General features: G+C 38.9%; 1 protein-coding gene and 1 pseudogene across 1 annotated transcript; both read right to left on the bottom strand.

The window, feature by feature from the left end:
* Window positions 1-41,371: 41,371 nt before the first annotated feature.
* Window positions 41,372-125,115, bottom strand: LOC122031387 (NAC domain-containing protein 37-like). Its single transcript, XM_042590503.1, has 4 exons — window positions 124,953-125,115; window positions 124,582-124,853; window positions 124,373-124,464; window positions 41,372-41,690 (listed from the first exon to the last, which is right to left on the bottom strand). The coding sequence occupies exons 1-4, from the start codon at window positions 125,113-125,115 to the stop codon at window positions 41,372-41,374; spliced, it is 846 nt and encodes a 281-aa protein (XP_042446437.1).
* Window positions 125,116-128,226: 3,111 nt separating this feature from the next.
* Window positions 128,227-130,187, bottom strand: LOC122031386 (annotated as a pseudogene).
* Between the last annotated feature and the right edge of the window lie 13,992 nt (window positions 130,188-144,179).

Genomic DNA, 144,179 nt, shown 5'->3' with positions numbered 1-144,179 from the left:
CATTTGAATCATAGTTAAATATATAAGCATGTGAACACAAACAACATGTTATCTCAATTTCTTAAGAAGCATCTTTAACACATGAGGTCTAGATTTTTAGGGTTTCTAGGTCTTTAAACCCTACATGGCCGAACCTCATCAAGCATAGAATTTGTTCTAATGGCATAAAAGCATAGAAAGTCATAACACATTTCATAACATATATAAAAGTCAAGCACTATAAGCATACATTTAAATTGTGTCTTAGGTTTCCTAGGTTTTTCCTTTCTTTATCTCATAGCATATGTTTGGCCGAAACCTTCCAAGTCTTTAAACTAGGTTTTAGGTGGCCTAAAGTATGGAAAACCTAAACAAGTTTTATGGCAAAAATATCAAAGAACTATACATATAAATTTGGTTCACAACAAGCTAGGACCCTTGTGGTCATAATTATCATATATCATGCAACCAATTTTCCTATACTCTAATTAAGCATGGGAGCATTAAACAACTTTCATATCTTATTGTCATGGAGGTTTTGAGCATGTTAAAAATCTGTTTAAGATATTCTAAGCCATCCACCTTACCATGGCCGAAATATTAAGAGTGGTGTTCATGAGTTTCTATCAACATACAAGCATGCAACTTCTTTAAGAAACTCTATATTCTATCATATAAACATGGTGAGTTTAAATTCAAAGTATTCCTAACCCTAAACCCTTCCTTGGCCGAAACTTGTGAGTGGGATACTTTTGGTTCCAAGTAACCTTCAAGTATGAAAACAATAATGGATCCTTAACCATTTATTTAGAGGGTTTTGTGCAAGTTAGGTAAACAAATAAATTCCCTAGCCCTTATAAAACCTTTTTGGCCGAAACTCTAGGGTTAGATACATCTCTAATCCAACATCACATATATATAAAAATATGAGAGAAAACCTTCTTACAAAGCATAGAAAAATTATCATGAATCAAGGCTTATTTTAAACATTCCTAGGATCACAAGTCCTTCCTTTGGCCGAATTTTTCACAACTTTGTTCTAGGTTTTAAAATCCTCATAAAATCCAAAAACACATCAAAACTACTTGTACCACAGGTGAGGGGATACTTACATCCTTTTCGCTTGTGGTTCTAAAGTGTGGTGATGGAAGAAAGGGTCTCTTCTTCTTGTTCTCCTCCTTTGATTTCCTTTGGTAGCCCTTCTTTGTATCCTAGGAGGAACTTTGTTTTGGGGGCCGAAAATGGAGGAGAGGGGGCTGAGGTTCTCGGTGATGGAGAGGGGAGAATGAGAGAAATGAGAGAAAAATCAAATCTTCTCTTCACATGCTCCCTTTTATGTTAAGGAGGAAGAGGTAGCAAAATTGATTTTTGCTTTCCTTCTCCCTTAGCCCTTTTTTTTCATTTTCTTTTTATTTTATTTATTTATTTGTTCTCATCATTCATGATGAAACAAGGGGGAATGAATCCCCTTAATGGTCCTCTTTAAGTCAAGGCAAAAAGAGAGAGGAAGAGGGAGAGAAAAGAAGGAAGGCAAGTTGTCTTTCTCTTGTTCTTTTCTTGTTTTCTTTTGGCTAGCTTTTACTCTCATCCTTATCATGAGTTTCCCTCCTTTGCTATAAATATATTATTCCTATCCCAACTGGTTATTACCCATTAATCCTATCATTTACATCATGAGAGGTTCAAGGTTCAATCCTTGACAACTCCCTATTTTTATTTCTTTTTATTTCTTTTTGGTTCAACATTCTACTAATATTTTTCTAAGGCAAATTCATCATTCTCTTATTTTATCTTAAAAGCTTAGTGGGTGTTACAAGCAAGGGGTCGACCAAGCCCATCTTGGTGTCCAAGATGTGGTCGGCCATGTAATGCCCGCCCTTCCTGCTAGTAGGGCGGGGTTACTTACATCCTTTTATTACTATTTGCGGAAACATACATGCATATTAAAATTTCTTTCGAAGTAAAATAGTAGAAATATCATGAAGTCATGCGGGACAATAACATAATAAACTTAGTTCATGTCAAGATAACAAAATACGTAAGCAGGTCTGTTATTTGTCTTAGCCGATCTACCACCACACACATCTCCTTTCCTCTTCTGCAGCTCCCCTAGTTCATCTATTCTTTGTCTTTATCTGCGGTACAAGGAAAGTAAGCTATAAGCACAAAGGCTTAGTAAGATCCTTTCCTACTCACAAAAACCATATATCAAAGCATAAACACATAAGCATATAACCATGGAAATATGATCATCTAACATCATATTGTGAAAACATAGCATCATAACATATCATCTCATAAACAAAATCATGCTATATCATATCATAAATCATCATGTCATATAAATCATAAGGGCATAGCATGTCATATCATAAATCATATCATGCAAGATGTCTTTTAAAACATGTATCATGTTATATGCAAGATGTCTTAAAACATATCATATAGTACTTGAACATAATATCATCATGAGGGTCCAGCTTGTACCACATACATACATAAATATGCGCAAACCCTAGGACAGGGTAGCAATCCCCGAACCTACTAGGGATCTAGGTCCGTACTACGACCGTCGACCTAGGGGTGTACCAAGGAGCTCATCCATTTACTAGACCCGTTCATAATCCATCAGCCTAGGGGCGCTTATGGAGCCCACCCTTGGTACAAGCCATACAAAGTAAAATAGCATATCATGGTTCATGTCATAACATAGCATATCATATCATATCATATCATGAAGAGTACTCTTAGTCCCCAAGGGGAAGCAACTCTTAGGCCTTCACTTATCATATCATAAAGAGTGCTCTTAATCCCAACAAAAAAAGGGAAGCAACTCTTAGGCCTTTGCTTATCATATCATAAAGCATGCATACTTGGGCACATAGCACATCATAAGAGACATTATCATGCATGGTTCATAGGTATACATAAATGAACACATCACCTATCATAGAAAAGACATAATCATGCATGAAATCATTAAATAACATCTCTTAATTCATAACGTTGCATGTGAGGCACATCTAGGCTCCTAAACCCATTATGGCCGAAAGTTCAAGAGTATGAACTTAAACTCTAAACAACATACAAGCATAAGAATCTCATGTTAACTTCATATAATATCATAAGGAAAGTCATAAGCATGTTAATCCAATTTTTAAGCTTTCCTAGGTCTTGATCCTTTTCATGGCCAAAAGTTCATGAAGAAGGAAAATAAGCTCTAAACAACATACAAGCATAAATATCAAGCTAATTTCATGTCATATCATAAGGGGATCCATGAGCATGCTAGATTAAATTTTAAGCTTCTTTGAACCCTAGAAATGTTCATGGCCGAAACTTCATAGAGAAGAAAATCAAGCTCTAAACAACATGCAAGCTTAAATATCTAGATAAATTCATATCATATCATAAGGGGATTCATGAGCATGCTAGGTTAAATTTTTAGCTTCCTTGAACCCTAAAATGGATCATGTCCGAAAGTCTCATGAAGAGGGAAATCAAGCTTTAAACATCATACAAGCATGAATATCAAGCTAACTTCATATCATATCATAAGGGGATTCATGAGCATGCTAGGTTAAATTTTAAACTTCCTTGAACCCTAAAATTGATCATGGCCGAAAGTTTCATGAAGAGGAAACCAAGCTCTAAGAAACATGCAAGCATAAATATCTAGCTAAATTCATATCATATCATATGGAGATTCATGAGCATGCTAGATTTAATTTTAAGCTCCCTTGAACCCTAGAAATGATCATGGCCGAAAGTTTCATGAAGAGGAAAATCAAGCCCTAACAACATACAAGCATAAATATCTAGCAAAATTCATATCATATCATAAGGAGATTCATGAGCATGCTAGATTAAATTTTAAGCTTCCTTTAACCCTATATTTGTTCATGGCCGAAAGTTTCATGAAAAGGAAAATAACTCTAAACAACATACAAGCATGAATATCAAGCTAACTTCATGTCATATCATAAGGGAATCAATGAGCATGCTAGATTAAATTTTAATCTTCCTTGAACCCTATATTTGTTCACGGCCGAAAGTTTCATGAAGAGGAAAATAACTCTAAACAACATACAAGCATGAATATCAAGCTAAATTCATATCATATCATAAGGGAATCCATCAGCATGCTAGATTTAATTTTAAGCTTCTTTGAACCCTATGTTTGTTCAAGGCCGAAAGATTCATGAAGAGAAAAATAAAGCTCTGACAACATACAAATATAAATATCTAGCTAAATTCATATCATATCATAAGGAGATTCATGAGTATGCTAGATTAAATTTTAAGTTTCCTTGAACCCTAAATTTGTTCATGGCTGAAAGTTTCATGAAGAGGAAAATAACTCTAAACAACATACAAGCATGAATATCAAGCTAATTCATGTCATATCATAAGGGAATCCATGAGCATGCTAGATTTAATTTTAAGCTTCTTTGAACCCTTTGTTTGTTCATTGCCGAAAGTTTCATGAAGAGGAAAATAAAGCTCTAACAACATACAAGCATAAATATCTAGTTAAATTCATATCATATCATAAGGAGATTCATGAGTATGCTAGATTAAATTTTAAGCTTCCTTGAACCCTAAATTTGTTCATGGCCGAAAGTTCAAAGAAGTGATCCTAGGTTTTTAAGCATTCTAACCTTATGGAAAAATCCGTAAAGAACTTGTACCACAGGTGAGGGGATACTTACATCCTTTCGCTTGTTGTTCCTAAAGAAAGTGGTACCCTTGTGAGGAGGAAGAAGGAGCTTCTCTTCCTAGTTCTCCCTTTTGTTTTCTCTTTTTTGTGAGGAGTAAACCTTGAGACTCCTTCTTAGGATTTGGTTTTCTTAGAAAGAAAACCTTAGCTTGGATTTTAGAAATGAGGGAGAGAGAGCTCTATGTCTCGGTGGAGAAGGAAGAAGGAGAAAGAAGGAGGAGGAAGAAGGAGGAAGAATTAACAAATTTTCTTTCCCTTTTCTTCTCTCATTCCTATTTATTCCTCATGTAAATGAAACATGTCCTCATTCATCCCCTTAACCCCTCTATCTCTTCACTCTCTTAATTCCCATGAAATTAGAGGAAAAAGAAGGAAGGAAGGCAACTTGGCTTTTGCTTGCTTCTTTCCTTAACCAAGAGGAAGAGGAGGTAAGCTTCTTGGTTTTCTCTTGTTCCTTTACTTAACTATCTTCTTACTTTTAACTACAATTTCCATTCTTTTCTATTCATCTATTATTCATTACTCTAGTGGTTACCACATACCAATTTAACTCTATCATTTGTGGGAGGTTCAAAGCTCAAACCTTAACCTCACTTTCTTTTTATTTCATTTTCATTTCTATTTCCATTTCTCTTTTTTTTTTTCTTTTATTCTAAAAGAAAAAATACTCATAGGTATAGCTTATCATTTCGTGGGTGTTACAGTACCCCATACCTCATAGAAAGTTTGTCCTCGAACTTAAAATAGCTCCGGATACTTCCGTTTCATATCATCTTCTCGTTCCCAAGTGGCTTCTTCGAACCGTTGATTTTGCCACAGAACCTTTACTAAGGGTACTTCTTTGTTCCTTAGTCTTTTGACATCTCGATCCAATATCTGAACCGGTCGACTATCATAGGTTAGGTCCTCTTGCACTTGTACTGTCCGTGGTTCGATCACTTGGTCCGTGCTCGGAATACATTTCTTTAGCATCGAAACGTGGAACACGTTGTGGATGGCTGACATCCCTTGAGGCAGCTCTATTTCATAAGCTACCTTGCCAATTCTTTTTAGAACTTGATATGGCCCCACGCTTAGCTTTCCCTTCTTACCAAACCTCATTACTCCTTTCATAGGAGCTACCTTGAGGAATACTGAGTCTCCGACACTGAATTCCAATGGCCTTCGTTGCTTATCCGCGTAATTCTTCTGTCGACTCTGAGCAGTTTCTATTCTCTGACGGATGTTCTATATAGCACGTGTGGTGTTATCGATGAACTCTGTTTGGAATCCCATCTCTTTCTTTTCGCCACCTTCGTACCAACATATAGGGGATCTACATTTCCTCCCATACAGAGCCTCGTAGGGCGCCATTTCAATAGTAGCCTGGTAACTATTGTTGTAGGCGAATTCCGCTAAGCATAAATATCGGCACCAGCTTCCTTTGAAGTCTAAGGTGCAAGCCCGTAACATGTCTTCTAGTACTTGGTTCACCCTTTCTGTTTGTCCATCGGATTGAGGGTGGAAGGTAGTACTGAATAATAGCTTTGTACCAAGAGCCTTTTGAACACATTCCCAAAAATGTGAAACAAAGTGACCATCTCTGTCAGAAATGATGGTCTTAGGAATCCCATGTAATCTAATAATTTCCTTGACATATAATTGAGCCAGTTGCTCAATTGAATAAGTCATCTTGATTGCTAGATAATGGGCGGATTTGGTTAATCTATCCACGATTACCCATATAGCATCATAGTCGTTCGTTGTCTTAGGTAATCCTGAAATAAAGTCCATAGAGATATCTTCCCATTTCCATTCTGGAATTTGGACAGGCTGCAGTAATCCTCCAGGCCTTTGGTGTTCCGCTTTAACCTTTTGACAGGTCAGGCAGATACTGACGTACTGAGCCACATCTCTTTTCATGCCAGACCCACCAGAACTTCTTTTTCAAATCTTGGTACATTTTGGTGGATCTCGGATGCATTGCATATGGCGTTGAGTGGGCTTCTTCTAGTATCTACTTTCGCAACTCCGGGTCATCAGGAACACATAAACGATCCTTGAGGTATAATATTCCACTGTCAGCGATACGGAATCCGTCATTCTTTCCCTCTAATACTTCTTGCTTTATCCGCTGGATGTTTAGGTCACGAATTTGCTTCTCCAATACATCATCGAATAGCGTCGGTGCTATAGTCAGGGTAGAGAGTTGTCCGGTCCTCAACATGACTTGTATCAATCACTTGTGCTAGAAACCCAGTACATCCCTTATTTAACATCTTTTGTGCTTTTATGGATGATAAGAATCTCCCAGTTTCTTTCCTTGGTTCTCCAACAAATTCGAACATCGGCTCATCTTCTGGTCGGGAAATCACTTTTCTTTGACGGCACTCGATTGAAGCGTCGTACTTGCTTAAGAAATCCATGCCCAATATACTGTCATAATCTTGCATGTCAAGCACTATCAGATCACAGTAGAGTTCTCTGTCTGCGATTCTGATGGGTGTGGCTCGCAGCATATGAGTAGATGACATTACTTATCCCGAAGGCAGGGTTGTTAAGAATTTGCCATTTAAGGCTTGTGGTGGTATCTCTAACTTCTCCATGAAGGGTGTAGAGATGAACGAGTGCATCGCCCCAGTATCAAATAACACATTAGCATATTGACTGAAAATAGGCAGCTGACCTATGACAACTGTAGAGGCACTCGCCACATCATCTTTGGTAAGAGAGAAAACCCTGGCGTTCGTCGTAGCTGGCGGGGCTTCCAATCTCCCTTGGTAATCGGAGTTGCGCACTCCTGTTCTGGTTATACTGTTGGGATGGTGTTTGGAACTGGGTAGGGCAGTCTCTGGCCATATGTCCTTCTTGTCCGCAGCTGTAACACTTCCTCGTACCCTTGTGGCATACTCCGGAATGCTGCTTCCCACAAATGGTACACTGAGGGTACTTAGGTTGCTTATTTGCTAGTCTCCCTTTAGTGTTGTTCCATTGCTTCCTTTTTCCATTAGAGGTTCCTTTCCAGCTCGTTTTGGTACCCTGAGGTTTCTGTCCTTCTGTTTGTGCCTGATTCTTATTCTCGTTCATCGCCTTCTGATAATGTTCGGTGATCAGGGCACTGCTGACCAGTTCTTCTGTAGTCTGCGGTCTATTAATTCCACCGGCCACATTCAATGCTATCTCGGGTCGGAGCATCTTCAGCATCAGTCTAACCCTTTCTCTTTCCGTGCTGACTAACTCTGGACTGAGGCGTGCAAGACGGTTGAAGCGCTTCACTGCTTCGTTCACTGATAAGTCACCATGCCGGAACTCGGTGAACTCGTCGTAATGTCGATTCGTTACTTGCATATGGAAATATTCCTCGAAGAACTCTGTCTCGAAGTCCGTCCAGTTCATCAGATTAATTTGTCTCTTAGCCTTAATTCTTTCCCACCACATTCTTGCGTCTCCGGAAAAATGGAATGACACGCATTTGATCTTTTCCGATACAGGCCAGTCCAGCAATTCCACAATACTTTCTACTGTCTTGAACCAGGCTTGGGTGTCCCATGGCTCAAATTTGTCTCTTAGCCTTAACTCTTTCCCACCACATTCTTGCGTCTCTGGAAAAACAGAATGACACGCATTTGATCTTTTCCGATACAGGCCAGTCCAGCAATTCCACAATACTTTCTACTGTCTTGAACCAGGCTTGGGCGTCCCATGGCTCACAAGTACCTGAGAAGTTTTCCTGTCGGACCACTGGGGCAGGGGCTACCGGTGGTACTGGTGCAGCTATTTGTATGACGGGCACTGCATTCTGATTTGCTGGTGGGGTGGTAGGGTTTCCTTGCTGATTCATCAGAGCAGTGATTACTTGTTGTTGTTCCGTGAACTGACGTTGGAGATCTGTGACTACTTGGGTCAGATCTGGTGGGGTCACTGTCTCATCGGCCCTGTTACCGCGTCTTCTAGCCATATCTATTTTCATAATTAACAATAAGGCTAGCATAAGTCTAGGGTCGTCCCTACTTATATTCGTGCACATTAAATATCGCTTATCATACATAAAGGAAATCCATATCAGTCATACTTAGGTTCATGGATACTAAAACATTTCCTATTATGCATAAATAAAATAGAGTAAGTACAGAGAGTCTTACTTGGAGCAGCAAGATGGAGGCTTGATGTGTGTGTAGCGGGAAGGCTAACCTGGCTCTGATACCAACCAGTAACGCCCGCCCTTCCTGCTAGTAGGGCGGGGTTACTTACATCCTTTTATTACTATTTACGGAAACATACGTGCATATTAAAATTTCTTTCGAAGTAAAACAGTAGAAATATCATGAAGTCATGCGGGACAATAACATAATAAACTTAGTTCATGTTAACATAACAAAATACGTAAGCAGGTCTTTTATTTGTCTTAGCCGAGCCACCACCACACACATCTCCTTGCCTCTCCTGCAGCTCCCCTAGCTCATCCATTCTTTGCCTTTATCTGCGGTACAAGGAAAGTAAGCTATAAGCACACAGGCTTAGTAAGATCCTATCCTACTCACAAAAACCATATATCAAAGCATAAACACATAAGCATATAACCATGGAAATATGATCATCTAACATCATATTGTGAAAACATAGCATCATAACATATCATCTCATAAAGAACATCATGCTATATTATATCATAAATCATCATGTCATATAAATCATAAGGGCATAGCATGTTATATCATAAATCATATCATGCAAGATGTCTTTTAAAACATGTATCATGTCATATGCAAGATGTCTTAAAACATATCATATAGTACTTGAACACAATATCATCATGAGGGCCCGGCTTGTACCACATACATACATAAATGCGCGCAATCCCTAGGACAAGGTAGCTAGCCCCGAACCTACTAGGGATCTAGCTCCGTACTACGACCGTCGACCTAGGGGCGTACTAAGGAGCTCATCCCTTTACTAGACCCGTTCATAGTCCGTCGGCCTAGGAGCGCTTATGGAGCCCACCCTTGGTACAAGACACACAAAGTAAAATAGCATATCATGGTTTATGTCATAACATATCATATCATATCATGAAGAGTGCTCTTAGTCCCCAAGGGGAAGCAACTCTTAGGCCTTCACTTATCATATCATAAAGAGTGCTCTTAATCCCAACAAAACAAGGGAAGTAACTCTTAGGCCTTTGCTTATCATATCATAAAGCATGCATACTTGGGCACATAGCACATCATAAGAGACATTATCATGCATGGTTCATAGGTATACATAAATGATCACATCACCTATCATAGAAAAGACATAATCATGCATGGAATCATTAAATAACATCTCTTAATTCATAACGTAGTATGTGAGGCACATCTAGGCACCTAAACCCATTATGGCCGAAAGTTCAAGAGTATGAACTTAAACTCTAAACAACATACAAGCATAAGAATTTCATGTTAACTTCATATCATATCATAAGGAAAGTCATAAGCATGTTAATCCAATTTTTAAGCTTTCCTAGGTCTTGATCCTTATCATGGCCGAAAGTTCATGAAGAAGGAAAATAAGCTCTAAACAACATACAAGCATAATATCAAGCTAATTTCATGTCATATCATAAGGGGAGCCATGAGCATGCTAGATTAAATTTTAAGCTTCTTTGAACCCTAGAAATGTTCATGGCCGAAACTTCATAGAGAAGAAAATCAAGCTCTAAACAATATGCAAGCATAAATATCTAGCTAAATTAATATCATATCATAAGGGGATTCATGAGCATGCTAGGTTAAATTTTTAGCTTCCTTGAACCCTAAAATAAATCATGGCCGAAAGTCTCATGAGGAGGGAAATCAAGCTTTAAACATCATACAAGCATGAATATCAAGCTAACTTCATATCATATCATAAGGGGATTCATGAGCATGCTAGGTTAAATTTTAAACTTCCTTGAACCCTAAAATTGATCATGGACGAAAGTTTCATGAAGAGGAAACCAAGCTCTAATCAACATGCAAGCATAAATATCTAGCTAAATTCATATCATATCATAAGGAGATTCATGAGCATGCTATATTTAATTTTAAGCTCCCTTGAACCCTAGAAATGATCATGGCCGAAAGTTTCATGAAGAGGAAAATCAAGCCCTAATAACATACAAGCATAAATATCTAGCTAAATTCATATCATATCATAAGGAGATTCATGAGCATGCTAGATTAAGTTTTAAGCTTCCTTGAACCCTATATTTGTTCATGGCCGAAAGTTTCATGAAGAGGAAAATAACTCTAAACAACATACAAGCATGAATATCAAGCTAACTTCATATCATATCATAAGGGAATCCATGAGCATGCTAGATTAAATTTTAAGCTTCCTTGAACCGTATATTTGTTCAAGGACGAAAGTTTCATGAAGAGGAAAATAACTCTAAACAACATACAAGCATGAATATCAAGCTAACTTCATGTTATATCATATGGGAATCCATGAGCATGCTAGATTAAATTTTATGCTTCCTTGAACCCTATATTTGTTCATGGCCGAAAGTTTCATGAAGAGGAAAATAACTCTAAACAACATACAAGCATGAATATCAAGCTAACTTCATATCATATCATAAGGGAATCCATGAGCATGCTAGATTTAATTTTAAGCTTCTTTGAACCCTATGTTTGTTCATGGCCGAAAGTTTCATGAAGAGGAAAATAAAGCTCTAACAACATACAAACATAAATATCTAGCTAAATTCATATCATATCATAAGGAGATTCATGAGTATGCTAGATTAAATTTTAAGCTTCCTTGAACCCTAAATTTGTTAATGGCCGAAAGTTTCATGAAGAGGAAAATAAATCTAAACAACATACAAGCATGAATATCAAGCTAATTCATGTCATATCATAAGGGAATCCATGAGCATGCTAGATTTAATTTTAAGCTTTTTTGAACCCTATGTTTGTTCATGGCCGAAAGTTTCATGAAGATGAAAATAAAGCTCTAACAACATACAAGCATAAATATCTAGCTAAATTCATATCATATCATAAGGAGATTCATGAATATGCTAGATTAAATTTTAAGCTTCCTTGAACCCTAAATTTGTTCATGGCCGAAACTTCAAAGAAGTGATCCTAGGTTTTTAAGCATTCTAACCTTATGGAAAAATCCGTAAACAACTTGTGCCATAGGTGAGGGGATACTTACATCCTTTCGCTTGTTGTTCCTAAAGAAAGTGGTACCCTTGTGAGGAGGAAGAAGGAGCTTCTCTTCCTAGTTCTCCCTTTTGTTTTCTCTTTCTTGTGAGGAGTAAACCTTGAGACTCCTTCTTAGGATTTGGTTTTCTTAGAGAGAAAACCTTAGCTTGGATTTTAGAAATGAGGGAGAGAGAGCTCTATGTCTCGGTGGAGAAGGAAGAAGGAGAAAGAAGAAGGAGGAAGAATTAACAAATTTTCTTTCCCTTTTCTTCTCTCATTCCTATTTATTCCTCATGTAAATGAAACATGTCCTCATTCATCCCCTTAACCCCTCTATCTCTTCACTCTCTTAATTCCCACGAAATTAAAGGAAAAAGAAGGAAGGAAGGCAACTTGGCTTTTGCTTGCTTCTTTCCTTAACCAAGAGGAAGAGGAGGTAAGCTACTTGGTTTTCTCTTGTCCCTTTACTTAACTATCTTCTTACTTTTAACTACAATTTCCATTCTTTTCTATTCATCTATTATTCATTACTCTAGTGGTTACCACACACTAATTTAACTCTATCATTTGTGGGAGGTTCAAGGTTCAAACCTTAACCTCACTTTCTTTTTATTTCATTTTGGTTTCTATTTCCATTTCTCTTTTTTTTTTCTTTTACTCTAAAAGAAAAAATACTCATAGGAATATCTTATCATTTCGTGGGTGTTACAGGCCATGCCTTGCTTGGTGACCAATCAAGGAGCCGGCCACTAAAGAAATAAAAGAGAGATTTTAATTTTTGTTAAAATCTTTCCTTTTATAGCAATCTACAAAGGATTAAAAGAGAGATTTTAATTTTAAAATCTTTCCTTTTTGAAAGCCATCCACATGATTTTAAAAGAGATTTTAAAATTTTAAAATCTTTCCTTTTTTGTTGCCATCTATATTAGTTTAAAAAGAGAAATTTTAATTTTGATAAAATTTTCTTTTTTTATAAACATGATTTAAAAGAGAAGTTTAATTTTAAACTTTCCTTTTGTAACCATCACAATAGGAAATTTAAAAGAGAGATTTTAATTATTATTAAAATTTCCTTTTTTACCATGATTGGAATTAAAAGGAAGTTTAAATTATGTTTAAAACTTTCCTTTTTAGCATTCACCAAGGATTATAAAAGAGAGATAGATGGTGCCTTATGGTACAACACAACCTAAAGTTCCCTCTTCTATTTTCCTTGGTGGTCGGCCCTTCTCTCTTTCCCTTCTCCCTTTGTTTTCTTCTCTTAAGGTCGGCGGCAAATCAAGCTCCTTCTTCTTGTGGTCGGTTTGCTTGGAGGGGAAGAAGAAGAGAAGGAAGTTTCCTATTTTGGCATTTCTTGGGTGGCCGAAACTTATAGGCAAAAAAGAAGGTTCGGGTGGATTTCATCTTGGTAGATCGTCGCCTACACGACGCCCAAGAGGAGGAGAGGAATATAACAGAAGATCAAGAGGTCTTTAAGATACAAAGAAAGGTATAACTAGTTAATTGTTTCTGCGGTGAACTAGTTTAGTTTTTTTGTATGGATCTTGAAATACCAACACAAGAGGGTATCGATTTTGTGTTTAGATTTTGTGTTTCTATTGTGGTCTCTATAGTTAAACCTAAGGTTACTGTAAGAAGTTTAAATATTCAATTTCTTTGAAAATCTTTGTCTAGGAAGTGGTGGATGATCCAATGCCCAAGAAGGTCGAGTGCCTCGCCATGTTTAACCTAGAAGCCAATCTTTGGAATAGATATTTAATCAATTTCTGTAATATGGTTTAACTTCTGAAGAACACATAGGTTGAACTTGGAGTCAAAATGTTAAGTTTCGTTTCCAATCCAAGTTTAACTTCTAAAGAACAACTTGGATTAATAATGTTAAGTTTCATTTGTAATCCAAGTTTAACTTCTGTAGAGCACATGGGCTGCTAGGAAAAGTTTTGTTCTTGTAAAAATTTTTGAACAATGGAAACAGAACGGAATTCCAAGTAGCACCCAATAGAATTCAACCTTCAATTTATCAAAGGCCTCTGCATATAGCTTGAGTCTTTCATTACAAATCCCAAAGTTACCCATCAATTGTTGTGCTGCCAATTGAGAATCAGAATGAATTATCATACTAGCAGCTCCTACATGCTTAGCATCGTGTAAGCTAACTATCAATGCTTCATACTCAGCCTCATTATTGGTGGCTCTATAATTCAATCTAACAGATAACTGTATTCGATCTTCTCTGGGAGATATAAGAAGAACCCTAATTCCACTACCTTGTCGAGCAGAAGATCCATCCACATAGATAATCCAGGTTTCCTCTATTTCGGGACTTGGTATTTCTGTTATGAAATCTGCCTTGATGGTCGCCTGAGGCTGATACTGTATATCATATTCACTGAGCTCGGTCATCCACTTAATCAATCTTTCGGATGCCTCTGGGTTAACAAGCACCCGATCGAGAGTGCTATTAGTTAATACTATAATTGGATGTGACAGAAAATAAGGGTGTAATCTCCGAGTTACTAGAACTAATCCATAAGCTAACTTTTCTAGTGTCGTATATCGACACTCTGCTCTCTTTAATAAATGACTCAAAAAATATATAGGTAATTATTTATTTTTCTTCCTGCCTCACTAATATACAACCAATAGCATGATCCTTAGCAGATAAGTACACCCACAAAGTTTCTCCTACTATTGGCTTAGCTAATACAGGAAGAGTAGACAAGTATTCTTTCAACTCTTCGAACGCCTTGCTGCAATCCTCATCCCATTGGAAATTAGTGTTGGTGCAATATCCTTTAGGTCAAGGTTGACTGAGTTGACCAAGCTTGGGTCTTGGTCATAGTTTCGATGTTTGACAATACATGTAGACACATGGACAATGCAGGTGCAGTTGTTCATGTGGGGAGATTCTGATCAGGGATTGATCGGTGTGATTGAAGGAGAGTCAAGTAGGTCAAGAGTGACCGGATACCTGACTAGGAAGTCCTAACTGGTATGTTAGGCAGCAGAAGTGAAAGTCCTGGTGAGTGAAGCCAGGCAGAAGGAAAGCCCTAGTGAGTGAAGCTAGGCAGGTGAAAGTCCTGGTGAGTGAAGCCAGGTGAAAGTCCTAGTGAGTGAAGCTAGGCAGATTGGAAATCCTGGTGAGTGAAGCCAGGTGAAAGTCCTAGTGAGTGAAGCTAGGCAGATTGGAAATCCTGGTGAGTGAAGCCAGGTGAAAGTCCTAGTGAGTGAAGCTAGGCAGGTGAAAGTCCTGGTGAGTGAAGCCAGGCAAGGGAAAATCCAGATGGATCAAGGATGATCAGACATCTGGTGGAAGTCCAGGTAGGAAAAGAGAGTGACCGGATACTTGGCACGACGAGTAAAGTCCAAGTGGGTCAAAGGGATTGACCAGACACTTGGTGGGAAGTCCTAGCAGGTCAAAGGAGTGACCAGATGCTAGGCATGATGTATCAACAGGTCAAGGTTGACCAGATGTTGGTTTGAGAGGCTTGGGACTTGGTTTTGGGCAAAAACCAAGTGCTGGATCGATCAGTGGATCGATCCAGGCCTTTCCTAGCGAACAGAGAGCCTCTGGATCGATTCGTGGATCGATCCAGATGTCCAAATCGATCAGTGGATCGATTGGGACGCGGCTGCTTTGCGCGATAAGCGCTGGATCGATCCAGGCGTTTTTCCAGAGCACAGAGGCGCTCTGGATCGATCCGTGGATCGATCCAAAGCCTCACCGATCGATTGGGAATATTCGAATCGATCGGGATCCGACCGTTGCGTCGTATTTGAGCTGCAGGCGTGCGTTGGCTGCAGCATCTCTTCACCGATTCACTCCAGATCTCTCGCCAGCTTCTCCACAGCACTTGCAAAGCTCAGATCGCCAGTTCTTGAAGGATCTTGGAAGGTTTCCAAGTCAAGAGGCGGATCAAAGTAAAGAAGAGAAGCTAGGGTTAGGGTTTGTACTCATTGTAAGCTTGTAAGCTTGTATTTCTTGTATCCTTTCCCTCTCTTCGTGTATTGAGTCTTGTAGGGCTTCTCCGCCCTTGGTAGTTACCATAAAGGAGAGTTTTATTAGTGGAGGGTGCGTGCGTAGGTGTGGATCCTTGGACTAGTCACCTCTTGTGAGGTGGATACCAAGTAAACCAACCTTGTTAGCGTTGTGTGATTTGTTTCTTTGTATTTCCGCTGCACATCTTTGAAGGAACAAGCACCGCCGAGCACCGAGCGAACGCGAGGAGCTATTCACCCCCCTCTAGCTACTTTTGGTCCTAACAAGTGGTATCAGAGCAAGGTTGCTCTTCACTGGAATCACCGCCGGAAGGGGCAAACATATCAAGAAAAGCTAGAGGGTGAAGAAGTTGGAGCAAATTCTTCAAGTTCAAGACTTTATCAAGCTCAACTTCAAGATGCAATTCCAAGATGGGCTTGGATTTGACACAAGGGTGGCTCCACCATACACTTCTACGAGCTTCGATTCTTGGAAATCAAGAATCGAAAATTTTCTTATGATGGAGATAGAGCAATGGTTTGCTCTAATGGAAGGCTTCAAGGCTCCAAGAAATTCAAAGGGCAAAGTTCTAAAGAAAAGCAAATGGAGCCCGGAGCAAGTCCAAAGGTGCGAGGCAAATGACAAAGTGACCAAGCTTTTGGTCAATTTATTGCCAAGCATCATTCTTTGCAAAATTGGAGAATTTGAAGATGCAAAGGAACTTTGGAGCAAATTGGCTAAGCTTCATGAAGAAATCCTCTCCACTGTACAAGATCATGAAGAATCCAGAGAGGGTGACTCTTTGGAGCAAGACCAAGAGGAGGACTCCGAGGTTGAGAGATGCTCAACCTCCGAAGAAGAGGAAATACAAGAAGCTTCATCCTCAAGGGAATGTACCGAAGGGAACAAGGAGGGAGCATACTCCTTGTTTCATATTCAAGATGATGAAGCCTCCACCTCTAGGATTGAGGGGGAGCAATCCTTGGTGACACCGGATCAAGAAGAAGGAGAAGCTTCTACATCCGGGTCAAGAGATGAAGAGATTGAAGAAGCTTCTACCTCCACGAGTCAAGAAAAATCAAATGGAGGAGAATCAAGATCGGATCAAGAGGAAGCTTCTACCTCCGGATCCAAAGGAAAAGATGCCACCCCTACAAGCAAAGGTATAAATATTTCAATTAAAAATAAAAATCATATTATATGCTTTGAGTGTAGGGAACATGGGCACTACAAGAGCAAGTGCCCTAAATTGGCCAAGAAGAAGGGCCAAGTGGCACAAAAGGGCAAGGCGAAGCCCAAGGAGGTCATCCCCAACACAAAGAAGAGCAAGGAGCATATTATATGCTTCTCTTGCAATCAAAACGGGCATTACAGTCAATGCCCCAAGGGAAGAAGGTGGTCAAGGCTCAAGGAGGCACTAGTCAAGGGGGAGCCTCCAAGGTAAAGAAGAAGGTATCTTTTATTGAGCCTACCCCCTTACATTATGGTGAAAAGCATGATAGTTCTAACTTTTATCATTTTAATGCAATTTATCATAAGAATAGAAAGCATGAGGGCTTTAAGGAAAAACATGTGGCCCTACATGCCAAAACTACCCAACCTAAGGTTAGGAAGGTAGATAGACACTTGGGCGGGAACACTAAGGAAAATAGACACATGCCCAAGATCAAAAATGCTCATGGACCAAAACCTAAGGATTTAATGATAGAAAATCAAGTCTTGAGGTAAAAACTTGACAAACTAGAAAAGACCCTAAAAAGGATGGAGAATATCCTTAAAGGGCAAAATGAGCAATACCTAGGGCTAGGAGCACAAAGGTCATCCAATGGCTATAGAGGTTTGGGATACAAACCCAAAGCTAAAAAGGATGTGCCTAGTTATCATAGGGTTCCATATAGCTATGGAACAAACCCTAAGTCTAGAGGTCAAGTCAAAGATACAAGGGAAGATATCCCTAGAAGTATCTTTGCAACCAAAGTGACTAAGACTTCTAAGAAGTCTAAGAAAGTCACTAACAAGGTCACAAGGGAGGCTATCCCTAGAGTTGACCTAGAAAATGTGACCAAGGCTTCTAAGAAGCCCAACAAGGTCACTAGGAAGGTATCTAGGAAGTTATCCTAGTGAGTACCTAGAGCATCCAAGGAGCACCAATAGGTGTTGGGTTCCTAGGAGCATCTTCTCTACCCCATAGATGGGTTAGAGAGTGTCAACTCCGATTAGAAGGGTAGTTAACCCAACTTTGAGGAAATTGACACTCAAGGAGCATTTTCAAGGTTTTAGTTAACCTTTGAAAATGAAATGGACCTATTGATTACTTCTTGAAAGAGTAACATGTGTCTATTGGTGGAAAAATTGATTTTATCTTAAAAAGGCACAAATTAGAAAAATATAAGAAATACCAAGTTGGGACTTTGGTATTTTCTTAGTGCTACTCTTGTGGAAAAATGAAATATGCCAACATTTGAGGATATGTTTAATTATTAAGTGGCATAAACAAATCAAGAGAAATAAGAAATGTCAATTTAGGTTTTGGCATTTCTTTGAAGCAGTTAGGGCAATCTAGGTTTAATGTTTTAAATTAAAACAAGTGGTATCGTTTTAAGTTAAAACAAGTGGTATATTTTGAGTTTAGCTAAGTGATTAAGGATATTTAGATAGGTAATCTAGGTATATTTTATTTATGCTAAACATTGCCATGATTGTTTGCCCATCATATGCCATGACATCATGTCTATTTTTGAATTCATTGTTTTATTATGAAAACTCCAAAAATACCATGTCATGACATTCATACATCATGTAGTAATAGGATATTTTCTTTTGAAAATTATTTTCTTTTGATGTATGCCATAACATAATCATGCATTAAGTTTAATTCCTTGTAATTAAGGATGAATGGCATTTAACAACAATTATTGACAAGTGACATCCTAGGTGGATGTCTAATATCTCTAGAATGCCTAGATAGATATGCATGATCCCTAGATTAGGGAAAAATCAAAATCCCACATCTCACAAGGACTATAAGGTGACTTGTCCGTGTTTTAGTGTACATTAGATACAAGTGAGATGTTAGGAAGATGAACAAAACTCAAGATGTTGATTTAGTGCATTCTTTTGAGTTTTAGGTTCATCAAAACACATAGTTATGTGTTTTCCCATCATTGGGAAAGCTAATGTACAAGTCATGTGCATTATGCCCAAGGAACATGATGGGATATTGGTTTTGAAAATGTTTTAAAATGTTTTTGGAAAACCTTGGTGAAGGCTATCTTTTGATAGTAATCACCATTGAATAGTTAGACACAAACTTGAAGAAAACACTAAAGTTTTGCAAGTTTTCAAGTTTGTGTCAATCTTTGAAAATATGATGTATTTTCATAGAAAGCTATTTTTCCATGATTAAGTATGCCCTAAATAATGTCTACACGAAATTTCATGATTTTTGGATTTTTGTAGAATTTTCTAGGGGTTTCTGAAGTTGACTGAAATGGAATTTCAGCAACTATCAGAGCTCCGATCGATCCATGGATCGATTGGAGTGCCTGAATCGATCCGTGGATCGATTCAGAAGGCAAGTCTCCCGCGAGCAGAAGCTCGCTGGATCGATCAGCCGATCGATCCAGGTAGTCTGAATCGATCAGTGGATCGATTCAGAAAGGTTCAATCGATTGGAACCCAACTCCAATCGATCCAAGTTGCTGATTTTGGCTGGGAAGGCTTGATTTCAGCATCTTTGAACCTCTTTGAGTCTAGGTAACCATTCCAAACCCCTAAAATACATTTGTATACATACAAAGGGTGTTTTCATGTGAAAACAAGGATGGATTGGTTAAGGAAGGCTTCATTGAAGTTTAGGTTGAGGTTTGTTTCAAATTTTGAGTATTTGAACCTCAAAACTTCTAAATTTGGGTTTCCTAAAGGTTTAGGGATTCCAAGTCATTGTTGGTGTAATGACAGAAGTCACCACCATGTCTTTAGGGGGAGGGACTCTTTAAAGACATGAAAAATTACTTTTCATGAACCTTGGAAGGTGGTTAACCTTCTTTAAAGAAAATGCTCATGTATGAGCTTTTGAACTTTAATGGGGATTGGATATCCTCATTGTTCAAATGGGTTCTAAGTGGATAATGCTCAAGGATGGGCATTTGCCTACATTGGGGAGAATGTAAGGTTAAGGATACTGAAGGGTATGGGACCTTCATTATCGTGTTGACCACAACGAGTGAAGTTGTGAACAACGATGAACAACTCTTCAGGGGGAGTTTTCAACAATGGGGCATTCGTTGAAGTGTGCTTAAAATTGAGGCATGGGTTGATGTGTGTTCAAAGATGGATTGATGTGTGCCAATAGGGGGAGAAAGTGTGGTTTAAGCTAGGCTTTCATTACCTATGGGGGAGCTCATAGGGGGAGAATGAAGGGAACCAACATTCATACTTTTGGCATGAATGGAGTTAAGGCTATGGGACTAGCTTAACTCAGAATGGTCCTAACTTAAAGGTATTGCAAACATCAAAAAGGGGGAGATTGTTGGTGCAATATCCTTTAGGTCAAGGTTGACTGAGTTGACCAAGCTTGGGTCTTGGTCATAGTTTCGATGTTTGACAATACATGTAGACACATGGACAATGCAGGTGCAGTTGCTCATGTGGGGAGATTCTGATCAGGGATTGATCGGTGTGATTGAAGGAGAGTCAAGTAGGTCAAGAGTGACCGGATACCTGACTAGGAAGTCCTAACTGGTATGTTAGGCAGCAGAAGTGAAAGTCCTGGTGAGTGAAGCCAGGCAGAAGGAAAGCCCTAGTGAGTGAAGCTAGACAGGTGAAAGTCCTGGTGAGTGAAGCCAGGTGAAAGTCCTAGTGAGTGAAGCTAGGCAGATTGGAAATCCTGGTGAGTGAAGCCAGGTGAAAGTCCTAGTGAGTGAAGCTAGGCAGATTGGAAATCCTAGTGAGTGAAGCCAGGTGAAAGTCCTAGTGAGTGAAGCTAGGCAGGTGAAAGTCCTGGTGAGTGAAGCCAGGCAAGGGAAAATCCAGATGGATCAAGGATGATCAGACATCTGGTGGAAGTCCAGGTAGGAAAAGAGAGTGACCGGATACTTGGCACGACGAGTAAAGTCCAAGTGGGTCAAAGGGATTGACCAGACACTTGGTGGGAAGTCCTAGCAGGTCAAAGGAGTGACCAGATGCTAGGCATGATGTATCAATAGGTCAAGGTTGACCGGATGTTGGTTTGAGAGGCTTGGGACTTGGTTTTGGGCAAAAACCAAGTGCTGGATCGATCAGTGGATCGATCCAGGAGCTGGATCGATCAGTGGATGGATCCAGGAGCTGGATCGATCAGTGGATCGATCCAGGCCTTTCCTAGCGAATAGAGAGCCTCTGGATCGATTCGTGGATCGATCCAGATGTCCAAATCGATTAGTGGATCGATTGGGACGCGGCTGCTTTGCGCGATCGATCCAGGCGTTTTTCCAGAGCACAGAGGCGCTCTGGATCGATCCGTGGATCGATCCAAAGCCTCCCCGATCGATTGGGAATATTCGAATCGATCGGGATCCGACCGTTGCGTCGTATTTGAGCTGCAGGCGTGCGTTGGCTGCAGCATCTCTTCACCGATTCACTCCAGATCTCTCGCCAGCTTCTCCACAGCACTTGCAAAGCTCAGATCGCCAGTTCTTGAAGGATCTTGGAAGGTTTCCAAGTCAAGAGGCGGATCAAAGTAAAGAAGAGAAGCTAGGGTTAGGGTTTGTACTCATTGTAAGCTTGTAAGCTTGTATTTCTTGTATCCTTTCCCTCTCTTCGTGTACTGAGTCTTGTAGGGCTTCTCCGCCCTTGGTAGTTACCATAAAGGAGAGTTTTATTAGTGGAGGGTGCGTGCGTAGGTGTGGATCCTTGGACTAGTCACCTCTTGTGAGGTGGATACCAAGTAAACCAACCTTGTTAGCGTTGTGTGATTTGTTTCTTTGTATTTCCGTTGCACATCTTTGAAGGAACAAGCACCGCCGAGCACCGAGCGAACGCGAGGAGCTATTCACCCCCCCTCTAGCTACTTTTGGTCCTAACAATTAGTTGCTCATCGGAGTACCTTGATGAAAGGGGGACTTTGATCGGCCCACTGAGAGATGAAGCGAGATAGGGTCGTAATCCTCTCTGTCAATCTCTGAGCCTCCTTCAGGTTCTTTGGGGGAGCCATGTCATGTATGCTTTCACCTTGCTGGGATTGGCTTCTATTCCTTATTCGGTCACCATGTATCCCAGGAACTTCCCACTCTTGGGCCCAAATAAACACTTGTTGGGATTGAGCTTGAGCTCATACCTCCTCAAAGTCCTACAAGTTTCTTTAATATCAACACAAAAACTAGAAGCCCCTATAGTTTTAATAAGAATGTCATTCACATAAACTTCCATATTTCTTCCAATCTACTTTTGGAAGACTTTATTCATAAGCCGTTGATAAGTAGCTCCTGCATTCTTTAGACCAAAGGGCATAACATTATAGCAAAAAGTACCTTCAGCAGTTATAAAGCTAACATTTTCCCTATCTACCTTGGCAAGTGGAATTTGATGATACCCTTGATAAGCATCCAACATACTAATAAATTCACAACCGGCAGTGGAATCCACCACTTGATCTATGTGAGGTATAGGATAATAGTCCTTCAAGCAAGCCTTGTTAAGATCTCTGAAATCAATACATACTCGTCACTTGTTACCCAACTTAGAAACCAGAACCACATTAGCCAGCCAGCTTGGGAATTGTACTTTCCAAATGTATCCAGCTTTCAGTAGCTTGTCTACCTCTTCTTTGATAATTTTATTTTGGTCAGCTCTGAAATCCGGATACACGTTGAAAGCATGCTCCATAACCGTTGGTGCAACACCTTTCACTTCCTTAGGTGTCCAAGTGAATACATCACTATTTTTTGTCAAGCATGTTATTCAATCCTCTCGGAGATCAGGATCTAGGTCGAAAGTAATATGAGTGGTAGCTTCCAGTCGGTTAGGTTGTATTTGCACTTCTTCCTTCTTTTCATATATAAGAGTGGGCAGTTTTTCGTGAATGACTTTGATATCCATCCTCTGAGCTTTTTGGGCGGCATTAGCTTCCACCCTTACGATCTCCACATAACATTTACGTGCTGTTATTTGGTCTCCCTTGATCTCCCCTACTTGATCGTCCACAGGAAATTTAATTTTCTGGCAGAAAGTAGAAACGATAACCCTGAATTCATTCAAGGTCGATCGACCCAGGATAACATTAGTCCGACGGAGTGTCCACAACTATAAAGACTGACCGGGGCATCTGCATAAGAGGCTGCTCCCCTAAGGATATGTTGAATTTAATTTGACTCAGTGGTTGTACTTCATTACCTGTGAACCAGTATAATGGAGTAGCCATAGGCTGAAGCTCGCTCGGGTCGATCTGCAACTGGTCAAAAGCTTGTTTAAAGATAATGTTAATGGAACTACCAGCATCAATAAAAATATGTTAAATGTTATAATTGGCTATAACAGTTTTGATTATTAGTGCATCATTATGGGGTACTTCTACCCCCACCAGATCTCTGGGTCCGAAACTAATCTCCGACCCTATCGCCTTTTCAGCACTACATCCGACGGCATGAATAGTTAATCACCGAGCGTGCAATTTCCTGGCCCGATTAGAATCATCATCAGTGGGCCCTCCTGTTATCATGCTAATGCTGCCCCGAGCGGCATTACTGCGATTTTCTTCCTATCGAGTCGATGATGGCTCTGATTGTGCCTGGTGAGGTGCTTGAGCTTGTACTGTTAGTTAGAGCCCTAGAGCCAATCATTTGATGATTGTATGGACTCATTGTATCATATTCTTGTATATTAATAAAGGCATTTGTTTGGTTATTATACTTATTTGTATTAGTGCCAAATAGACTAAGTATAATAGCGTCCTTAAGTAGAAGTTCATACCTATATCAATCGATTAGTTGAATCGATAGTGAGATGATATAGGGAACACTACTCTAAATCATTCCTAGTCGAGTATTAACATTCAGGGACAATGTTAATACAATAAGACTAGCATGTAGGTCAGCTCGATGACTTGATCTCACAAGTCATGGATATAGAGATATCATGCTGACACATGGGTAGACATTGAAGAATGTATATTGAATGACCCGCCATGAGAAAGTATCATGGATCGTTATATGAGTGTCATATACTTTCTCATGTGGCTATTAGTATGACTATTAATCCTTAGACCTGAAGTCACCATGGATCCCTACATAAGGAGTTATGTACTTTAGTTTCGTCAAACGTCACCCGTAACTGGGTGGACTATAAAGGCGATTACTGGGTATGTAATGAATTATGCAGAGAGATGTGAGTGATGTAGATGGGATCTATCCCTCCCATATGACGGGAGCGACATCGGTATTCTTGATAGAGTGAGACCACGAAGTGCATGGCCATGCCCAAATGAGTCAACATTAGATGTTGAGCTCATTTGATCGAGTGAGTCTACTTGGAGTTCAAGATTTAGATTGATTAGAGGATGACACGGTCTATGCCTCACATTAATCAATCTAGATGTCTAGGATAAAAGGACACTTGTCACATATTGTGAGGAGTCACAATTAGTAGTCAAAGGTGATGTTGGATCTCAACATTCTTGTAACTTGGGTAGCAATGATGTATTGCTAGATGCCGCTCATTGCTTATGTTTCTAAAGGAGTTTAGAAACATTGCCAACGTTACAAGAACCTATTGGGTCACACACAAAGAACAAGTGGATGGAGATTAGGTTCATATGATGAACCAATTGGATTAGGTTCATGTGATGAACCAATTGGATTAGGTTCATGTGATGAACCAATTGGATTAGGTTCATGTGATGAACCAAATTGGATTAAGAGTAATCCAAATTGGGCTAATTGAGTTAGTCTCAAGTTGATTCATGTGTTCAATGAGTCTAATTTGGATTATGACTCATTGAATCAATTTAATTAAATAAATTAGATTCATTATATTAAGTTGGCTTGAATCAAATGGTTAGATTAGATCAACCATGAGAGAGATTTGGTCAAGTTTGACTTGATTTGAGAAGGAAGATCAAAGGTCAATTTTGAATTGACCATTTGCCACCTCATTTGTGAGTTGGCATAAGGTGGACCATTGATAATGCTCCACATCATCATGGTTGCACATGTGTGTGACACCTCATGGAGGTTACAAATCCCCTCTTTAATGGTCACATTAAATGGGAAGGGGGTTACACACACATGAAGGAGAGTGAATGCAATTCATTCTCATTCATTCCATCTTCTTCCTCCTTAGCTCTCTCTTGCTTTCTTCTCTTTTTTGGTCATGGGTTCCATGAAGGGAGAGAAGGTGGTTGAGTTGTATTCCAAGAGAAGAAAGAAAGGGTGAAGGTCACAAAAGAGGAGACTACTTCTTGAGTGTAAGAGTTTCCTTTCTTCTTTCTTTTTCCCTCCATTTAAATCCTATCCGAGAGCTCTAGAAAGTGCTAGCACACTTGGGGCTCTCTTCTCCATCCTTTGAGTGTGAGAGACACTCCTTGTTCGTGTGGATATCACTAGAGAAGTATCTACCTTGATACTTTGGAGATCCGACAAGTACCTTGGACGAGCGGGATTTTGCAAGGGCACGCATCGAAGGTAAAATGGTTTTTCCTTTGTAGATCTACTGTAGATCGTAGTATAAAACTCGTATTTGTGTTTTCGAAATTTTTCCTTGCACGGATCTACGGCTTTGGGTGATTCGGGGTTTCCGCGAAAAAACCCAACAGTGGTATCAGAGCCACGTGCAAGGCGAATACGAGTTTATTTTTTGGTTTTATGAAAACTAAAGTTTCTGTAATTTTCTGTAAAATTATGATTTTATAGTTTTTATGGGTAATTTTTCCGTAGAAGCGAAGCACAAGTGTCTCGGCACTTGTAGGCTTCGGCTACCGGAAAGATTTTTCCAAAACGGCTTCGTTTTGCCCCAAATCCGTTTGGGACAGCGGGCTTGGGTGCCATTAGATCGCAAAGGAGCAACTCACGATGGTTAGATCGTGGGTAGGGGTACTGCCCCTAACCCCGCAAGGGGATTTGCTCCGCGATTGCACCCGAAATCGCTAAAAACGAACCCGCCGGGAAGATTTTTCCGAAACGGCAATGTCTCGGCCCAAATCGTTTTGGGACAGCGGGTTTAGGCGCTGTTGGATCGCAAAGGAACCCTCGCGATGGTTAGATCGCGGGTAGGGGCGCTGCCCCTGGGCCCCGCAAGGGGATCCGTTCCGCGATTGCGCCCGAAACGGCTAAACGGGACCGCCGGAAAATTTTACTCGTAAAAATTGTAAAAATTAATTTTAAAATTATAGAAAATTATGAAAATATATAATTTTGAATTATATATAAATTTTGTGATAGTCATGGCCCAAAACCCAATATGATTGGATGTGTAGTAATTCATAATACGGCCTGCGTGCCGTTATGTGTTTGCGAGTGTTGTATTATATTCGCGACCTGCGCGTCGTGCCTTCTCTTATTTTCTTGTTGTAAATTAGATTTAGACTCGAATGTAACTCGAGTTTCAAATTGTAATGTACAAATTGGAGCGGTGGAGGGTCCACACGAGACGGAGTTCCGAGGCGGGCACGAGCAACACAAGGTGGTCAAAGGGAGGAGCTTGAAGAAGCTGTTGACCCTAGGTTGACCAATCGATCTTCTCATTGGCTTGAGAAGATCGTAGTAGGGCCATGACTAAATCACAAATAGATTAATTAATTGCTTGTGTATGTGATGCATATTTAATAAGTAGTTAATTAATTAGTGCCTTACGATTAGATTAGATCTAAGTCGTGCACATGATGCACCCATGCGATTAGATTAGATCTAAGTCATACACAAGATGCATCCTTCTCGATTAGATTAGATCTAGATCGAACCAACTCAAAATGCCTAACCGTGCCGTGATACCTATCACTACCTCGATCACATGTATTGTTGAATCTGCCAAAGCAGAGCAATACATATTATCTTGGTAGGGTACGGAGGGACAATCTTGGTCCCGCCTATCAACGCATGGGTGAATACAAACTCAATTAGATTGAGTATTCCTAGTTACTCGGTTGGATCGAGTCAACTATAGGCATTATTCCAACGGTTGGAAAAGAATAGGTCAAAATCACATCTATATTAACTCTCGGGCGTATTAGCCAAAGCTAACTCGAGTTTTAATATAAATGCGGGTATTGATTATATAAACAAGAGTTGCATAGAGATGTAATTGGTAATCGTTACCTACCGATCATACTAAGCCTTGGGCGTATAGCCAAAGCTAACTCAAGGGTTAGTATGATGTGGATCTTGTCCCACAAGAATTATAGTATTCAGTGGGAGCATCATTTAATTAAAGGCCTAATTAGATGATTTAAAAGAATATGATATTTATTTCTGCAAATTTTCGTTGTAGATAACCATGACGTCGAATACGAACTTTTTCTCTCTGCCCTTAAGAAGGACAAGCTCAACGAAACTGGTACAAGAACTTGAGAATAGTTCTCACCCAAGAACGTAAACTGTACGTTCGAGAGCATCACTGCCACGCGAGCTGATCGCGATGCTTACAAGAAGCATCAAGATGACGCATTAGATGTGTCTGTCTTATGCTCGCGACCATGAACTCTGAGCTTCAGAAGCAACATGAGTTGATGGGCGCTTACGATCTGGTTAAGCATCTTTGTCACCTATATCAAGGACAAGCAAGGCACTGGAAGAGGAACTCTAAAGAATACCTGGAAGATCTTAAGAAGAAGAGAAATAAGATTTCTACTTCAGGTATACATGTTATAGAAGTCAACCTCTCTATTTCTTCATCGTGGGTATTAGATACCGGATGTGCTTCGCACATTTGTACTAATGTACAAGCGCTGAGAAATAGCAGGGCATTGACGAAGGGTGAGATAGACCTACGAGTAGGCAATGGAGCACGGGTTGCTGCTGTTGCTGTAGGAACTTATCATCTATCTCTGCCCTCTGGGCTTGTACTAGAATTAGATGATTGTTGTTATGTGCCTGCATTAACTAAGAACATTATATCAGTTTCTTGTTTGGACAAGAAAGGTTTCTCGTTTACAATAAAGAACAAATGTTGTTCCGTCTATTTAAACGATATGTTCTATTGTAGTGCACCTCTGATAAACGGACTCTATATTCTAGACCTTGAGAGCCCTATCTATAACGTAAATACCAAGAGGTTCAAGTCAAATGACATGAACCAAACCTACCTCTGGCACTGTCGCTTAGGTCATATAAATGACAAGCGCTTATCCCAGCTCCATAAGGATGGTTTGCTGGACTCATTAGATTTTGAATCATATGAGATATGCGAGTCATGCCTACTAGGCAAGATGACCAAGACACCTTTTAGTGGGCACAACGAAAGAGCGACTGATTTGTTAGGACTTATACATAGTGATGTATGTGGCCCTTTCAATGTCGCTGCTAGAGGCGGTTATAGGTACTTCATCACATTTACTGATGACTTCAGTAGATACGGTTATGTGTACTTGATGACACATAAGTCCGAATCCTTTGAAAAGTTCAAAGAATTCAAGAATGAAGTACAGAACCAGTATTAAGATACTTCGATCCGATCGAGGTGGTGAATACTTAAGCCATGAGTTTCGTGACTACTTAGCTGAGTGTGGGATTTTATCTCAACTCACTCCTCCTGGAACACCACAGTGGAATGGTGTATCTGAAAGGAGGAATCGTACCTTATTAGATATGGTACGGTCTATGATGAGTCACACAGATCTTCCGACATACCTCTGGGGTTATGCTCTAGACACGGCAGCTTTCATTCTCAACCGAGTTCCATCCAAGGCCGTGATAAAGACACCATATAGGATATGGACTGGGAGAGATGCCCAGGTGTCTTTCATGAGGATTTGGGGCTGTGAGGCTTACGTACGACGTCAAGTCTCAGACAAATTAGGACCCAAATCCGACAAGTGCTATTTCATCGGATATCCCAAGGAAACTAAGGGATATTACTTCTACATTCCCAGTCAACACAAGGTAGTTGTGGCAAAGACTGGGGTCTTTCTAGAAAGGGACTTTGTTTCTAGAAAGACTAGTGGGAGCGCGTTCGATCTTGAAGAAGTTCAAGATGCGAACAATAGCACTGATGCCTCGATGGAAATTGAACTGGAACCACAAAGTGTTGTGGATGATGTTGTTCCACAAGGAGTTGAGGAACAACAACCGGTTCAAGTAGACATACCTCTTCGCAGGTCTGATAGGGTACGTCGTCAGCCTGAGAGATACTCATTTCTCTTGTCTGACCATGATGACATTGTGCTCATAGAGGATGAGCCTACCACCTATCAGGAAGCTGTGATGAGACCAGATTCCGAGAAATGGCTAGAGGCCATGAGATCCGAGATGGAATCCATGTACACGAACCAAGTATGGACTTTGGTTGATCCACCTGAAGGGGTAAAACCCATTGGGTGCAAGTGGGTCTTTAAGAGAAAGACTGACATGGATGGACTTATCTATAAGGGTCGCTTGGTAGCTAAAGGTTTCAAGCAGATTCATGGTATTGACTATGATGAAACCTTTTCTCCAGTAGCGATGTTTAAGTCCATTCGGATCATGCTTGCTATTGCAGCTTACCACGATTATGAGATCTGGCAGATGGTGTCAAAACCGCGTTTCTGAATGGAAACCTACTCGAGGATGTGTACATGACACAACCTGAGGGTTTTGTAGATCCAAAGCATACTAGCAGAGTATGCAAGCTGCATAGGTCCATTTATGGACTAAAGCAAGCTTCTCGGAGCTGGAATCTTCGATTCGATGATGCGATCAAACAGTTTGGTTTCATCAAGAACGAAGATGAACCTTGTGTCTACAAGAAGGTTGTAGGGGACATAGTTGTCTTCCTCATATTGTATGTGGATGACATACTGCTCATTGGGAAGGACATCCCTATGCTTCAGTCTGTCAAGACCTGGCTAGGGAGTTGCTTCTCAATGAAGGACTTAGGTGAGGCATCCCGCATTCTAGGGATACAGATCTATAGAGATAGATCTAAGAGATTGCTTGGCCTAAGTCAGAGTACATACATTGACAAGGTACTCCTTCGGTTTGCCATGCAGAATTCCAAGAAGGGATTTCTGCCGATGTCACATGGCGTGAGTCTTTCGAAGACTCAAGGTCCCTCTTCTAGAGAGGAGAGAGATCGCATGGATCAGATCCCTTATGCCTCAGCCATAGGATCGATCATGTATGTCATGCTATGTACTCGACCTGATGTCTCGTATGCTTTGAGCAGATACCAGTCAGATCCAGGTGAAAGTCACTGGATAGCGGTCAACAATATTCTTAAGTACTTAAGAAGGACTAAAGAATATTTCTTGATATATGGAGGTAATGATGAGCTAACTGTAAATGGTTACAGTGATGCTAGCTTCCAGACCGATTAGGATGATTACCAATCGCAGTCAGGGTTCGTGTTTTGCTTAAATGGTGGTGCTGTGAGCTGGAAGAGTTCGAAGCAGGACACAGTAGCTGATTCTACAACAGAGGTCGAGTATATTGCTGCATCAGAGGCAGCAAAGGAGGCAGTTTGGATCCGCAAGTTCATCACTGAACTTGGGGTGGTTCCTAGCATCGCTGACCCAGTTGAGCTCTATTGTGACAACAATGGAGCTATAGCACAAGCGAAGGAACCTCGCTCACACCAGCGGACCAAGCACATACTACGGCGCTTCCATCTCATTCGAGAGATTATCGATAGAGGAGATGTGAAGATTTGCAGAGTACCTACAGAGGCTAACATCGCAGATCCCTTGACCAAGGCTTTGGCACAGAGGAAGCATGATGGTCACACTAGGTCATTAGGCCTTAGAGCCTATACTGATTGGCACTAGTGCTAGTGGGAGATTGTTAGTTAGAGCCCTAGAGCCAATCATTTGATGATTGTATGGACTCATTGTATCATATTCTTGTATATTAATAAAGGCATTTGTTTGGTTATTATACTTATTTGTATTAGTGCTAAATAGACTAAGTATAATAGCGTCCTTAGAAGTTCATACCTATATCAATCGATTAGTTGAATCGATAGTGAGATGATATAGGGAACACTACTCTAAATCATTCCTAGTCGAGTATTAACATTCAGGGACAATGTTAATGCAATAAGACTAGCATGTAGGTCAGCTCGATGACTTGATCTCACAAGTCATGGATATAGAGATATCATGCTGACACATGGGTATACATTGGAGAATGTATACTGAATGACCCGCCATGAGAAAGTATCATGGATCGTTATATGAGTGTCATATACTTTCTCATGTGGCTATTAGTATGACTATTAGTCCTTAGACCTGAAGTCACCATGGATCCCTACATAAGGAGTTATGTACTTTAGTTTCGTCAAACGTCACCCGTAACTGGGTGGACTATAAAGGCGATTACTGGGTATGTAACGAATTATGCAGAGGGATGTGAGTGATGTAGATGGGATCTATCCCTCCCATATGACGGGAGCGACATCGCTATTTTTGATAGAGTGAGACCACGAAGTGCATGGCCATGCCCAAATGAGTCAACATTAGATGTTGAGCTCATTTGATCGAGTGAGTCTACTTGGAGTTCAAGATTTAGATTGATTAGAGGATGACACGGTCTATGCCTCACATTAATCAATCTAGATGTCTAGGATAGAGGACACTTGTCACATATTGTGAGGAGTCACAATTAGTAGTCACAAGGTGATGTTGGATCTCAACATTCTTGTAACTTGGGTAGCAATGATGTATTGCTAGATGCCGCTCATTGCTTATGTTTCTAAAGGAGTTATGAAACATTGCCAACGTTACAAGAACCTATTGGGTCACACACAAAGAACAAGTGGATGGAGATTAGGTTCATATGATGAACCAATTGGATTAGGTTCATGTGATGAACCAATTGGATTAGGTTCATGTGATGAACCAAATTGGATTAAGAGTAATCCAAATTGGGCTAATTGAGTTAGACTCAAGTTGATTCATGTGTTCAATGAGTCTAATTTAGATTATGACTCATTGAATCAATTTAATTAAATGAATTAGATTCCTTATATTAAGTTGGCTTGAATCAAATGGTTAGATTAGATCAACCATGAGAGAGATTTGGTCAAGTTTGACTTGATTTGAGAATGAAGATCAAAGGTCAATTTTGAATTGACCATTTGCCACCTCATTTGTGAGTTGGCATAAGGTGGACCATTGATGATGCTCCACATCATCATGGTTGCACATGTGTGTGACACCTCATGGAGGTTACATATCCCCTCTTTAATGGCCACATTAAATGGGAAGGGGGTTACACACACATGAAGGAGAGTGAATGCAATTCATTCTCATTCATTCCATCTTCTTCCTCCTTAGCTCTCTCTTGCTTTCTTCTCTTTTTTGGTCGTGGGTTCCATGAAGGGAGAGAAGGTGGTTGAGTTGTATTCCAAGAGAAGAAAGAAAGGGTGAAGGTCACAAAAGAGGAGACTACTTCTTGAGTGTAAGAGTTTCCTTTCTTCTTTCTTTTTCCCTCCATTTAAATCCTATCCGAGAGCTCTAGAAAGTGCTGCACACTTGGGGCTCTCTTCTCCATCCTTTGAGTGTGAGAGACACTCCTTGTTCGTGTGGATATCACTAGAGAAGTATCTACCTTGATATTTTGGAGATCCGACAAGTACCTTGGACGAGCGGGATTTTGCAAGGGCACGCATCGAAGGTAAAATGGTTTTTCCTTTGTAGATCTACTGTAGATCGTAGTATAAAACTCGTATTTGTGTTTTCGAAATTTTTCCTTGCACGGATCTACGGCTTTGGGTGATTCGGGGTTTCCACGACGCGAAAAGCGGTTTTCGTGGCCCGAAAAACCCAACATGTACCGTAGGGAGAGGTAATATTCCCACTTGCAAACCGCTCAGTTGATATTCGATTTTGAGCGGGCTGTTCTGTTGAGGATATCGTCGATGATTTGGAATTGGAGAACGTCGATGATATCGAGTGTTGCCTACCTATTGATTCTTCAAAGTGAAACAATTCTCTATATCGTGAGTATTAGTCAGATGGTATGTAACACCCACGAAATGCTAAGCTATACCTAGGAGTATTTTTTCCTTTAAAATAGAAGAGTAAAAGAAAGAAAGAGAAAAATGGAAAAATAGAAACCAAAATAAAAAGAGGTGAGGACAAGGATTGAAACTTGAACCTCGCACAAATGATAGAGTTAAATTGGTGCATAGAACCATTAGAGTAATGAATGATATGTGAATAGAAAAGAATGGAAATATTAGTTAAAGGTGAGAAGATGGTTAAGTAAAGGAACAAGAGAAAATCAAGTAGCTTACTTTCTCTTCCTCTTGGTTAAGAGAAGAAGCAAGCAAAAGACAAGTTGCTTGCTTCCCTCCCTCTCTCTATTTTCGTGAGTTTAAAAGAATGAGGAATAGAGGGGTTGGGGGAATGAATGAGGGCATGCTTCATTTACATGGAAATAAATAGAATTGAGAGAAGAAAAGCAAGAGATTAATCCTTCCTTCTTCTTCTTCCTCCTTCCTTCTCCTTCTTCATTCCCCATCGAAACCAAAAGCTCTCCCTCTCCTCATTTCCAAAAGCTAAGCTAAGGTTCCTCTCAAAGAAAACTAATTTACAAGAAGGAGCCTTCAAGGTCTACCCCTTCCAAGCAAGAGAAATCAAAGGGAGTGCTAGAAGAAGAAGCTCTCTTCTTCCTCTTCACCTAGAGTATCTTTCCTTAAGAAAAACCACAAGTGAAAGGATGTAAGTATCCCCTCACCTGTGGTACTAGTTGCTTTTTTTTTTACATAAGAGTAGAATGCTTAAAACCTAGGGTCACAAGTTGGAACTTTCGGCCAAGTATAGAAAAAGAAATATTTGGGTAGATCAAGATCTAAATAAAGCATGTTCATTTTGTTCTTATGATAAGTACCCTAGTATAAGAATCTAGTGTAACGCCCGCCCTCCCTGCTACCCTAAGGGACGGGGCTACGATAGTCTACGTATAAAATTTTCTTTTTAAAACAGCGGAAGACTTAAAATAATTTTCATAGTTTTAAATAAACTTTTCTTTTAAATTTCTTTTGAACTATACTATCACATGGCATCAAAAATCATAACATCAAATCCAGTGGAACCATAATGTCAAGCCACACATGTTTAGGTATCACAAGTCATAAAATACCAATGCATAGTTCTTTAAAGAAACTTTAAGCAGGTTCTTATTTATTTGGTTGCCTAGCCACCACCACACACATCTTCGTTGCCCCTCCTGCTGCTCCTCTAACTCATCCAGCTTTTTCCTTTATCTGTGGTACAAGGAAAGTAAGCTATGAGCACTCATGGCTCAGTAAGTTCCTTTCCTACTCACTAAAACCAACAATCAGCACATAATCAAGAATGCATCAACAAGTCATAATCTAAACTAATCATGGCATAACATAGCATTCTATTCAAGCATATCATGCATCATAATATAATCTCAACTAGTCATAGCATATCAAGCATCACCATGGCCGAAACATATACATAGTGCATTGCATAAAACGTAGCTAGACATGGCATAACAACAAGTATCATGGTATATCAAAGTGTGGCCAAAACATGTATATCAAAGCATCATACTATGGCCGAAACATGTACATCAAGGCATCATCATATCCTTGGCCGAAATCTATATATCAAGCATCAACAACTCAATGGATGAAACATGTCTATAAGGTATAGCATGAACATAACGTAATCATACCTTATCATGGCATATCATAATCAAGAGCATAACATGAAACATAGCATAATCATAAGGTGTATGCAATATGATTTTGGAAAACATGTATCCGCAAAACATGTGTATGTCTCATGATCCTTTAAACCATTTTCTTTTATATATATACTTGAAAATAATATCAACATATTTAGGGCCCCGGCTTGTACCATACATACATAACATAGATGCGCGCGTCCTAAGTATATCCAAGGTAGCAAGTCTTGAATCATACTAGGAACTAGGTCAAGATCACAAAGCATGGCCTAGGGGCGTATTTAAAGAGTCCATCCCTTATTAGCCCAGATCACAAAGCAAGGCTTAGCCTAGATCACACAGCAAGGCTTAGGGGTGTACTAAGGAGCCCATCCCTTATTAGCCCAGATCACAAAGCAAGGCTTGGCCTAGATCACAAAGCAAGGCCTAGGGACTGATTAGGAGTCCACCCTTGGTACAAGCCACTCACATATAAAGTAAAATACATGTCATACATATCATGTATCATAAAAGCATGCATCACTTAGGCACACATCATATCATAAAAGTATGCATCACTTAGGCATACATCATGTCATAAAAGTATGCATCACTTAGACATACATCATATCATAAAGGTATGCATCACTTAGGCATACATCATGTCATAAAGGTATGCATCACTTAGGCATACATCATATCATAAAGGTATGCATCACTTAGGCATACATCATGTCATATCAATATGCATCACTTAGGCATAGATCATAAAAACATGCATGTCTTAAGCATAAAGCATATCATCAAGCATGCATGATTTAACCACATATCATATCATGAAAGCATGCATATTTTAAGCACTAAACATAGCATCAAGCATGCATAATTTAACCACATATCATAACATAAGCATGCATAATTTAAGCACAAAGCATATCATATCATAAGTCATAAATCACAAGCATACATATTAAGCATAAGGGAGTATCTTGTGATTATCCTATCATAGGAAACATGGTATCATATTTATCTTGGTTTTAAGCTTCCTAAACCCTTGTGGCCGAAACCCTTTAAAGCTCAATTTAGGTTAAACACAACATCCAAGCATGTGGCACCTAAATTATCATCATAGCATTTTCATAGGAAGCATTATAAACATGATTAACTTAGTTTCTAAGTTCCTCAAGTCCCTAATTTCATATGGCCGAAACCTTAAGGTGTGGAACAAGGTTCCATATGACATAAAAGCATGGACAACTTTAAATCATATTTATAACATTTTTACCAAGGAACAAGGTAAACACATTTGACACATTTGAATTAGTTCCTAAGTTCTTTAAGCCCTTAACATATATCATGGCCGAAATTTAACAAGTTCTCATTAGGGCTACAAACAAGCATACAAGCATGTGAACTTGGACTAACATTATGTATAAATTCATACAAGGCATCATCCAATAGTTATGGCCGAAACAAACCCTAGCATCATTTTAGGTCATAAAACAACATATAGCATTTGAACCTTGGCTTTCTACTTATCATATTTCATGTAGAGTGACATGAGCATATTTAATTTAGGTCCTAGGGTTTCTAGGGCATCTAAACCTTCATGGATAAGACTTACAATGGTCCATTTAGGTCATGAAAAAATCATACAAGCATGTGACACAATCAATAGGTTATCATATTTTCATAAGAAGCATTTTAACACCTTTGGTTTAAATTCTAGGGCCTCTAGGTCATTTAAATCCTTTTGGGCAGAAACTCATCAGTGTTTAAACTTGCTTCAAGTAACATAAAAACATATGAAGTCATACAAGTTTCATAGCATGTGTAAAGACAAACATAATGAGCATACATATGAATTGTGTCTTAGGCTTTCTAGGTTTCTTTTTCTCTTTTTCTTTTATTTTTTTCTCATGGCCGAAACCTACCATTCTTTAGCTAGGTTTTTAAGTGGCCTAAAGCATGAAAAACCTAAGTAAATTTCATGGTAAAATTTACTAAGAAACATATATATATATTTGGTTCATGAACAAACTTGGACTCTTGTGATCATACATGTCATATGTCATATAACCAATTTTTCTACACCCTAATCAAGCATGAGGGCATTAGACAAATTTCATATCTAAACATCACAGAGGTATTGAGCATATTAAAGTTTTGTTTAAGCTTTTCTAAGCTATTCATCTCATCATGGCCGAAAACCCTAAGAAAGAGTTCATGAAGTTCTAGCAATATTCAAACATACAACTCTTTTAAGATATTTGTATTCTATCACATGAGCATGTTTATTTAAATTTAAGGGTCTTCCTAACCCTAAACCCTTTCTTGGCCAAAGCATATGAGTGGGTTTTCTTTTAGTTCAAATATCTTCTAAGCAAGAAAACTAATACATGATCCTTAATATTTCATAGGAAGAACCTTGTACTAGTTGGGTAAAACAATAAATTTCCCTAGCCTCTTAAAAATATTTTTGGCCAAAATTCTAGGGTTAAGTACTTCTCTGATCAAGCATCATATAGGTATAAAAACATGAAGAAGAACCCTTTTCCATGGCATAGAAAATCTATCATGTAGTGAAGACTAGTTAAACATCACTAGATTTTTGAAAGCTCTTCTTAGCCGAATTTTCTCAAACTTGTTTCTAGGTTTTAAAATCTTCATAAAATCCGAAAAACACATAAAAGCCTTGTACCACAGGTGAGGGGAATCTTACATCCTTTTTCGCTTGTGGATCTAAGGTATGGTGAAGAAGAAGTAGCCTCTTCTTCTAGTTCCTTTCCCTTGATTCCTTTGCTAAATCCTCCTTGTATCTTAGGTTTTCTTAGGAGAAAGCCTTGGCTTGGGGCCGAAAATGGAGGAGAGGGAAACTGAGGTTTCGGTGAGGGAGAGGAGAGAATGAGAAAAATGAGAGAAAATAGAATTTTCCCTTTACATATTCTCTTTTATGTTAAGGGGGAAGAGGTAGCAAACTTAGTTTTTGCTTTCCTTCTCCCTTAGCCCTTTTTTTTTTCTATTTTATTTTTATTTTTATTTATTTATTTATCCCCATCATTCATGGTGAAATAAGGGGGAATGAATCCCCTTAATGGTCTCTTTTATTTTCGGCAAGAGAAGAGAGAAAGAGGGAGAGGAAGGGAGGAAGGCAAATTGCCTTTCTCTTGTTCTTTACTTGTTTTCTTTTGGCTATCTTTTATTCTCACCTTTATCATGAGTTTCCCTCCTTTGCTATCAATATCTCCTCTCTATCCCAACTGGTTATTTCCCATTAACTCTATGAAATATAATATAAGAGGTTCAAGGTTCAATCCTTGACCATTACTTCTTTTTATTTCATTTTATTTCTTTTTACTTCAACTCACTTCTTATTATTTTTCTAAGGCAAAATTCATTATTCTCATATTTATTCTTAAAATCTTAGTGGGTGTTACATCTAGTAAATGTTCTCATGTTGTATGTTAACTTAAAACCTAGATTTATAAACATGAACTTTCGGCCAAGTGTAGATGAAGGACCTAGGAAAGCTTAAGACCTAAACTAACCATGTTCACTACATCCTTATGATATGTATACTATGTTAAGGGATTGGGTTGGTTTTTTTTCTTATGCTTGAATGTTGCTTAAAGCTTAGCTTACTCTCCATGTATGTTTCGGCCAAGAACAAAATTAGGGTTTTAAAGAAGCTAAAAAGTTAACCTAGCATGCTCATGTACCCCTTGATAATATGATATGAATTTAGCTAGGTGATTATGCTTACATGTTGATTTAAAACCTAGTTTTCTCTTCATGGATGGTTCGGCCAAGAACCCAAAGTTATGGTTTAGAGAAGCTAGAAGTTAACCTAGCATGCTCATGTATCTCTTGATAATATGATATGAATTTAGCTAGGTGATTATGCTTATATGTTGATTAAAACCTAGTTTTCTCTTCATGGATGGTTCGGCCAAGAATCAAAATTAGGGTTTAGAGAAGCTAAAAAGTTAACCTAGCATGCTCATGTATCTCTTGATAATATGATATGAATTTAGCTAGGTGATTATGCTTATATGTTGATTAAAACCTAGTTTTCTCTTCATGGATGGTTCGGCCAAGAATCAAAATTAGGGTTTAGAGAAGCTAAAAGGTTAACCTAGCATGCTCATGTACCTCTTGATAATATGATATGAATTTAGCTAGGTGTTTATGTTTACATGTTGTTTTAAAGCTTAACTTCCTTTTCATGCATGTTTCGGCCAAGAACCAAATTAGGGTTTAGAGAAGCTAAAAAGTTAACCTGGCATGCTCATGTACCTCTTGATGATATGATATGAATTTAGCTAGGTGTTTATGTTTACATGTTGTTTTAAAGCTTAACTTCCCTTCATGAATGGTTCGGGCAAGAACCAAATTAGGGTTTAGAGAAACTAAAAAGTTAACCTAGCATGCTCATGTGCCTCTTGATAATATGATATGAATTTAGCTAGGTGTTTATGCTTGCATGTTGCCTATAGCTTAGTTTCCTCTTTATGAGTGGTTCGGCCATTATGAGTTTAGAAGCTTAGATATGCCTCACATGATACGTTATGAATTAGGTGATGTGATTTAATGATGCCATGCATGAATGTGTCTTTTATGATGTGCTATGTGCCCAAAGATGCATGTTTTATGATATGATAAATGACATGCTCATTATGTATGCTTAGGATCCATGCATGTGCTGTGTGCCCAAATATGCATGCTTTATGATATGGTAAATGACATGTTCATTATGTATGCTTATGATCCATGCATGTGTTGTGTGCCCAAATATGCATGCTTTATGATATGGCAAATGACATGCTCATTATGTATGTTTATGATCCATGCATGTGCTGTGTACCCAAATATGCATGCTTTACTCCTCATGATATGATAAGATAAGATATGTTATGTTATGATATGAACCATGATATGATATTTTACTTTGTATGACTTGTACCAAGGATAGGCTCCATAAGCGCCCTTAGGCCGACGGACTATGAACGGGTCTAGTAAAGGGATGAGCTCCTTAGTATGCCCCTAGGTCGACGGACTATGAACGGACCTAGATCCCTAGTAGGTTTGGGGCTAGCTACCCTGTCCTAGGGATTGCGCGCATTTATGTATGTATGTGGTACAAGCAGGACCCTCATGATGATATTATGTTTAAGTACTATATGATATGTTTTAAGACATCTTGCATATGACATGACATATGTTTTTAAAGACATCTTGCATGATATGATTTATGATTTATATGACATGATGATTTATGATATGATATAGCATGATGTTATTTATGAGATGATATGATATGATTTACGATAAGACATGCTATGCTCTTATGATATTTTGATTTATGATATGATATAGCATGATGTTCTTTATGATTTATGATATGACATGCTATGCCCTTATGATGTTAGATGATCATATTTTTATGGTTGTATGCTTATGTGTTTATGCTTGATATATGGATTTTGTGAGTAGGAAAGGATCTTACTAAGCCTATGTGCTTATAGCTTACTTTCCTTGTACCACAGATAAGGGCAAAGAATGGATGACCTATGGGAGCTGCAGGAGAGTCAAGGAGATGTGTGTGGTGGTGACTCGGCTAAGGCAAATAAAGATCTGCTTAAGTTATTTGGTTATGTCAACATGGACTAAGTTTGTTATGTTATTGTCCGTATGACTTCAAGATATTTTTAAGTGTTTTATTTTTGAAAGAAATTTTAATATGCATATATGTTTCCGCAATAGAAATGGTTAAGTATGTAACCCCGCGCCCTACTAGCAGGAGGGGCGGGCGTTACATGGTATGTGCACCATCTTTGAGGAAAATGTTGAGGAACTCCCACATGTTGCACTATTTGGAGTCGTGGCTCAGGATGACGATGGGGCAGGTCCGCCCGAGGTCCTTTAGGAGGTTGGGCAAGTCCCCCCGGGTGGGTTGCTGTTGGAACTGGTGCAGGGGTGTTAACCTCTATCCTGCGGGCAGCTTGAGTCTCTTCCACATTGATAAACTCTGATGCCCATTCAATTAATATATCAAAATTGCTAGGATGATTTCTAACCAAATCCTTGAAGAAATCATTGTCATTAATCCCCTAAGAGAAGGTGCTTACCAAGATCTCTATAGTGGCCGATGGAACATCAATGACCACCTGATTAAATCTCTTAATATAAGCCCTAATATACTTTTTAGGGCCTTACTTGATAGAAAAGAGACTCCACGGAGTTTTATTATACCTCCGATTGCTAAAAAATGGTGTAAGAATACCTTGCGAAAATCCTTGAAGCGACGATTAGAATTCTCCGACATCCGCTTAAACCATCTCTGAGCCGCTCCTCTAAAAGTGGTAATAAACATCCGACATTTGACTTCATCAATGAATTGTTGAAGAAGCGCTGCGTGCTCAAACTTAAGAAGATGATCTTTGGGATCAATTGTTCTCGAATATTCTCCAACATTTAAGTTCTGATAGTGTTTTGGCAACGGATCATCCAACACTCATTGAGAGAATGTAGTGACAATCCTTTCAGGAGAACTATCGCTAGCTACTACTTTCCCCTTTCTCTTTTCCCTTATAAGGGTTTCTCTAGAGGATTCCTGAAGGGCTACTCTTCATCCTCCTTGTTCCAGAGGTGTTCGAAAGTAAGCTTTAGGACATCGAGTGGGAGAGAGAGGAGCAGAGAACAGATGAGCCGGATCCCCTCCCCTGATCTCCTTCTCTCAGTGATGAGAGGTTACAGACATTACCGGAGGTGGAACTACAGGCAATGTGTCACCAGTATACTTGTTGTTGTTGTTGCAGTATCTTTTGTACTCTGGCATTGATGAGTAACTCCAGATTATCCTGCGATATAGTGATGGTGTTGTGTTTACCAGCTTCCTCCATCTCCGTAGTCTCAGATCCAGGTGAATATTTCCCACACATGGCGCCAAATTTGATCTTGTCTGAGATCTGCAAAGATGAGCGCTGGTTTCGATGAATGATGATGACCTCCAATGAAGACGAACTCTGAAGATCTGAAGAGACTCCTCAATGCTCCTGCATATAGTGAGACGAGCCAACAAAGTGTTAGTGACCTAAGACCGGGGTGGGGATCCCTTGCTACCTCCTCGGACGCTCAAGTCAGTTCCTCTCACAGATGGAAGAAGAAGAAGAAGCAAAACAATAACTAAAGTAAAACAGAGTTTTGATGCTAGAACTTGCGTACCTTGCCAACGGAGAAGATCCCCCTTTTATACCACCTCACATGACCTCCGTAATTGTGAGGTGGTCCTCGGTTCGTTAGAGTTTCTTAGGAGATGAAATCATCTTTTATACTTCGTGCAATAATCCTTTAAGAAATCCTTTCTATACCACAGATGTACTCGTTTTATCATTTATGACACGTCATCATAATTGAAGAAGCTTCTAGAAGATATTTCCCGCCAAATATTTCATTAAGCATGTTTCGGTCGATCGTTCAAGATGGCCGCATATACTATTGAGAATACTTTCTGTTAAATATGTCTCGATCGTTCGTTCAAGCTGGTTGTATATACTGTTCAAACCACCTCCTGTTGAATATATTTTGGTCGGTCATTCAAGCCGATTGTGTATATTGTTAAGACTATCTTCTGTTGATCCTTTCTTTATACTCAGGCAGGTTTTTTCCTGCCGAGCATATATGAGCATGTGGGTGCTCACTCGGCCTACGGTCGTCCGGTTATATGCAGAGAGTATTATTTAAGGCTAAAAGCTTTTATGCTCGGGCGGACTTTACTCGGCCGAGCAGATATGAGTACGTGGGTGCCCACTCAACCTGCGGTCGGCTGGTTATATGCATAGAGTATTATTTAGGGCTAAATGCCTTATGCTCTGGTGGGCTTTGCCCGATCGAGTATATATGAGCATGTAGGTTCTCACTCGACCTGCGGTTGGCCGGTTATATGTAGAGAGTATTATTTAAGGCTAAGTGACTTTATGCTCGGGCGGGCCTTGTCCGGCCGAGCATATATGAGCACGTGGGTGCTCACTCGGTCTATGGCCGGCCGGCTATATGCAGAGAGTATTATATAAGGCTAAATGTCTTTATGCACAAGCGGGTTTTGCCCGGCCAAGCATATATGAGCACGTGGGTGCTCACTCGACCTACGATCGACCGATTATATGCAGAGAGTATTATATAAGACTAAATGCATTTATGCTCGGGCGTGCTTTGCCCGACTGAGCATATATGAGCACATGGGTATTCACTCAGTCTGTGGTCGGCCGACTATATATAGAGAGTGTTATATAATGCTAAATACCTTTATGCTCGGGCGGACTTTGCCCGACCAAGCATATAATAGCACGTGGGTGTTAGCTAGAGCCCTAGAGCCAATCATTTGATGATTGTATTTTGGACTTATTGTATCATATTCTATATAAATAAAGGCATTTTGATTTTGGTTATTATACTTACTTGTATTGGTGCCAAATAAACTAAGTATAATAATATCCTTGAGTAGACGGTTCTCACCTATATCAATCGGTTAGTTGAACCGATAGTGAGATGATATAGGGAACACTACACTTAATCATTCTTAGTCGAGTATTAACATTCAGGGACAATGTTAATGCAATAAGACTAGCATGTAGGTCAAATCGATGACTTGATCTCACAAGTCATGGATATAGAGATATCAAGTTGACACATGGGTATACATTAGAAAATGTATACTGAATGACCCGCCATGAGAAAGTATCATGGATCGTTATATGAGTGTCATATACTTTCTCATGTAGCTATTAGTATGACTACTAGTCCTTAGACCTGAAGTCACCATAGATCCCTACATAAGGAGTTATGTACTTTGGTTTCGTCAAACGTCACCCGTAACTGGGTGGACTATAAAGGCGATTACTGGGTATATAACGAATTATGCAGAGGGATGTGAGTGATGTAGATGGGATCTATCCCTCCCATATGACGGGAGCGACATCGGTATTCTTGATAGAGTGAGACCACGAAGTGCATGACCATGCCCAAATGAGTCAATATAGGATATTGAGCTCATTTGATTTAGTGAGTCTACTTGAAGTTCAAGATTTAGATTGGTCAGAGGATGACACGGTCTATGCCTCACTTTGATCAATCTAGATGTCTAGGATAGAAGGACACTTGTCATATTTTGTGAGGAGTCACAATTAGTAGTCACAAGGTGATGTCGGATGTCGACATTCTTGTAACTTGGGTAGTAATGATGTGTTGCTAGATACCGCTCATTACTTATGCTCCTAAATGGGTTTAGGGCATTGCTAACATTACAAGAAACTATAGGGTCACACACTTAGGACAATTAGATGGAGATTAGGTTCATATGATGAACCAAGAGGATTAGATTCATTTGATAAATCAAATTGGATTAAGTGTAATCATAATTGGGCTAACTTGAGTTGGACTCAAGTTGATTCATGTATTCAATGAGTCTAATTTAGATTATGACTCATTAAATCAACCTAATTTAATGAATTAGATTCATTATATTAAGTTGACTTGAATCAAATGGTTAGATTAGATCAACCATGGAAGAGATTTGGTCAAGTTTGACTTAACTTGAGAGGAAGATTAAAAGCAAAGTTTGACTTGACTTTATGCCACCTCATTGGTGAGTTGGCATTGATGTGGACCAATGATGATGCACCACATCATCATGGTTGCCACCTCATGGGAGTTACTAGTGAGTGCCACCTCATGGAGGTTACATTCCCTCTTTGATGACAACTTAATGCATTAATGAGGGGGTTACATTTGGGAAATGTGGCCGGCCACAATTTGAATGAATATGGATTCATTTTCATTCAAGTGATTATTATTGCATCTTCTTCCTCTCAAGCTCTCCCTCTCCTCTTCTTGCCGTGGCTGATCAAGGGTGCTAGCACACCTTTGTTTAGTTTCTCTCCACCTAATTAGTTCGTGTGGATACTTCTAGAGGAGTGTCTATTTTGACACTCTCGAGATCCAGCACCGTTTGGACGAGCGGGAATGCGAAGGGCTTCGCTACAAGGGTAAATTTCTAAACATGTAGATCTAAGTGCAGATCTAGATAGTAAACTCATACTCTTAAGTTTTTTGTAAATTTTCTTCGCACGGATCCATGGCTAGGGGCTTTCGGGGTTTCCGCGACGCGAAAAAGCGGTTTTCACGGCCCGAAAAAACCCAACAGTGGTATCAGAACCACGTGCGAAGCTTGTAGGAGTTTAATTTGATTTTTATGAAAAATTAAACCTTCTGTGATTTTCTGTAAATATAGTTTTTTTATAGTGTTTATGGGTAATTTTCTCGTAGAAGCGAAGCACAAGTGTTTCGGCACTTGTAGGCTTCCGCTACCGGGAAGATTTTTCCAAAACGGCTTGGTTTCGCCCCAAATCTTTTTGGGACAGCGGGCTAAGGCGCTGTTAGATCACAAAGGAACCCTCGCGATGGTTAGATCGCGGGTAGGGGCGCTGCCCCTTGCCCCGCAAGGGAGTTCGTTCCGCGATTGCGCCCGAAAACCGCTAAACAGGACCGCCGGGAAATTGTACCCGTAAAATTGTAAAAAAAAATTATAGAAAAATTACAGAAAATTATAGAAATATATAATTTTGAATTATATATTATTTTTGTGATAGTCATGGCCCAAATACCCAATTTGATTGGACAATATGTGTTGTAATTCATAATACGGCTTGCGTGCCGTTATGTGATGTGCGTGCTTGTATTTTATTTTTCTTTATTTTTCACGACTTGTGCGTCGTGCCTTTCTATTATTCTGGTTGTAAATTAGATTTAGACTCGAATGTAACTCGAGTTTCAAAAATTGTAATGTACAAAATTGGAGCTGTGGAAGGTCCACTCGAGACGGAGTTACGAGGAAGGCGCGAGCAACACAAGGTGGTCAAAAGGAAGGCGCTTGAGAAGTTGACCTTAGGTTGACCATCCGATCTTCTCATTGGCTTGAGAAGATCGTAGTAGAGCCATGACTAATCACAAAATTTAGTTAATTACTTGTGTATATGATGCATGTTTAATTAAGTAATTAATTAGTGCCTAGCGATTAAGATTAGATCTAAATCGTGCACAAGATGCACCCTTACGATTAGATTAGATCTACATCGTGTATAAGATGCACTCTATCGATTAGATTAGATCTATTTCATGTATATGATACAACATCATTTAGATCTAATCTAAATCACGACAATTCAAAATGCCTACCATGTCGTGATACCTACCACTACCTCGATCGCATGATGTTGTTGAATCTGCCAAAGCAGAGCAACACATACTATCTTGGTAGGGTACGAAGGGACAATCTTGGTCCCGCCTATCAACGCATGGGCGAGTGCAAACTCAATTAGTTTGAGTATTCCTAGTTTACTCAGTTGGATCGAGTACAACTATAGGCATTCTTCCAATGGTTGGAAAGGTAGGACAAAATCACGTTTATATTAATTCTCGGGCGTATTAGCCAAAGCTAACTCGAGTTATAATATAAAATGCGGATTTCATCCTATAAACAAGAGTTGCATAGAGATGTAATTGGTAATCGTTACCTACCGATCATACTAAATCTTGGGCGTATTAGCCAAAGCTAACTCAAGGGTTAGTATGATGTGGATCTTGTCCCACATGAATTATAGAATTCAGTGGGAGCATCATTTAGTTAAAGACCTAATTAAATGATTAAGAATATGATATTTATTTCTGCTTTTATTTCTGTTGTAGATTACCATGACGTCGAATACGAACACTTTCTCCCTGCGATCTGTCCTTGAGAAGGACAAGCTCAACGGAGCAAACTTGTATAGGAACTTGAGAATAGTTCTCACTCAGGAACGTAAACTGTACGTTCTGGAGCAGCCCATTCCGGAGGCTCCTCCTGCCAATGCCCCGCGAGCTGACAAAGATGCTTACAAGAAGCATCAGGATGACGCATTAGATGTGTCTTGTCTAATGCTCGCGACCATGAACTCTGAGCTTCAGAAGCAACACGAGTTAATGGGCGCTTACGATATGGTTGAACATCTTCGTCAACTGTATCAAGGTCAAGCGAGGCATGAGAGATTTGAGATCTCAAGGGCACTGCTCAGTGCAAGATGTCAGACGGGGCTCCTGTAGGCCCATATGTACTCAAAATGATTGGGTACATATAGAACCTACAAAGGTTGGGGTTCCCACTTGGCCAAGAGCTGGCCACTGATCTGATCTTGCAATCCTTGCCGGATAGCTATAGTCAATTCATTCTAAACTATAATATGAACGAGATTGACAAGCCACTGCCCGAGCTGCTTAGCATGTTGAGAACTGCTGAGCTAAACCTTAAGAAGGCTAAGCCCAACACTGTTCTGATGGTTCAGAAACATAAGGGCAAGGGCAAGCCCAAAGGCAAGGGAAAGTCCCAAGCCAAGGGCAAAGGCAAGGCACTGAAGCCTAAAGGAGGGGTCGCCAAGGATGCTACCTGCTTCCACTGCGGTCAGACCGGGCACTGGAAGAGGAACTGCAAGGTATACTTGGAGGATCTTAAGAAGAAGCGAAGTGAGACTTCCACTTCAGGTATATATGTTATAGAAGTCAATCTATCTATTTCTACATCATGGGTATTAGATACTGGATGTGCTTCTCACATTTGTACTTGTAATGCCCGAAATATGCTACTAAGGGCGAGGTGGACCTACGAGTAGGCAATGGAGCACGGGTTGCTGCTGTTGCTGTAGGGACTTACTTTTTATCTCTGCCCTTTGGGCTTGTACTAGAGTTAGTCGATTGTTGTTATGTGCCTGCATTAACTAAGAACATTATATCAGTTTCTTGTTTGGACAAGAAAGGTTTCTCATTTACTATAAAGAACAAATGTTGTTCCGTTTATTTAAACGATATGTTCTATTATAGTGCACCTCTGATAAACGGACTCTATATTCTAGACCTTGAGAGCCCTATCTATAACATAAATACCAAGAGGTTCAAGTCAAATGACATGAACCAAACTTACCTCTGGCACTGTCGCTTAGGTCATAAGCGCTTATCCCAGCTCCATAAGGATGGTATGCTGGACTCATTTGATTTTGAATCATATGAGGTATGCGAGTCATGCCTACGAGGCAAGATGACCAAGACTCCCTTTAGTGGGCACAGCGAGAGAGCAACTGATTTGTTAGGACTCATACATAGTGATGTATGTGGCCCTTTTAATGTTGCTGTTAAAGGCGGTTATAGGTACTTCATCACATTTACTGATGACTTCAGTAGATATGGTTATGTGTACTTGATGACACATAAGTCTGAATCCTTTGAAAAGTTCAAAGAATTCAAGAATGAAGTACAGAACCAGCTTGGCAAGAGTATTAAGATACTTCGATCCGATCGAGGTGGAGAATACCTTAGCCATGAGTTTCGTGACTACCTAGCTGAGTGTGGTATTCTATCCCAACTCACTCCTCCTGGAACACCACAGTGGAATAGTGTATCCGAAAGCAGGAATCGTACCCTATTAGATATGGTACGGTCTATGATGAGTCACACAGATCTTCCGACATTCCTTTGGGGCTATGCTCTAGACACGGCAGCTTTTATACTCAACCTTGTTCCATCCAAGGTCGTGATAAAGACACCATATAGGATATGGACTGGGAGAGATGCCCAGGTGTCTTTCATGAGGATTTGGGGTTGTGAGGCTTACGTTCGACGTCAAGTCTCAGACAAATTAGGACCCAAATCTGACAAGTGCTACTTTATTGGATATCCCAAGGAAACTAAGGGATATTACTTCTACATTCCCAGTCAGCACAAGGTAGTTGTGGCAAAGACTGGGGTCATTCTAGAAAGGGACTTTGTTTCTAGAAAGACTAGTGGGAGCGCGTTCGATCTTGAAGAAGTTCAAGATGCGAACAATAGCACTGATGCCTCGATGGAAATTGAACTAGAACCACAAAGTATTGTGGATGATGTTCCACAAGGAGTTGAGGAACAACAACCAGTTCAAGTAGACATTCCTCTTTGTAGGTCTGATAGGGCGCGTCGTCAGCCTGAGAGATACTCATTTCTCTTGTCTGACCATGATGACGTAGTGCTCATAGAGGATGAGCCTACCACCTATCAGGAAGCTGTGATGAGACCAGATTCCGAGAAATGGCTAGAGGCCATGAGATCCGAGATGGAGTCCATGTACACCAACCAAGTTTGGACTTTGGTTGATCCACCTGAAGGGGTAAAACCCATAGGGTGCAAGTGGGTCTTTAAGAGAAAGACTGACATGGATGGACTTATTTATAAGGGTCGCTTGGTAGCTAAAGGTTTCAAGTAGATTCATGGTATTGACTATGATGAGACCTTTTCTCCAGTAGCGATGTTTAAGTCCATTCGGATCATGCTTGCTATTGCAGCCTACCATGACTATGAGATATGGCAGATGGATGTCAAAACAGCGTTTCTGAATGGAAACCTGCTCGAGGATGTGTACATGACACAACCTGAGGGTTTTGTAGATCCACAGCATACTAGTAGAGTATGCAGGCTGCATAGGTCCATTTATGGACTAAAGCAAGCTTCTCGGAGCTGGAATCTTTGATTCGATGATGCAATCAAACAGTTTGGTTTCATCAAGAACGAAGATGAACCTTGTGTCTACAAGAAGGTTGTAGGGGATATAGTTGTCTTCCTCATATTGTATGTGGATGACATACTACTCATTGGGAAGGATATCCCTATGCTTCAGTCTGTCAAGACCTGGCTAGGGAGTTGCTTCTCAATGAAGGAGTTAGGTGAGGCATCCCGCATTCTAGGGATACAGATCTATAGAGATAGATCTAAGAGATTGCTTGGCCTAAGTCAGAGTACATACATTGACAAGGTACTCCTACGGTTTGCCATGCAGAACTCCAAGAAGGGATTTCTGCCAATGTCACATGGCGTGAGTCTTTCGAAGACTCAAGGTCCCTCTTCTAGAGAGGAGAGAGACCGCATGGATCAGATCCCTTATGCCTCAGCCATTGGATCGATCATGTACACCATGCTATGTACTCGACCTGATGTCTCGTATGCTTTGAGATACCAGTCAGATCCAGGTGAAAGTCACTGGATAGCGGTCAAGAATATTCTTAAGTACTTAAGAAGGACTAAAGAATATTTCTTGATATATGGAGGCAGTGATGAGCTAGCTGTAAAGGGTTACAGTGATGCTAGCTTCCAGACCGACCAGGATGGCTATAGATCGCAGTCGAGGTTTGTATTTTGCATTAATGGTGGTGTTGTCAACTGGAAGAGTTCAAAGCAGGATACAGTAGCTGATTCTACAACAGAAGCCGAGTACATTGCTGCATCAGAGGCAGCAAAAGAGGCAGTTTGGAGTCTCAAGTTCATCACTGAACTTGGGGTGGTTCCTAGCATTGCTGACCCCATTGAGCTCTATTGTGATAACAATGGAGCTATAGCACAGGCGAAGGAACCTCGCTCACACCAGCGGACCAAACACATACTACGGCGCTTCCATCTCATTCGAGAGATCATCGAGAGAGGAGATGTGAAGATTTGCAGAGTACCTACAGAGGCTCACATCACAGATCCCTTGACCAAGGCTTTGGCACAGAAGAAGCATGATGGTCACACTAGGTCATTTGGGCTTAGAGCCTACACTGATTGGCACTAGTGCTAATGGGAGATTATTAGCTAGAGCCCTAGAGCCAATCATTTGATGATTGTATTTTGGACTTATTGTATCATATTCTATATAAATAAAGGCATTTTGATTTTTGTTATTATACTTACTTGTATTGGTGCCAAATAAACTAAGTATCATAATGTCCTTGAGTAGACGGTTCTCACCTATATCAATCGGTTAGTTAAACCGATAGTGAGATGATATAGGGAACACTACTCGATGACTAGTCGAGTATTAACATTCAGGGACAATGTTAATGCAATAAGACTAGCATGTAGGTCAACTCGATGACTTGATCTCACAAGTCATGGATATAGAGATATCAAGTTGACACATGGGTATACATTAGAGAATGTATACTGAATGACCCACCATGAGAAAGTATCATGGATCGTTATATGAGTGTCATATACTTTCTCATGTGGCTATTAGTATGACTACTAGTCCTTAGACCTGAAGTCACCATAGATCCCTACATAAGGAGTTATGTACTTTGGTTTCGTCAAACGTCACCCGTAACTGGGTGGACTATAAAGGCGATTACTGGGTATATAACGAATTATGCAGAGGGATGTGAGTGATGTAGATGGGATCTATCCCTCCCATATGACGGGAGCGACATCGGTATTCTTGATAGAGTGAGACCACGAAGTGCATGACCATGCCCAAATGAGTCAATATAGGATATTGAGCTCATTTGATTTATTGAGTCTACTTGGAGTTCAAGATTTAGATTGGTCAGAGGATGACACGATCTATGCCTCACTTTGATAAATCTAGATGTCTAGGATAGAAAGACACTTGTCATATTTTGTGAGGAGTCACAATTAGTAGTCAAAAGGTGATGTCGGATCTCGACATTCTTGTAACTTGGGTAGTAATGATGTGTTGCTAGATACCGCTCATTACTTATGCTCCTAAATGGGTTTAGGGCATTGCCAACGTTACAAGAACCTATAGGGTCACACACTTAGGACAATTAGATGGAGATTAGGTTCATATGATGAACCAAGAGGATTAGATTCATTTGATGAATCAAATTGGATTAAGAGTAATCCTAATTGGGCTAACTTGAGTTGGACTCAAGTTGATTCATGTATTCAATGAGTCTAATTTAGATTATGACTCATTAAATCAACTTAATTTAATGAATTAGATTCATTATATTAAGTTGACTTGAATCAAATGGTTAGATTAGATCAACCATGGAAGAGATTTGGTCAAGTTTGACTTAACTTGAGAGGAAGATTAAAAGTCAAGTTTGACTTGACTTTATGCCACCTCATTGGTGAGTTGGCATTGATGTGGACCAATGATGATGCACCACATCATCATGGTTGCCACCTCATGGGAGTTACTAGTGAGTGTCACCTCATTGAGGTTACATTCCCTCTTTGATGACAACTTAATGCATTAATGAGGGGGTTACATTTGGGAAATGTGGCCGGCCACAATTTGAATGAATATGGATTCATTTTCATTCAAGTGATTATTATTGCATCTTCTTCCTCTCAAGCTCTCCCTCTCCTCTTCTTGCCGTGGCTGATCAAGGGTGCTAGCACCCCTTTGTTTAGTTTCTCTCCACCTAATTAGTTCGTGTGGATACTTCTAGAGGAGTGTCTATTTCAACACTCTCGAGATCCGGCACCGTTTGGACGAGCGGGAATGCGAAGGGCTTCGCTACAAGGGTAAATTTCTAAACATGTAGATCTAAGTGTAGATCTAGATAGTAAACTCGTACTCGTAAGTTTTTCGTAAATTTTCTTCGCACTGATCCATGGCTAGGGGCTTTCGGGGATTCTGCGACGCGAAAAAGAGATTTTCGCGGCCCGAAAAATCCAACAGTGGGTGCTCACTCTGCCTACGATCGGTCGGTTATATGCAGAGTGTATTATATAAGTTTAAATGCCTTTATGCTCTGGCGGACTTTGCCCGGCCGAGCATATATAAGCACATGGGTGCTCACTCGACCTGCGGTCGACCGGTTATATGCAGAAAGTATTATATAAGGCTAAATGCCTTTATGCTTGGGCGGGCTTTGTCCGACCGAGCATATTTGAGCACGTGGGTGCTCACTCAGCCTTTATTCGACCGACTATATACCTTTCCTATCTCTTTGGACTTAAACTTCTCCTTCACTCGCTCGGCCGATTTATCATAACCCGTATCACCGTGACTAAGCTTTCTCCTCTCTTCTTGTCATTTTGATTTGTAGAATGCTTTCATTCATGTCTTTGAATCTTGTTCCTTTGCGTATGAAGTAGATTCTCCTAGTTCTAAGACATAAGGAGAAGTTGTGATATGTATTTGATGTAAACTCTATTAGGACTAAAAGAAATTTAGATATCTCTATAATGGAGATATTTTTTTTTATAAATTTATGATCTTTCCCATGTATTTTCAATATGGGACTATATTTATAATCTTGCAACCCCAACAATCCCCCCTATAAACAAAGGACCACAGGGTCCCTCCTCAAGTATTTAGTTACTTTTGACCTGCTTAGGGTCTCCCCTCGAATATCGAGTCACTCTTGGTTATATGCATAGAGTATTATATAAGGTTAAATGCCTTTATGCTCGGGCGGGCTTTGCCTGACCGAGCATATATGAGCACGTGGGTGCTCACTCGGCCTGTGGTCGGCCGGTTATATGCAGAAAGTATTATATAAGACTAAATGTCTTTATGCTTGGGCAGGCTTTGTACGACCGAGCATATATGAGCACGTAGGTGCTCACTCGACCTTTATTCGGCCGACTATATACCTTTCCTATCTCTTTAGACTTAAACTCCTCCTTCACTCACTCGGCCGATTTATCATAACCTGTATCACCGTGACTAAGCTTTCTCCTCTCTTCTTGTCAATTTAATTTGTAGAATGCTTTCATTCATGTCTTTGAATCTTGTTCCTTTACGTATAAAGTAAATTCTCCTAGTTCTAAAACCTAAGGAGTAGTTGTGATGTGTATTTGATGTAAACTCTATTAGTACTAAAAGAAATTTAGATATCTCTATAATGGAGATATCTTTTTTTTTAAATTCATGATCCTTCCTATGTGTTTTCAATATGGGACTATATTTATAATCTTGCAACCCCAACAATCTCCCTCTAAACAGTGGACCACAAGGTCCCCCCTTAAGTATTTAGTTACTTTTGATCTGCCTAGGGTCTCCCCTCGAGTATCGAGTCACTCTTGACCTGCTCAGGGCCTCCCCTTGAATATTGGGTCACTCTTGACTTACTCAGGGCCTCCCCTCAAGCATCGGGTCACTCTTGATCTGCTCAGAACCTCGCCTCAAGCATCAAGTCACTGACTTGCCGAGGGGCTCCCTTACTTCGTTCAAGATTTCACCCACATAGTTCGATCTTAGGTTATTGATCTGGATCGTGCTTCTTCTGATGGTTAGTCTAATGAAGAGCGACCCTTGCCCTGATACCAATTGTTGAGACTGAAGGATGTTCACATATCTCCACAATGGCATGATATTATCCACTTTGGGCCAAAGCCCTCATGGCTTTGTTCTTGAGCGCTACCCAAAAGATATCATACCAATAAAGATATATTTTTCTTATAAATCCATGATATTTTTTATATATTTTCAATGTGGGACTATGTTTGCAACCTTGCAAACATACAAGCTCTATGGCTATGCCTATTTCCTCTTTCTATGGCATGTTTATACTTAGTTCTTGTTCGATTGAATGTGTATGCGAGCATTCCTTGCTTATATGTGTTGTTTGGTTGAATGGATATATGTATTTTTCATCATGTAAAGGGAATACTAGAGATTGCATGACAGGGGGCCCTTAGTAATAAAGGGTATCCCTTTAATCGAGCATCTCGAGAATTCCCTTGAAATGGAGGTCAAATCCATACAAGGGAGACTTTATTTAGTGCTTAATGGGTTTTCCCCAATTCCATGTTAGGAAGGAATTTATGTAATTTAGATTGTTTGACCAGGGGGCCCTAGATGACAAAGGGTATCCCTTTTAACCAGACCTTCTACGTTACCTTCTCTATTTAATAGAATGGGATGGCAATGGGGAGAACACTCCGGTGTGACCGTTATGGGGTAACATCGGTATTTAATTAGATTTCCTATGAAGCATGAACATCGAGGGTTGGTAATTGACTATTCTTATTACATCAAAGAGCATCACGATGAAACTGAATCCTAGAACTACTTTCCCAAGTTAGACTTCCTCAACAAAACTTTCCTCACTCTCTTCTCTCTAGCTCACTCTCTCTCTAGTTCACGTACTTTCCCATAATTCAATAGTCTAGGTAATTCGCTTTGCGAAGTCTCTAGTGGTTAATCACTAGTCCCTATAGATCGATATCTTTTATTACTTGACAATGTTTCTGTATACTTATGGAGTACACATCACTCAACCACGAGAGTCCTCAGAGGCAGAAAGGTATAACATAGTTGAGCAGACAAACTAACAAGGACAACATTATATCTCAATGCAACAAGGTAACCCATTTTCACTAAAGTCATCCAATGTGAGAGTGACGCTACTTCATCAAAACAATTCAACATGTGCTTGATAACTATGATTTTGCCACAATATTTTGATTCATAAATGCATGCTTTTGATTTTCTCATAGATTAAACTCATACTTACATCATATTTCATGAATTGCATTTATTCTCAGACTTAATTACAAACTATCTCATTATTACGATATTTGATACTAATATTTGAATATGATCTTTGTAGGCATTAAAGGGGCGAGGACTTGGGTTTGATCAACCCAGATTGATCTAAATCCAAGCTTAAATGAAGATATCAAGCTTTGGAGTAATCTAGATTATCCATCCAAGACTTGAAGAGATCTGAGCCATTTATCATGATCCGACCCATCCAACCTAAGGGGGAGTAGATTTGGACCTTTGATGAAGATCAGCACCTTTGGATAGGATTTTAACGACATTTCACTATTGATCAAGATTTTAATTATTCTAGCCATCCGATTAAATCCAGTTCAATTGAGAAGCTATAGTAAATACTGTCACAATAGCGAGTTTTCAAAATTTTGGCGCGATCACGTTTTCTTCCTCATACGATCCGATGATCCTAATCCACTTCCATCGTCAGTGAGCAAGTGAGGTTAAGGGCAATTCCCTTCCTCCGGTCATCATCCATCTTCAAAACGGCGACACCACCTCAACCATCTGAAACCAACTCTATCACAATTCTGTGAGGATGAAGAAGCAGAGAAGGTGGAGCAATCCAGCGGTTTGAGCTAATTCCTTTTCCTTCCAGCCGGTGATCTTCTTCCGATAAAGCTCAGACCATAACCAAATGGTGAGAGACAATTCTTTCTATTTCCTCTTCTGATTCTGGAGTTCTGTTTCATTTCACTGTATCTGCGTAGATCTTGGTTGATTGATTCCTCGCCAATTGAAAGATCTTGACATCTTTGTCAAGATCAGTGAGTGCTTGGGAATGCCCAGCTCACTAGCATCCATTTCTTCTTCCTTGTTTCTGATTTCTGTACTGTTGTTTCCTCTATTTCATGTTCTCTTTTAAGCGTGCTGGATGGTTAGTTTTGTAGATCTACATTGTTTGATATAGATTATGTTGGTACCCCAAGATAGTTTTAATGTGATCAAACAAGTTAAGTCAGGTCCCATTGTGTTTAACCTTTTGTCTAAGTGTACAGGAACTTATGAGCACAGGACGTCGAGCGAAAGATGCAGCTAGCGAGAAGGACGACACGGGAGAGAGTCGACAGGCTCGATGCATCTGAGGTACAAGGTGCTACGGAAGAGTATATCGGCAGACGAGAAGGGAGCGTGCGGTGTTTCTGAGGGATGAGAAGCTGGAGTGGAAGATTACTCGAGGAGCAAAAGACGCAGCTATCCAAGGGACGAAAAGCTGTGGAAGAGTATGCTGGCGGACGAGAAGGAAGCAAGCAGGGATTCTAAGGGACGAGAAGCTAGAGCGAAAGTTTGCTCGAGAAGGTTGAAAGTTGGGTTCGGGTGAGCCTTATTGCGGATTGTCGAAATCACCCAAGCGAACGGACACAGAGTGAAAGACCTAGATCAAGGCGAGCGGAACTGAAGAAGGAGGCCCAGACCAAAAGTCAACAAAGGGCTGACTTCTGATGCCCGGGGCACTTGGACCAGTCCGGGGCACCCGGACCAGTCTGAGGCACCTGGACCAGGTCGGGGCGCCCGGATCAGGTCGGGGCGCCTGGATCAGGTCGGGGTGCTCGGATCAGGTCGGGGCATCCGGATCAGTCCGGGACGCCAAGACCAGTCCGGGGCGCCCGGAGTAGGTCAGGGCGCCCGAAACCATTCCGGGCGCTCGGAACCTGACTTTTATCCAGATCGACGTGGCTTTTGACCGTTGCATTAGGGATAGATTTCTATCCAATTCTAGATGCCTGGAACGCTTCTAGGAGCCCCAAGCAGGGCTATATAAACATCCTGCTCCTAGAAGCTAAATAGAACAAGAAACTGTGAAATAACAATTGTACACTTTTAGTTTTCTGTTTAGCTCTCTGATTCTGTGTTGTCATTGATGTAAAGAGGTTTCTCTGCCTGAAGGAGAAATTAGTGCGCTTTACTTGCTTGGATTAACAACCTCCCTGGTTGTAACCAAGAAAATTCTCGGTGCCCCTGTCTTTTAGTTTCTTTATTATACTTATGCAAGTGTTAGATTTATAAAGATGTAAATCTGAGAAAAGTCTTTTTGTTTTATTTTTATGCAAGGGCTATTCACCCCCCTCTAGCTGACCCCCAAGGGTCCTAACAAGTGGTATCAGAGTCAGGACACTTCAAGAGGACTAACCGTCGAACGAAGCACACGAGATGTGTTGGGACTTTCGAGCCGCAAAAACCGCTTTTTGCATTGCGGAAACCTCGAAGTCTTGCCACGGATTCGTGCGAAGATATATAAAAATAAATCATGTACAAGTTTCTAACCTAGATCTACCTTAGATCTACATGAATAAGAAACGTTACCCTTGTTGCGAAGCCCTTCGCTTATCCCGCTCGTCCAAAAGATTGCCGGATCTCGAGAGTGTCAAGTGTACACTCCTCTATACGTATCCACATGGACAATAGGTGGAGAAGAACCACTTAGAGTGTGCTAGCACTCTTGGGTGGCTCGGCAATGGAGGAGAAGGAGAGAGAGCTAGAAGAGAGGAAGAATAATGATGATCCGTTCATTATGAAAAATAAGAGTAAAATGGCTTAAGTATTTTCATTTAATGAAAATACTTAATGCTCATTAACTCCATTAATGAGCCTCATTAATAAGTCTTAATGAGTATTTAATGAATATTCATTCTTCATTAAATGACCATTTTGAAACTCCTCTTCTCTTCATAATTTGAATCGAAATTTGAATCTAATATTCAAATTGAATTCATAATTCAATGAATATCATCATTAAGCCTCACTTGAGCCTAACTCAAGTCTAGCCTCACTTAAGTCTAACTCGAGTCTAACTTAATCGAGTCTTGCTCAATTAATCTAATTTAGATTACACTTAATCCAATTTGGTTCATCATATGAACCTAATCTTCTTGGTTCATCATATGAACCTAATCTTCTTGGTTCATCATATGAACCTAATCTCCATCTAATTTCCCTTTGTGTGTGACCCAATAGGTTCTTGTAACGTTGGCAATGCTCCTAAACCCATTTAGAAACATAAGTAATGAGCGGTATTTAGCAACACATCATTACTACCCAAGTTACAAGAATGTTGAGATCCAACATTACCATTGTGACTACTAATTGTGACTCTCACAATATGTGACAATGTCCTTTTATCCTTGACACCTAGATTGATCAATTGAGGCATAGATCATGTCATCCTCTAATCAATTTATTTCTTGAACTCCAAGTAGACTCACTCTAAACAAATGAGCTCAATATCTCATATTGACTCATTTGGTGATGGCCATGCACTTAGTGGTCTCACTCTATCAAGAATCATGATGTCACTCCCATCATATAGGAGGGATAGATCCCATCTACATCATTTATATCCCTCCGCATAATTTGTTACATATCCAGTAATCGCTTTTATAGTCCACCCAATTATGGGTGACGTTTGACGAGCCAAAGTATGCAACTCCTTATGTAGGTAACCATGGTGACTTCTGGTCCAAGGACTGATAGTCATACTAATAATCACATAAGAAAGTATATGACACTCATATAACGATCCATGATACTTTCTCATGGCGGGTCATTCAGTATACATTCTCCAATGCATACCCATGTCTCAACTTGATATCTCTATATCCATAACTTGTGAGATCAAGTCATCGAGTTGACCTACATGCTAGTCTCATTGCATTAACATTGTCCCTGAATGTTAATACTTAACTAGGAATAATTAAGAGTAGTGTTCTCTATATCATCTCACTATTAATTCAACTAATTGATTGATATAGATAAGAACCTTCTACTCAAGGACGCTATGATACTTAGTTATTTTGCACCAATACAAGTAAGTATAATAACCATAAAGAAATGCCTTTATTAATATATCCGAATATGATACATCGAGTCCATATAACAATCATCATATGATTGGCTCTAGGGCTCTAACTAAAAATCTTCCACTAGCACTAGTGCCAATCAGTGTAGGCTCTAAGGCCCAATGACCTTGTGTGACCATCATGCTTTCTCTATGCCAAAGCCTTGGTCAAGGGATCAGCGACGTTAGCCTCTATGGGTACTCTGCAAATCTTCATATCTCCTCTATCGATGATCTCTCTAATGAGATGGAAGCGTCGTAGTATGTGTTTGGTCCGCTGGTGTGAGCGAGGTTCCTTAGCCTGTGCAATTGCTCCATTGTTGTCACAATAGAGTTCTATAGGATCGGCTATGTTAGGAACAACCCCAAGCTCAGTAATGAACTTGTAGATCCAAACTACCTCCTTTGCTGCTTCTGATGCAGCAATATACTCGGCCTCTATTGTAGAATCAGCAACTGTGTCCTGCTTCGAACTCTTCCAGCTCACAGCACCACCATTCAAGCAAAACACGAACCTAGACTGCGATCTATAATCATCCTGGTCAGTTTGGAAGCTGGCATCACTGTAACCCTTCACAGCTAGCTCGCTCTCGCCTCCAAATATCAAGAAATATTCTTTAGTTCTTCTTAAGTACTTAAGAATATTCTTGACCGCTATCCAGTGACGTTCACCTGGATCTGACTGGTATCAGCTGGTTATACTCAAAGCAAATGAAACATCAGGATGAGTACATGGCATGACGTACATGATAGATCCTATGGCTGAAGCATAAGGGATCTTATCCATGCGGTCTCTCTCCTCTCTAGAAGAGGGACTTTGAGTCTTCGAAAGACTCACACCATGTGACATCGGCAGAAATCCTTTCTTGGAATTCTGCATGGCAAACCGTAGTAATACTGTGTCAATATATTTACTTTGACTTAGGCCAAGCAATCTCTTAGATCTATCTCTATAGATCTTTATGCCTAGAATACAGGCTGCTTCACCTAAGTCGTTCATTGAGAAACAATTCTCCAGCCAAGTCTTTACAGACTGCAGTAAAGGGATGTCATTCCCAATGAGTAGTATGTCATCCACATACAAGATAAGGAAGACAACTGTGTTCCCAACAACCTTCTTATAGACACAGGGTTCATCTTCATTCTTGATGAAACCAAACTGTTTGATCACATCATCGAATCGAAGATTCCAGCTCCGAGAAGCTTGCTTTAGTCCATAAATGGACTTATGCAGCTTGCATACTATGCTAGTATGCTGTGGATCTACAAAATCCAAAGGTTGTGTCATGAACACATCCTCGAACAAGTATTCATTCAGAAACGTGATTTTGACATACATTTGAAGATCGGTTAATATTGGTCGAGCTGATACCTTAGGAAAGTTAGGCCAATATTGGTCGAGATAGTAGAGTTAAGCAAGTATGAATATCGGCCGGAGTAATACCTTAAGAAAGATATGTCAATATTGGTCGGGATAATACCTTAAGAAAGATAGGCCAATATCGGTCGGGATAATACCTTAAGAAAGATAGGCCAATATTGGTCTGGATAATACCTTAAGAAAGATAGGCCAATATTGGCCGGGATAATACCTTAAGAAAGATAGGCCAATATTGGTCGGGATAATACCTTAAGAAAGATAGGCCAATATCGGTTGGGATACCTCAAGAAAGATAGGCCAATATCGGTCAGGATAATACCTTAAGAAAGATAGGCCAATATCGGTTAGGATAATACCTTAAGAAAGATAGGCCAATATCAGTCGGGATAATACCTTAAGAAAGATAGGCCAATATCGGTCGGGATAATACCTTAAGAAAGATATGTCAATATTGGTCGGGATAATACCTTAAGAAAAATAGGTCAATATCAGTCGGGATAATACCTTAAGAAAGATAGGTCAATATTGGTCGGGATAATACCTTAAGAAAGATAGGCCAATATCGGTCGGGATAATACCTTAAGAAAGATAGGCCAATATCAGTCGAGATAATACCTTAAGAAAGATAGGCCAATATTGGTCAGGATAATTTCTTAAGAAAGATAGGTCAATATCGGTCGGGATAATACCTTAAGAAAGATAGGCCAATATCGGTCGGGATAATACCGTAAGAAAGATAGGTCAATATTGGTCGGGATAATACCTTAAGAAAGATAGGCCAATATCGGTCAGGTTTACACGTTTAAGATAGATAAACCAGGATTGTTTGAGTTAGCACATCTGGACATAGACTAGTATTAGTTGAGTGTATATGATCGCCCAAGTATGAAAAGATGCAGGACTTTACAGAATTTATAGTATATTACTGGGAGATTAGGATCTATATTGAACAATAGCAATAACTAGCCCGGACATAACTTAGGTTCAATCATGTTCAATACAAATCATAACATAATATCGGGTTGTCTGTAACATAATAAGAACAAAGTAGGCAAGTATGGATGATAAATTAACAAGTTTGCTAATTTGGCGGGAAGAATGTTTCTAGACTTTTCTACAGGCACTAGGCGACAAAGAAGGTACATTTGAGGTACAAAGAAGATTCCTTAAATGCTATTTTGTGCAAGTACGTGGCTTACATCATCTCATAACAAACTCTAACAAACCAGGGTCCACTTCATGACTGCGGAGGTTATATGAAGTGGTATAAAAAGGGGAATCCTCTCCGTTGGCCAGGTAAGTTCACATTAAGGCTCACACCCACGACTCTAGTTTTCGACTACTGTTCATCTTCTTCTTCCTTCTTCCACACCCAGAGAGATCACTAACTTGAGCGTCGGAGGGCCTAGCCAGGGATTCCCACTCCGGTCTTAAGTCACTAACAATAGTGTTGGTTGGTCTCTTGTGCGCAGGAAGCCTTGGAAGCTCCGGATCTCGGTTTTCTTCAGTGATATTTCTCTCTCGTCATTGGATCGTCGGAGGAGGAGGGCATTCTAGGACTTCATTCTCCTAGATCCGCTTTGGGCTTCTCGGATCGGTGTTTTATAAGTATTATTCTTCACCAGCAATAGGTTTTTCACCCATCTTTCCATTTTGTCAAGCTTCTCAAACAAGATCAAATTTGGCGTCGTCTGTGGGAGCTTCACCTGAATCTGAGACTATAAGATGGAAGAGGCTGGAAAATCAAATCTACTCACTATTAGCCACGAAGATCTAGATTTTCTCAGTAATACTCATGTATAGAAAGCTTTGCAACAACAACAACAACAACTTCAAGCTCATACTGGGGCTACTCTGCGGGTAGCTCATAATCCGACGATTTCGACTACTAAGCACCGAAAGGGAAAGGAGCCGAAAGAAGAAGATCTTGCATATTTCCCTCTGGCCATTGCCTCTCCAACTAGACGTCCTCGAGCTTTCCTTCGCACTCCTTTGGAACAAGGAGGACGAAGGTCTATATTTCAAGAACCCTCTGGCGAGGCGCCAGACAAAGAAAGGCGCAAAGTTAAGATGATGGTAGCCAGTGATAGCTCGTCGGAAAGAGTTATCTCTCTATTTTCTCAAAGTGTACTGGATGATCCGCTTCCTGTAACCCCCCGCCCCTTCCTGCTCAAGCTGACGGGTGTTACTTTTCTTTTTTTCTTCTTATCTTATCTTACTTACTTACTTGTTAATAATCTTTTCTACTTAAAATAGCGGATGTCTCGTTTATAGTATATATATATTTTTTTTCTTTTTAAAACTTTTCTTTTACTTTTCAAATCATCATCACTAACTACCTATCATATAAAGTCACATAGCATACTTAACATAAATTTAAGCCATAATACTAATAAGCATGATGAAATGTCATGGAGTCATGAAGGAACGACATAAGCATAATTCTTATTAGATAAAAGCAGATCTTTCTCTTTTAGCCAAGCCACTACTACACACGTCCTTCTTGCCCCTCCTGCTGCTCCCTTAGTACATCCATTCCTTGCCTTTATCTGTGGTACAAGGAAAGTAAGCTATGAGCACACAAGGCTCAGTAAGATCCTTCCTACTCACAAAAACCGTAAAGCATAGCATATTCATAAGGCATAAAGCATAAAGACAACTCATCATATCATGTATAGAAGCATCATATCGTAACATAATCGTAAGGTATCATGGCATATCATAAAGTGCATCCTAGCATAACATAACATAATCGTAGTATGAAGGCATATCATAACATAATCATAAAATGCATCCTAGCATAACATAACATAATCATAAGTATCATGGCATATCATAACATAATCATAAAGTGCATCCTAGCATAACATAACATAATCGTAGTATCATGGCATATCATAACATAATCATAAAGTGCATCCTAGCATAACATAACATAATCGTAGTATCATGGCATATCATAACATAATCATAAAGTGCATCCTGGCATATCATAACATAGTCTTAAGTATTATGCGAGATGACTTTTAAAAACATGTATCATGAAAAATATATGCAACATGTCTTTTGAAAACTTATTACATACATACTTAAACATAATCTCAACATGATTAGGGCCTCGGCTTGTACCACATACATAAATGCGCGTGTCCTATGTAGGTCCAAGGTAGCAAGTCTCGAACCCTACAAGGCATACATACTAGGCCCGTTTCTTAGTCCATCGACCTAGGGGCACTTAAGAGCTCATCCCTAACGAGGCTTGTTTCTTAGTCCATCGACCCCGGGGCGCTTATGGAGTCCACCCTTGGTACAAGCCATATAAAGTAAAGTAGCATGTCATACATATCATGGTTCTTATTATTTCATGCATATCATATTTCTTAGCGTATCATTGTTAGAGTGTATACTGAAAGTCTAAGCTTTTGTAAACATTTATTTTGAATAAAGAATCACATTTGGTCAAATTGACTACATTTAGTTGTAGTTGTTCAATTAATTTATATTGTAGATAACATAGTATGTGGTGCCACATACAGAAGATGATGTTATCAATACCTTATAAATTATAAACAGTAGCTCACGACCAAAATGGAAAGGAACAAACCATTGGAAGGTCGTAGTGTAATTAGGAATTAGTTTATCTTGACTATATAATTACACTAGTACACTTAGAGTTTATTGAGTAGGACCATTTGAGGTTGTTTCTTTTATACTGACTTTATAAAGGAACAAATACCTCAGTTATTATGGAAGTGTGTGCTCTTAATCCTAATATAATAACAAGCACATATATTTGATATTTATTTCTTTAATTTATCAATGGGTGAGATTTAGTTCGATGAATCAATAAGCCCGATAAGTTGGGAAATGATATCACTTATAGTGTGTGTTGTTGATTATAGAAGGAAACTATGTCCTAGTAATCTAGGTTGATAATGTCCCCAAGATGAGCTCATAAAGATTGTCATGTTAAACCCTGCAGGTGGACTTAGTCCGACATGACGATAAGGTTGAGTGGTACTATTCTTGGATGAAGATATTAATTAAATGAGTTGTCAGTAACTCACTTAATTAGTGGACATTTGATATCTTAAACACAGGGAGACTAATACACTCATAATAAGAATGAGCCCAAAAATGTAATTTGGGATTGGTGCGGTAGTTCAATAATAGTTCTCTAGTGGAATGAATTATTATTGATAAAATATAGTTGTGTGTTCGGGGCGAACACGGGATGCTTAATTTAATCGGGAGACCAAAACCAATTCCTCCTCTCGGTCCCTATCATAGCCTCTTATTTATAGAGTACTATACTCACCTATACCCACCTTCGTACCCATGATATAGGGGCCGGCCAAGTTAGCTTGTGGTTCAAGCTAGGGTCGGCCAAGCCTTGGTTCATGGGTGGTCGACCCTAGCTTGAACCCAAGCTTAGGTGGCCGGCCCCCATTAAATTAAAAAGAATATTAATTTTAAATTTTTCTTATGTGAAATATATAATTTATTGGAGAGATTAAAAATTAAAATATCTCTTTTAAAAGGATCTACAAAAGATTAAAGAAAGAGATTAGATCTCTTTCCTTATTTGTAGATTGAAAAGATATTTTATTTTTCTTCTTTATAAATTATTCACATGTAGAAGGATTAAAATTATAGAATTTTCTTTTTATCAACCATGAAGGGATTTTAAAGGGAAATTTTATTTTTTAAAATTTCCGAAGATAAATAAGGAATTTTAATTGTTGATTGAAATTGCTTTGTTTGCTCTTGTTGATGTGGCCGGCCAAGACATGGAGTTTTAAGAAATTTTGTTTAATTTTTCTTAATTAATTCATGTCAAAGAAAGTTAAGGAAATTTTATTTTAATTAAATTTCCTTATTTACCAAAGCTAAGGAATATAAAAGAGAGGGTTGAGGTGCCTTCATGAGATACAACTTCTATTATTCTCTCCCTCTTTTCCTTGGTGTTGTGGCCGACCATCTTCTCTCCCTCTCTTCCTCTTTGTGGTGGCCGAAACTCTTCATTGCTTGGAGCTTTTGTGGTGGTCGGATACTACTTGGAGAAAAAGAAGAAGAAGGAGAGAAAGCTTTCATCCCTTGGAGTTTGGTTGGTGTTTTTTCTTCATCCTTGGTGAAGCTTTTAATTTGGCCGAATCTAGCAAGGAGGAGAAGAAGGTGCTTTGGTGGTTTCTCATCTCGAAAGATCGTTGCCCACAAAACATCCAAGGTTAGAAGAGGAATACGGTAGAAGATCAAGAGGTCTTTCTAAAAGGTATAACTAGTATTTTTCCTTTCTGCATCATACTAGTTATTTTTGGAAATAATACCAAATACAAGAGGCATGCGATTCTAGTATTTCGAATTTGTTTTCGATGTTGTGTTCTTTGTTTTTTCTTATCCTTGTGATTTGATTGTTCCTTTCGGTTAACCTAAAGTTATTTTAGGAAATTAAATATTAGCTTTCCTTAAAAGGTTTTGTCTAGTCGGTGGTGGTTGTTCCCATATCCAAGAAGGCCATGTGCCTCGCCACGTCAGTACTGGAAACCAATTTTGGAAATTAATATTTAATGGAATTAATAACCTATGTGATTTGGATCGAACGTGTTAAGTTCCGCAGGAGATCCAAGTCAAAACCTAAAAGAACAAATAGATTAAATTTTGGATCAAACGTGTTAAGTTCCGCAGGCGATCCAAGTTTAATTTAAAAGAACACATGGTAGCTTTGTACAAAATTTTTGTACAGTGGAACCATTAGGTTTTTCGAGTAGCAACCAACAATCATATCATATAAAAATTTGGGCGCACAGCTCATCATAATAGCATGCATAATTTGGGCACACAGCACATCATAAATACATGCATAGTTTGGGCACACAACTCATCATAAAAGCATGCATAATTTGGGCACACAGCTCATCATAAATAGTATGCATAATTTGGGCACACAGCACATCATAAGGGTTATCAACATGTATAGAACATGAGCATACATAATTAAACATAGAAGCATAACGAGCTCTTATCATATCATGAAACATTACATGTGAGACACATGAGAATCATATTTAGGTCTCTAACCCTAATATCATATAGTGGCCGAAACATGTAGTTGTGACTTAGGTTAAAAATCAACATACAAGCATATGAACCCTAAACAAATATCGTATCATATATCACAAGGAACATCATGAGCATGTTTAGTTTAGGTTCTAGGTTTCCTAAGCTTAGAAATCTTGTCATGGCCGAATCTTATCAAGCATTACATTGGGTTAAAAGCAACATACAAGCATGTGAACCCTAAACTAATATCATATTATATATCATGAGGAACATCATAAGCATGTTTAGTTTAGGTTCTAGGTTTCCTAAGCTTATAAACTTGTCATGGCTGAATACCATCAAACATCTCATTTGGTTAAAAATCAACATACAAGCATATGAACCCTAACCCAATATCAAATCATATATCATGAGGAACCTCATAAGCATGTTTAGTTTAGGTTCTAGGTTTCCTAAGCTTATAAACCTACCATGGCCGAAACTTGTTAATCATGGGACTAGGTTTCATGTGGCATAAAAGCATAAAAACCCTAAACCAATTTCATAGAATTTATTACAAGGAACATCATAAGCATAGTTACGTTGGGTTCTTAGTTTCCTAGGCCTTTAAACTAGTTGTGGCCGAAAGTTCATATAGCATGAAAAAGTTCTAATCAACCCTACAAGCATGAGCATGTCATGTTAACTTCTTATTTTGTCTTAAGGAACATCATGGCATGCTTAGTTTAGGTTTAAAGTTCTCCTAGGCCCTAAAACCTACCATGGCCGAATATTCATGAGCATGGAATAAAATTCTAATCAACATACAAGCATGAGCATATCATGTTAACTACATATCTTGTCTTAAGGAACATCATGGCATGCTTAGTTTAGGTTTAAAGTTCTTCTAGACCCTAAAACCTACCATGGCCGAATGTTCATGAGCATGGAATAAAATTCTAATCAACATACAAGCATGAGCATATCATGTTAACTACATATCTTGTCTTAAGGAACATCATGGCATGCTTAGTTTAGGTTTAAAGTTCTTCTTGTAACGACCCACCTTCTGGGTACTAGGCTGTAAGGCGAATCGCTACAGTTAATGCTAAACTATGCTGTGCAGAAAGCTGGGCTAATTAAAATTTTACTAACTATTATCTTTTAAAAACTAATCTGAATGTTCTAGGTGTACCTAGGAGTTGTACACATGCTAGGGGAGGGAAACTGAACTTCACAACTGAGCTAGGGACTAGAAACTAACCTTCCCAACTACCTACAAACCTGCCGATCGATCCACAGATCGATCGAAGCTGGGGAGCATTCTGTTCCCAACTGGATCGGTCGGCAGACCGATCCAGGTGTGGCTGGATTGGTCGGGAGACCGATCCAGGTATGTCTGGATCGGTCGGCTGACCGATCCAGGAGGATACAGTAGCCTACTGTATCTGTCTGGATCGGTCGGCTGACCGATCCAGTGACACTGCCCAGGCCCTGATCGGTCTGGAGACCGATCAGAGTTCTGATTTCAGCCCTGAACTCTGATTTCAGCACTTGTTCGTGCTAAAATCTCACATATGAGTTATACACTACATGAGGAACATTCTGATGACATAAAAACTAGTATTCTAACATAATTACTAACAACTTAAACCAATCTTCCATGAGTTAAACATTCTAGCATTTCAAAAGTGCATAAAACATGAAAACTAAAACTAATGAACTGTAAAATGCTATAGTAGGTGCAAATCCCTAGAGGATCTTTTATTCCAGTTCCTGCCACACACACCATCCTTTGCATTGTCCTCTAGCCTCCACTGCTAGTCCATCTTTCCTTTACCTTTATCTGCAGTATAAGGAAAAGTAGAATCTGTAAGCTTAAAGCTTAGTAAGAAACCATCTACCTCACAAAAACATGCAACGATGCAAATATGATTTAAAATCATGTTGTTTAAAACATATGCTGAATATACTGAATAAACTAAGCATGGCATGGCATGGTATCATACAAAGCATGGCTTAACATAAGCTGAACATAAGCTATCATAAGGTATAAACAAGAAAGAGCTAAACTGAAGCTAAACTGATACTGAAATCAACCTCAACTAATATAACTAATTTTGAGTTTTGAAAACTATTTCATAATAAGTGAAAATACATAATCATGCTGTTTGGGCCCGACAGCTGTACTTGCTATGCGCGCATCCCTAACTAGACCCGGGTTTGCAAGTCCCGAATTTAGTAGGGTTAACTAGGTTATCTAAACCTAGGGACGACTGTGGGAGTCCAACCCAATGGATATCTGATCCAGTACAGTGCCACTGAAAATAAAATACTGAAATAGCTAATACTTGCTTATTCTATTGTTTCTAGGTTATCTGAACCTAGAGCTAGGTTATCTAAACCTAGAGGCGACTGTGGGATCCCACCCATTGGATATCTGATCCATATAAGCTGTAATAAACTGAGAATACTGAATAGATACTTCTAACGTATCTAACTGAGCTGTTAAAGATGCATATAGTACATTTTTACTAAACTAGCTATTTTATCGAACACTTAGTGTGCCCTAACTCTCCTCTCTATTAGGGAGAATGCCTCTAGGCACCCGACAACATCAACCTCCTATCTGAAGAGGGAAGACATGCCCGGCCCATCTAGAGGTGCTCAACTAAACCCCTAATCTGCGAAGAGAGTTAAATACACCCTAGATATCGATAAAAATCTGTATACATCCTAACTAATGTATAAAAACTCAATTGGAAGCTATTATACTGCAGGTGAGGGGTTTCTTACCTCGTACGCTAATTTTTTACAATTCCTTTCGCTAGAAATTCCGGTGGAGACGACTTCTCGACGATTCGCTCACGTCTTCGCGTTCCTCTCGCGGAGAAGGACCTTTTTCGTGTTGGAGTCGTCGCCAGAAGATGTTCCCTTGGCCCTTGGGGGCTTGGTGTGCCGTGAGAAGGAGGAGGAAGAGGGGCGCCGAGAGAAGGAGGAAGAGGAGAAGGGTGGCGTGAGGGTTTCGGTGGAGAGGGATGTTGCTGAACCAAAATCTAAAATAAACCAAACCCAACTTAAGTTCTTAATTTATATTAGTTGGATTATTGAACCCAACTCTAATATAAATATAATTGGTTCCTCTTTTTTTCAGCACGGCCCTGCTGGGTTCACCGGTTACTAACATTATCCCGTATACCATAGGTCTCGGGTTCGATTCCCGCCTAAGCTATTTTGCGGTTCTAATTATTTTTGCTGCTTCCGCTACTCGAAAAATTCCGGAAAAATATCTAAAAATTCCAGAAAAATCATAGAATATTTCTAAAAATAATTTGAGAATTTTCGGGCGTTACATTACAGTAAAAAGTTCATAGACTTAGAATATATTCTGTCTCATGCTGGCTTCTGTCTCCCAAGTTGCCTCTTCTGCTGTGTGACTGTGCCAAATGACTTTGACTAATGGTACTTCCTTGTTCCGCAATTTCTTAACTGCTCGGTCTATTATCTGAATAGGCCGACTATCATAGCTAAGGTCTTCGCGGATCTGTACCGACTGGGGCTCAATCACCTGGGTGGCATCTGGGGTATGCTTCTTCAGCATAGAGACATGAAATACGTTGTGGACAGCTGACATTTCCTAGGGTAGCTCTAGCTCATATGCTACCTTGCCCACTCTTCTACTGATAAGGTATGGTCCCACATATCTGGGAGCTAGCTTGCCCTTCTTCCCAAAACGCATGACTCCCTTCATGGGAGCTACTCTGAGGAAAACTGTATCCCCAACTGAAAACTCTAGGGGTCTGCGTCGTGTATCAGCATAGCTCTTCTGACGGCTCTGTGCTGTCTCGATCCTCTGGCGAATCTGTTGTATGACTGCTGTGGTATCTGCAACTAGATCTATCTGAAGCTCTAGTTCCTTCTGTTCACCACTCTCATACCAGCAAATTGGTGATCTGCACCTCCGCCCATAGAGAGCCTCATAAGGTGCCATGCCGATAGTGGCCTGATAGCTATTGTTGTATGCAAATTCTACTAAGCTCAGATATTTGCACCAACTTCCCTTGAAATCTAGGGCACACGCTCGGAGCATATCTTCGAGTACCTGGTTTACTCGCTCTGTCTGACCATCTGTCTGTGGATGGAATGCTGTGCTGAATTTTAACTTCGTGCCCAATGCTGACTGTACACACTCCCAGAAGTGTGATGTAAATCTGCTGTCTCTGTCTGAAATGATGGTTCATGGGACTCCATGTAGTCTGACGATCTCCTGAAGATACAACTGAGCTAGCTTCTCCATGGAGTAAAATATCTTGATAGCTAAAAAGTGGGCTGATTTAGTCAACCTGTCGACTATTACCCAGATGGTGTCAAAACCATTCGTGGTTCTGGGTAGTCCCACTATGAAATCCATGGAGATATCCTCCCACTTCCATTCTGGAATCTGTATAGGCTGCAGAACTCCTCCTGGTCGCTGATGTTCTGCCTTGACCCTCTGACAGGTGAGGCAGATGCTAACATATCTGGCGATGTCTCGCTTCATCCCGGACCACCAAAAATGGGTCTTCAGGTCTTGATACATTTTGGTGGAACCTGGATGCATCGCATAGGGAGTCCTGTGAGCCTCATCTAAAATCTGTCTCCGTAGCTCCTCCTGATCTGGAACACAGAGTCTGTCACCAAAATACAACACCCCACTATCGGACACTCTGAATTCTCTACTCCCTGATTCTGCTAGCCCTTGCTTGATTTTCTGAATTTCAGGGTCCTGTTCCTGAGCTGACTGAATATCACCAAGCAAGGTAGACTCTAAGGTCATAGTAGAGAGCTGTCCCACGATGAACTCGAGACCGAAATCTACGATCTCCTTCTGTAGGGGCGGTGACATGGCTGTAAGAGATAATAAGGTAGCACTGGATTTTCTGCTAAGTACATCTGCTACCTTATTGGCTTTCCCTGGATAGTAGAGGATGTCTACATCATAGTCCTTGACCAGCTCAAGCCACCTGCGCTGTCGCATGTTCAGATCCTTCTGAGTGAAGAAATACTTCAAACTCTGATGATCTGTATACACTCTGCACTGAGCTCCATATAAGTAATGTCACCAAATTTTGAGAGCGAACACTACTGCTGCCAGCTCAAGGTCTTGAGTAGGGTAATTCTTCTCATAATCCTTGAGTTGTCTGGAAGCATAGGCGATCACCTTGCCATTTTGCATCAGTACTGCTCCTAGTCCCAACTTAGAGGCATCACTATAGATGTCAAAGCCGCTGGTGTCGTCTGGTAGAGACAAAATGGGAGCACTGGTCAACCTCCTTTTTAGCTCATTGACATTCTCACAATCCTCATCCAGAAATTTTGTTCTTTCCGTAAGAGTGCAAGGTGGGCTACTGGAGAAGTCCTCTACAAACTTCCGTAATATCCTGCTAACCCGAGAAAGCTTCTGATCTCACCGACTTATTGCTTCTATCTTACTGGGATCTACCATAATATCATCCTTTGAGATGATGTGACCCAGGAAGGACACTGATCTAGCCAAAATTCACATTTCGTGAACTTGGCGTATAAATGGTTCTGCTGAAGGGTCTGTGCTCTGAGTGTTCTTCCTGAGTTCCTGAGTAGATAAGAATGTCATCGATAAACACAATAACAAACTTATCTAAATACTCCTCGAATACTCTGTTCATGAGATCCATGAATGTAGCTGGAGCATTTGTCACGCCAAAAGGCATGACTACGAACTCGTAATGTCCGTATCTGGTCCTGAATGCTGTCTTCGGTATATCACCCTCCTTGACCCTGACTTGGTGATATCCTGATCTGAGGTCAATCTTAGAGAACACTGCTGCTCCCTTTAACTGGTCGAACAGGTCATCTATTCCGGGAAGAGGATACCTGTTCTTGATCGTGACCTGATTCAGTGCTCTGTAGTCTATGCATAGCCGCATGCTTCCATCCTTCTTCTTCACGAACAGTACGGGCGCTCCCCATGGTGAGTGACTAGGGCGTATGAAACCCTTGTCAAGCAGCTCCTGTAGTTGCTCATGAAGTTCCTTCAGTTCTGTTGGAGCCATGCGGTAAGGCGCCTTGGAAATAGGATTGGTGCCGGGGAAAAGCTCTATCTCAAATTCAATCTCCCTGACTGGTGCTAGGCCTGGTAACTCTTCAGGGAAGACTGCTGGGTAGTCACATACAACTCGGACCTCTGCTAGCTGTTGGCCCTTGTCCTGGCTGGTATTGACTACATGTGCTAGGTACCCCGTACATCCTGAATCCATCAACTTCTGTGCCTTCATTGCTGAGAGAAATTTTCTGGCTTTTCTCTTTGGTTCTCCGTGGTATTCAAACTGTATTTCTGCTTCGGGTTGGAATACGACTTTCTGTTTACGGCACTCTATGGAAGCACCGTATCTGATCAGGAAATCCATTCCAAGGATGACATCATAGTCAGTCATTTCTAGCAGGATCAGATCGCAAAAGAGTTCCCTGTCTGCTATAATGAGCTCTGAGCCAGTGCGTGGATGCCATGACCTCTCCCGAAGGTAGTGCCATCAAAAACTGACCACTGAGTATTTCTAATTTTTGGAGAACATCCTGGCTATATATGAATGGGTTGCCCGATCAAATAGAACGTAGCACTATCTTGAAAATGCTAATCGACTGTGACAATTGTTGAGGCATTGGCTCGTCCTCTCGGTGAGTGAGTAGATCCTTGCATTCGCCATAGCTGGAGGGCTTCTAATTGCCCTGGCTGATATGTGGACCCTCTAGAGCGGCCTGCATCTGCTGCTGTGGCTGAGGAAGACCGGTCTTGTTCAGGCACTGCTTGGCCATGTGCCCTTCTTGTCCACATTCAAAGCATCCTCGTGTGCCCTTGCGACAACCCCCTGGGTGGAATTTCCCACAAGTGGCACACTTTGGATAACTGGGTCGCTTGCTAGGTGGTCCTCCTTTTGAGTCACTCCCTGATTTGCGCTTGTTGTTGGAGTTCCCTTTCCAGTTGGAGTTGTGGCCTTGTTGTTTTTTAGTGTGAGAGTTTGCTTGGCCTTTGGACTCTGAGGAGACTTGCTTCTGCTGCTTTATGCTGTTCTGGTAATGCTCTGTGGTCAAGGCACTGCTCACTAACTCCTCTGTGGTTTGTGGCCTATGTATGCCACCAGCCACGTTCACTGCTATCTCTGGCCTCAGCATCTTGAGCATCAACCGGATTCGTTCCTTCTCTGTGCCGACTAGCTCTGGGCATAAACGAGCCAACCTGTTGAATTTCTTCACGGCTTCCTCAACTGATAGGTTGCCCTGACGAAACTCAGTGAACTCGTCGTAGTGGCGGTTTGTAACCCGCATATGAAAGAATTCCTCGAAGAACTCCTTCTCGAAGTCAGCCCATGTCATCTGGTTCACTGGGCGCTTCGTTCTGATTCTTTCCCACCACATGCGTGCGTCTCCTGTCAGGCAGAAGGAGGCACACTTCACCTTCTCGTGTTCTGGCCAGTCCAGAAGCTCCATCGTGCTCTCTAGTGTTTTGAACCAGGCTTGTGCATCCCATGGTTCACTAGTGCCTGAGAAGTTCTCTGGCTTGACTCGCTGCCACTGGATCAGATAGGCTTCCTTTCTTGGCTCAGCTGCTGGGGCTGCTGGTGCTGTAGGCTGAGCTGGTGGAACCTCCAAGACTACCGGAGTAGTCAAATTCGGTTCCGGGGTGACTGTGGGGGTACTCTGCTGATTAGCCTTTAAGGTGGCTATTTCCTGTTGCTGTAAGGTCTGGAGGAGGCACTGAACTGCCTGCCTCTTGCTGGGGCTTAGTAGCTAATGCCCTTCTAGCTGGGCGTCCTCGTGCCATTTCTAAAGACATATAGAACATAACATAACTATTGTAATCACAGTTATATAACTACTGATATCATGTTTAAAACTATCACATACTAACAAGCAGTAGACATATAAACATGAACTGTAACTACAAGACAAGGAGCATAAATAAGTAGAGGTATTCTTACTTGGAAACTGCAGGTACAATGCTGATGTGTGTGTAGGAAGTATGGAATACTGCTCTGATACCACTCTGTAACGACCCGCCTTCTACTAAACTATGCTATGCGGAAAGCTGGGCTAATTAAAATTTTGCTAACTATTATCTTTTAAAAACTAATCTGAATGTTCTAGGTGTACCTAGGAGTTGTACACATGCTAGGGGAGGGAAACTGAACTTCCCAACTGAGCTAGGGACTAGAAACTAACCTTCCCAACTACCTAAAAACCTACCGATCGATCCACAGATCGATCGAAGCTGGGGAGCATTCTGTTCCCAATTGGATCGGTCGGCAGACCGATCCAGGTGTGGCTGGATCGATCGGCAGACCGATCCAGGTGTGGCTGGATCGGTCGGCAGACCGATCCAGGCACCTGAAACTCTCCGGAACACTCTGTATCATGCTGGATCGGTCGGCTGACCGATCTACTGTATCTGTCTGGATCGGTCGGCTGACAGATCCAGTGACACTTCCCAGGCCCTGATCGGTCTGGAGACCGATCAGGGTTCTGATTTCAGCCCTGAACTATGATTTCAGCACTTCTTCGTGCTAAAATCTCACATATGAGTTATACACTACATGAGGAACATTCTGATGACATGAAAACTAGTATTCTAACATAATTACTAACAACTTACACCAATCTTCCATGAGTTAAACATTCTAGCATTTCAAAAGTGCATAAAACACGAAAACTAAAACTAATGAACTGTAAAATGCTATAGTAGGTGCAAATCCCTAGAGGATCTTTTATTCCAGTTCCTGCCACACACACCATCCTTTGCATTGTCCTCCAGCCTCCACTGCTAGTCCATCTTTCCTTTACATTTATCTGCAGTATAAGGAAAAGTAGAATCTGTAAGCTTAAAGCTTAGTAAGAAACCATCTACCTCAAAAAAACATGCAACGATGCAAATATGATTTAAAATCATGTTGTTTAAAACATATGCTGAATATACTGAATAAACTAAGCATGGCATGGCATGGTATCATACAAAGCATGGCTTAACATAAGCTGAACATAAGCTATCATAAGGTATAAACAAGGAAGAGCTAAACTGAAGCTAAACTGATACTGAAATCAACCTCAACTAATATAACTAATTTTGAGTTTTGAAAACTATTTCATAATAAGTGAAAATACATAATCATGCTGTTTGGGCCCGGCAGCTGTACTTGCTATGCGCGCATCCCTAACTAGACCTGGGTTTGCAAGTCTCGAATTTAGTAGGGTTAACTAGGTTATCTAAACCTAGGGACGACTGTGGGAGTCTAACCCAATGGATATCTGATCCAGTACAGTGCCACTGAAAATAAAATACTGAAATAGCTAATACTTGCTTATTCTATTGTTTCTAGGTTATCTGAACCTAGAGCTAGGTTATCTAAACCTAGAGGCGACTGTGGGAGCCCACCCATTGGATATCTGATCCATATAAGCTGTAATAAACTGAGAATACTGAATAGATACTTCTAACATATCTAACTGAGCTGTTAAAGATGCATATAGTGCATTTTTACTAAACTAGCTATTTTATCGAACACTTAGTGTGCCCTAACTCTCCTCTCTATTAGGGAGACCGCCTCTAGGCACCCGACAACATCAACCTCCTATCTGAAGAGGGAATACATGCCCGGCCCATCTAGAGGTGCTCAACTAAACCCCTAATCTGCGAAGAGAGTTAAATACACCCTAGATATCGATAAAAATCTGTATACATCCTAACTAAAGCATAAAAACTCAATCGGAAGCTATTATACTGCAGGTGAGGGGTTTCTTACCTCGTACACTAATTTTCTTACAATTCCTTTCGCTAGAAATTCCGGTGGAGACGACTTCTCGACGATTCGCTCACGTCTTCGCGTTCCTCTCGCGGAGAAGGACCTTTTTCGTGTTGGAGTCGTCGTCGGAAGATGTTCCCTTGGCCCTTGGGGGCTTGGTGTGCCGTGAGAAGGAGGAGGAAGAGGGGCGCCGAGAGAAGGAGGAAGAGGAGAAGGGTGGCGTGAGGGTTTCGGTGGAGAGGGATGTTGCCGAACCAAAATCTAAAATAAACCAAACCCAACTTAAGTTCTTAATTTATATTAGTTGGATTATTGAACCCAACTCCAATATAAATATAATTGGTTCCTCTTTCTTTCAGCACGGCCCTGCTGGGTTCACCGGTTACTAACATTATCCCGTATACCATAGGTCTCGGGTTCGATTCCCACCTAAGCTATTTTGCGGTTCTAATTATTTTTGCTGCTTCCGCTACTCGGAAAATTCCGGAAAAATATCTAAAAATTCCAGAAAAATCATAGAATATTTCTAAAAATAATTTGAGAATTTTCGGGCGTTACACTTCTAGACCCTAAAACCTACCATGGCCGAATGTTCATGAGCATGGAATAAAATTCTAATCAACATACAAGCATGAGAATATCATGTTAACTACATATCTTGTCTTAAGGAACATCATGGCATGCTTGGTTTGAGTCTTAACTTACCTATTTCCTTTATTCATGCTTGGCCAAGAGTCTAGGGACATGACTCTAAGTTCTAACCAAACATTCTAGCATATGAACATTAGATAAATCCTCTACCATAAGATACATGTTACAAGAAACATATTGAGCATGTCAAATTTGGGTCTTTACATTTCCTAGGTCCTTCTTGTCTTGGCCGAAAGTTCCATGAAGGTATCCTAGGTTTTTAGGCAACCAAATCTCATAGAAAATACGCAAGCTATTGTACCACAGGTGAGGGAAACTTACCTCCTTTCGCTTGTGGTTTTTCTTAAGGAAAAAGGTACCCTAGGTGCAAAGGAAGGAGAGAGCTTCTGTAGGACCGTGATCGTTCGATAGAGGGGGGGTGAATATCGATTCGAAAAGTTGAGTTGAAATATGCAGCGAAAAAGTAAATGAACACAGTTGTTTTACTTCGTTCGGAGCCTGTGACGACTCCTACTCGAAGGCCCGTGGTCCTTGACCACTTTCGTTGGGCAATCACTATCAATTCGAATATAGTTACAAAATAAGTACAGGAAATGCTAGTGAAAAAATACCGACAAGGAAATTAACTAAAACCCGAAGGAGCACTTTGTCGGAGCTTGATGGCGTCGCAAGAACGTAGAGCAGCAGGATCAACAGTAGAGGAGTTCTCAGATAGATGATTCTGAAGCTCCTGCCTGGGGCTTCTTTTATATGTTGCTCCGGGCGCCTGGATTCCTTCCGGGCGCCTGGAATGTGACGTAGCTGCTCAAACCGAGATGCTCCACGTGGCGACGACTTGGCTGGATATAATTTGCCTTCCGGGCGCCCAGATCCCCTCCGGGCGCCCGGACCACCTTGTTCCAGAAAACTCCCTTTTCCTGTAAAACAAAGTTAGTCTGAGACAATATATATCCTGCAAAATAGATTGTTAGCACATTTTATAATAGTATGAATTAGCACAAATAGTATGACTTAGATTCCGTCTTTCCGAGATCAGAATCTAGTCACGATCTCGACTTAGATATCCGAAATGGATCTAAGCCGGATCGACGCCTAATGTCCCCTTCCCGGGAATGCGTCCTCGCAGTCACTCCCCTCCAGTGACTTACCTCACTTACCTGCCAGACGTCCGGTCAGCCCTTCGACCCATCTGGACTTCTCGCCAGCTATCTAGTCAGCCCGTCGACCTAGCTGGACTTCTTGCCAAGCGTCCGGTCAGCCCGTCGACCCGCTTGGACTTCTCGCCAGCTATCCGGTCAGCCCGTCGACCTAGCTGGAGTTCGTGCCAGACATCCGGTCAGCCCGTCGACCTGTCTGGACTTCTCCTGCACACTCGATCAAAGTGTTAGACAACAACAAAACTAACTTAACCTATTTGTCATTCATCAAAACCTAAGTTAGACCGTTAGTGCTACCCGCACCAACAATCTCTCCCTTTTTGATGGAATGACAATGTAACGCCCACCCTTCTTACCCAACCAAAGGCGGCGCTACGTTCTTATACTACTTACGTACATGCTTTAGTTATAACAGCGGAAGAATAAAAACTTTAAAGAATTTAATTTATTAAGCATAATATCACATATTCTGATTTGTTCAAATGTGCATATATTGAACTTATAACTAAAAATATTAATTTGTCCGAATCGTTCTTGCCGAGCCACCACCACACACATCACTATCTGCTCCTCCTGCTGCTCCGTTGTACATCTAGCTTTCTCTTTTATCTGCGGTACAAGGAAAGTAAGCTATGAGCACTCATGGCTCAGTAAGTTCCTTTCCTACTCACTAAAACCGAGAATCATCGTATATCAAGAATGGATCAACATATCATCGTCTCAACTAATCATAACATAACATATCATTCTATTCAAACATATCATGCATATTTCTTATTCACATATCATTTCATAGAAGCATGAATATCATATCATAAAACAAATAAATCACAAGCATGAGACATACAAGGGCATCATATTCATATCATAATATCACATGACATTATATCATATCATCATATAATTCAAGCACATATGAATGTAGGCAATGCGTCGTGAATTTGAAAACTTATACTTAATAGTACTTGAAATTAATATCATCATCATTTGGGATCCCGGTTTGTACCACATACATAATGCGTAGGTCCAAGGTAGTAAGTCTTGAGCCCTACCATGCATACATACTAGGCCCGAGTCTTACTCCATCGACCTAGGGCACTCAAAGGCCCATTACTGACGAGGTCCGAGTCTTACTCCATCGACCCCGCGGTGTTTACGGAGCCCACCCTTGGTACAAACCATAAAATTAACTTATCATGCATAACTATCATATCATGTCCTTAACAATCTTTCATGCATTTATTCTTTTTCATTATGTATAGCATTTTCTATGCTATCACATATCATAATATAACTTCATTTCTTTTCATTATGTATAGCATTTTCTATGCTATCACATATCATAACATAACTTCATTTCTTTTCATTATGTATAGCATTTTCTATGCTATAACACATCATGGCATATTTCATAATATAACTTCATTATGCATATCATTTCGTAACTAAAGCAATCATGCATTCCAACTTATTATCATATCATTTTCATACAGCATGGCATAGACATATTTAATTTTTGTTCTAGGGTTTCTAGGGCATCTATCCCTTCATGGCCGAACACATAATGATTCGTTTAGGTCATACAAACATGTATCACATTCACACATTATCAAGTTTTCATAAGAAGTACTTTTAACCCCTTAGGTTTCATTTCCAAGGCCTCTAGGTCCTTCAAACCTTACTTGGCCGAAATTCATAGAATATAAACTTCCTTTAAGTGGCCTAAAGTATGGGAAACCTAAGTAAATTTCATAGCAAGATTTACTAAGAACATCATACACATGGTTGGATCATAAACAAGCTAGGACTCTTGTGATCTTACATGTCATAAATCATGTAACTAATTTTCTACATTCCAATTAAACATGAGAGCATTAATCATCTTTCATAACATAATATTACAGAGGTCATTGAGCATATTAGAATTTTGTTTAAGCTTCTCTAAACTATCACCTTACCATGGCCGAAATATTAAGAGTAAGGTTCATGAGTTTCTTTCAACATACAAGTATACAACTCTTAAGAACTTTATATCATGTCATATAAGCATAGTTATTTTAAATTCAAGGTCCTCCTAACCCTAAATTCTTTCTTGGCCGAAACATGAGAGTGGGGTTCTTTTGGTTCCAATCAACTTCCAAGCAAGAAAACCATAGGAAGGTCCTTAGCATTTCATAGAGGGAAACTTGCACTAGTTTGGTTAGACAATAATTTTCCTAACCTATTTACAATATTTTTGATTGAAATTCTAGGGTTACATACACCTCTGATCATGCATCATATATGTATACAAACATAGGGGAAAACTTTCTTTCAAGGCATAGAAAAAGAATCCGAAAATCACATGAAAGCCTTGTACCGCAGGTGAGGGGAAGCTTACCTTCTTTGCTTAAGTTTCCTAGAGTTGAGAACTTGCTTGTGGACCTTTCTTCCTTGCTTGCTTTGCTCGGCACCAATGGAGGAAGAAGTGGCTAGGTCTTTTGGTGGAGAGGAGGAGGAAGAAGAGGAGGCTTCTCCCTCTTGTGTTGCTCGGCAACAAAAAGAAAGAAAGCAGGGGAGAGTTGTTGCTCTCGGCAACAAGAGGAAAGAGGGAGAGAGAGTGCTCGGCACAAATGGAGGAGAGGAGGAGAGTGAGTTGAGGATGAAGCCCCCCCCATGCCTATTTATACTAAAGTGAGGGGAGGAAAACTTGACTTGATTCATCCTCCTCATTTACTTCTCCTCTTAATGAGAAAGAATATGCTAGAGAAATGCTTCTTGAGTTTCTCTCTTTTCTTTCTCTTAATTTCTCTCCTTTCTTTCATTTAATTATAATTCCCATCTCTCCTTTTACAATATTCACTCCTATCATACTTGGTTAACACATGCATGCATCCACAAGAGAACCAAGGATCAAATCCTTCTCCTAACATATTTTTGTACAAAATAATTCATGTATATGCATTATGCATAAATATTTCATACATGCATATATAATATCTCATATCTCTTTTGTTTACATTAATTCCTTGCATTATAAATCATGTATAGAACTTTATATTCTCAACTTTATTTTCTTTCATAAAGTTTTAATCATCTAAATCCTTCCCATGTTAATATTCAACTTAGAATATTTACACCTTCTTTTCACTACCTTCAAACTCTCATTATCCTTACTTTCTTATCTAGGCTTTCTAGGGGTGTTACAGACAACCTGGTTAAGTTAGTGAAAGAGCGCAAAAAAGAAAGAGAGCAAAAAAACAGGTGCATCGGTTTTAAAGTTAGTTTTAGTGTTTTCAAGTTGGTTTATCTAACTTAACCACCTAACCCTCCCGCTTTGGCATTCATCAAAAAAAATAAGCAAGGGTAAACAATCATAGTGTAGAGTTACTTTAAAAAATAAATATAGTTAATCTTGAAAAAAATCTGAGTTTGGTTCAAAATTCAAAAGTACAATTTTTAAATCCATGGAAAAAACTCAAGTTGACTTGGGGGAGACAAGTTGAATTTTGAAAAGTATAAAGTTAAAGTTAATCAAGTTTAACTTTTCAAGCGTGTAAAAATTTTTAAATCAGGATTTTCAAGTTTTCTTTTCAAGTTTAAATAATATTTACTTCTCAAAAAGGTAAAATTTTTATAACTTCAATTTTTCAAAACAAAGCAAAAACAAGTAAGATTAAATTTGCCAAAATAAATTTTTAAGGCTAATTTGATAAAAGCTAAATTTGGAAAGTTTAATTTTCAAGCATATGTTAAAAAACTGAATAAGTTTAAATTTGCAATAGTCAACTTTTTAAATCAGGTTTAAAAATTAGGTGGGATTCAACTTCCAAGTTTTTCAAACACTTAGTTTAGCTTTTTGTAAACTGGTGTTTTAAAAATAAGTCAGTTTTAAAATAGCTGTACAAAGGTATTTTTCAAACACACAAAATTTTAATTAATTTCTCCCCCTGAACTTGACACTTAAAATTAAACAGCTGTCTAACCAATTAGGTACTAACTAACTATCAGAAGATAGTAGCTTTTACTTGGTTAGTCAGATTAAGTTGATTATAAGCAGTCAGTGTTTGACTTGACTGATGAACTTAATCTGATTAATATCTGAGTTGTATTTAACGTCCAGACTTATGCTGATGCACTGAAATAAGCATATTAAGTCTAGACAGCTGGCCTATGCATCTCACCCCTTTCTATGTTTGTCAAACACAAGCAAGGTAAACCTAAGGTGTTGGTGAGATGCTCAAAAACTAGTCCTATGGGTGCATGCTTTCTAAGGATTCAAAATTAGTCTAAGGCCAAAACTGTTTTTGAAAATCTAAAAATGGAAAGTTTTGAAAACACACAATTTTAACTTATAATTTGAAAGAATTATTTTTGAAAACAATTTTGAAATTTAAAATTCCTAGTCTATTGATCACATCCCTAATTTTCGACGTAAGTTGCTAAACTCACTTTCAGGGAGTGGTTTTGTGAAAATGTCAGCTAAATTTGATTTGGACTCAATGTATTTGAGTTCAATATCACCTTTAGTAACATGATCCCTGATAAAGTGGTGCCTAATCTCAATATGTTTGGTTCTTGAATGATGCACAGGGTTCTTGGTTTAGTTAATTGAACTTATATTGTCAATTAATACTTTTACATTTGTGATATTTAAGTTGAAATCTTTTAGAGTATGCATCATCCATAATAATTGTGCAACGCATTCGCCTATAGCTATGTATTCTGACTCAGTTGTAGATAGAGCAACACAATGTTGCTTTCTACTAAACTAGCTGACAAGTGATGAACCTAATAATTGGCATCCACCACTTGTACTTTTGCGGTCTAATTTACATCCAGCATAATCTGAGTCAGAATACCCTATTAGTTCAAAGTTATTTGTCCTAGGATACCAAATTCCTACATTTGTTGTTCCCTTAAGGTATCTAAAAATTCTTTTGACTTGTGTCAGATGGGATTCCTTAGCACAAGTTTGGTATCTAGCACACATACTAACTGCAAATAAGATATCAGGTCGGCTTGCAGTTAAGTATAGTAGGCTACCTATTGCACTCCTATAATATTTTAAATCAACTGGTTTTCCATTTGGGTCATTATCTAAGATTGTGTTTACTGCCATAGGTGTTTTTATTTCTTTTGTATTTTCTATTCCGAATTTTTTAAGTAATTCTTTAGTGTATTTGTGTTGACAAATATAATTTTCTTCATTTGTTTGTTTGATTTGTAATCCTAAGAAATAAGTTAATTTTCCTACTAAGCTCATTTCAAATTCTTTTTCCATTAAATTAATAAATTCTTCTAGAAAATCTGAATTTGTTGAGCCAAATATTATATCATCTACATATATTTGTGCAATAAATATGTCTGCATTTAATGATTTAACAAACAAGGTTGGGTCAATTTGACCCTGGTTGAATCCTTTAGATGTTAAGTAGGATGTTAGCCTTTCATACCATGCCCTGGGTGCCTGTTTAAGTCCATATAATGCTTTCTTTAACTTAAAAACATAATCCGGGTGTTCTAGACTTTCAAACCCAGGAGGCTGACCTACATACACTTCTTCTTTAATTAGTCCATCAAGAAAGGCAGACTTAACATCCATTTGGTATAGTTTGAATCCCTTATGGGCTGCATAACTTAGTAACATTCTAATGGATTCTAGTCTAGCTACGGGGGCATAGGTCTCATCATAGTCAAGTCCTTCAACCTGACTAAACCCTTTGGCAACTAGCCTAGCCTTATTTCTGGTAATTTCTCCAGTTTCGCTTAATTTGTTTCTGAATACCCATTTTGTTTCTATTATTTTCTTATTCTTAGGTGGTGGTACTAGGTCCCAAACTTCATTACGCTCAAATTGGGCTAGTTCTTCTTGCATAGCTATAATCCAGTCTGGGTCTAGTAGGGATTCATCCACAGTTTTGGGTTCAATTTTTGAAATTAAAGAAATTTGACTTAGGTTTCTAAAGGATGATCTGGTTTGAACTCTCAAGTCTGGGTCACCAATTATTTGATCAGTTGGGTGATTTGGGTTAACCCTTATTGTTCTAGGGGGTTGACTCTCTTGATGTTGTTCCTCTTCTTCATGACTTAGAGTTTGGTTGGTTTCTGGAACAAATTCAGGTGGTTGTGTAAGTTCTAAGTCTTGTTTAGTTTCTTCTAATTTTACATTAGTAGTTTCTTTAATTTCTAAGGTAACCTTATTGTAAATTCTATAGCCTCTACTATTTAGGGAATATCCTACAAAAATTCCATTTTCAATTTTAGAGGAGAATTTTCCTAAGTGTTCTCTTGTATTTAAGATAAAAATAGGGCACCCAAATACTTTAAAATATTTTATATTTGGTTGTTTATTATAAAACATTTCGAAGAATGTTTTGTTATGGGTTTTATTTATTGTTGTTCTGTTCTGTACATAGCAGGCTGTACTAACAGCTTCTACCCAAAAGTATTTAGGTAGGTTATACTCATTTAACATTGTTCTAGAAGCTTCAAGTAAGGTTCTATTTTTTCTTTCTACAATCCCATTTTGTTGGGGGGTTTTAGGGCATGAGAACTCATGATGGTAACCGTTTTCAAGACAAAAACTGTTAAAGTTGTGATTTTTAAATTCTCCCCCGTTGCCACTTCTAATTCTTTTAATTTTAATATCTGTTTCGTTTTCAATTTGTTTGCAAAAATTTATAAAAATTTCAAAAGTTTCATCTTTATGTTTTAAGAATTTTACCCAAGTAAACCTAGAATAATCATCTATAATTACTAAACAATATACGTTTCCATTTATAGATTTGACTCCATGGGAGTCAAAAAGGTCTAAATGTAGAAGTTCTAATATTGAGTTAGTTTGTGGCTGATTTGTTTGTTTGTGAGTGGATTTAGTTTGTTTGCCTTGTTGACAAGCATTACATATGGTTGAATCTAAGTTAGGTAATTTTGGTAAGCCTCTCACAAGTCCATTTAGTTTACTTATATTTCTGAAGTTGGTGTGAGACATCCGCCTATGCCATAACCAAGTTTCTTCTTTTTGTGTTAAATAACACTTAATGGAAGAAATGGTTAAGTTGATGGCATAGATGTTGTCTTTTCTAAAACCTTTTTGGCTTATGGTAGGATTATCTAGATGTTTGATTAAACACTCTGTGGATAGAAATTTAACCTTATACCTAGTATCACACAATTGACTTATACTCAGAAGATTATATTTAAAATTTTCAACAAGTAAAACATTTGTAATTATAAAGTCTATTTTTAATTCAATATTACCTATACCAATTACCTTGAGTTTGCCGTTGTTTCCAAAGGCAACTGTTCCTAAGCATTTGTAAGTGAGTTGAGTGAACTTGGTGTGATCTCCAGTCATATGTTTGGAGCAACCACTGTCCAAAATCCACTTGGTTTCCTACAGTAAGTAGGATTTAAATTTAGTCTTTTTATTTTTTAGCAGGCATTATTTAAGTTAATTTTAAGTTTTAAAAATTAAAGTTTTGACATTAATTTTTAAGTTTGAAATTAATTTTTAAGTTTAAAATTTTGAAATTAATTTTTAAGTTTAAAATTAAAATTTTGAAGTTAATTTTTAAGTTTAAAATTAATATTTTGAAATTAATTTTTAAGTTTAAAATTAAAATTTTGAAATTAATTTTTAAGTTTAAAATTAAAATTTTGAAATTAATTTTTAAGTTTAAAATTAAAATTTTGAAATTAAATTTTAAGTTTAAAATTAAAATTTTGAAATTAATTTTTAAGTTTAAAATTAAAATTTTGAGATTAATTTTTAAGTTTAAAATTAAAATTTTGAAATTAATTTTTAAGTTTAAAATTAAAATTTTGAAATTAATTTTTTAAGTTTAAAATTAAAATTTTGAAATTAATTTTTAAGTCTTATTCATCTCACCCGATCTATATTATCAATCAGGGAATCTTATGATTTTGTGAGATGAAATTGGTTTGATTACAGAGTTTGGTTTAACTAGTATTAGATTCAGGTTTAGTTTTGGTCTCTACAAACAGGCATTCTTCGGATAAACTTCTAAGCTTGGTGAGTCACATGGACGTCATTAGAAGTAACCAACCTTTCGAGGTTTTCCGAATAGTCCTATCCACGGAGCTTAGTACTAAATCTTGGTCTAACTAGTTAGGATTCGTTTAAGGGTAGCTTCGGTCAGTTCCACTTGACCAAATGCACCAGATCGAAGCCATATCTTTCTAGACATGCGATGCCCAAGTTTCCCTAACGTACTATCATCCAAAAACTTCACCAGTACCATGATTCAAGTTAAACTTGGTCTCTAATCCTAATTACCCTGCCGGGTTAATTTGTTTTGGGTTACCCTGTCGGGTAAGTTAGTTTTGGAGGTGCCAGCTATTCTGGAGCCTCCCCCTGAATTATTGGCCATTGATTTTAAATTTTGGTTTTAGGTTTGTGTCGATTCTTTTTATAGTTATGGTTAACTTGGTGATAATTTTGTTGATTTTTAAAGTGTTTAGATTTTGAATTTGATTTAGGTTTGTATTTTGGATTTTGGTTTGGTTTATTCGATTTTATATAATGTATTTTTTCTTTAGGTATATAATATTGATTAAGTCCTACTTGCGTGGTCAGACACGCTTTCGGAACCCAAGCTAGATTGGTTGATTTGTATTAGGTTATTAATGATTTGAAGGTTTTATTTGAATTCGACTTATATCCTAGTCCGGTTTTATTATAACATGCTTTTTGATTATTCAGGATTAAGTTTAAATTTTTTGATCTTGTTGTGCATTTTTTCAACATTTCTTTTAAATTATTAATCTCATTTTTTAATGATAAATTGTCCTCCTCAAGTGTTAGATCTTGAGTTGGATTTGAATTTTTGATTTGTTCCTTGAGGTTTTGATTTTCCTCAAGAAGTGATTTGTTTTCATTTTCTGTTTTAATTAATTTATTGTTTAAACAGGAAATAATTCTAAAAAAAATTTTGTTTAAATTAAAGTATACCTCATTCGGGCCTTCGGAAACGAGTACGGACTCGTGGCTTGTTTCGGGTTCAGACCCGTCTTCATCTTCCGACTCGTCTTCTGTTTCAGCTTCGTGGGCCATCAGTGCGAGGTGGCTCTGATGTTTCTGTTCTTCTTCCTCCGATTCGTCCGAGGAGTCGTCCCACGTTGCTTTGAGTGCCTTCTTTTTGGTTGGCTTCGGTTTGTCGAACTTCAGTTTTGGGCATTCGTTCTTGTAGTGTCCCTTTTTATTGCAGCCGAAGCAAGTAACGTTCCTTTGTTCTGTGGGAGAGCTGATCTTTTGAAGGTCCTTTTTACTGAAGCTCCTCTTTCTCCTGGTGAACATTTTTCTTACCAAGTTCACCAGGTGTTCTTCGTCTTCGGAGTCTTGGTCGGAATCTTCTTCAAATTCAGGCTTGCTTTTCTTTTCTTTGGTGGAACCTGCAAATAAAGCTATACCTTTCTCGGCTCCAGCATTAGTTTGTTCATGTAATTCTAATTCACAGAAAAGCTCATCTAATTTTAACTTAGAAAGATTTTTTGAAATTTTGTAGGCATCCACTATTGATGCCCAAAAACTATTACGTGGAAAGGCATTTAATGCGTACCTTATTAAGTCTCTATTTTCCATCTGGTGGCCTATCGCATGAAGCCCGTTGAGGATGTCCTTGATCCTCGCGTGGAGCTGATTCGCCGTTTCTCCTTCCTACATTTTTATATTAAAAATTTTATTTAAAAGCAGGTCTCGTTTTGTTACCTTGGCGTCGCTCGTTCCCTCGTGCAGTTCGATCAATTTGTCCCACAGTTCTTTAGCGTTTTTGTGTGGACCGACTCTGTTTAGTTCTTCTCTTGTTAATCCACACTGTAGAGTGTTGATCGCTTTATTTTCTGTTGATGCCTTTTTCTTTAAGTCTGCTGTCCAGTCTTCAGGATCCAGTAAATTCCCGGAGTTGTCTACTGGAATTTTGTAGGGTCTCGTAATGCTCATCCACTGGTCGAAGTCTGTCTTGAGGTAAACCTCCATCCGCTTTTTCCAGTACGGAAAATCGTCCCCGTTGAAGAGTGGAGGGCATACTGTGCTGAATCCTTCTGTCTGAGACATTTTAGTTCTGTGCACAGACGAAAGAAAAGAGACAAAAAAAATCCCAAGACTTGGTCTTGGATTAGTAGTGCGGGACGAAAAAATAGTAGACAAATCTAGATTGGTGTTGCACCAATTTAGATTTAATTGCAAAAAAAATGATATACAGTTTAGAATTAGAAAAAAAATTTTAAGAGGAACAAAAAAAAGCAAAGGAAAGGTTTCACCCCCAGTCTGATTGGTGGTTGCACCAAATCAGAGCGGTACCTGCTCTGATACCACTTGTAGGACCGTGATCGTTCGATAGAGGGGGGGTGAATATCGATTCGAAAAGTTGAGTTGAAATACGCAGCGGAAAAGTAAATGAACACAGTTGTTTTACTTCGTTCGGAGCCTGTGACGACTCTTACTCGAAGGCCCGTGGTCCTTGACCACTTTCGTTGGGCAATCACTATCAATTCGAATATAGTTACAAAATAAGTACAGGAAATGCTAGTGAAAAAATATCGATAAGGAAATTAACTAAAACCCGAAGGAGCACTTTGTCGGAGCTTGTTGGCGTCACAAGAACGTAGAGCAGCAGGACCAACAGTAGAGGAGTTCTCAGATAGATGATTCTGAAGCTCCTGCCTGGGGCTTCTTTTATATGTTGCTCCGGGCGCCTGGATTCCTTCCGGGCGCCTGGAATGTGACGTAGCTGCTCAAACCGAGATGCTCCACGTGGCGACGACTTGGCTGGATATAATTTGCCTTCCGGGCGCCCGAATCCCATCCGGGCGCCCGGATCCCTTCCGGGCGCCCGAACCTCCTGACGCCCGGACCACCTTGTTCCAGAAAAATCCCTTTTCCTGCAAAACAAAGTTAGTCCGAGGCAATATATATCCTGCAAAATAGATTGTTAGCACATTTTATAATAGTATGAATTAGCACAAATAGTATGACTTAGATTCCGTCTTTCCGAGACCGGAATCTAGTCACGATCTCGACTTAGATATTCGAAATGGATCTAAGCCGGATCGACGCCTAATGTTCCCTTCCCGGGAACGCGTCCTCGCAGTCACTCCCCTCCAGTGACTTACCTCACTTACCTGCCAGACGTCCGGTCAGCCCTTCGACCCGTCTGGACTTCTCGCCAGCTATCTAGTCAGCCCGTCGACCTAGCTGGACTTCTTGCCAAGCGTCCGGTCAGCCCGTCGACCCGCTTGGACTTCTCGCCAGCTATCCGGTCAGCCCGTCGACCTGTCTGGACTTCTCCTGCACACTCGATCAAAGTGTCAGACAACAACAAAACTAACTTAACCTATTTGTCATTCATCAAAACCTAGGTTAGACTGTTAGTGCTACCCGCACCAACAGCTTCTTCTTCTTGCACTTCCTTTTGTTTCTCTTGCTTGGAAGGGATAGATCTTGAAGGCTGTTGGATCGAAACCACGCTAGAGGGGGGGTGAATAGCGCTCGCGGCTATTTCGTTCGATTATCGGAATCGTAAAACGTTCGTAGAGTAATTAAAGCAGCGGAAAATGTAAATAAACACAAACACAGAGACACGGTCGTTTACTTCGTTCGGAGCCTAAGGCGACTCCTACTCGAAGGCCCGCGATCCTTGATCGCTTCCGGTGGGCAACAACTATAAGCTCGATAAACGATTACAAGTTGAAGTACAATAAACAACAGTAAATAATTATACCAACGACAAAGAAATGAAGATTCGGAGCTCCTGGTCGTCGGGCACAAGTAGCAGCACTTCGGAACGTCGTTTGGAGCAGCACGTAGCACTTGAATCACTTGGAAGAAGATATTTGAAGCTGCTGGTCGAGACCCCTTATAAAGGGGGTTCAAGGCGCCTTATATTGTTCATTAAGGCGCCTTGAACGAGCCGAGTCACCCGCTGAAGGCGCCTTCATCAAGCTCCAAGGCGCCTTCAATGGTCTAAGGCACCTTCAATCCCTATGAAGGCGCCTCCAGCTCCACTTCGCAGCCAGCTTCAGGTTTTGCACCCGAGGCGCCTCCAAGCCTCATGGAGGCGCCTCGGACACTGTTCATCCGAGTTCTTCTTTGTGTTTTTGGTACCTGCAAGTATGTTAATCCAAAAATACCTGCAACACAAAGTTAACACAAAATAATAGTATGAATATGAAGTTATGACAGTCTCTGGACTGTATTTCCTGCCGGAAACCCTAGGTCGACCCGACGCCTACTGTTCCCTCTACGGGGAACGCGTCCTCACCTACTCCACTCAGGAGATTTACCTGTTGCCAGTACGATCCTCCAGATCGACTGGACTTTTGCTCGGCACTCGATGCTTCCGGACTTTCTGCTGAACATCCGCTTCACCGGCCAGTTCAGACTTTCACCTGGTTCGCGACACCAGGACTTTCCACCTAGGGTTACCACCCCCTAGGACTTTTGCCTGAAGCCATCGACCTGCCAAGGCTTTCCGCATAGGGTTACCACCCCCTATGACCTAGGGTTACCACCCCCTAGGGTTTTACCTTGCCTAACCGCAGTTAGGACTTTCCTGAAACACTCAGCAAAAGCTGTCAGAAAACAAAGCACCTTAACTTTGAATCCTTTGCCATTATCAAAACTTAGGTTCGATCGTCGGATGCTTCCCGCACCAACAATCTCCCCCTTTTTGATTATGGCAATACGTAATTCAAAGTTAAGAAAAACAACATATGCATAAAGTAAACCAAGCTTAAGTAAATAAACTTCAAATGCAATAACAGTTAAGCTGGAAACTTGGTAATATTAGACTCCCCCTTAATAAAAGCCCTCCTTTTATTAATTACTTTGAGTTTTCTTTTAACTTTAATTTACCTACTCTCCCCCTTTGCCATATATCAAAAATAAACCAGTTTGAAAGTGGATTTGTATTTTTCTGAAGGAAAATTTTCAAAGAAGGATAACAACACATTTTCTTCTTAGATTGCCAAATTTGAAAATGCTTAGCTATATATTTAGCTTCGAAATGATTTGTATTGAGAAAATATTTTGCCAAATAGCTAAGTTTAGAGTACAATCTAACTAAGTCTAGTTAAAATAGTCTTAAAACTAACTAAGTTTGAAAATATGAGTATTTGAATTTTCAATAAAGGGATTTGCTTAGAAGTTATAAAATATGAGGTCACTTGAAAACTTTAAAACGTTATAAAAAGTTGACCAGATTTGAAAATATTTGAATACTCAATTACATGGACAAGTTTTGAAAAACTGTAATTAAGTTTTGAATATGCATTTTGAAGAAACTTTGATATATAAAAAAATATTTAGTTTTAGGACACAGGGAGTAGCAGTAGATTGTTTTCTAGTCCAAGCATGAGTCAAATTAAATTACTGAGTTTAATTTGATTAAGTATCAGAGCCTTAAAATAATCAGGTAAAGTAATTTGATTAGAACCTTAAAACAAATTGAAACACACTTTTCCCAATTGTCTAACCTTTAGCTACTTGCTGATTGCCTAGAGGGCAGTAGCTTTCACATGGTTAGTCAAATTAAGTCCATTTGGTTCAGATAGAGTTGGCTAGAGCTGGAAGACTTGACTTGATTAATATTTATGATGTGTTTAACGCCCAGACTCATATTGATGCACAAATATAAGCATTCTTGAGTCCAAGCAATACCCTATGCATCTCACGCCTTTCTAAGTTTTTCAAAACACAAGCAAGGTATACCTAGGTGATTGTGAGATGCTCTGGCTTTAATCTAGGGGTACATGATATCTAGGGGACGACCTAGGCGTAATCCAAATTTTTTGAAACTTCTAAGAAATTGGAATTTTGAAATAAGTATTTTCCTAGAATTTTAAAAGTAAATGATAAGTAAACTCAGATTTTGTGAAACTGAATAAGCATGCAAATAAGTACATCCACAGAATAAGGAAGTCTAAACAAGTGAGACAACAATCCACAGAATAATGCATAACAGAGTCATATCAACTAGCAGGATCATCTGCTCGAGGAGAGCTAGCTGGAGGATCATGGGGCTGCTCAGGTGCTGGCTGACCTAGCCGTCGTATCTCGTCAAAAAGGGACGTAAATCCGGCAGCCATCTCGGATCGAATAGAGAGAACTATCCGTCGTGTCTGGATGGACTCAACCTCGAGTCAAGCTAGTCTGTCCTCGACGGAGAGTGAGGAAGAGGTCGAAGGTCTAGCTGAGGTGGATGGTCTGGCAGACGGGGAGGGATCCGCGAAAAGATCCTCAGCTAAGAAATCAGCCCACTCCTCTCCCTCGCCTGGTAAATCATCGGCTGCTGGAGCGATAGGGGCAGCTGCCTGCTGTGGTCGTCCTATCCATGCTAGAACTCCATCAGCTGTGATATCGGCACTGGCTAGTCTACAACTACGGGATCCTAGCTCATCATATATAGTAAGAGGAATGACTGTTCCTCTGGTCACATCTATACCCTCTATCGTCGAAAAGAAGCGTGTCAGAATATGACAATAGGGCATGTGGACTATCTTGGAGGTGACTGTCCCAGATGCACAGATAATGTTTTGGAACATATGCAGGGCAATATCGATGTCAAGTCGATGACACAGGGCGTACAAGAAAAATGAGTGTGATGATCTCATCTTCGGGACATCCCGAGATGAGATCGGCAGTATACATGCTGTCAGGACCCTATACATCATATAGTCCTGAATCCGAAGAGTAACTGACCTGAACTCAGTCAAGTCAGCAGGTCTCTCTCCCCCGAGGAAATACGTATAGATAGTATCTAATGTAATGTGGGAGTAAGGATCGCCAAATGGCAGATCCCTACTGGGGTAGCATAGAAAGGTAGACTCAGAAGCCCTAAGTCCTAGGGTGGTGCGTAGCAGAGTGGGAGTAAGCTCAATGTTCACGCTAGAGACTCTGGTGCTGTACCTATTATCATCAATCCTCTCAAGATTATGATAAAACTGTGCACATAACTCCTGGTTTACTGTATCAGTGCAGTAAACCAATTGATCCAGTTGATAGTGCTCTATCATTTGAATAGTTGGTTGACAATACTGGGTATAAAAAGTCTTATTCACATATCTAGGCTTGATAGGTTCAAAGATGTAATTAGCAAAGGTATCCCTAAGATGTATAGTCGGGAATCTGATATCTGCTGATGGAATTCTAGCTGGATTAAGATCAACATGTCGGCGTTTCCTATTTTGAACGATTTTACCAAAAATTGACAGAAATAAGCAAAAATTCTAAGTAAAACTTAATGGGAAGGGATTAGGTTTATACCTAGGAGGCATTGTCACGTAGAGAGGGAAAAAAAATGATTGAGGGCGCCTTAGTTGGGAGGAAACAGCACGAGTATCGCGTGCTCGGCGTCGACAGAAAATGAACAGAAAGGCTTCTGTTCGTTTTGATATAAAGTGTTGAAGGAGCCTTAAACCAAGGTTTAAGGCGCCTTATATAAGTTGGAGGCGCCTCGGGTTGATCCGAGGCGCCTTAAAATGAAGTGGCGGGAATCTTCCCGCCGCTTGCTAAGGCGCCTCCTTTTGATGGGAGGCGCCTCTGATAAGCTTCACGCGTTTTTTTTTTTTTTTTTTTTTTTAAAGAGGTTTTAAAATGAAGTGAAACATTGAGTTTTAAAATCGAGTTTTGTTTTTTAAATTAATTTTGAAATTGTGTTTTTAAAATAATAAGTTTAAAGTAATTTTGAAATTTAAGTTTTTAAAATAATTTTGAAATTTAAGTTTAAAATAATTTTGAAATTTAAGTTTTAAAATAATTTTGAAATTTAAGTTTAAAATAAGTTTGAAATTTAAGTTTTGAAATTTAAGTTTTTTTTTTTAAAATAATTTTGAAATTTAAGTTTTGAAATTTAAGTTTTTTTTTTTTTAAAATAATTTTGAAATTTAAGTTTTGAAATTTAAGTTTTTAAAATAATTTTGAAATTTAAGTTAAAAATAATTTTGAAATTTAAGTTTAAAATAATTTTGAAATTTAAGTTAAAAATAATTTTGAAATTTAAGTTTAAAATAATTTTGAAATTTAAGTTTTTAAAATAATTTTGAAATTTAAGTTTAAAAATAATTTTGAAATTTAAGTTAAAAAATAATTTTGAAATTTAAGTTTTTAAAATAATTTTGAAATTTAAGTTTTTAAAATAATTTTGAAATTTAAGTTTTTAAAATTTCTTAATCATCTCACCCGACCTAGATTTTCAATCAGGGAATCCTATAATTGTTGTGAGATGAATTATAATTCAATTTTAAGGTTTGGGTTAACTTTGTGTTAGATTCAGGTTTAGCTTTGGATTCAACAAGTAAGCATTCTTTGGATAAACTTCTGGGCTATGGTGAGTCACAAGGAACTCATTAAAGTAACCATGCCTTCGAGGTTTTCCAAATAGTCCTACCCATTGAGCTTAGTACTAAACCTTGGTCTAACTAGTTAGGATCCATTTAAGGGTAGCTTCGGTCAGTTCCACTTGGCCAAATGCACCAGGTCGAAGCCATATCTTCCTAGACATGCGATGCCCAAGCTTCCCTAACGTACTATCATCCAAAAACTTCACCAGTACTGTGGTTCAAGTTAACCTTAGTCCGTTTTAATCTAACCTTAATTGCCCTGCCGGGTGATCTACTCTTGTTTTACCCATTTCGGGTAGATTAGGTTCAGCTACCCTGCCGGGTAATTTAGTTGGGGGTGCCAGTGAGTCTGGATCCTCCATATTGAGTTTTAATTTCAAATTTTGAATTTAATTTGAATTTAATTTTAATTTTAATTTTGAATTTAATTTTAATTTTAATTTTAATTCTAATTTTAATTTTGAATTTAATTTAATTTTTTTATTTTTTATTTTTTTTTTATTTTTAGGATTGTTTTTCTTCTTGCTCCCCTTGGATCATGGCCTCGATATGGTCTATCGAGGTAGTGTATTTGATCCTTCGGAACCCAGTATTGGCCAAGTCCAACTTGATTGACCAAGTTAGATTTGGAGACCCATGCTTGGACTGATTTAACACTTTGTTTGTTTATTAATGATAAATAAGATCTATATTTACTTTTGTATCCCAGCCCAGTTCTGTTGTAGGCGGCTCTTTGTGTCCCAAGAATCAAGTCCAAATTCTTGGAGCCCAAAGTAAACCGTTCTAAGGTATTTTCTAAATTTTTAACCTGATTTGTTATACTTGAATTTTCTTTCTCAAGTTTTTGAACTTGAGTTGGTAATTCAGTCTGACTCTGGTCAGGTAAAGGTTTGGTGTTAGCCACTTCTTTAAGGACACTTACTTCCTTTAGAAGTGACTTAACTTTCAGGTTTGACTTAGCTAATTTGCGCAATAAATAGCTAACTAAAGTATTCAACCGGGAAATACTTACAGTGGGGTCTGTTCCTTCGGAAACGGATACGGATCCGTGGCTTTGCTCGGACTCGGCCTCAGACTCGCTCTCGCATCCGGATTCGACGACTTGGTCCCGGGCCATTAATGCGAGTAGACTCGTTTGTTCGAGCTCGTCGTCGTCGTCCTCCGATGAAGATTCGTCCCATGTTGCCTTAAGGACCTTTTTCCTTCTTTGCTTTTTGACCTCCTTCAGGTTAGGGCAGTTGGATTTGATGTGCCCTTTTTTGGTTACACCCGTAGCATGTAACTTCAAACTTCATCTTTGTATTTTGTGGGCCTTCCTTTGATTTTACTGCCTTCTTTAGATCTCTTTTGTTGAATCCTTTCGTCTTGTAGAGCTTCTTCACGAGGTTTACCAGCTCGGTTGTAATGTCACCTTCTTCATCGTCAGAATCTGGTTCAGCTTCCGATGCTGATTCGGTTCTCCGTCGTGGTCTCGGTTCCCGGGTTCGGCTTGTACCTGCAACCAACGCAATACCTTTCTCGGTTGGCTGTGCATTAGTCTGCTCATGAAGTTCAAATTCACTAAAAAGTTCATCTAGTTTTAAAGAAGATAAATCCTTGGAAACTTTGTAGGCATCTACCATTGATGCCCACAATGTATTCCTTGGAAACGAGTTTAGGGCATACCTTATCACGTCCCGATTTTCTATCTTTTGGCCAATTCCGTGAAGAGAGTTAAGGATATCTTGTATTCTCGCGTGAAGAGAGCTCGCTGTTTCGCCTTCCTGCATTTTTAGATTATATAATTTATTAAGCAAAAGATCTCTTTTACTTACCTTGGTGTCGTCAGTGCCTTCATGGAGTTCGATGAGCTTTTCCCAGAGCTCCTTTGCAGAGGAGAACGGGCCAACTCTGTTGAGTTCTTCCTTGGTAAGACCACACTGGAGGGTGCAGGTAGCTTTGGCGTCGGCTTCAACCTTTTTTATTAAAGAGGCGTCCCACTTCTCGCAGGGTGTAGTTTTGCCGTCGTCATCGATTGGCAGTTTCAGTCCCGTCTTTATGATCATCCACGTTTCGAATTGTATCTTTAGATACGTTTCCATTCTTCCCTTCCAGTAGCCAAAATCCTCTCCGGAGAATAGCGGGGGACGTACAGTGCTGAAACCCTCTTGTTGGGCCATTTATAATATGTAACAAAAGAAAACAACAAAATATGTTCCAAGACTGAGTCTTGGATTAGTAGTGCTGGAATAAAGAATAATAAAGACGAACTCGAGTGGTGTTGCACCTACTTCGAGCAAAAGTCGATTCGAGGGAAACAAAAATTAGAATATAGCTATAAGGCTAATTTCTAATTCGACTCCGAAAACGAAAAAAAAACTGCGAAAAATTTGTTTTGAAAGGTGGTTGCACCAATTCAAAACGACCCCGCTCTGATACCAATTGTTGGATCGAGACGCGCTAGAGGGGGGTGAATAGCGCTCGCGGCTATTTCGTTCGATTCGTAAAACGATCGGAGTAATATAAGCAGCGGAAGTAAATAAACACAAACACAGAGACACGGTCGTTTACTTCGTTCGGAGCCTAAGGCGACTCCTACTCGAAGGCCCGCGATCCTTGATCGCTTCCGGTGGGCAACAACTATAAGCTCGATAAACGATTACAAGTTGAAGTACAATAAACAACAGTAAATAATTATACCAACGACAAAGAAATGAAGATTCGGAGCTCCTGGTCGTCGGGCACAAGTAGCAGACTTCGAACGTCGTTTGGAGCAGCACGTAGCACTTGAATCACTTGGAAGAAGATATTTGAAGCTGCTGGTCGAGACCCCTTATAAAGGGGGTTCAAGGCGCCTTATATTGTTCATTAAGGCGCCTTGAACGAGCCGAGTCACCCGCGTGGATCAGCACTGACCTGGTCGAACTCTATCTGGTTCAAGGCGCCTTCAGCCTATCCAAGGCGCCTTCAACCTCCGGTCCAAGGCGCCTTGAACTCCATTCAAGGCGCCTCCAGTCTGCTGCGCTGGCCTTTTCCTGGCTCGCACCCGAGGCGCCTCCAAGCTCCATGGAGGCGCCTCGGACACTGTTCATCCGAGTTCTTCTTTGTGTTTTTGGTACCTGCAAGTATGTTAATCCAAAAATACCTGCAACACAAAGTTAACACAAAATAATAGTATGAATATGAAATTATGACAGTCTCCGGACTGTCCGGGTCTGACTTCGGATTTCCAGCCGGAAACCCTAGGTCGACCCGACGCCTACTGTTCCCTCTACGGGGAACACGTCCTCACCTACTCCACTCAGGAGATTTTACCTGTTGCCAGTACGATCCTCCAGATCGTCTGGACTTTTGCTCGGCACTCGATGCTCCCGGACTTTCTGCTGAACATCCGCTTCACCGGCCAGTTCAGACTTTCACCTGGTTCGCGACACCAGGACTTTCCACCTAGGGTTACCACCCCCTAGGACTTTTGCCTGAAGCCATCGACCTGCCAAGGCTTTCCGCATAGGGTTACCACCCCCTATGACCTAGGGTTACCACCCCCTAGGGTTTTACCTTGCCTAACCGCAGTTAGGACTTTCCTGAAACACTCAGCAAAAGCTGTCAGAAAACAAAGCACCTTAACTTTGAATCCTTTGCCATTATCAAAACTTAGGTTCGATCGTCGGATGCTTCCCGCACCAACAAAGGCTTCTTCTCGTAAATTAGTTTTCTTGGAGAGGAAAACTAGCTTAGCTTTTGGAATAAGGAGAGGGAGGGCTCTTGGTTTCGGTGGAGAATGAAGAAGGAGAAGGAAGGAGGAAGAAGAAGAATTAAATCCCTTGCTTTTCTTCTCCCAATCCTATTTATTCCTATGTAAATGAAGCATGTCTTCATTTATTCCCTCAACTCCTCTTTTCCCTCATTCCTTTAATCCCATGAAAATAGAGAGAGGGAGGGAAGTAGACAATTTATCTTTTGCTTGCTTCTTCTCTTAACCAAGAGGAAAAGAAGGTAAGCAACTTGGTTTTCTCTTGCTCTTTTACTTAACCATCATCTCTCCTTTAACTACCATTTCCATTCTCTTTTATTCACTTATCATTCATTACTCTAGTGGTTCCATCCACTAATTTAACTCTATTACTTGTGGGAGGTTCAAGGTTCAATCCTTGACCTCACCTCTTCTTATTCTATTTTGGGTTTCTATTTTCCCTTTTCTCTTATTCTTTTTATTTTTATGCTCTAAAGAAAATAACACTCATATACTTATCTTATAATTTCGTGCGTGTTACACTTCCCAAGCGGTATCAAAATCTTCAGATCGGCGAGTACACTGGAACTACAAATCCAGAGGATCATTTATTAAAATTTGAGAATATAGCATTATTATAACAATTTTCTGATGGAGTGAAGTGCCGGATGTTCCTTACAACACTTGGGGAAGCAGCTCGGGTTTACATCTATTCTGATTCTCAGTTAGCAGCCCAACAATTATCAGGTAACTTTGAAATCAATAATGATAGACTCAGGTTATACGCTGAGGCATTTGATAAATTGAAGGTCCAGTTTCAAGAAGTAAATATACAAAGAGTTCCTCGATCTGAGAATCAAGTAGCAGATGAATTAGCTAAATTAGTCTTTGCTATAACACCATGGAGCCTGGATCGGCCGGTCGAGCAGACATTGTTAGTATCTTGTATTGAAAGACAGGCTGATGGAGAGATACAAGGTGACTGGAGGGCACAAATCATATTATAATTGCAGCAAGGTATTCTTCCAATTGATGTAGAACAAGCAAGGATATTGAAGAAGAGGGTTGCTCAATATACTATGATAGGGGAATAGTTTTATAAAAGGGCATTCTCTAGACCTTTATTTAAATGTATTGGAACAAAAGATATACAGTATATCTTGCAAGAGGCTCATCAGGGCTCATGTGGTAGTTATATAGGAGGAAGGTCCTTAGCCCGCAGAATTTTATTAACAGGATATTTCTGGCCTACTTTACATGAAGATGCTGCTCAATTTGTAAGAACTTGTATTTCTTGTCAGAAACATCAAAATATTTCACACCATCCTACACAATTATTAAGAACCTCTACAGTTTCCTGTCCCTTTGATCAATGGGGCATGGATATAATTGGTCCATTTCTTATGGCAACTGCACAAAGAAGATTTTTATTAGTAGCAGTGGATTATTTCTCTAAATGGGTAGAAGCAGAACCTTTAGCTCGGATTACTGAAGATGCAGTTATTAAATTCCTATGGAAAAATATTGTATGCAAATTTGGTATTTCTCACAAATTAGTTTCTGATAATGGAAGGCAGTTTCAAGGAGACAGAATCCTAGACTAGTGCAAAAGCTACGGCATTACTCAAACATTTACCTCTGTGGCATATCCACAGAGTAATGGGCAAGCAGAAGTAACTAACAGAGAAATTATAAGGGGCCTAAAAACTAAACTGGATCACGTTGGTGGCAGTTGGGTAGATGAGCTACCTAGTGTTCTTTGGGCATATCGTACTACACCCCGAGAAGCTACAGGGATCACTCCTTTCCAACTGGTTTATGGGGAAGAAGCTGTCATTCCTATTGAGGTAGGCGTAAAATCTGACAGAAGACAACTATATGACGATGACAATGTGGGTCGATGACTTATGGAACTAGATCTGATAGAAGAAATTAGAGACAAAGCTGCAACTCATCTCACATCATACCGACAATGAATGAGGCAAAATTATAATAGGAGAGTCATCCCAAGATTCTTTCAAGTGGGAGATCTAGTATGGAAACGTGTCAAGCCCGCTGGGGATATTAACAAATTAGCACCACAATAGGAGAGACCCTACAGGGTAGTAGAAAAACTTACATCGGGTTCATATTATCTCCAAGATGCATAAGGAAGAATTCTCGAGTGTCCATGGAGTGCAAATCATTTACAGCCCTACCATACCTAACAAGCTTATATCGCCTGAGAAATATAAATATCCTTGAATGAGAGAATTAATTCCTCCCCAGTATATTCCAATCACCTAAGCAAGCGAAGCTTAGCATGTCCAAGGGAACAAATCGAATTTATTTTAAGCAAGTTCCCTCCATTCGGTTCTGCAAAAAAATAACAAGTATGCTTACAATTTATGTACTTCATATAATTTTGTGAATACAGTGCAGGTCAAATATCGCCCGAAAAATAGAACATGGTTTAAACAACATGATGATCACCGGGCATTATTCCGCTCAAGCATCTGTCAATTGGGGGCTTTAAGGAGGAACCGACCAAGCTTCCTTAAGGATTCTCAAAGACGTTAAAATCATCACAAGGTTGGTGCAAGCATTTTAGTTTCCCTAAAATAACAGTCGATCGGGAAATCTCTTGAAGTAACCCGGACGGGCCTTCTTGACAGGAACCGGAGACTTTAAACTATCATGAATATAATCGATCGGGAAATCTCTTGAAGTAACCCGGACGGGTCTTCTTGGGAGGAACCGGGGATATTAAACTATCATAAATATAGTCGATCGAGAAATCTCTTGAAGTAACCCGGACGGGTCTTCTTGGGAGGAACCGGAGACTTTAAACTATCATAAACATAGTCGATCGGGAAAACTCTTGAAGTAACCCGGACAGGTCTTCTTGGGAGGAACCGGAGACTTTAAAATATCATAAACATAGTCGATCGGGAAATCTCTTGAAGTAACCCGGACGGGTCTTCTTGGGAGGAACTGGAGACTTTAAACTATCATAAACACAGTCGATCGGGAAATCTCTTGAAGTAACCTGGACGGGTCTTTTTGAGAGGAACCGGAGACTTTAAACTATCATTAGCAAAGTCATGCAGGGTTGAGTACCTGATCAAAATATGATAGAGCACAGGACTCTATTGACTCAAATTAATCAGGATTATATGCCCGACCAAAGGTTGATGAAATTCTTCATATTAAATCGTTCGGGATTATATGCCTGCCCTAGATTCAAAGTCATCTGGATTTCTTTATAAAGATCACTCGGTATTACACTCCCGACCAGGATTCAAAGTTCAGAGGGAATTCTTTATATATATAATCCTTCAAAATTACATTCCCCATCAGAAGTTACAACCATATGAAGTTCTTTATCTAAAATCGCTCGGGATTGTATGCCCGACCAAGAACACATAAATCCTATGGAGTTCTTCATATAAAGATTGCTCAGGGTTACACATCCCTCGGAAGCACTGAGGCCTTTGGAATTCTTTATATACAATCGTGCCTGAATAAAGACCAAGAAGTTTATGGAAAGTCTTATTGTTCCATATCATATGATCAATTAAGATACCACAAATAGAGGAGTTTGTCAAAACAGTGCCTAACTTCGAGAAATAAGAAAGAATTCTTGAACAGGATAGTACTTATTCTTAGCTCTCATGATTACTTCAAAGGGAGTCGTAGCAAAGATAGTACTTATTCTCATCTCTCACGAACATCTCAAAGGAAGCAGTAGCAAGATAACAAAGGTCAGGAAAGCAGGTAAGTACAAATTTTTACAAAAATACAAGTATTTAATTACAAGTCTTTTATTAATACATAATCATGCTTACTCAAAATTGCTTTTCAAGTTTTCGGGCAATTCCTGATTAAGTCTGTAACGGTTTATGAATAGAGAGGGGGGTTCTCAAGATAGATAACCACCTTCCCTTAATTGTTGAATAACCCCTGTCATGGAATGATTTAAAGTCCCTATTATACGGTGGGTATATTCATCATTAAACTTCGAAGACCTCAGATAGGCTAAACGCTTATCCTCCCATCGGTTTTCCTCATGCTCCTTATAACTCCGAAATTCGGCTTGTAGTTTAGTATTTTCATCTTTGAAAATGTCTCTTTCCAATTTAAGCTGTTCTTGTTCTTTTTGGAGTGAGGATATCTCTACATCCTAAGCCTTTCTTTGTTCTTGCTCTTGTAGAAGAGCAAATTCTTTTGATGATAAATCTTGAACCTGCTCAGAAAGGAAAATATTGTGAAGCCTCTCTACTTTCTCTAAGACAATATTTTTATGAGAAACATCTGAAATAGCTTTGTCCTTCAAAGTAGTTTCCACCTAGAGGCTGGAGTTTAACCGATCCACTTGTAACTCTAAGGTTTTCCTCTCAAGCTCTTTGTTTTCTAATAATTTGTGTCGATGCTACAGTTTTTTCTTCAGAGCTTCCAATTGTTGATTCTGTAAGGCTATTTTTTCTCGTAATTGAGGGAGATCATTGTGGGAAGGAGGAAGAATAGCTTTCAAAGCTTCTATTTGGGCCCTTAATCCCTTTCCAGAGCAATGAGCAGCTAGTCTAAATGAAGACTTGAGGCAAGGAACTAAACAAAATAATAATGCGGTTAGAGGAAGTGATAAGAAGTTAATAACATATAATTAAAAACACTTACAACAACAGCTTGACGACTGTGACTCCTCGTCGTACGACAAATCAATCATGTAAGGGTTGGTGACACCTCATCGTGCGCCTCCAACATTTACTTACCGTCAAAAAGCCAATCATAATCAAGGAAGTTCTAGAAAAAGTGCGCGGTTTACCAAGTGTAATAAAGAAAGATGGAAGAAGAATAAGAAAAAAATAAAAACTCATGTCTAGTCAGTCGGTTGACACCTCCTTCGACTAGACTTGGAGGGAAGGCTAGTGATATGGGTTAGGTCTAGTGGGTCCCCGGTAAAAAGGAGATAGTAGAGTTAAGCAAGCATGAATATCGGCCGGAGTAATACCTTAAGAAAGATAGGCCAATATTGGTTGGGATAATACCTTAAGAAAGATAGGCCAATATCGGTCGAGATAAAACCTTAAGAAAGATAGGCCAATATTGGTCGGGATAATACCTTAAGAAAGATAGGCCAATATCGGTCGGGATAATACCTTAAGAAAGATAGGCCAATATCGGTCGGGATAATACCTTAAGAAAGATAGGCCAATATCGATCGGGATAATACCTTAAGAAAGATAGGCCAATATCAGTCGGGATAATACCTTAAGAAAATTAGGCTAATATGGGTCGGGATAATACCTTAAGAAAGATAGGCCAATATGGGTCGGGATAATACCTTAAGAAAGATAGTCCAATATCGGTCGGGATAATACCTTAAGAAAGATAGGTCAATATCGGTCGGGATAATACCTTAAGAAAGATAGGTCAATATCGGTCGGGATAATACCTTAAGAAAGATAAGCAAATATTGGTCGGGATAATACCTTAAGAAAGATAGGCCAATATCGGTCGGGATAATACCTTAAGAAAGATAGGCCAATATCGGTCAGGTTTACACGTTTAAGATAGATAAACCAGGATTGTTTGAGTTAGCACATCTGGACATAGACTAGTATTAGTTGAGTGTATATGATCACCCGGTTATGAAAAGATGCAGAACTTTACAGAATTTATAGTATATTAATGGGTGATTAGGATCTATATTGAACAATAGCAATAACTAGCCCAGACATAACTTAGGTTCAATCCTGTTCAATACAAATCATAACATAATATCGGGTTGTCTGTAACATAATAAGAATAAAGTAGGCAAGTATGGACGATAAATATATCTCTATATAGCTTATAAGACAGGGCGAGAACAAATATCTTAAGAATATTCATAAATAGCTTAATGAAGATATCTGTAGTATGTGATTATATAACAGGTTTACTAATTTGGCGGGAAGAATGTTTCTAGACTTTTCTACAAGCACTAGGTGACAAAGAAGGTGCATCTGGGTACAAAGAAGATTCCTTAAAAGCTATTTTGTGCAAGTACGTGGCTTACATCATCTCACAACAAACTCTAGCAAACCGGGGTCCACTTCATGACTACGAAGGTTATATGAAGTGGTATAAAAAGGGGAATCCTCTCCATTGGCCAGGTAAGTTCACATTAAGGCTCACACCCACGACTCTAGTTTTCGACTACTGTTCATCTTCTTCTTCCTTCTTCCACACCTAGAGAGATCACTGACTTGAGCGTCGGAGGGCCTAACCAGGGATTCCCACCCCGGTCTTAGGTCATTGACGATAGTGTTGGTTGGTCTCTTATGCACAGGAAGCCTTAGAAGCTCCGGATCTCGATTTTCTTCAGTGATATTTCTCTCTCGTCATTGGATCTTCGCAGGAGGAGGGCATTCTAGGACTTCATTCTCCAAGATCCGCTTTGGGTTTCTTGGATCGGTGTTCTATAGGTATTATTCTTCACCAGCAGTAGGTTTTTCTCCCAGCTTTCCATTTTGTCAAGCTTCTCAGACAGGATGAGCTGCAATAGCAAGCATGATCCGAATGGACTTAAACATCGCTACTAGAGAAAAGGTTTCATCATAGTCAATACCATGAATTTGCTTAAAACCTTTAGCTACCAAGTGACCCTTATAGGTAATAAGTCCATCCATGTCAGTCTTTCTCTTAAAGACCCACTTACATCCAATGGGTTTGACGCCTTCAGGTGGATCAGCCAAAGTCCATACTTGGTTGGTGTACATGTATTCCATCTCGGATCTCATGGCCTCTAGCCATGACTCAGAATCTGGTCTCATCACAACTTCCTAATAGGAGGTAGGCTCATTCTCAACGAGCATAATATCATCATGGTCAGACAAGAGAAATGAGTATCTCTCAGGCTGATGACGTACCCTATCAGACCTGCGAAGAGGTAGGTCTACTTGAACTGGTTGTTGTTCCTCAACACCTTGTGGAACAATCTCATCATCCACTACAATTTGTGGTTCCAGTTCAACTTCCATCAAGGCTTCAGTGCTATGGTCCATATCTTGAACTTCTTCAAGATCGAACGTACTCCCACTAGTTTTTCTAGAAACAAAGTCCCTTTCTAGAAATACCCTAGTCTTAGCCACAAACACTTTGTGTTGACTGGGAATGTAGAAGTAATATCCCTTCATTTCCTTGGGATATTCTATAAAATAGCACTTATCGGATTTGGATCCCAGTTTGTCCGAGGCTTGACGTCGAACGTAAGCCTCACAACCTCAAATCCTCATATAAGATACCTGGGCATCTCTCCCTGTCCATATCCTATATGGTGTCTTTATCATAGCCTTGGATAGAACACGGTTAAGTGTGAAGTCTACTGTTTCTAGAGCATATCCCCAAAAGGATATAGGAAGATCTGTGTGACTCATCATAGATCGTACCATATCTAATAGGGTACGATTCCTCCTCTCGGACACACCAATCCACTGTGGTGTTCCAGGAGGAGTGAGTTGGGATAGGATCTCACACTCAGCTAGATAGTCATGAAACTCATGGCTAAGGTATTCATCACCTCGATCTGATCGAAGTATTTTAATACACTTGCCTAGCTGGTTTTGTACTTCATTCTTGAATTCTTTGAACTTTTCAAAGGATTGTGATTTATGTGTCATCAGATACACATAACCATATCTACTGAAATCATCAGTAAATGTGATGAAGTACCTATAATCACCTCTGGCAGCGACATTGAAAGGGCCACATACATCACTATGTATAAGTCCTAACAAGTCAGTCGCTCTTTTGCTGTGTCCACTAAAGGGAGTCTTGGTCATCTTGCCTAGTAGGTATGACTCGCATGTCTCATATGATTCAAAATCAAATGAGTCCAGCAAACCATCTTTATGGAGCTAAAATAAGCGATTCTCATTTATATGACCTAAGCGACAATGCTAGAGATAGGTTTGGTTCATTTCATTTGACTTGAACCTTTTGGTACTTATGTTATATATGGGGTTCTCTAAGTCTAGAATGTAGAGTCCATTCATCAGAGGTGCAGTACAGTAGAACATATCTTTTAAATAAACAGAACAACATTTATTCTTTATTATAAAAGAAAATCCTTTCTTGTCCAAACAAGAGACTGAAATGATGTTCTTTGTAAGAGCAAGCACATAACAACATTCATCTAATTCTAGTACAAGCCCAGAGGGCAGAGATAGATAGTAAGTTCCTACAACAACAGCAGCAACCCGTGCTCCATTGCCTACTCGTAGGTCTATCTCGCCCTTCGTCAATGCCTTGCTATTTCTCGGCGCCTGTACATTAGTACAAATGTGAGAAGTACATCCGGTATCTAATACCCACGATGAAGATATAGAGAGATTGACTTCTATAACATGTATACCTGAAGTAGAAATCTTTTCTCTTCTTCTAAAGATCTTCCAGGTATCCTTTGCAGTTCCTCTTCTAGTGCCCTGCTTGTCCTTGATATAGTTGACGAAGATGTTCAACCATATTATAAGTAGTCATCAACTCATGTTACTTCTGAAGCTCAGAGTTCATGGTTGCGAGCATGAGGCATGACACATCTAATGCATCATCTTAATGCTTCTTATAAGCATCTCGGTCAGCTCGCGTGGCAGTAGCAGGAGGTGCCTCCGGAATGGGCTGCTCCAGGACATACAGTTTTCTTTCTTGTGTGAGAACGATTCTCAGATTCATGTACCAGTCCAGGAAATTAGCTCCATTGAGCTTGTCCTTATCAAGGACAAAACGTAGGGAGAAGATGTTCAAGTTTGTCGACATGGCAATGTACAACAGAAATAATGCAGAAAGTAAATATCATATTCCATTTATCATTTAATTAGGCCTTTAACTAAATGATGCTCCCACTGAATTATAGGGCTTTTGTAGAATCAAGTCATGGATGTGGTCAAACCACACTACTAGATTCATACCAATTAGCTATAATTCTTGCGGGACAAGATCCACATCATACTACGCCTTGAGTTAGCTTTGGCTAAATCGCCCAACATTTAGTATGATCGGTAGATAACGAATTATCAATTACATCTCTATGCAACTCTTGTTTATAGGATCAAAAATCTCATTTATATTAAAACTTGAGTTAGCTTTGGCTAAATCACCCAAGATTTAGTATAAATGTGATTTTTATCCTATCGTCCAACCGTTGGAAAATGCCTATAGTTTTACTCGATCCAATTGAGTTAACTAGTTGCTCAATCTAATTGAGTTTGTACTTACCCAAGCTTTGATAGGCGGGACCAAGGTTGTCCCTCCGCACCCTACCAAGATAATATGTGTTGCTCTGCTTTGGCAGATTCAACAACAACAAATTATCGAGGTAGTGATGGGTATCAAAACTTGGTAGGCATATCGAGTTGACTTGATTAAGATCTAATCTAATAGTGGATTCGTATCTTATACGCATCAAGGCACTAATTATCCTACATTATCATGCATCACATACACAAGCAATGATAGATAACTAATTATTTTTGTGATGAGGTCATGGCCCTACTACGATCTTTTCAAGCCAATGAAAAGATCGGACGGTCAACCTAGGGTCAATGACTTCTTCAAGCGCCTCCCTTAGACCGCCATCTGTTGAAATCACCCTCCTCGTAACTCCTTCTTGAGTGGACCTTCCACCGCTTCATTTTGTACATTACAAATGTGAAACTCAAGTTACATTCGAGTCTAAAATCTATTTACAACAAGAATGTAAAAGAGAGGCACGACACCCAGGTCGTATATAACATATACAACACGCACAATTCACAAAAATGGCGTGCAGGCCATATTATGAATTACAACACAATTCTGTCCAATCAAATTGGGTTTTTGGGCCATGACCATCATAAAATCATACATAATTCTAAATTATGAAGTTTACATAAATTTATATAATTTTACTACTGATTTTATAGATTTTATGAGTCACAACTTCCCAGCGATCCCGTTTAGCGGTTTTCGGGCGCGATCGTGGGGCAATGCCCCTTGCGGTGTTAGGGACAGCGCCCCTTCTCATGAAATGAATATCACGAGTGTCCCATCTTGATCTAACAGCGCCTTAAGCTGCTGACCCAAAACAATTTGGGTGAGACCTTGCCGTTTCGGAAGATTTTTCTCGGTAGGTGAAGCCTACAAGTGTCCAAGCACTTGTTGCTTCGCCTCTACGAGAAAAATACTCACAAAATCCATAAAATTAGTAAACATATAGAAACGTACAGATCTGAAAGTTTTCATAAAAACCAAAAACAAAACATGTACACGCTTCGCACGTGGCTCTGATACCACTGTTGGGATTTCGAGCCGTAAAAACCGCTTTTTGCGTTGCGAAAAACTTGAAGTCTTGCCACGGATCCGTGCGAAGATATATAAAAATAAATCATGTACAAGTTTCTAACCTAGATCTACATGAATAAGAAGTGTTACCCTTGTTACGAAGCCCTTCGCTTATCCCGCTCGTCCAAAAGGTTGTCGGATCTCGAGAGTGTCAAGCGTACACTCCTCTATACGTATCCACACGAACAATAGGTGGAGAAGAACCACTTAGAGTGTGCTAGCACTCTTGGGTGGCTCGGTAATGGAGGAGAGGGAGAGAGAGCTAGAAGAGAGGAAGAATAATGATGATCCGTTCATTATGAAAAATAAGAGTAAAATGGCTTAAGTATTTTCATCTAATGAAAATACTTAATGCTCATTAACTCCATTAATGAGCCTCATTAATGAGTCTTAATGAGTATTTAATGAATATACATTCTTCATTAAATGACCATTTTAAAACTCCTCTTCTCTTCCTAATTTGAATCGAAATTTGAATCTAATATTCAAATTGAATTCATAATTCAATGAATATCATCATTAATCCTCACTTGAGTCTAACTCAAGTCTAGCCTCACTTGAGTCTAACTCAAGTCTAACTTAATCGAGTCTTACTCAATTAATCTAATTTGGATTACACTTAATCTAATTTGGTTCATCATATGAACCTAATCCTCTTGGTTCATCATATGAACCTAATCTCCATCTAATTGCTCTTTGTGTGTGACCCTATAGGTTCTTGTAACGTTGGCAATGCTCCTAAACCCATTTAGAAACATAAATAATGAGCGGTATCTAGCAACACATCATTACTACCCAAGTTACAAGAATGTTGAGATCCAACATCACCATTGTAACTAGTAATTGTGACTCTCACAATATGTGACAATGTCCTTCTATCCTTGACATTTAGATTGATCAATTGAGGTGTAATGACCCGCCTCCTACTGACTAGGCTGCGAGGCCGGACCGTTACATTATGCTGTGCTGGACTATTAATGCGGAATGAAAACTGGCTAATTTAAAATTTTACTGAACTAAATGCTGTAAAGTTTAACTTAGTGTTCTGGGTGTACCTAGGAGTTGTACACATGCTAGGGGAGGTGTTTACAACTGATAATAAACTTCGGATCGATCCACAGACCGATCTACTAATACTAGCACGGTAGGAAACTCCGGATCGTTCAAGCGACCGATCCATAAACTACGCTGCAATCCTGTACGCTGCCGACCGATCCAGCTGGTCCCTGATCGGTCAATGAGACTGATCAGTGGCCTACTGATCTGTCTGCTGACCGATCAGTGATCCATTTTTTTTTCGCGACCTAGCTCCTGATCGATCCATGAATCGATCAGGGAACGAACAGAAAGCTTCTGTTCGTAGAAACCAGGTCCCTGATCGGTCTACCGACCGATCAGAGACTCCCTGATCGGTCTGCTGACTGATCAGGGGTTTCTGATTTCGTATCAGTCCCCTGATATCAGCACTGATACGTGCCAAAGTCATTACACAACACTATAAAAGCTAAGAGAAACATTCTACTAGGTAATGGCTAACATACTAAACATGATTAAGGCATAGAATACTAATTCATGGCATGTAAACATATGAAAACCGAAACTAACAAGGTTTTAAACTGTTCTCTTGCTAACTAACAGAAACATAAGATAACGCTTGCTATAAGTACTAATGCATACTGAACACGTTCTAATGCATAATAAAATAAAACTAGATCCCTAGGATCTTTATTCCAGTTCCTTCCACACACATCTTGATCTGCATTGACCTCCAGCCTCCACTGCTAGTCCGTTTTCCTTTTACCTGTATCTGCAGTATAAGGAAAATAGTATCTGTAAGCTAAAAAGCTTAGTAAGAAACCATCTATCTCACTAAAACATGCATACGATGCAAATATGATTTTAAATCATGCTATTTGAAAGGATATGCTAAGTATACTGAATAAACTAAACATGGCATGGCATATAAGCATACAATCATGGCATATCTAAAGCTGAACATGATATCAATCACATGGTATCAATGAAGAACTAAGCTGATACTAAAAACTGAGCTACTGCTAGGACTGTACTGAATTCACGAACTAATTTGTGAAAGGTTGAAAACCATATACATATAGTAAGTAAAAATACTAAACATGCTGCTGATGGGCCCTGGCAACTGTACTTGCTGTGCGCGCATCCCTAACTAGACCCGGGATTGCAAGTTCTGAATCTAGTAGGGTTTACTAGGTTAGCTAAACCTAGGGACGACTATGGGAGCCCAACCCAATGGATATCTAATCCAGTACAGTGCCACTGAAAAGTAAAATACTGAAATAGCTAATACTATTTTGCTGAATCTAGGTTATCTGAACCTAGAACTAGGTTGTCTGGACCTAGAGGCGACTGTGGGAGCCCACCCATTTGGACATCTAGTCTCATAAAAGCTGAAATAAAAACTGATCATGCTAATTAACATGTTCTATGGCATTTAACTAAATGTCCACTGTATCATAAGGCTGTGCTAGGCATTTTGTCGAGCATTTGGCGCTCTCTAACTCTCCTCTCGATCAAGGAGACCACCTCTAGGCACCCAGCAGTGTCTAAACCCCTATCTACAGAGGATACACGTGCTCGGCCCATCTAGAGATGCTCACTAATCCCTAAATCTGTGAGAAGAGTTAAAATACACACTATATGCTGACAAAATTCAATAAAACTAATCTAATGCATAACAGAAAACACGCGAGAGCTACTAATACTGCAGGTGAGGGGTTTCTTACATTGTGTGCTAGATTTCTTACAAATCTAATCGTTAGAAATTCCGGTGGAGACGACTTCTCGACAATTCGCTCGCGTCCACGTGCTCTACTCGCGGAGGGGAACGTCCTTGTGCTGAAATCGTTGCCGGAAAGTGACCTTGGGACCCTAGGGATGGAACCCTAGTTCTTCCCTTGTTGTGGCACCGAGAGAAGGAGAGGGGAGAGGGTTGGCGTCGGCGTGAGGGTTTTGGAGAGGAGTTGCCGAACCAAGTTCTAAAAGTAAACCAAACCCCAACTTAAATTTCCTATTTATACTAAGTAATTAATTCGGCCAAACCAATTATAAATATAATTGATTCCCTTTCCTTTCAGCACGGCCCTGCTGGGTTCACCGGTTTCTAAGGCTAACTAAAGGTTTAGCGGACCCGAGAGGTCCCGGGTTCGATTCCCGCTTAAGCTATTTTACTTTCCTAATAATTTTTGCTACTTCCGATACTCTAAAAATTCCAGAAAAATATCTAATAATTCCAGAAAAATCATAGAATTATTCCTAAAATAGTCTTGAGAATTTTCGGGCGTTACATGAGGTATAGACCGTGTCATCCTCTAATCAATCTATGTCTTGAACTCCAAGTAGACTCACTCTAAACAAATGAGCTCAATATCTTATATTGACTCATTTGGGCATGGCCATGCACTTAGTGGTCTCACTCTATCAAGAATCATGGTGTCACTCCCGTCATATAGGAGGGATAGATCCCATCTACATCACTCACATCCCTCCACATAATTTGTTACATACCCAGTAATCACCTTTATAGTCCACCCAGTTACGGGTGACGTTTGACGAAGTCAAAGTATGCAACTCCTTATGTAGGGAACCATGGTGACTTCAGGTCCAAGGAATGATAGTCATACTAATAGTCACATGAGAAAGTATATGACACTCATATAACGATCCATGATACTTTCTCATGACGGGTCATTCAGTATACATTCTCCAATACATACCTATGTGTCAACTTGATATCTCTATATCCATGACTTGTGAGATCAAGTCATCGAGTTGGCCTACATGCTAGTCTCATCGCATTAACATTGTCCCTGAATGTTAATACTTGACTAGGAATGATTAAGAGTAGTGTTCTCTATATCATCTCACTATCAATTCAACCAATTGATTGATATAGATAAGAATCTTCTACTCAAAGACGTTATTATACTTAGTTATTTGGTACCAATACAAGTAAGTATAATAACCATAAAGAAATGTCTTTATTAATATATCCGAATATGATACATCGAGTCCATACAACAATCATCATATGATTGGCTCTAGGGCTCTAACTAACAAGATGTCCGGACCGAGCATCTAACCACTAGTATTTGAGGGGGAGTTCACTTTTTGGAAACGTCAAATGGAGGCATATTTTAAAATTGATTTTAATATTTCGCTAACAATTAAGTATGATTTTGATATGCCCAAAAGCAAAGAAGGAAAAGAAATTGAGAAGCATCGATGGACTGAAAAGTAATGAAACAACTTCATGGCTAACGGTAAGGCTGAGTTCCACCTTTTGTGTGTTCTGCCTGCCCAGGATGTCGACAAAATTGGAAATAACGAGAATGCAAAATAACTTTGGGAAAAGTTCTTAAAGCTCTACGAAGAACCAAAAGTAGTCGAATCTAACTCCTCGATGAACTCTGAGTCGTTATCAGAAGTAGAAAATGAAGAAATTGTCAAAACTAGTCTCATAGTCGAGTACCTACCTGAAGATAAAGAAAGTTCTTCAGAAATGAGCATTGAGAGCATCAATGAAGGAGGAGCAACGTCGAAGGAAAGTAGCTCTACAGGGGGAGCATCGGAAGTCGACAAGGTAAGTCATGTATAGTCTCTACCTCCTGATCAATTGTTTAATTTGATAAAAATGTTATCAAAAGATTCTTATAAATCAGAAATAGAAAATAAAAAATTATTAACAGAGAATAATGAGTTAAAAGGAACTCTAGCAACAACTCGTCGATTAGAGGATTTCGACAAACTAAAAACAGAAAATGAAATGTTAAAGGAATATACACAAACTTTAAAAATTTCTACATGTTCAAAATTCTCTGCTTCAAATTTTAGAAATTATTATAGACTAAAATGAAAATTTAAATATCACAATGGAAAATTAGAAAATTATCAAAAACCTAAAAAATTTCTTGTTAATTCAGCAAAAAGGAATCTATTTTTGATTCCAAGATCATGCTTTTATTTTTTGCAATTGATTTTTTTTTAAAACTATAAAATTCCTTTTGAGTTTAATTATTATTCAAAATTAATTTGATCCTAATTTTTTTTAGAAAGAGGAATTCAATATTCATCTATAGAAAAATCTCAATATTTAGATTTTGTTATTTAAAATTTTCAAGAGTTATCCCTGCTAACTAAAAAAAAATTATGAAAAGTTTTTTAGTTATGTATCTAAATGAAATTTTTTTAAGAATTTTTAAATTATAAATCTTGAAAATGTATTTTCTTTTGTTAAAATGCATGCTCTATACATTTTTAAGAAAATATTTCAAGATTTCCAAAATTATTTTTTTCAATTTCAATGTTTTTTCTCTTTGACTTGTGTTTAAGATTCACCAAATTTTTTAAATCATTTTAACCTTATAAATTCAAAATTTTATTTGTTAAACGACTTAAAATTCTTGACAAGTTGTCCTTAGACTTTTGAAGTACTCCATTTTTTTATATGATCAAAGGGGGAGAAAGGAAGATTAAGTCTAGGGGGAGGTAGTTTAAACTTTTTCAATTTTTGTACTTTATTGTAAAACTTATTACTTTTACTTTATATTGGTTTACCCTAACTTAACTTGGGTTGCTCACATAAAAAAGGGGGGAGATTGATGGTACCCTAAGGTAGTTTAATGTGATCAAACAAGTTAAGTTAGGTCATGTTGTGTTTAACTTTGTGTCTAAATGTATAGGAACTTAGGAGCACAAGGCATCGAGCGAAAGATGCAGTTAGCGAGAAGGACGACACAGGAGAGAGCCGATGAGCTCGGTGGTCAGAGGGACGAGGTGCTGTGGAAAAGTACATCGACGGATGAGAAGGGAGCGTGTGATATTTCTGAGGGACAAGAAGTCGGAGTGGAAGATTGCTGAAGGAGCAAAAGACGCAACTGTCTGAGGGACGAAAAGGTGCGGAAGAGTACGCTGGTAGACGAGAAGAAAGTAAACAACGATTCTGAGGGACAAGAAGCTAGAGCGAAAGTTTGTTCGAGAAGACCGGAAGTTGGGTTCGGGTGAGCCCTATTCCGGATGGCCAAAATCATCCAAGCGAACGGAGCTGGAGCGAAAAACTTGGACTGAGGCGAGTGGAACCGAAGGAGGCCTGGACCAAAAGTCAGCAAAAGGTTGACTTCTGATGCTCGGGGCACTCGGACTAGGTCGGGGCGCTCGGATCAGTTCGGGGTGCCCGAACCAGTCCAGGGCGCCCGGAGCAGGTCGGGGCGCCCGGAACCATTTCGGGCGCCTGGAACCTGACTTTTATCTAGATCGACGTGACTTTTGACCTTTATGCCGAGGAGAGATTTCTATTCCATTCCAAGCACCTGGAACGCTTCTAGGCACCCCGAGTAGGGCTATATAAACAGTCTTGCTCCCAGAAGCTAAGTAGAATAAGAAACTATGAAACAACACTTATACACTTTTAGTTTTTTGTTTAGCTCTTTGATTCCGCACTGTCATTGTTGTAAAGATACTTCTCCGCCTGAAGGAGAAATTAGTGCGCTTTACTTCCTTAGATTAACAACCTCCCCGATTGTAACCAAGTAAATTCTCGATGCCTCTGTCTTTTAGTTTCTTTATTATACTTATGCAAGTGTTAGATTTATAAAGCTGTAAATCCAAGAAAGGTCTTTTTATTTTATTTTTATGTAGGGGCTATTCACCCTCCTCTAGTTGGTCGTCAAGGGTCCTAACATATTACGTTTTAGATCTAGTCTCTTATTCTTTTTAATTCATCTGAATGCTTGTTAGCTCCACTGATGGAGATCTAAATCTATTTTGATGTTATTCGATTGCAAGAATCTGAATTATTTGATTTGATCTTGTTTTGTTCTTGTTTAGTCCTTGTTTAGTTTCCAATCTGTTTGAATATGTTAATAGTGTAATCCATGGCATAAAGTGGCAGTATGTTGTGGGTTCATGATTAATAGATAGATAGGATTTCTTTTATTGCATTAGATTTATTTTTATATTTGTCTTACTATTTTGTTCATTAGTTTAATTCCGTTGATGATGATTTTCATAACACAGGGTGACAATACGTTGTGGATTCATTGTTAATGATTAGTCAGGCTTGTCTTAAATTGCATTAGGTTTAGTCTCATTATTTGCTTTACTCTTCATTTGTCAATTTAAGAACTCAACTCAACCCCAAAACTCCATGGTTCTAATAAATTGATCCTAAGATTCAATCATTGTTTACATTCCTTGAAAGACACGAACTGGATCATTCCTATGCTTCATTAGCTTAGAGGGGTTCAGTGATTATTTGATACCAATTCACGACAAATTGGCCATTATCAGTGCTTTACTACTCCAACACGACCATCTTTATTAAATATACCTCCATATACTATTTCAAAATGTCTAATCTCCTCAAGAAGCTCTCATCGCACCCTTGACGTATCCTCACAAAAACCAAGTAGGCCAACAATGATACAAAAACCATAGTGACCATCTGTCGCCACATCTTTAGTGCCAGCAATATACTCGTGGAGATGAGATGATAGTTAATCAATATAACCAATAGTAGAAGTTGAATGTGTACGATGACGAACAATCTATTGAAAAGTGATATAAGAAAGTCAATCATATCTAAAAAAAATTAATGGTTATTTAAATGTATTGAAAAAATAAATGGCGTTACCTTTTGCTTCTGCCTCCTCGTTATAAACAATCCTACAGGTTATGCAAATGTTGGTCCACCAACAATTAAAATATTTTCAATTAGTGAACAACTATCTTGATAGACTCAACATACTCAAAAGCACTTGGGTCACACTTAGTTGACTTTATTTGTTTAACTTTCGAAGTTTTGGGTCGACCACGAGTACGAGTGTTTACCTCTGGCACTTGCAATGAGATTGTTGTTGGATTGGCAATCTCTTTCAATCTCCTCAATATTAACAATCTTTGTGAATCATTCACCATTGAAAAAATATGCTAACATCACCAATAGTCTAAGACTATTGACTACCAATGTCATCCCTAACATCAATCCCCTTACTCAACTCCATATCTAACTTTCTCCCAAACTTGTCAAATCTAACTAGTGGGATTAGCATGTCCATCTGAGTATATTTGGAAAACTCATGTGCACAAGGTAAATTACATGTTTTCCGCAATACACAATTACACAACAAAGGATCTATGCTAGTCGCATTTATACCCTTCATTTCATCAAAATCTTGTCTAAAGTTGTAATTGAAACTATACCTCACATAAACTAAAATATAGATGGTTTGTATCGATGTTGGACTAGATTATGTTGGGTCGAGACACGCTAGAGGGGGGGTGAATAGCGCTCGTGGCTTTCACTAATTTCGAATCAAAAATCGTACGAGTTAAAGCAGCGGAATAAAGTAAAGGAAACAAAGTAACACACAATGACACGAGTTACTTGGTTCGGAGCCTATGACGACTCCTACTCCAAGGCCCGCGATCGTTGATCGCTTCCGGTGGGCAACAACTATAAGCTCGAAACAATAGTACAGAATATGAGTTACAATGAGTGCAATAATAAAAATTATACCGAACGACAGAATCTTAAAGTAACGGAGCTCCAGGTTGTCGGAAACTTGTAGCAGCACTTCAGGGTATTTTTGAAGCAGCGCGTTGTAGCTTGATCACTTAGATATTGTTGTTCTGAGCTGCTGCCTTGACCCCTCTTTTATACTGGGCTGGAGGCGCCTCCAAGCCTATCCAAGGCAGCTCCAGGTCGTTGAGTCGCATGGGTGGATCAACGCAAACCTGGTCGCACCTTATCAGGTTTAAGGCGCCTTCAAGCCTTGGTCCAAGGCGCCTCCAGCTTCCTCCGAGACTCCTCCAGCTCCTCTGGACAGCTGGCTTTGGCTTGCACCTGAGGTGCCTCCAAGCCCCATGGAGGCACCTCGGACACTGTTCATCCGAGGTCAAATGTGCTTCTTTGTTCCTGTAAAATGTGTTAGTCCCAAACACAACCCCTGCACAACAAAGTTAGCACAGAAATATGATAAATGATATAATTGACAGTCATCGGACTGTCCGGGTCTGACTTCGGATTTCCAACCGAAAACCCTAGGTCGACCCGACACCTACTATTCCCTCTACGGGGAACGCATCCTCACCTACTCCACTCAGGAGATTTACCTATTGCCAGTGCGATCCTCCAGATCGATTGGACTTTTGCTCAGCGTTCGAGGCTTTCGGACTTTCTACTGGACTTCCTCTTCCTGGCCCGTCCAGTCTTCCACCTGGTTCGTGACACCAGGACTTTCCACCTAGGGTTACCACCCCCTAGGACTTTTTCCTGAAGCTCTCGACCCACCAAGACTTTCCACATAGGGTTACCACCCCTTATGACCTAGGGTTACCACCCCTTAGGGTTTCGCACCTGCCTAACCGCAGCTAGGACTTTTGCCTAAGTACCACTTAGGACTTTCCTGCAAGCTCCATGAACTTGTTAGATCACAGGACGACTTAACTTTGAACCCTTTGTCATTATCAAAACTTGGATTCGATCATCTGATGCTTCCCGCACCAACAATCCCCCCTTTTTGATTATGGCAACTCAAATTCAAAGTTAAATAAAACAGAATGCATAAATAAACATAAGCATGCTTTTAAATAAGAGGTTTAAGCACAAACGTAAGCATACTTAAGTAATAAGTTAAGTACAAGCTAAAGAAATTTTAAACTTTACAAAAGTTAAGGTGAATTTAAAATTTTCAAGCTCCCCCTTAATAAGAGAACTCTTATCCTTAATTTGAATTTTTGTTGAATTTTCTGTTCTACTCTCCCCCTTTGCCATATATCAAAAAACTTTGTAGTAAAAACTTAGTAACAATGTTAAAGCCCAAAAATAACATTTAAAACACCTGGCTTTTAAAACTTTGTAGGGAAAACTTTGTAGGAAAAAACTTAGTAAAATTTTGCTAAGTAAAAATAGTTTAAGTGCAAAACAACTTTGTTTAGCCAAAATTTTAAAAACTTAAGCTTTTAAAGATTTTTCATTAAACTTAAAAAGTCTTTTAAAAGGGATTCTCTTAAGTACGAGAATTGAATTAAGTTTGGAAAAAAAACTTTTAAAGAAAACACTTAGCTTTAAAGAGACGATTTTTGGCTAATTTAAAGAACTTTTCAAACACTTAGCTTTTTATAATTAATTTTCATTGTAAAATTCTTAGCTAAATGTCTAAAGAGATAATTTTCTTTCAACTAAGCTAGTAAAAGTTTACTTTGAAAAATAACTTTAGCCAATTTTGAAACTTAGTTGAAATCTTTTGGGAAAAATAAATTTTTCAAACTCTGTTAGATAGATTCTAAAAGCTTCATTGGTAAATATTCTTTTAATTTTGAACAAGCTTTTTGAACAATAACTGAGAGAAATAAAAAACTTCACTAAATTTTCAAACTACTTTAAAAAGTATATAAAAAATATTAAGAAAGTCTAAGACTATGTTTTTTGAAAACTATTTAAATGATAAATGAATTCCGAAATACTTAAGGCCAAGGAGGAGTAATAAGTTTAAACCTTAATGTCCAAGCATGAGTCGAGTTAAATTGATCGCAAGTTAACTAAGTTCTTTTAGTAAGGTATCAGAGCCCTAATCTGCAAGTTGAGTAACCCTAAAAAAATCAAATACTTAATTTCTTGGCCACATGTCTAACCATCTAGCTACTAGCTGATTGTCTAAAGGATAACATCTTTCACTTGGTTAGTCAAGTTAAGTCAATAGATCCAGTTAGATTTTACTAGGGTTGGATGACTTGACTTGATTACTGTATATTAGGTATTTAACGCCTAGACTCATATTGATGCACAGATATAAGTATTCTTGAGTTCAGGCTGTACCCTATGCATCTCACACCATTCTAAGTTTTTCAAGCACAATCAAGGTAAGCCTAGGTGTTTGTGAGATGCTCTGCCTAAATTCTAGGGGAACATGATATCTAAGGTAGAGCCTAGGCTAAGTCCAAATTTGAAAATCTAGTTAAATTGGAATTTTAAAAACAAATTTTTCCTAGAATTTTTTAAAACACAAGATGATTTTGAAAACAAGTGAAATATTTAAGAATAAAGGTAGGAAACTGATTTGAAAATTAAACTCTATTCTACCCAACATATTTTTATTTACCTTCTAAGTGCACTGAACTCAAGTTCATGTAAGAGTTTTGTAAAAATGTCAGCTAGGTTTGATTTGGACTCAACATAGTTGAGTACAATTTCACCCTTGGCTACATGATCCCTTACAAAATGGTGTTTTACCTTTATGTGTTTAGTCCTTGAGTGGTGAATTGGGTTTTTAGTTAGATTAATTGAACTCATATTGTCAATTAAAATTTTTATATTTTTGTATTCTAGTTGATAGTCTTTTAGTGTATGCATCATCCACAAAAGTTGAGAAGCACACTCTCCTAGGACTATGTATTCAGCTTCAGTGGTGGATAGAGCAACACAGTGTTGCTTTTTGCTTGACCAACTTACTAGGCACTGACCTAGAATTTGGCAGCTACCACTTGTGCTTTTTCTGTCTAGTTTACACCCGGCATAGTCTGAATCAGAATAACCAAAAAGGTCAAAGGTGCTAGTTCTAGGGTACTAAAGTCCTACATTTAAGGTACCTTTAATATACCTAAGTAACCTTTTAACATATGTTAGGTGTGACTCTTTTGCACAAGATTGGTATCTTGCACACATACCTACTGCAAATAATATATCGGGTCGACTTGCAGTTAGGTAGAGTAAGCTACCTATTGCACTTCTATAATACTTTGGGTCTACTGGTTTTCCTTCTGGGTCAAAGTCAATGTTGATATTAGTTGTCATTGAAGTATTTATAATTTTAGAATTTTCCATGCCAAATTTTTAATTAATTCCTTAGCATATTTAGTTTGATAAATATAGATTCCATCTTTGGTTTGTTTGATTTGTAATCCTAAGAAAAAGTTAAGTTCTCCAACCAAACTCATTTCAAATTCATTTTCCATTAGTTTAATAAATTCTTTTAAAAGTTTAGAGTTTGTTGAGCCAAAAATTATATCATCAATATAGATTTGGGCTATAAAGATGTCTTTTTCTATAATTTTTACAAATAGGGTCAGATCTATTTGACCTTGGTTAAAGCCTTTGGATATCAAGTGATTGGATAATTGTTCATACCATGCCCTAGGTGCTTGCTTTAATCCATATAATATCTTTTTCAGTTTAAATACATGGTTTGGGTTGTCTAAGTCCTCAAACCCTGAAGGTTGACTTACATATACTTCCTCCTTAATAAACCCATTCAAAAATACTGACTTGACATCCATTTGATATAATCTAAACCCTTTATGTGCTGCATAAGCCAGTAGCATCCTAATGGATTCGAGTCTAGCTACTGGTGCATAAATTTCGTCATAGTCTAAACCTTCAACCTGGCTGAACCCTTTGGCTACTAGTCTTGCCTTATTTCTCACTATATCACCCTGATCATCTAATTTGTTCCCATTTAGTGTCAATTATGGACTTATCTACGGGTTTGGGTACAAGTTCCCAGACTTGGTTTCTATCAAATTGGGCTAATTCTTCCTGCATGGCAATGATCCAGTCTGGGTCAGGTAGGGCTTCTTCAATGGTCTTAGGTTCAATCTTAGAAATAAGGGCAATCTGACTTAGGTTTCTATAGGAAGATCTAGTTCTGGCTCCTAGATTTGGATCACCCAAAATTTGGTCGGGTGGGTGAGAAGTACTTATTCTTGTTGGTCTTATATTTGAGTCATAAGTCTGTTCCTCTAGTTTATTAGTGTTAGATTGAATTTCATCATCTTCAATAATTCTTGGGTTAAGATTTTCTGTATTATTTTCATTTGTTATTTTATTATCTTCATCAAATATTACATTTATCGTTACTTCAACTCTTAGGGTATGTTTGTTGTACACTCTATATGCCCTACTAGTTGTTGAATACCCTAAAAATATTCCTAGAGTTGTTTTTGATGAAAATTTTCCTAAGTAGTCTTTAGTGTTTAAAATGTAAACTTTACATCCAAAAACTTTTAAATAACCTAGATTAGGGATTTTATTATAATATATTTCATAAGGTGTTTTATTATGAGATTTGTTAATTAGGATTCTATTTTGCACATAACATGTTGTGTTTATCGCTTCAGCCCAGAATTGGTTGCATAGTTTGTATTCATTTAACATAGTCCTAGAGGCTTCTTGTAGGGTTCGGTTTTTACGTTCTACTAGGCCATTTTGTTGGGGGGTCCTAGGGCAAGAGTATTCATGTTGATACCCATTAATTTCACAAAATTCAGTAAAGTTGTGATTTTCAAATTCCCCCCCCCCCCCCCATGGTCACTTCTGATTCTTTTTATTTGAGTGTCTTTTTCATTTTCTATTAGTTTACAGAAGATTTTAAATACTTCAAAGGTTTCACTTTTATTTTTTATAAATTTTACCCAAGTAAATCTTGAGTAATCGTCGATTATCACTAAGCAATATTGATTTTTACTTAGTGACTTGGCTCCATGTGAATTAAACAAGTCTAGGTGAAGGAGCTCAAGTATTGAGGTTGTTTTATTAAGGTTGGTTAATTTATGGTTTGCCTTAGTTTGTTTACCTTGTTGACAAGCATTATAGGTTGAGTTTTCAATAAATTTTAATTTGAGCAAACCTCTAACTAGACCATTTTGACTCATTTTTGCAATGAGTCTAGTGTGAGTGTGTCCCAGTCTTCTGTGGCACAACTCAGTTTCCTTTTGTTGTGTTAGAAAACACTTTATTGAGGATGTTGGTAGGTTAATGGTGTAGACATTATCTCTCCTAGTGCCCTTAAGTATAATTTCAGGATTATCAATATTTTTAACTATGCATTCAGATTTTGTAAAGTGAACTAAATAACCACTATCACACAATTGACTTATACTGAATAAATTAAAGTTAAAGTTTTCAACTAGCAATACTTTTTGAATAATGAAATCGGATTTGAGTTCGATGTTACCTCTTTCGATTACCTTAAGTTTGCCATCGTTGCCGAATGCAACAGACCCTAAATTCTTTAATTTGAGCTTTGTGATGTAACACCCATAGGGTCTCTAATAATTCATGTAGATTTATGCATGATTAGTATAGATTAATGCATGATTAAAATAAACCTTAATAATTCAAATAGATTTATACATGATATAATATGGGCCTTATGTGGATTCTTCTTTAGAAAATAAAATAAAAGAACCAAAAAGAGGCATAACCAAGGATTGAACCTTGGACCTCTTGGTAAATGGTTTCATGTCATAACCAGTAGCCCTAGCAGGGGTGTGCTGATATGAAAAGAGGGGAATTGTTGTTAAAGGTAAGGAAGTGGAGGCTCTCTTTACTAAGGAGGAGAAGTCCAAGTTTCCTTCCTCTTCTCACAATGAAAAGAAAGTTTTTACCTTCTCCCTTCATTAAGGATGAGTAAAGGAAAAGGGAAGGAAAAATTCATGTTTCCTTCTTCCATTCAATTGGAAAAAAAGGAGGAAAGAATGAAAATTGTCATTTTTGTTGCTCTCTTTCTCCTTCCTCCTCTCCACCGAAACCACCTCCTCTCCCTCACCATTGCCGAACCAAGCAAGAAGGGTTGCCCTCTAGGAAAAGCTTCACAACCAAGGATTTCTTCTCTTAGAGAGTTAAGTAAGGGATGTAAGTATCCTCTCACCTGCAGTACAATAGTTATCGTACACTTTACGTTTGTTTTAAAAAAAAAAAAAGGTAAAAAGGGACTTAGGGATCTCCTTGCAAGTTTTGGCTAAAACAAGAAGTTGTGGTCACTTAGGGTTGTCAAGTTACAAATTATGCTACATGTTGTATAAATGAAACCTAGATCCTTATTTTAGGTTTCGGCCAAGATAGGATACAAGGCTTAGAGTAAAACTTTGAGACCTAAACATGATTGTTTATGCTCCTTCATGACATATGATATATTACATGTTTGTTAGTTAAGTCTTTTTATGCTACATGTTGTATAAATGAAACCTAGATCTTTACTTAGGTTTCGGCCAAGATAGGATACAAGGCTTAGAGTAAAACTTTGAGACCTAAACATGATTGTTTATGCTCCTTCATGACATATGATATATTACATGTTGTTAGTTAAGTCTTTTTATGCTACATGTTGTATAAATGAAACCTAGTTCTTTACTTAGGTTTCGGCCAAGATAGGATACAAGGCTTAGAGTAAAACTTTGAGACCTAAACATGATTGTTTATGCTCCTTCATGACATATGATATATTACATGTTGTTAGTTAAGTCTTTTTATGCTACATGCACTACAACAAAAATCCTCATAGACATTGGTTTTCCACCGGTGTCTATTTCATTTTCAACCGATGTCTATGAAGCCGATGTTAAAAGTCTGCCATTTTAGACATCGGGTTAAAACCGGTGTAGTATCACTTAACGACACCGATCTTCGAATCGGTTATTAACCGGTGTAGTATCACTTAACGACACCGTTTCATCAACGGTGTAAAACCGATGTAATATTGTATGTTAATAACACCAGTTTTGGCAGCGGTAAATGACCGAGGTAATATTAGTTAATAACATCGGTTTTGCAGCGGTGGAAAACCGATGTAATATGTATATTTTTAACAGCACAAATTTGATTTCCGAAACAATGAAAACCCGACAATAATAAAAAAACACAAATATTCACAAATTATACAAATATTCTTCATTCAACAATATCCATAAAATACACAAATATTCACAAATTATATAAATAATCTTCTTACAACAGTATCCATAAAATACTCAAACATTCTTTTTTACATCAAAAGCTAGCTAATAGATATCAAAATCAAGGTAGAACATTCTTTTAACACATCAAGGTAGAACCGCACTTCAAATGTAATCTAGCATGCATTCAACCCAATCGAACCGCACTTCATCAATTTCAACTCTGGAGTACTTGAGATTTGTAAACTATAAAAACACATAAATAATATATTAGTAAACCAAGACCAAAGATCATAGTTGAAAATGCAATAAGAGCACCAGGTAACAAGATGACTAATTGGAATGCTTAAAAAGATAAACATTCATCAATTATCTCAACCACATCATATAGTGATAGATCTATGAATAACAAGTTCAAATCTAACCCTTGATAGTAATTGTGCCCGAAATTGTCCAAATTAGGCCTTTGATTGGGGTTTGGCTTCTTGAATGCTCTACAAACAACCCATCCTTCTTCCTGTGTCAAGTTTTACACATCAAAATACTTCAGTATGCATGTGTTTCATACATGTATTAATATGATTGTTTTTCACTAACATACACAGCTTGAGGATGATCATTATGATTGACCTACCTGAGTTGGGTCATTTTCATTGGATTGAAGACGATATTCATGGATGATCCAATCGGTTTTCTTCCCATTTGGTGCTCTTCCCTTGTAGAAGACAAGCGTTTTGCGCATCCCTATTACCCTAAACTTCGATAACACCGGCTTGTCTCGACCGGCTGCCTTCCAAAATCCAACTGAAGTAGCTCTATTCGTCCTCGTCCCACTTGGATACTTCCTATCCTTGAAGCTAAAGTACCATTCTTTTTGCTCCTCATGTACTCCATGCTTGCACTTATCTATATATTTGTTAATTTAACCAAAGTAAAAGATAGATAATTAGCTAGCAAAGTACTTGATCATCGAGAGTAGTAATTAATTAAATTAAGTATGCTGACCTTGAATATCCCAAGGTTCTATTTGATAAAGATCGACATCGTGAATGATATCTAAATCAATCTCTTGAGAAGCTACCTTTCTAGCAAGGTAGTAGCCCACCAGCTCTTCTTCTGTGGGATGAAACCTGAAACCCGGTGGAACGACGCTGCTCTCTCCTTCCATCTCAAAGAATTAATATATACTGCACTTATTAATCTACCTTCTGATCGATCAAAGCACTCCTGAATTATTACAACTTTCAAGTTTATTTTGCAATTGAAGCCTTCCAATATAAGTTAGTAAGAAAAAGCTAACTAGAAAACATGAAAAGCACTACCGGCCACATATAGAGAGAGAGATGTTTCTTTGAGTGCACTACAACTTATACAAGATGAATGGTTGCATGCTCAATGTTAACGTAGAACACACTCTTAGTGTATATATTCATTCAGTAATAAGTACATAATCATATATATGCAGAGTTTAAGTAACTTACAAATTGAAAGTGTTGAGAGAAGGGAAGCTCACCAGAAGAGAAATGAGGCAATGGAGGAAGAGGGAGAGGAGGTCTAGGGTTCGTAGAGGCATATATATAGTGTATTGCATCTCTCTTTCTCTTTAGAAAGCGATGTAATATATATATATATAAAGAATTAAAGGGGAGGGAGGTTAGGAGCCATCGAGTGCACCACCCAGAAAAAGAAACATGAGATAACTCTTGACACACTTAGCATATACAGTGGAAATTCATGACACAGACATGTATTGAAATTGTAATCACTAGAAAAGAATAAGATTTGAGCTGGTAGAGAAGGATAAAAATGAAAACTATATGGCACGAGACTAGATGATAACTAAATAGGTCATAGGCTAGAACAGTAAGGTTATAGCAAAATATAGTAATACACAAAGTTACAGACATCTGGAGATGTTTTAAAATACATCTTTTACATCAATGTTTCAAAGGGAAGGAATGATAAAAGCTTTTGGTTGCTCATTCTAAAATGCAAACCAGCCAAAACATGGTTACATGGGAATTTAAGATGGAAACACAATATTAGATGGAAACACAATATATGTAAACCAATAGATTGTTTGTTCCAAAAATCCAAATATACATTCATAATTTTGCAGATTTGAACATTGAAACACAATGAACTACTAGCTGTCTTTCACGTCAGGCTAAAGATGTTAAATAAATAAGGTATGTATATATATACACACACACATATATATATATATATATATATATTGACAAGGATAAAGACACACCTGTTAAGAGAAACTGGATGTGAACTAGGAAATTGTGGGTTTGTTCTTCCCTAATAACCAAGAATAAGAAACAGAGAACTAATAAGAAATAAAATATAAATGAGTTAATACGATCAAATAAAACCACAGCAAATAAGACCAAATCGCATTGTGAAAATGTGACTGTTAATTGAAAATTTTAGTAGGGCTGGATCTAAAGTATAACTATATTAGTTACCAAAATAACAGGTACTTGTGAATCAATAAATAACAGAGGCTCCCTGACTGATTATGTATAACAGATTCATAAAGGTTTGAAAAATAAAATTCATAAAGAAAGACCATAAAAGAAAAGTGGCAAACTGAGAAAAAACTGAATCATAAATCAAGAGGTGCTAGAAGAAGGAAAAAAAAGTAGAGCTTATGATCTAAAATTCCAGTGTAATTGCAGCAACTTCCTATTACAGATGTAGTATTATTTAATGACCATTTAATGTGGATAATATAATTGAAAGAAATAACAACTATTACAAGGTGAAGTATCCATACCGTAGGCGGCATTAAATCAAGGAATTGGTAACAGAGGTGGCGCATTGCATCTTGCTGATCATAAGGTATTGCATCACCTAGAACATCATCATTTGTTAAAATTTTAATATCCACATTCTCCTGAAAAAGAAAGCAGGTGTAAACTTCAACATTCACCAAAATTGAAAAGATTATTGATAGTACAGTGCCTCTACTGACTGCTAAACCCACACAAAGAATAATAAAAATAGAGTCTTGTGTAAAGGATATCCATGACATATATACATACATTTTATAGCTGACACGATATGATGTCAATACCTCATCAAAGGTCTAATTATCCATGTAACAATTAACATTCTAGAGTAGATAACAAATACTAAAACCATATAAAATGTGAAATAAATCTTCAAGAAGAATGAGACCTTTTGAGAAAAAAAAATAGAAAGGCATATTTTCTGATACCATTAAAGAATTTTGTCATTTACCGTCAAAGAAATCATCTAATATCAAATTATCAATTAATGGTGATAATGAACTTTAATTTTTCTTGTATTCTAATACACTATTGTACTTCCAGCAGAATCAAATTGTTTATTTCCAGATGAATAGGCGCAAACATAAAAATTAGTAAAATTAAAATTAAAAAATGGACTTACCTTAGCTCCTTCATCGCCAATATTATTTCCTGATAGGTTCAGAGTTTTAAGCATGGTATTCGTCTGAAGAACACCATAAAGTGCCTTTAGGCCAACTGCTGTAATCCCATTGCCAGAAAAATCAACTTCCTCTGCTTCCTGAGACTTGGAAAAAAACTAATGAGATGCTAAACGACACAAAAAAAAAGTTATGCTTAAATGTATTGCTTTAGTAATGTCATACCTTTAAGAGTCTGGTTTAGTAATAGTTTACAAGTAGGAACAAGAAAAAAAAGTAAGGTTATGGAAAAGGAAGGAAAAGAACTAACCTGTTGTAACCAAGACTTTCAGCAAGAAAAAAAAGACCATCAACACCAAAGTTACGACATGAATTTGTTAAATATCTACAAGTATTCCATTACCTTGGTAAAGTAAATGTAAGTTTAATCCCCTGAAAAAGTTATCTCAGCATATTCATTACAAGATATTAGATTTAGAAATAATCAGTTATAGAGTGAATAATTGTAATCACTTGCTGTAGATACATTCTAACAAGTTTAGTGTGCTAACCTGACAAGTCAACACTTCTGAATGTTCTAAGTTTCTTGGAAAACTCATTTAGTTTTTGCCTAGACTCTTTTTCAAGTTTTGCAGCACCACCTGATAGCAGGTTAGTCCCAGGAGAAAAGGACCACTTAAGTCCAGATGACGGAGCTTTTTTAATCTCAGATGTTAAGCCCTTTGGTTTTGGCATGATTAGTTTTCCAACCACCTTCCATAAAACTGTGTGCTGAAGGAGTAAATTAGCTATACCATCTGAATAACTAAAGCATGATGAAGCAAAATGGAGTTCAGTAAAGCTATATTCTTTTAGCATTATTACCAAGATAGTCAAATTTTGGCATCACAGAGTAAGCATTCATATACATCTGACTTGAAGATGAACCAAGAGGCTAGCATGAATACCAAAGGATGTCAAAAGACTAGCAATGACAACAAAGGCTTGTAGAGTAACCCAACAGATTTGTCTTTGTAAAGAGCATCTCTACCTGCATGGATGTTGTATGTCATGAATAGCATGGCCATTTGCAAAATTCAAACTTTTGTCCAGATATGGAACTTCTTCAAGCTTGACAAATACAACCCGGTATTCAGGAATGGCAGCTGTATAAGGAGTAGATGCACCTGTCTCATTTTCATCCTGAAGTAACTTATCCAACTCCGGCCAAAGAAGCTCCCTCCTGAAAGTACAGTTGATATTTCATATTCCACACAGGAGTAATGAGATAATGATGGGCAAAAGAGAAAAAAAATAGAAAACTAAAAAATAGCAGTAGCCGACATTGAAATTTGGATGGCATGCATAAAAGTTTGCTGATACTACATACCATGCAGAGAAGTCATCCTCAATACCCTGATCATCATCTCCCAACCCCACTTGGACAATGTGCTTGGCGCCTATGCAGAGGAAAAAAAATATAGAAGAATATCCAAGTACGAATGATGCTTAAATTCATTAAACACATCTACAAACTTGCACATGACTACTACATTACAGTTGTATGTATGAAACTCACAGATAACATGACTACTCAACTGTTTCTTAGTAACTCCTCATACCATGTTGACTTTACAAGTTTTTAGAGTAACAATTAGTCTACAAAACAAGTTAAATTCTCTAGAAAAATGAAATGCATGAACTTTGAGCTTGCAACTGAAGATAGGATTTAAAATCAGCTTTAGGAGCATATGTGACTTAGTCAAATCACAAACTAAATAAATCAACTATATACCTTGCTCATAAAGCAGTTCATCGACCACCACAGCAACCTTTGCAAGGACACAATACACAAATATATTAGCCAAGCAATTCCCACAAAAAGAATACTGACAATTTCATCATGCCAAACCTTATTAAAATGTTCATATTGCTGATTGCCCAAACTAAACACACCAAATTGAAGATTTTCCAACCAGGTTCCTCTCTGTTTCCCCTATAAAAACTAATAATCAGCAATCGATCAAGGCAAAAGGATTATTGGTAGAATAGATTAACTAAATGTGCATGTTTCCAGAACCTCTGTAAACCATTTGTAGAACCGGGCAGCATTATCAGTAGGCTTGCCATCTCCATACCTAAAGAAAACAAAGGGATCAGCTCGAACTTTGAGGAAACTGATCATTTATAAAAACAAAAAATTCCTGGCTTTCAACTTACGTAGCCAAGAAGAACAAAGCCAAGCTCTCCTTTTTCAGGTTCTCCTCGTACTCATCATCCTCAGTAGCATATTCGTCCTATAATTGAGGAAACTAACTATAGATCAGTCAATTAATCAGTAGTATTTCCAATGATCTGAAACAGAAGGAAGATAATCTTACAATATCCATGACTTTAAATATGGCATTAGGGTACCGTGCTTTTGCCTCCTCAGCCAGCGCCTAGAAGGGGGGAAAATCTAAGATCATGGGAGAAAAATTCAAAAAATGAACTACTCGGATAAAAACCCTAACCTTCGTGAACCGCTCAGCCGTCCTGGTTTGCGTCCTGAAGAAGATGGTGACCTTCTTCTTCCCTTGGTCCTCCTCGGTATCCATCTGGGTCTTCACCACTAGCGGCTTCGGGGGCTAGGCGGGCTTCCTTCCGCTCGATCGCCGGACGAAGAAGATTGCCACGCAACCGACAAGCACGGCGATGACTATGCTTAGGACGGCGATCAACAGTCGGTTCTCCACGAACGCATCCCCGGTGCTGGAATCAAGCCCATATCCGTCGGAGAGGGAGGCGACGACGACCGACAAGAGATCAAGGGACGACGCCTTCTCGGAACCTATCTGCATCTTGGCGGATCGAGCGATGAATCGGAAGCACGGATCTTCGATCTCTATTTCTGTCTGCTTCAAATTGGGAGAATAAAGGAGGTCGAGATTGGGTCGGCGATGGGAGGGGAGGAGAAGATAGAAGCGCAGAAGGTGAGTCGCCCGAAGACGGCTCTCTCTCTCTGCCTCCTGTGGACGGCATCATATAGGGTTAGGTTAGAGGGAAGAGTTGAAAATTTTAGCTAAGTATTGGTGGGAAAATTATCATAGACATCAGATTTTAAAAACCGATGTTAAAATCGGTGTCTATTAACGAAAAAACGGACGCTCATAGACATGAGCGAAAATCTGCGCTCATAGACACTGGTTTTTGGAAAAATCGGTGTAAAATACTCAAAGACATCGATTTTTGCTTAAAACCGTTATTGTTCCACTGATGTCTATGAGGGTTTTTGTTGTAGTGATGTTGTATAAATGAAACCTAGATCTTTACTTAGGTTTCGGCCAAGATAGGATACAAGGCTTAGAGTAAAACTTTGAGACCTAAATATGATTATTTATGCTCCTTCATGACATATGATATATTACATGTTGTTAGTTAAGTTTTTATGCTACATGTTGTATAAATGAAACCTAGATCCTTACTTTAGGTTTCGGCCAAGAAGGATTAGAATAAAATTTTGAAGCCTAAACATGCTTATTTATGCTCCTTCATGATACATGATCTATTATATGTTGCTAGATAAGTTCTCATGCTACATGATGTATAAACAAAACCTAGAACCTTTCCTTAGGTTTCGGCCAAAGATGAACATGAGGTCTAGGACAAGAGTTTGAGACCTAACTATATTTGTTTATGCTTCCTCATGATATATGATTTTCTATGAAATGTTAGATTGAAATTCCATGTCTTATGTTGCATGAAAACCCTAGAAACCCTACCCTTAGGTTTCGGCCAAGGTTGAATTAAAGGTTCAAAGAAAAGTTGTTGACCTAACTATATTGTTTGATGCTTCCTCATGATGTATGCTTTTTTATGCTATGTTAGGTTAAATATCCATGGCTTATGTTACATGAAAAACCTAGAAACCCTATCTTAAAGTTTCAGCCAAGTTAAGAAACAAGGTCTAGGGCAAAGTTTTGAAATGAAAACATGTTGTTTATGCTCTTTCATGTTACATGATCTTTTGTATGCTATTAGTTAAGAGTTTTATGCTCCATGTGGTGTTAAAAATTTAGAACCCTTACCTTGATGTTTCGACCAAGTTGGAAATAAGGGCTAGGGCAAGGTTTTGAAATCTATTCATGCTTGTATATGCTTCCTTATGATGTATGATCATTATTATATGGTTGGCTTAAGTTTCATGCTTCATGTTGTATTTAAAAGTTAAATGCATCACATTTAGGTTTCGGCCAAGGTTGAAATTGTGACTTAGGGCAAAGTTTTGATACCTAACTATGCCTATTTATGCTTCCCTATGAAATATGATGTCTTATATGTTGTTAGTTTCATGCTACATGTGGTATTAAAAGTTGGAACCTCACCTTTAGGTTTCGGCCAACAATGAATTAGGGTTGGTAGGAAGATCAAAACCCCCAACCATGCATGATAATGACTCCTATGATGTGCTATGATATTTAGGTCACAATGTTGTATGTTATATGCTTTATGTTATATGCACTTATGATATCATGTTATGATTCTTTAGGATATGCTTTATATTATGTGCACTTATGACATCATGATATGATTCCTAATGATATGCCTAAAGGTTATGTGCACTCATGTTATGATTCCTTATGATATGATTTATGCTATGTGCACCTCATGCTATTATGATATGTACATGAAAGGCTTATGTAAAATGAAAAGCCTAAGAGATGCTTCCCTTAAGTTGGGATCAAGAACTCTCTTCATGAAATAACAAGAACATGAAATGCTATGATATGCTATGATATGACATGATATGACATGCTATTTTACTTTGTATGGCTTGTACCAAGGGTGGGCTCCATAAGCGCCCCTAGGCCGATGGATTATGAACGGGTCTAGTAAAAAGGGATGAGCTCCTTAGTACGCCCCTAGGTCGACGGTCGTAGTACGGACCTAGTTCCCTAGTAGATTCGGGGCTAGCTATCCTGTCCTAGGGATTGCGCGCATTCATGTATGTATGTGGTATAAGCCGGGCCCTCATGTTAAGATTATGTTTAAGTATGTATACGATATATGTTTTCAAAAAGACATCTTGTATATATTCATTCACGATTCATGTTTTCAAAAGAACATTTTGCATCTACGAGCTCATGATATATGTTTTCCCTTATGCTTCTTTAAGATGCTCTTGAGATATGCCCATGATGTTCATATGATATGATATGATCTTATGTTATGTTCACATGATATGATATGATTTCATGATGTTCATATGATATGATATGATCTTATGTTATGTTCACATGATATGATATGATTCTATGTTTATGTTCACGTGATATGATATGACTCGATGTTTATGTTCACATGATATGATATGACTTATTGTTATGTTCTCACATGTTATGTTAGGATTTACCAATGAACATGTTATCACTTTATGTTCATACATGAATTATGGTTTTTATAGTTTTTTTTATGTTTCCTTGTACTGCAGAAAAAGGAAAGGAATGGCTGAATTAAGAGGAGCAGCAGGAAGGGCAAGTGTGTGTGTGGCAGTGGCATGGTGGAAGAAAACAAAATTGCTATATGTTTTATGTTCTAAGTTTTGCATATGAACCATGTATTGTTTTTATGCCTTGATAAGTACTTTAACTAGTATGGATAGTTCTGCACTTATATCCTTCATGTTTCATACTAGTATGCTTATGATATCATGAATTATGTTCAAGTTGTTGGCATTAATTATGTAGTATGCATGAATACTAGTATGTTTACATGTTCAGTATGATAAGCCTGATGTTTACTAAAGTTAGTGTAGAAATAATAATGAAAAAAAAAATTAAATAACTGTTTCCGCTGCCATGAATTTATATGTATGCACGTATGGAAGTAAGTAACCCCGCCCCTCCTTGAGCAGTGGGAGGGCGGGCGTTACATGTGAACTTTAATTTATCTTCAGTCATATGTCTGGAGCATCCACTATCCAACATCCACTGATCTAATTTTTTATGTTCCTACACATAAAGTGTTTGAATTGGACTCTATTTGATGAAAAGAAAGTGAAATGATTAAATTTGAGTAAATATTAGGATTGAATTTTGAGGAACATATTAAAAGTTAATTAAATTTTGAAAAATAATTTAAGTTAAATTTTTTTTTGAATTAAAAATGTTTTAAAATACTTTAAGTTAATTAACTTTTGAAAACATTAAGTTAATTAAGTTTGAAACATAGTTAAGTTAAAATTTAAAAAATATTAAAGTTAATTTAATTTTTAAAAGTTTAAGTTAATTGAAATTTGAAATTAATTTTGAAAATGTTAAGTTAGTTCATTTGAAAATGAGGTTGATTAAATTTTTGAAAAAATATTTTAAGTTAATTTAAAATTTATTTAAGTTAATTAATTTTGAAAAATATTCAAGTTAATTAAGTTTTGAAAAAGTGTTTAAGTTAATTAAATTTTGAAAAAGTGTTAATTTAATTAAATTTTTGAAAGAGTATTTAAGTTAATTAATTTTTAAAAAGTATTTAAGTTAATTAATTTTGAAAAATATTTAAGTTAATTAATTTTGTAAAATATTTAAGTTAATTAATTTGAAAAATAATTAAGTTAATTAATTTTGAAAAATATTTAAGTTAATTAATTTGAAAAAGTATTTAAGTTAATTAAATTTAAAAAATTTTAAGTTAATTAATTTTGAAAAAATATTTAAGTTAATTAATTTAAAAAAATATATTTAAGTTAATTAATTTTGGAAAAAATATTTAAGTTAATTAATTTTAATTAATTGTGAATTTTGATTTAGTTCAATTTTGAAAATTAATTTAAATTCAAATTTTAATTCAATTTTGAATTTTAATTCGAATTTGAAATTTAATTTGAATTTCGATTTTTAATTTCATTTAATTTAATTTTAGTTATGAATTTTTAATTTCAAATTTTGAATTTGAATTTCTAATTTTGAATTTTAAATTTTAATTTGAATTAATTTAATTTTGAATTTCTTTAATTTCTATTCCTTAGTCATCTCACCCGATCTAAATTTTCAATCAGGGAATCCTATAATTTTGTGAGATGAATTATGGTTCAATTTTAGGGTTTGGTTTAACTTTGTGTTAGATTCAGGTTTAGCTTTGGGTTCAACAAGTAGGCATTCTTTGGATAAACTTCTGGGCTATGGTGAGTCACTTAGACATCATTAAAGTAACCATGCCTTCGAGGTTTTCCAAATAGTCCTACCCATTGGACTTAGTACAAAATCTTGGTCTAACTAGTTAGGATCCATAAAGGGTAGTTTCGGTTAGTTCCACTTAGCCAAACGCACCAGGTCGAAGTCATATCTTCCTAGACATGCGATGATTAAACTTCCCCAACGTACTATCATCCAATACTTCACTAGTACCGTGAGTCAAGTTAAACCTATCCCATTTTAATCTAACTTTAATTACCCTGTCGGGTAGTCTACTCTTGGTTATCCTTATCGGGTAGATTAAGTTTTGGAGGTGCCAGCTATTCTGGAGCCTGCCCTTTGATTTTTAAGATTTTGTAAGAGTTTAACTTATAAAGTTTATTTAAATTTTTGAATTAATCTGAATTTTCAATTTGAATTGAATTTTAATTTGAATTTTAAATTTAATTTGATTTTTAATTTTTATTTTAACGTTAATTTTAATTTTAATTCTTAATTTAATTTAATTTTTATTATTTTTCTTCTAGCTCACCCTGGATCATAACCTCGGTATGGTCTATCGAGGTAATGTATTTGATCCTTAGGGACCCAATATTGACCAAGTCCAACTTGATTTACCAGGTTCGACTTGGGTACCCATGCTTGGACTGTTTTACTATTTTGTCTGTTTACTAAGGACAGGTAAGATCTGTTAGTTAGAGCCCTAGAGCCAATCATTTGATGATTGTATGGACTCATGTATATCATATTCTTGTATATATATTAAGGCATTTGGTTTTTGGTTATTATGCTTATTTGTATTAGTGCCAGATAAAATAAGTATAGTAACGTCCTTGAGTAGAAGGTTCTTACCTATATCAATCGATTGGTTGAATCGATAGTGAGATGATATAGGGAACTGTAGGATCGAAAAGAATTTAGATATCTCCACAATGACATGATATTTGTTGGGATCTTAGATGGCTAGAGGGGGGTGAATAGCCTCTTAAAAAAACTTAGACAGAGAGTTCTACACAAAAACTAGTTAGCACAGCGGAAGTGGAAAACTAAAACGAAGGAAGAAAAACACACACACAGCAGACACAAAGATATACGAGGTTCGGGGATAACTTGCCCCTACTCCTCGGCGTGTCCGTAAGGTGGACGACTCCTTGATCTTCGGTAGATCGCACCCCGGATAACTTCCGGCTAAAGATGTCTCCTTCTCGGTGGAGCAACCTCTCAACAGAGTCTCAAGAAAGATCTAAATTAAAGCACGAGACTTACAGAAACTCGGTGGCAAAGGAGAATAGAAATGCTTACAACCACGCGAGTATCAGTAGCAGAAAACAGAGATCGCAGTTCACCCGAGAGCTCAAGAACTTCGCACAACAGCACAGACTTTTCTTTCAAGCTTTCTTCGTTGTTTTGTTCTTGTTCCCCTCTCACTGTTTTTACTGCTTCTCAAATCTGATCTCTGCTGTCACAGATCTGGTCAAAACTGCGCAAATCAGCGCTGCAGCCAATCCCTCTTCCTCCTTACCTGGTTCTCTGAACTCACACCAATGATATCACAGTCATCACTGGCATCTTCTGAGCTCGAACCAATCCCCAGGAGTCAAGCAGATCGCAGCCCAATCGCAATCAGAAACCCAGTGAATGTTGATGCCTCAAATGCATCTGTTGCAGCAAATCACAGTGTAAAGAGCACTTGTCTTCTTCTCTTAATGAAGCTCAATTTGAATTCAACCATGAGAATGTGACCTGCAACCTGCAAGCTCAAAAGACTCACAGCAGATGGTTAAAAACAGATGGTGAAGACAAATACGGCAATCAGAAAAAGTACATGCAAAATAAACAATACCGTGGATTGGTCTGCAGACCGATCCACGCTTTCTGGATCATCGCTGATCGGTCTGCGGACCGATCAGGCACTAATCTGATCGGTCCCCAGACCGATCAGATGGCGCTGTTTCCAAATACGCGCAGCTTCTGATCGGTCTGCGGACCGATCAGGCATTAATCTGATCGGTCCCGAGACCGATCAGATAGCGTTCTTCCCAAACGCTTACAGCCTCCTGATCGGTCTCCAGACCGATCAGTAAAAGCACAGTGGGCTACTGATCGATTTCTGATCGGTCTGCAGACCGATCAGTAGCCACTGATCGATTCCTGATCGGTCGGCGGACCGATCGTGTCGAGTTTCCGGATCGGTGCCGACCGATCCGACTTCTCGACTTCGATCGGGTCGAGCCCTCTCGACCTAGTCGGAAAAATGAGCTCCCTAGCCCTTTCCGACTTTATCTGGTCCTAGAGAACGAGCTACCGAACCCTCTCTGACTCAGCATGCCAAGTTTCCTTCTTGGACTTTTCAACACCAGATGTCCGATCACCCTTGATCCATCTGGATTTTCCCTTGCCCGGCTTCACTCACCAGGACTTGCACCTAGCTTCACTCACTAGGGTTTTCACCTGGCTTAACTCACTAGGACTTGCACCTAGCTTCACTCAGGTCAACCTAGTCAACCTGGATTAGTAATTAATCTGAGTTAATTATCTGATACAAACTTAAATCAGTGTCAACAGCAAAACAACATCCAGGTCAGACTATATCAACAATCTCCCCCTTTTTGTTGTTTGACAACACGATTTAAGTTTAGATCAGAAATGCTCATATACCCATAATTTTAGGGAAATCAGGATCCTCCCCCTAAGACGGATACACCACCAAGTCAAAGACAGGAATCAAGATCCTTCCCGTTATCCTCTCCCCTAAAATCAAGCTTTCATACATTTCTAAACTTAGGTATCCTCTCCCCCTTTGCCAAACACCAAAAAGGTGCAAATGAGGTGACAAAAACTCAAAAGACTCCCCCTTAACCCATACTGCCTTCTCTTAACTGACCTAGAGTTCCCTCTAAGGTCACAATATGACAATAAGAAAGACATAAGATACAATCAAATCATGGCATAGAAAAAAAAAAACGATAGAAAATGAAGCATAATAAAGAGCAAGCAAATATAAAACTGAGTAGCATAAATATATGAGTAGCATCAGAAGTGCAAACATCCAGGTCAGACTAACAAATAACATCCAAAATACATACAGACAAGGTGACACACAGACTATATCAATCAACGTCCTCAACATGAGGAGCATCATCATCATCGGCAGGAAGGGTGAAATCCTGAGGCGGCACGCTGGAGGATGGATAGCCTGGGTAAGACTGCGGAGGCGGGTAGCGTGCCATCCATCCGAGTAGCAACTGCTGTGTCACCACCTGATGACTGCGCATATCATCGAAGCGCTGGTCAATATGCCCGCGCAGGTCATCGTAGCGCTGGTCTATCCGAATGCGTAGTCCATCGAACTCAGCAGCCACCATCTCCTCGTGTCGGTCAAAGCGACTCTCCAGCTCGGCGATCTGCCAGCGCAGATCAGGATCGGCCTCTCCATCGTCAGCAGCAGGAGGAGCAGCAACAGGAGCAACCTGTCGTCGAGGTAACTCACCTAGTGCCCTCCCATCCTTCCACCTAACTGTCCCATCCTGTCCTAAGATTCCAGACTTGGAAAACGCACGTTTCCCAAGCCGACAATCCTGCCTAACCATCTTTACTATCCTCCCCTTAGAGACATCAATACCCAGGGTCTCAAGCCAGTCAGTAATTATATGCCCAAAAGGCATATAGATGGTGTAACCGCTTGGCTCGCTATGGGATATGATAGAAGTATAGACACTCGACATGACATCAAAGTCAAGATACCTACGCAACCCGTAAAGCATCAGACAATGATACGGTCGAATCTCTGCCAATGGTTTAGAGGTGATAGGTAGAAGACAGTTTGTGACAATTTTGAAAAGAATGTAATCAGGAACAGAAAGGCCAAGGGCTGCAAATGTAGGAAAATCGACATCTAACTCATCTAATCCATCCGGTCTCGGATGTCCAAAGAAGTACTCATAAATTGAGTCAGATGAGACATCAAGAGGATGAGGCACGAGTTCAGGCAAAGAAGGATAGAATGAGAACACCGTCCCCGAACACATACGACAGCCTAAATAATCAAAGAAGGCAATTAAGCTGAAATCAACGTTTTGCTTAGCCACTCTTGATCTATAACTACCATCAATAGTCTGATGAAGGTTGTTATAGAATTCAGAAACTAGGTCAAAGTTGATATCCCTCTCTAAATATACCAAGGAATCAAGTTTATAGTAGGCTATGATCTCCGTAATCGCTGGACAAAACTCATTCATGTATTTTTGATCGACTGATCTACATGGAAGCAACTTGAAGGTCCTTTCCTTAAAGGATTTTTCAAACTGTTGGTTGGGAAATCTTCCCGAACTGGATGGTTGAGGTCGGGAAGGAGCAGTAGGAGCTTTGGATTTATCTTTGGACTTGGAAGTACCCTCACCCTCACCTACTGGTTTCTTTCTAATGGGACACAATGGGAAAAAGAAGAGCACAGGAGCCACCCGAAACACAAAGCCACAGATATGTGAGAAATGAAATCGAAATGCCAAAGTTCTAGAGAAATAGGAGTTACCTTGGTGCCATTGAACTCTCGGCTGGAGCTTCGGAGGGCTAGAACTGGGACTAGTGTTCCGGCGTGCAAAGAGAAGAGAACGGATGAGCTGGTGGGAAGAGACAGCTAGGGTTTCGCGTGAATGAGGGAAAGAAGGGATCGGGAGATTTTAAGGGTTTAGATGGGTGTACAGTGAAGAAATGATCGGACGGTTGTCCGATCAGAAGATATCAGAAGCCTCCTGATCGGTCCCTGGACCGATCCAGGATCATCCTGATCGGTCCACGGACCGATCAGGAGACGATCAGTACTCACTGATCGGTCCCTTGACCGATCAGCAAGATTCCTGATCGGTCGGTAGACCGATCAGAGATTGATCAGTGGCTTTTCTGCCGAATTGATCTGATCGGTCTCCGGACCGATCAGGGATCTCTCTGATCGGTCTATATATCGATCAGAAAGAGATCAGTAGCGGGCTCGAGCGTGCCAGGCTGACTTGATCGGTCCGTAGACCGATCAGTGTCTGATTTCTCCTGTAATTTCAGTAACTGAAAGTAGTAATTTCAGTAACTTGTGTTCGATAATTCATGGGAGTTTCTCTAGGAAAACTCCCAAGTTCAGCACCTAGAACATGGAGGATCTACAAGCATAGCTCTTACCTAAAAGTTATGGTCTGAACATGTTTATAGCCCTAAAGTTTCAGATTCTCATCAAACAAAACCTCACACTAACTCCAACCATATGGAGTTCTGTCTTCTTGGTCCTTAAGAGATCAAAACATATTTTTGCTAAACTCGTCTCTATGATCAGGTTCAAGTATGTCAAAATATAGACAACTTGTCCTAATTTGCAATCAAGGCATGAAAGCTGAAATTCTTGATCCTTGTTATGTTTAGTTTCAAGTTTGTCAAAATATATCCAAGTTATTATTATTTCCTTTAATAACCTATCGTTTTATCAATCAAAGTCATGACATGAACCAAACAACAATACCAATCAACACATCAACCATCAACCATGATTAGAAAATTTCTAGGCAAAAGTCCAACCAAGATTCCTTGGTTGGAATATATGAGTAAGATCTAGGAACCAATTACACATGAATTATGTAATGGTGTTCCCCATACTCAATTAATGTCTCTTCAACCTAATTATTCAAGAGATGCATGATACATTTTGAATAATTTGGTTGTTCCTAGCATCTCACCCCATTTCTAGCAAACAAAAATATTTTGTTAAACCTTATAGTTTGTGTGAGATGTTCCCAAGTTGCCCAAAATCATTCCCAATTTCTTTTGTCATTTTAATTTGTCCTTATTGATCATGATGAAGTCCTAAGGACCTAAGGAGCCAAACACATCCCCAACTCCCTCCTTAAATGACTAAATTCATTTTCCGGAAGGGGTTTGGTGAAAATGTCGGCTAGGTTTGACTTTGACTCCACATATGTGAGCACAATGTCACCCCTAGCTACGTGATCTCTAATGAAGTGATGACGCACTTCAATGTGCTTGGTCCTTGAATGATGGACTGGATTTTTAGTTAGGTTGATCGTGCTAATGTTGTCACATAGCACTTGTACACCCTTATAAGAAAGTCCATAATCCTCTAGGGTGTGTATCATCCACAACAATTGTGATACACTCTCTCCCATGGCAATATATTCAGCCTCGGTCGTGGAGAGGGCAACACAATGTTGCTTCCGACTTGACCAACTAACTAATGATGAACCTAAAAATTGACAACCCCCACTAGTGCTTTTCCGATCCAATTTGCACCCAGCATAATCGGAATCAGTATAGCCTACCAAGTCAAAAGACTCTGTACGAGGGTACCATAGACCTACTCGAATTGTGCCCTTAAGGTATCTCAATATTCTCTTAACTGCAATTAAATGAGATTCCTTGGCACAGACTTGATATCTAGCGCACATGCCCACAGCAAAAAGTATGTCAGGCCTACTAGCTGTGAGATATAGAAGACTACCAATCATGCTTCTATATTGCGTTAGATCAATTGGTTTCCCACTCTCATCATTGTCAAGGCGAGTGTTTGTCGCCATTGGAGTGGACACTTCCTTAGAGTCACTCATATTGAATTTTCTAAGCATCTCTTGAGTGTATTTAGTCTGATGGACATAAATGCCATCTCGAGTTTGTTTGATTTCAAGTCCAAGGAAGAATGTCAATTCTCCTACTAGACTCATCTCAAACTCACTTTCCATGTGAGAAATAAATTCATTCAAATAGCCCTTGTTATTTGAGCCACAAATTATGTCATCAATATATACTTGGGCTACAAAAATATTTTCACCATCTCTACGCAGAAATAGTGTTGGGTCTATTTGGCCTCTCACAAAACCCTTTTCTAGTAAATATGTTGACAACCTTTCGTACCAAGCTCGTGGTGCTTGTTTAAGCCCATAAAGTGCTTTCTTGAGCTTGTACACGTGGTTTGGAGCTTCGGTATTCACAAACCCCGGTGGTTGTTCAACATAGACTTCTTCTTTAATAAAACCATTTAAGAAGGCAGATTTAACATCCATTTGATAGAGTTTGAAACCTCTATGTGCAGCAAAAGCTAGCATCAAATGAATGGACTCTAATCGTGCCACGGGAGCATAAGTCTCATCATAATCGAGACCTTCGACTTGACTATAGCCCTTGGCTACAAGTCTTGCCTTGTTTCTTACAACTTCTCCCTTTTGATTTAACTTATTTTTGAAGACCCATTTAGTTCCAATAATGGTGGTCTTTTTCGGTCTAGGAACCAAGTCCCACACTTGGCTCCTTTCAAATTGACCTAATTCGTCTTGCATAGCTATGATCCAATCAGGATCGCGCAATGCCTCATCAACTAATTTTGGTTCAATCTCTGAAATCAATGCGACTTCACTAGACTCATTTCTAAAGAATGATCTAGTCCTAACCCCTTGTTGGATATCTCCCACAATTTGGTCTTGGGGATGACTAGTGGCTATCCTAGATTGTCTTGGTGTTGGTGGTGCCTCATGAATGGTCTCACTCGGCACAGGTGAGGACTCAATATCAGGCAAAGGATCAAATTGAGTTCTTTGTTGCCTTTGCTCATCAACATCAGAGTCAACTTCGACTCGTTCTTCATTTTGATCATTCAAACTTAGATTTCTAAGTTCAAATTGAATTTCTCCTACATCCCTTGGTTGATCATTTAAGTTAGGGATTTCTTCAAAGGCTACATCAGAGGACTCTTCAATCAATTTGGTCCTATTGTTGTAGACTCGATAGGCTTTGCTGGTAAGAGAATACCCGACCAGTATCCCTTGATCAGCCTTAGCCGTGAACTTCCCAAGATAGTCCTTGGTGTTCAAAATAAACACCTTACAACCAAACACCCTAAGATGTTTAATTGTAGGTGGTTTCCCAAACCAAAGTTCATGGGGAGTCTTTCCTAAAAACCTATGTATTAAAACTCGATTTTGCACATAGCAAGCTGTATTCACAGCTTCAGCCCATAAGTAGCTCGGTAGTGAGTACTCATTGAGCATGCTTCGTGCAGCCTCTTGTAAGACTCAGTTCTTTCTCTCCACAACCCCATTTTGCTGTGGGGTCCTTGGAGTAGAGAACTCATGCCTATATCCCTTCTCTTGACAAAACTCTAAAAACCTATGATTTTGAAATTCCCCACCATGATCACTTCTAATGGTTTTAATTGTTGTCGATTTTTCATTTTCAGTTCTTCTACAAAAGGAAATAAAAATATCTATAGTTTGGTCCTTATGTTTCAAAAAGAAAGTCCATGTGTATCTAGTAAAATCATCAACGATTACCAAGCAATATCTACTTCCATTCAATGATATTACACTACTGCAATCAAATAGGTCCATGTGCAATAAATCTAAAGCAGTAGATGTACTTACAGTGCTTTTACCTTTATGAACACCTTTTGTTTGCTTACCCTTTTGACATGCATCACATAGTTTGGTCTTGTGGTACTTGATGCTGGGTAAGTCTCGCACTAATCCTTGGTTGGCCAACTTCCGGATGTTCTTCATGTTTACATGTGCCAACCTTCTATGCCATAGCCAAGACTCTTCTTCTTTTGACATAAAACACTTAATCAAAGCATTAGTAGCACTTTTAAACGATACTTGATAAATATTATCAACCCTTGTGCCTACTAGTACCATGTCAAGTGTGTCAATGTGTTTAACTAAACATTGACTTGAATGAAATTCAATTGTGTAACCCGTATCACACAATTGACTGACACTTAGGAGATTAAAAGTCATCCCCTTGACTAGAAGGACATTCTTGATATGGAGACATTCGGATATATGAATGTCTCCAACTCCTACAACCTTCAGACTACCATTGTTACCAAATGACACATTACCTCTATTTTTGTTTTGAATGGTAGAAAATAGTGACTTGTCCCCGGTCATGTGCTTGGAGCATCCACTATCAACAAACCAAGTTGATAGACGCTCCCCCTTTACCAATGCCTACAAGACACGAAAGATAGATGTTTTAGGTACCCAAGTCTTGGGACCTAATGCATCTACAATGAAAGACTTAGGCACCCATGCCTTTGTTACCTTCTTCCTAGTCTCATGAACCCTAGAAACATGCGATCTATGAAATTGGGTTCTTGATACTAAAGAAATAAAGCTAGACTCCTTAGGTTGGTATCCTAATCCAGCCTTGTTGTAGACCGCCCTTTGGGCATTTAGAATCATGTCTAATGTCTTGGAGCTAGTTGAGAATTTCTCAAGCATTTTCTTGAGTTTCTCAACCTCACCCTTCAAGGCTTTGTTTTCATCTTCAAGGAGCTCTAGATGTAGGTCATCAACCTCATCTTCCCTAAGAGCTCTCAAGTTCTCTACTTCTTCTTTTAATGATTTATTTTCTGTTTTTGATTTTTTAAGCAAGGTAGACAAATGTGTAATAGTCTTATAGCATTTTTCTAAGTGAGAAGAGGTTACCTCTTCATCATCCGAAGATGATGAAGCCGCGGCTGAAGTGCTTGAGTCATCACTCTCGGACTCGGACTCCTCCCTTGCCATGAGTGCCAATTGCCGAGTACTCTTCTCCTTCTTCTCTTCCTCCTCCGATGAGCTTGAGGAGGATTCATCCCAAGTGGCCTTGAGAGCTTTCTTCTTCTTGGCTCTTTCCTCC

The sequence above is a fragment of the Zingiber officinale genome, chromosome 11A, assembly GCF_018446385.1.
Source record: "Zingiber officinale cultivar Zhangliang chromosome 11A, Zo_v1.1, whole genome shotgun sequence".
In the NCBI taxonomy this organism is placed as follows: domain Eukaryota; kingdom Viridiplantae; phylum Streptophyta; class Magnoliopsida; order Zingiberales; family Zingiberaceae; genus Zingiber; species Zingiber officinale.
Note: the sequence above shows the minus strand (reverse complement) of the source record. Positions and strands in the feature narration are given on the sequence as shown.

Bases quoted from the DNA above. Each gene is read 5' to 3' on its own strand.
- LOC122031387 (XM_042590503.1), bottom strand. From the start codon at position 125,115: ATGGAAGGAGAGAGCAGCGTCGTTCCACCGGGTTTCAGGTTTCATCCC. The intron at 124,465-124,581 runs GTAGGTCAATCA...AACTTGACACAG, and splicing joins ATGAAAATGACCCAACTCAG to GAAGAAGGATGGGTTGTTTG. The intron at 41,691-124,372 runs GTTAGATTTGAA...CACTATATGCAG, and splicing joins GGGCACAATTACTATCAAGG to GAGCATTGAGGAGTCTCTTC.